General features: G+C 35.0%; 14 protein-coding genes across 17 annotated transcripts; 6 read left to right on the top strand and 8 right to left on the bottom strand.

Annotated features, from left to right (window-relative positions):
* The first annotated feature begins 4,622 nt into the window (after positions 1–4,622).
* On the top strand, positions 4,623–9,137 carry LOC120627200 (WASH complex subunit 4). The gene is made up of 5 exons (XM_039895065.1): positions 4,623–5,029; positions 5,115–5,281; positions 5,692–6,182; positions 6,256–8,385; positions 8,906–9,137. Exons 1-5 carry the CDS (start codon positions 4,752–4,754, stop codon positions 9,110–9,112), a joined length of 3,273 nt encoding a protein of 1,090 aa, XP_039750999.1. The 5' UTR covers positions 4,623–4,751; the 3' UTR covers positions 9,113–9,137.
* A 1,583-nt stretch (positions 9,138–10,720) lies between these two features.
* Positions 10,721–35,612, bottom strand: LOC120627201 (pre-mRNA-processing factor 40 homolog B). 2 transcript variants are annotated; one of them, XM_039895066.1, is made up of 18 exons: positions 35,402–35,612; positions 35,092–35,313; positions 34,391–34,546; positions 34,043–34,191; positions 33,153–33,310; positions 32,234–32,355; positions 31,837–31,985; positions 31,377–31,488; positions 25,705–25,830; positions 24,861–24,990; positions 24,528–24,634; positions 24,157–24,262; positions 23,559–23,788; positions 16,613–16,810; positions 15,160–15,267; positions 14,671–14,832; positions 13,473–13,642; positions 10,721–11,500 (listed from the first exon to the last, which is right to left on the bottom strand). In XM_039895066.1, exons 1-18 carry the CDS (start codon positions 35,402–35,404, stop codon positions 11,377–11,379), a joined length of 2,532 nt encoding a protein of 843 aa, XP_039751000.1. In that variant the 5' UTR covers positions 35,405–35,612; the 3' UTR covers positions 10,721–11,376. The 2 variants fall into 2 exon arrangements, with proteins under 2 accessions (XP_039751000.1, XP_039751001.1); XM_039895067.1 differs by lacking the exon at positions 10,721–11,500 and adding an exon at positions 12,407–12,614.
* A 1,189-nt stretch (positions 35,613–36,801) lies between these two features.
* On the top strand, positions 36,802–38,575 carry LOC120627480 (barrier-to-autointegration factor). The gene is made up of 2 exons (XM_039895484.1): positions 36,802–37,048; positions 37,946–38,575. Exons 1-2 carry the CDS (start codon positions 36,923–36,925, stop codon positions 38,090–38,092), a joined length of 273 nt encoding a protein of 90 aa, XP_039751418.1. The 5' UTR covers positions 36,802–36,922; the 3' UTR covers positions 38,093–38,575.
* A 3,167-nt stretch (positions 38,576–41,742) lies between these two features.
* Positions 41,743–45,080, bottom strand: LOC120627410 (syntaxin-5). The gene is made up of 3 exons (XM_039895412.1): positions 44,533–45,080; positions 43,314–43,522; positions 41,743–42,977 (listed from the first exon to the last, which is right to left on the bottom strand). The coding sequence occupies exons 1-3, from the start codon at positions 44,930–44,932 to the stop codon at positions 42,519–42,521; spliced, it is 1,068 nt and encodes a 355-aa protein (XP_039751346.1). The 5' UTR covers positions 44,933–45,080; the 3' UTR covers positions 41,743–42,518.
* Positions 45,081–45,209: 129 nt separating this feature from the next.
* On the top strand, positions 45,210–47,380 carry LOC120627279 (TATA-box-binding protein-like). Its single transcript, XM_039895219.1, has 5 exons — positions 45,210–45,652; positions 45,990–46,136; positions 46,207–46,303; positions 46,823–47,021; positions 47,121–47,380. Exons 1-5 carry the CDS (start codon positions 45,372–45,374, stop codon positions 47,195–47,197), a joined length of 801 nt encoding a protein of 266 aa, XP_039751153.1. The 5' UTR covers positions 45,210–45,371; the 3' UTR covers positions 47,198–47,380.
* A 6-nt stretch (positions 47,381–47,386) lies between these two features.
* On the bottom strand, positions 47,387–51,075 carry LOC120627278 (ribonucleoside-diphosphate reductase large subunit). Its single transcript, XM_039895218.1, has 5 exons — positions 50,844–51,075; positions 50,552–50,640; positions 49,927–50,104; positions 49,488–49,687; positions 47,387–49,400 (listed from the first exon to the last, which is right to left on the bottom strand). Exons 1-5 carry the CDS (start codon positions 50,884–50,886, stop codon positions 47,520–47,522), a joined length of 2,391 nt encoding a protein of 796 aa, XP_039751152.1. The 5' UTR covers positions 50,887–51,075; the 3' UTR covers positions 47,387–47,519.
* Positions 51,076–51,437: 362 nt separating this feature from the next.
* On the top strand, positions 51,438–53,317 carry LOC120627508 (magnesium transporter NIPA2). Of its 3 annotated transcripts, none has more exons than XM_039895514.1 (3): positions 51,438–51,602; positions 51,874–52,016; positions 52,245–53,317. In XM_039895514.1, exons 1-3 carry the CDS (start codon positions 51,572–51,574, stop codon positions 52,872–52,874), a joined length of 804 nt encoding a protein of 267 aa, XP_039751448.1. In that variant the 5' UTR covers positions 51,438–51,571; the 3' UTR covers positions 52,875–53,317. The 3 variants fall into 3 exon arrangements, with proteins under 3 accessions (XP_039751448.1, XP_039751447.1, XP_039751446.1); XM_039895513.1 differs by having other exon boundaries at positions 51,438–51,722; XM_039895512.1 differs by having other exon boundaries at positions 51,438–51,794.
* Positions 53,318–56,161: 2,844 nt separating this feature from the next.
* Positions 56,162–66,339, top strand: LOC120627268 (T-complex protein 1 subunit delta). Its single transcript, XM_039895189.1, has 11 exons — positions 56,162–56,392; positions 58,775–58,827; positions 59,366–59,455; positions 60,485–60,652; positions 60,814–60,955; positions 61,360–61,568; positions 61,745–61,884; positions 62,219–62,423; positions 62,939–63,230; positions 63,498–63,697; positions 66,028–66,339. The coding sequence occupies exons 1-11, from the start codon at positions 56,287–56,289 to the stop codon at positions 66,043–66,045; spliced, it is 1,623 nt and encodes a 540-aa protein (XP_039751123.1). The 5' UTR covers positions 56,162–56,286; the 3' UTR covers positions 66,046–66,339.
* A 1,881-nt stretch (positions 66,340–68,220) lies between these two features.
* Positions 68,221–69,937, bottom strand: LOC120627269 (mediator of RNA polymerase II transcription subunit 8). Its single transcript, XM_039895190.1, has 4 exons — positions 69,590–69,937; positions 69,198–69,443; positions 68,625–68,721; positions 68,221–68,526 (listed from the first exon to the last, which is right to left on the bottom strand). The coding sequence occupies exons 1-4, from the start codon at positions 69,752–69,754 to the stop codon at positions 68,285–68,287; spliced, it is 750 nt and encodes a 249-aa protein (XP_039751124.1). The 5' UTR covers positions 69,755–69,937; the 3' UTR covers positions 68,221–68,284.
* Positions 69,938–70,066: 129 nt separating this feature from the next.
* On the top strand, positions 70,067–71,224 carry LOC120627513 (rRNA-processing protein FCF1 homolog). The gene is made up of 2 exons (XM_039895518.1): positions 70,067–70,198; positions 70,273–71,224. Exons 1-2 carry the CDS (start codon positions 70,196–70,198, stop codon positions 70,885–70,887), a joined length of 618 nt encoding a protein of 205 aa, XP_039751452.1. The 5' UTR covers positions 70,067–70,195; the 3' UTR covers positions 70,888–71,224.
* LOC120627512 (DNA methyltransferase 1-associated protein 1) lies at positions 71,202–75,461 on the bottom strand. Its single transcript, XM_039895517.1, has 8 exons — positions 75,057–75,461; positions 74,254–74,417; positions 73,810–74,028; positions 73,288–73,419; positions 72,470–72,736; positions 72,028–72,169; positions 71,640–71,794; positions 71,202–71,403 (listed from the first exon to the last, which is right to left on the bottom strand). The coding sequence occupies exons 1-8, from the start codon at positions 75,259–75,261 to the stop codon at positions 71,290–71,292; spliced, it is 1,398 nt and encodes a 465-aa protein (XP_039751451.1). The 5' UTR covers positions 75,262–75,461; the 3' UTR covers positions 71,202–71,289.
* A 1,447-nt stretch (positions 75,462–76,908) lies between these two features.
* LOC120627580 (retinoid-inducible serine carboxypeptidase-like) lies at positions 76,909–82,730 on the bottom strand. Its single transcript, XM_039895587.1, has 9 exons — positions 82,681–82,730; positions 81,841–82,064; positions 81,038–81,137; positions 80,826–80,956; positions 80,120–80,435; positions 79,611–79,799; positions 78,775–78,852; positions 77,648–77,802; positions 76,909–76,971 (listed from the first exon to the last, which is right to left on the bottom strand). The coding sequence occupies exons 2-9, from the start codon at positions 82,003–82,005 to the stop codon at positions 76,909–76,911; spliced, it is 1,197 nt and encodes a 398-aa protein (XP_039751521.1). The 5' UTR covers positions 82,006–82,064; positions 82,681–82,730.
* A 2,443-nt stretch (positions 82,731–85,173) lies between these two features.
* LOC120627392 (retinoid-inducible serine carboxypeptidase-like) lies at positions 85,174–91,517 on the bottom strand. Its single transcript, XM_039895387.1, has 9 exons — positions 91,406–91,517; positions 90,355–90,581; positions 89,627–89,738; positions 89,387–89,520; positions 88,818–89,115; positions 88,200–88,376; positions 87,401–87,478; positions 86,488–86,642; positions 85,174–85,233 (listed from the first exon to the last, which is right to left on the bottom strand). The coding sequence occupies exons 1-9, from the start codon at positions 91,515–91,517 to the stop codon at positions 85,174–85,176; spliced, it is 1,353 nt and encodes a 450-aa protein (XP_039751321.1).
* Positions 91,518–94,936: 3,419 nt separating this feature from the next.
* LOC120627636 (retinoid-inducible serine carboxypeptidase-like) lies at positions 94,937–99,900 on the bottom strand. The gene is made up of 8 exons (XM_039895648.1): positions 99,721–99,900; positions 99,397–99,496; positions 98,602–98,732; positions 98,039–98,354; positions 96,521–96,712; positions 95,601–95,678; positions 95,346–95,500; positions 94,937–94,999 (listed from the first exon to the last, which is right to left on the bottom strand). The coding sequence occupies exons 1-8, from the start codon at positions 99,883–99,885 to the stop codon at positions 94,937–94,939; spliced, it is 1,200 nt and encodes a 399-aa protein (XP_039751582.1). The 5' UTR covers positions 99,886–99,900.
* Between the last annotated feature and the right edge of the window lie 3,849 nt (positions 99,901–103,749).

The following is a 103,749-nucleotide window of genomic DNA, read 5'->3' as shown; positions in this document are numbered from 1 at the left end:
TCTTCCAGTAGAAACGTACTATTTCCCTTCCATACAATGTGTGAATTGTTGTAGATTTGGTCATACAAAAATCCAATGCCGCTCAAAACCTAGGTGCTACAAGTGTTCACAGCAACATACCGGAGATACTTGCAACATAACTATGGATGATGCATTATGCATACTTTGTTCAGGAGGGCATTTAGCTACTGACAAAAACTGTTCTGAACATACACGCCAACAGTCTATTAAGCAGGCTATGTCTCAAGATAATATATCCTATATTGAAGCTTCTTCCCGTTTCCCGCCTAGCCACCCTTCTTATGCCGAAATATCTAAGCAAATGTTTGCTTCATCTAATAATCATGACTCTGGTCATGAAAATACCCAGTTTAAATCAATTCCTACACGATCTTACCGAAAAACGGTTATTAGCAGTCCTCGTCCTAGACCTAGTCCAGGAAAGGGATACGACCAAAAAGCTCATAAAAATATCATTGGTAACTGTTCATCTTCCCTAGGCAATGGCTGTGCCATTAATCCCAACCATGATCACTCCTACTTTACTAATTCTAGTGACAATGATGTCCCTGTTTTAAAAACATCCCTAATTGATCTTTTAGAAAAGATTACTACCCAATCATTACCGTCCAACGTTGCAAATATATTGATAAAAATCATCTCTCTTCTTCATAATGGACTTAGTCACAATTCTACAATGGAACTGTAAAAGTCTACGTAGTAAAAAACATGAATTATCTTTACTAATAAACGAATATAAACCTGCCATTCTTGCCATCTCTGAGTCTTGGCTTAAGCCTGTTTCCCATTTTAGGGTCCCGGGCTTTGCTTGTCTGAGGGATGACAGGGATGATGGGTATGCGGGAAGCGCTATCCTAGTCAGACGCTCTCTCATCTATTCCTCCATTCCTCTTCCCTCCCACAGTAAAAAGTTCAATGCTGTAGCTGTTAAAGTACTTAATATATATTTCCTCTCTGTGTATATTCCACACCCACATTCATCACTTATCCCAGAGTTGAAATCTATACTTCTATCACTAAATTCCCCTATTGTAGTAATGGGAGATTTTAACTCTCACCACACAGCCTGGGGTTCCCACTCATGTGACGGGTTTGCGATTCTTTTGATGGAACTCTTTGATGAGCTTGACATATGTATTCTCAATAACGGATCTCCGACAAGAAGAGTATACCCAGATCAGAACCCTAAGTCTGCTTTAGACCTATCTCTTTGTTCTCCTTTTTTAGCCTCACTTATGTCTTGGCAAACCCTCCCAAGCTCGCACGGCAGCGATCATTTCCCTATTCTTCTCACTTTGGCCCAAAGGTCGATTCCGTTCAAAGTGCCTAACCCGCTACTTAAGTATAAGCTAACAAAAGCACAATGGCCTGCGTACGCAGATTCCGTTGATAGGTTTATTGATTCTCTCTCAGCTGCTGGAAGTGGTGGTGATTGTTTAATTTACTATGAGCAATTTGTTAAAATTCTGAAATCATCAGCTAACCTCCATATTCCTATAAAAAAAACTGAACGTGACTTTTACTCATCTCCACCCTGGTGGGATGACGAGTGTACAAACATGATTAAAAACCGCAAGGAAGCCGAGTCCTCTTATACAATGAATATGACTCGTAGCAATTTTCTTGATTACCAGCGTACTAATGGTATAACTAGGAGACTTATGTCTAAAAAGAAAAAAAACGGTTGGGTAGATTACTGTGAATCGTTAGATCCCCGTTCTCCCTCGTCCTCAGTTTGGAATAAAATTAAGCGTTTCCGGAACTCTGTTACATCTACAGATCCTTCATCGAACGATACAAATATCTGGCTTGAAGCCTTTGCAGATAAACTTGCTCCTCCGTATGTCCCTTGTGGAAGTAGCTTTACTCCTTCCTCATCTTTATTATCTGGCAATGAAATGGATGCCCCATTTTCGTTTGATGAACTTCAAGGAGTTCTTTCAAGTCTTAAAGATTCAGCCCCTGGGGCCGATGGCATACCGTATTCCTTTTTGGTAAAACTTAACGAAAAAGCAAAGCATTTTTACCTTGATTTGATCAACAGTTTTTTTTTAACAGGAATAGTCCCGGAATCTTGGAGAACTCAAGTCATAATCCCAATACGAAAACATGGTAAAGACCCCATGGATCCAAACTCTTACCGTCCCATAGCTCTTTCCTCCACGTTAGCCAAAATTATGGAGCACTTGATAAAAATCAGATTGGAATGGATAGTAGAAAGTAGAGGTTTATTGGCCAAGTCCCAATTTGGCTTCCGAAAGGGACTCGGAACAATGGATAGTCTTGGAGTCATTACGACAGATATTCGAACAGCCCTGGCTAAAGGAGAGTATCTTGTGGGTGTATTTCTTGACATAGAATCAGCATATGATAGTGTTCTCCTTCCGCTTCTGAGACATAAACTGCATCTGCTGAATATTCCGCCGAGGTTAACTCAAATCATATTAAATCTTCTATCAACCCGAAATATTCTGGTGAAAACCCCTTCTTCTTTTCTTCCCCCCAGAACCATCTGGAGAGGTCTCCCTCAGGGGTCTGTCTTAAGTCCATTGCTTTATAGTATTTACTCCTATGATCTCGAACTGTCTGTCGTAAGCTTTTGCAATGTTCTACAATATGCTGACGATATCGCTCTGTACGTTAGCTCCAATTGCATGGAAAATATCACAAGTAACTTAAACTCTGCATTGTACTATTTAGGCCAGTGGTTATTAGATCATGGTATGTCTCTTTCTATCGATAAGTGCAAGGCAGTAGTCTTTACTCGGAAAAGAATCATTCCAGATGCTAATATTATGTATAATGGTCAACGCATTACCCTCGAAAATAAGGCCAAATTTTTAGGTGTTGTACTTGACTCAAGACTCAATGGCGCGTCTCATGTTCTACACGTCAGTAAAAAATGTGAAAGTGGCATTAACATCCTCCGTGCATTGTCAGGGGTGTGGTGGGGTGCTCACCCCTACTCCCAAAAACTTCTTTATAATGCAATAATCCGCAGCCACATGGACTATGGCCTATTTGTTCTTGACCCCATTAACAAATTGTCAACTGAAAAGCTAAACAAAATACAATACAGATGTCTAAGAATAATACTTGGTGCCATGAAGTCATCTTCCACCAATGCACTGCAAGTGGAATGCGTTGATCCCCCAGTTCAGATAAGAAGCCAGTATTTATGTGACCGCTTTATCTGTAAAGTTTTACAACTTTCTTCGCATCCGTTATTTGATAGCCTTCGACGGCTATCTTCTGTTGTCAAAACAAACCAAGACCTCCCTTTTCTTTTAAATAGTTTTCGTAAATTCACATCTCTTCCTCATCCAATTCAGTCATCTCCAATGATATCCCTTTTTTCTACACCATTCAAAAGTTTGACTTATAAACCATCCATTGTTAATTTAAATATACATAACGATACAATTGAGGCCAACCAAAGGTTCAATGAAATTATTCATAGTAACTGGCCCGAGTACCTTACCATCTATACGGATGCCTCCAAATTATCTCTGTCTGGTTGCGTTGGCGTAGCATGTTGGATACCAAAATACAAAATTGGTATTCAATTCAAGTGTCCCCCACAATCTTCAGTATTTACTGGAGAGTCTATAGGTATATTGGAAGCAATCCTCTTTGTGGAAGCCCATAACATAAAACGAACAATAGTACTAACTGACTCCTTAAGCTGCTTACAAGCACTAAAGGATAATCCGTTTCGCTCTAAGATGAGAATCTCCATCATATTAAGGATAAGAGAGGTATTGCAAACATGTCAGCAGAAAGGCCTTACCGTTGTGTTAGGATGGGTTCCAGGTCACTCAGGCATCATTGGTAATGAGACAGCTGACGCTTGGGCTAAACTTGCAACTGAATCGGGTTCTATGACCTATTTTAAAATCCACCCGCAAGACCTTCGTTGCTTAGCAAAATCTGACTTGGAGAAATCTTGGAACTCAGTGTGGGTCGAATCAAAATCGGTTAAAGGAAAACAATATGCTTCAATCCAGCCTAATATCCCCCGAAAACCTTGGTTCTTTATTCATAAAAAATCTGTTCGCTGGGTCACGTCAACTATCAGTCGTCTACGGATTGGACATGCTTGTACCCCAGTACATTTGACAAAAATAAGAGTTCGAGATCATTCTCTGTGTGAGTGTGGCCTGGACGAAGGATCAGTCTCACATATCCTTTTTTCCTGCCCGAAATTGCCCTTTAATCTGTATGATATACTTCCTTCTAAAATTCCTCGTCCCTTAAATGCCGAGTGTGTGTTAATGTCAGTGTATAGTCGGTATGTTAAACATCTATGCAAATTTATTAAAATTAACAAATTAAAACTATGATTTTTATATTTTGGATATAAAATTTGAATTCTATTTTATCTTCAAATGATTTTTAAATTCATGCGTACTTAGGTCATTTCACTAACAACTACTATTGCAGGTCGAAGTTATGAAATAGACATTTATTTTTCTTTACTGACCACTCTAGTTCGTGCCTTTTCCAAGCTACTTGACACTGGCAAAGTACATTGTGCTGTTTTGGCACTACGAAAAGCCATAAATCAAAAGAAGAAGAAGTATTTAATTGTAATATTTATTTGTTCAATTAATATAGGAAAGAATAAACAAAAAAAAATTGGATTTATATAATATTTATATTTTAATCGGGCGATTAAATTTCTATCCCCTTGATTTTGCTAGAATGAAAATAATTTTATTTATTTAATAATGAAGGGCGATAAGGATAAAGAAGCTGGTTCATACATTTTGAGAAGTTATGGAGAATTCTTTAAAAAACAGTATCAAGATTATGTATCGCTATTGGGAGATGAAATTAAGGAAGAAAATAAAACATTTTCGCCCATAAAAGTTGTTCTGGAGTCGCAAGAATATGTACCAGTTACAGATTTAGTTGCATCTGATAATACTGTAATAACAAAAGTTTTAAGTGTGCTTACATCCCTGTGTATAGAAGTTAATGATTTAAAAAGGGAAGCTTTTCAAAGGTATAACATTTAATATAACTTTGATTGAATAGTTTTGTTTTTACTGTTTTAAGTTGACTTCTAACCTTGTATTCTTGTTTTTCAGTCATTTCAAATTTCTGTCTGTTTATGATGAATATACTGGAAGTGATATTGCTACCCAGGTGGAATCAATATGTTTATTAAGCACATTTTTGAGCCGCTGCAATGACACACTGAACAATTTGTGCAGTCAATTTTTTGCAATTTTTAATGAAGAAATTATTAATTTAAGTAAGATAAACTACAAAAGTCAATTTTACTTCTAATAGAATTTCATCACAGAATAAGTTTCTGTCTTTTAACTTTTACTAACTTTCATCTTTTCACCAAAGCTCAAAAAAAAAAGTCAGATATGGTTTTTCTAATATGATTGCCTTTTCACACAATACTTCTTTTTTGGTAACATGTATTATTTCCTTTTGTGGCCATAGCCAGTAAGTCATTTGTATAGGGTCAAACTATAGACCAGAGATAATTTAATGAGAAAATGCATTTCTACAGTGCAATCCTATCATCTGTGTATTTGTGATAGTTAATACTGCTTTTTCACTTCTCTGACAATTCTTATTAAACAGAATACACCATTTAACAAGAATGCAATTTAATATTTAACCTTAATTCTTCTTTTATAATTTTTATAGATGGCATTCAATGGCACTTTGTAATTAATAAAATTGGAGAAATATTTACACTGATAGTGATTTTAGAAATGCTAATTTCAAGATGCAGTTTGACATCAAATTGGAACAACTTTTATAAAAATCTTAAAGTGTATGACACTAAACCTGATGATCTAGGATTAGGTGAAGAGAAATTTACTGCATTATCTGGAGCTGTGAATATTATAACGGTAAAATTAATGAATGATGATATAGTTCAAAGTACTTTACAAAATCTTCTTGCCTTAAGGAAAACCTACTTATCAGTAAAGTACTGCCCAGTTGTTTCATCAGAGATTACCCAATATGTAAAACTTGCTATAATGAATTTGGATAAACTAGCCCAGGATAAACCTAGTGGAGACAATTTGTACAAGTGCATCAAAATAAACGCATTATTTGTTTTGAACACACATCTTTTTGGAAATAATGACAAGAAGAACTTTAGAAGTTTAATGGAATTAAACACAAAGGTGAGAATAAGTTGTTAACATAATATTTTAATTTCTGAAATAATTGTTAATGCATTTTTATTGTTTTATGTAGGCACACAGTATTTTTGTTATTGGGACAGCTATATGGTTTCCTGAACAATTCCTCCAGAGATTTGTTCCAGCACTATGTGGCAACTATAACAAATTATCACAAGCTATGCTTAAAGCAAGGCAAGCTTATATGAGTTCTAAAAAAATGACTTTAACTAAAGATATTATAAGCCTTCAACATATATGCTCTCAATGGGCATTGACTGTGGAAGAAGTTTTTTCCTCTAACAATAAGTTGAGTGCTGCAGAAATGACTCTCCATGCGAAGACAATTTTGGATGGCTTAGATGTGGCTTCGAATATAAATTATTCAGTTTTGTCTTTAATCAATTTGCACCTGTCTCTTGGTATGCCACTAACAAAACAGATGTTGATGTCAATGTTTGAAATTATGGATATATTGAAAAGTTTGTGGAATGCTGTCAGTAGAAATTATGATCAGATTATAAGCTCTATGAATATGATCATACAACATTTAACATTTCAAGCAGTATCCTCAATTCTTGAAATAAAAAAGACATTAATGAGTGATAAGAAGTATGCCAATAAGAGATTGGATGAGCTTACTTGCATTGTTATTGCAGAGCAAACTATAAAAGGAGTGTCAACATTGGAACGTAATATAGCTACTAATATAGCGCTCAGTTTTGTGCCTGAAACAACATATATTGAAGATACGTATGTAAAATTAGGCTTGTTGCTTGAGAAAATACGAACCTTATCGGATTTTCCTGAAAGCATTAAAAAACACTGCAACTGTTCCTGGCTGCTATGGCATCAAAATATAATTCCGATTTATTTTGAACAAAATTTTAGCATGCAATTACATGCAGTGAAGTTAAAGTACTTTCTAATGGCGTTAGATGATTGTGTTATTTTATTAGAAGAAACAGACAAACATTTTGGAATGAATAGAGCTTCTGAGTTTAAAAATAAACTCAAAGTAATATTTGATGAACATGTTTTGAAAAATATAAGCCAGAATATAGAAACTAATCTCCGTTTGCATATTCATTCGCATTTACAATTAGATATTGTAGATCCTTTAACTTATGATATGATAAAAAAAATGTTACTGCTATTAGACAACCTGCGACTTCATAATGTATACATGTCAGTTAAGCCAAGTGTAGAACATTATCTCTCGAAGACTTGTTACAATTTGACCACTGTTGTATTGTCAGACTGGAAAACATACGGCGAAATGCGGCAAATGGCTAAGCTGAAGTTCAAAATTTCAACAATACAAGACAATCTGCCGACACAAACCTTAGAACAAGGTTTAGATGTGTTAGAAATTATGCGCAACATTCACATCTTTGTTTCCAGGTACCAATACAATCTCAACAATCAAATCTTTATTGAGAAAAGTAGCAATAATAAACATCTGAATTCTATAAATATTAGACACATCGCCAATTCAATAAGGACCCATGGAACTGGCATTATGAACACTACAGTTAATTTCACTTATCAGTTTTTAAAAAATAAGTTTTTTATATTCTCCCAGTTTATGTATGATGAACAGATAAAATCGCGCCTTGCTAAAGATCTCAGAAATTTTAAGGAAACAGCAGGTGAAAATGGTAATGTTTATTTATATAAGAATGCAGAGAAATTCAACAAAGGAATCAAAGTTTTGGGAGTTGTAGAAGACGGCCAAAGTTACTTGGACTTATTTAGAGATCTTATTAGCCAAATAGGCAATGCAATGGGATATGTGCGCATGATCCGATCTGGCGGGAGGCATTGTTGTTGTGATGCAACTGCATTTTTACCCAACCTTGAAATAAAGCATTTCAAAAGACTCTGTGAAGAAAATGGTGTTCATGAAAAAACAATTCAAACTGCTGATAACTTGGAAGAAAATATTAATGATCTCATTACAAATTTCATTCAAGGCACAGAGTATTTTAAATTACTTGTAGAAGTATTTGCTCCTGTTTTTAGGAATCCTAAAAATGTTCATTTGAAGAATTTTTTTATTATTGTACCCCCACTGACACTTAATTTTGTAGAACATATGATATTGTCAAAAGATAAAATGTCCAAGAAAAACAAAGCTGGAGCAGCTTTCACAGATGATGGCTTTGCAATGGGCATAGCTTATATTCTCAAGTTGTTGGACCAGGTAATTATTCTTTATTAATGTTAAAAAATATATTTTTAGAACACATTCAAATAAACCGTTTGCACCACAACAAGTAGTGCATACCATCTATTTATAGCTTGAGGGCTAAAACTATAAAGTGAAAAACTAACCCTATTGAAATTTACTTTTGGCATATCACTTCAAATGAGCTTCAAATGACCAATATCAAAATAACCAGCCTACTATGGCCACCTATGTCCTATTCTATATATCCCTTATCCCTATAAGGGTGCATTAGTGATTTTTTTTTTTTTTTTTTCATAGTTATAGTTCATCATTTTGCCTATTTCTTATTCAAGTTTTGGACATTAAAGGAATGTTTCAATCTATTATCCTTTATTTTTATTATGTGTCCTGTGACATCAGCTCGGCTGCTGCACGCCGTATGATTTCTATATAAATGCAATTTTACTGCCCCAATAGTAGCTGCTCACAATGCTTTAATATGTGTGTATTTTTTCCAAAATATTTATCATTTTTTATTTCATTTGTCTTATAGGATTCCAGTTTCGAGTCCTTACACTGGTTTGAGTCTGTATGGGCCCATATAAAAAAAGAAAGGGAAAGCATTGATGAGCAAAAAAGTAAAGGTTCTGTACAGTTGCAACAAGCATTAGCTCTCACAGAGAAGAAGATTAAAACTCTTGAAGAGGAGTATAAACTGCTGTACTACAGTTTAACAAGTGCAAGAATTTTCTTTAGATAAGTTTAATAAAAATTAAATCCAACCATTTCATATATTATTAATATATTCATTCCAATGTTATATTATTTAATATATTAAGATCTTTCCTGTTAAAAATCGCCAGTGCAGAATCACATCATCGAGATATTATATTTATGCCAGCATATTCATTCAAATTATAATATTTCTTATTAAAATAATATATTAAATAGATAAATAAAATAATAACTATTATATTATACACTTGAGCCTTTTGATTAGTTTTATTACTATGGAGAATACCAATATTTACTTATAAACACATAAATACAAATTTTTAAACTTACTATAATTTAATAGGTAATTCGTGAAAACCAAAAATGTTTGGTGTATTTCTTTTTTGTATATATGTAATAAAAAAAATATATAACACACCCTGACCGCTTTTACTATCACTGAACCTGCTGTCCCCATACAAATGACAGCTTATTTGTCCCCATTTGTAGCGTCAAATTTGGCTATGAGTGTATCTGGAACTAATATTATAGTTAGAGATAAAAAGTATAGTACGTACAAACTGCTTTTTAAACAATCTCTAAGAAGAAGAATGTTATAGTATTTTTAATCATTATATCATATTTTTATTATAATTCCTTGGACACTCGTATTACAGCGTCAATCAATTGGAGACAATCACAAAGTGGCACAACAATAACCTCCTCTTTGGTAATAATTAATAAGAGGTCCTAGGCCGAACCACACAGATCCTCCAAAATACGCTCTCTATGTATTTTCCACTCCAATATTTTGTTATACATAGTTTCGTAGCTTAGCTTAGGGCTACCGTTCCACAAGAGATGTGAACCTGAGGTTAAAGCTAAGGTACAGAACTATGTGGCTATCAATTTTCACCAAAACAAAATGAGGTGAGATATACTATGAGAATGTGGCTTAATTGAGTTAGCATTCACCGCAGAACAAAAATAAACTATTTTTTATAGTAAGCAGAGAGGCGGAAGATGTTATAAAATGAGAAAATCCTCATATTACAAAACTTTTAGAGTAGACAGGGCTGTTGAGGTAGGCACGTATAAAGTGTACGCCACTGGGTAACAAAGACTTATAAAATTGCTTGTTTCATATGCAAAGTTTCACCAAGATCGGTGCAGTTGTTGAACCGAACATAACAAGCAGACACAATTTCGATATTACCTGTGACTCTAGTGTGCAATTACCGGCGACTTAGTCTGCGTATTTTAATTGATTTCCGAGTTACCATCTAGCCTAGGACACTCCTTGCACTACTCTTTCTACCCAATTAAAGTTCCGTAGAAATAAGTTCATATAGTTTGCTAGGACGACAGACCTTATTTAAAACAAAGTATAAGTGCATTGAAATATTTATTTTCATATGAACAAGTACTTCTTCTTCTTCTTCTTCTTACAAGTACGTTAAATGTATAAAACAATCGACTTGCTATCTATCATTATTTTCGACGAAAAAATAATGATACATAAAGGTCAGATTTACTTTGACTGTAGTTGTTACCCGGACCACACAATAAATTTATTTGCCCAGACATTACGTATAATATAAGACACACTTATTATTCGATTTAAGTTACAAAGTGAGACATGAAAACACATATATGTTATAAATTGAAACAGTCATAATATGTTTATTATTTACATACATATTTATCTTCCCTATAATTTGCAGATACATTACACATACCACTTGATAATTGATGTTAAACAAAGAGCTCTAAGACACTTCTAAAAGACACACTGAAAGTCAGAGTCCAAATTTGATAAAAAGTAGTACATAATCTTATATGTAACAATAACAATAAAAAAAATAATTAAATATCTATTATTTATATATATTATCCGTAACGGGTCCACTGTTTATACAAAGTATTTTTTTGTCACCATTTTTGTATACTCTATTTATCAGTCATAACTTATAACAATCAGTTGAATATATAACGTTTCGTTTACTAGTTTGAGTTATCGGTATCAGTATCCGGCATTGGCGATATAAGCGGCTGCTTGATGCAATCCTCGGACGTAACCGGGGGACTTCCCGGCGGGCCCGGAGTGATACGGCTGAGGAAGTTATCCGGCGGCGACGGACAAGAGGCACTGGTTATAGTGGACGTGCGTTTAAAACGTTCAACGTGGTGGTCTTGGGTGGGTGTCGGGTGGGTGTTGGTCACCTGCGAGCGGGGGCTGAGCGGGCTTAGCGGGCAGTGCGCGCGGCGCGGCGGGTAGCGGTTGAAGATATGCACATGCGTGACGCGGCGTCAGTCTGCCTCGTGCTCGTGCAGCTGAGCCAGTAAAGCCGCGCGCCGCGACTCCAGCTCCGCATCGCTCCACACCGCGCCCGTCGAACCTGTCGCACCCGTCGAAATCGGTGTTCCCATCGACCTGCACACCGACACAACTACTTACACACACACATTTTAAAGGCTGCAAACTGGAGGATTTTTCTTATTTCTGCTTGTATCATCATTATATCCAACCATTACCAGCCGACTACAGGGCACGGGTTTCCTTTTAAAATGAGAAAGGGTTAAAGCCGACGCTAGCCTAGTGCGGATTGGTGGACTCCACACAACTTAACATTATGGCGAACTCTCAGGCATGCAAGTTTCTCACGATTTCCTTAAACGTTGAACATTTTAATTGCTTAAAACGCACATAACTTAGAAAGTCAGAGGTGCTGAGATTCAAACTCGGCCTCACAAAAGTGAAGTCGAAGTCCGGCCAACTGGGTTATCACAGCTGGCTATAAAAGTTCATTGTAATTATACGTTTGGGAGTCTAGACGTTTTCAATCATTGCAGTGGACTAGCTGCCTTTATACGATAAACAGCCAAAATTTTTGTCCCAATTTGAAAAAACTTCCAAAATATAGTGAATTTTGGACTATGAAAATGTTTACGATAAAAATAAAGTGTTCCAAGAATATTTTTTGTTTTTGGTACAGCTTTTAAGTGAACAAAAATTATGCAGCTTGAAAACTCCAGTTTGCAACGATCAAGAGTTTTCTTTAAGAACTAATACACAGGCACTTACCTAGTCCTAACTCCAGATTTATTCTGTTTTAACTTTTAGTTAGATGGTTATTTGAATCTATTCAATCAGTAAATTTCGTATTATCGTATTTATTTACAGTTCAAAATGTTTTAGACACTAATGAATAAAATAAATAATTTTAAAGAATCGGTTTTGCGCCACATTAAAAAAAAAAAAAATTGATCATATGTCTGGGTAAGGTGTCAAGCCAGTGAAAAAGTGCTATGGCCGCTGAACAAAAAAAAATCATCTTTGTATATAAAAAAATCTTTATTATCAAAATGCTCTTCTCAAATTGTGTACGGAATTTTATAAATCTTTCCTTCGTATAGGCTAAATATTTAGGACTACAGTACCAACGGCATTCGAAAACTAGCTTCTCAGTAGGATCTCAGCATTCCGAATAGTTGCGGTGGTAGAGTTTGGTCGCTACGAACAGACGGACTTGACTTTTCACAAGAGCCTGTAAAATGGGCTCGTGAAAATCTCGCGGAAGACAGTAGATTAATAATTCTCATGGACAGATTTAGTCGATATCGTAGTAACGTACGAAATAGCCTTCAATGGTTTTGTAATAATCAAATATCACTTATAGGTCGCCGCCAACATCCGAGGATCGGTGACCGATTTTATGTTAGTCAGAAATGGAATGGAACGATTATACCTACTGACGGAAATATAATTAATGGCAAACAATGAAGCAAACATATCCTACAAAAAAGTCAGTCAATATTAATAATATAATCACAAAAAGTGGACGGAGCGTTATTAAATTTTCATTTAATACTCAGTGTTTACTTCATTCAATAATACTAGATGTCAGTCATCAGAGTGTCCGAAAGAAATAAAATGTCAACCCACGATTCGTGACCCTATTTTCATTTGTTAATCTACTCCCATGCTTTAAATCCTCTAAAGTTTTCTGAAACAGTTAGCTTATAGCCAACATTAATTGAAACTCCGTATGTCATAATAACCATTATATCATACAAACGGGTCACCCGTTATGTTGTACTGTTTTTCATTATAATTCTTTGTTTTATTTTCAAGCAAAATACCGACGTGTTATTTTGCATAGTGTTAGTTCAGGCGTCAGAGATTAACATATGAATACACATCAAAATTTTAACGCGAACGAAGTCGCGGACAACAACTAGCATTCAATACTTTAGGGCCCTTTTTCTTCTAGTTTCGGTATGTTACTGTACATTTAATACAATAATTTTAGATGGCTGTTTGTTTAAATCACCTCCGTCACTAGGAGGGCCATCCCAACGGGATATGCTGAGGAAGTGGTAATTAACGAAGTTTATAGCCGCACCTGTCCTTCTTGTCTTTTTTCTCCTTCTTCTTCTTGGGCTTGTGAGACAGCTCGGGCGGCTGGTCGGGCGAGCTAGGGGCACTACGCTTGGTCTTCTTACTCGACTTGTACTTGACGGGTTCGACACGCTCGTCGTCAGTTATGCCGCCTTCTTCCAGACTTGGAGATTTCTAGAAGAACAAAACAAACCCGATAAAGAATTACGATGATACGTTATTTTTTTTTTTTTCAAAAGGTATTCTAATTGATACCGCCGCCGCACCGCACCGCTTACACTCGATATAGGATCCTTCTTAAACACCAGAGTGTTCATTTAATTATCTTGGTATAATTTTTTACCAACTAATAGACTATTATACTTATTCATTAGGAAGCGGTTATAGCATGGTGGTTAGAGTTCGATCCCCGTTACTCACCGCTAACTTTCAGAGTTTTTAAATTAAGTCAGTTAAAATATCACTTGGAAGAAAAACATTGTGAGGAAACCTGCATGTCTGAGAATTCTCCAAAACGTTTCCAAAGGTGTGTATAGTCTACAAAACCTCACTTGGCCAGCGTGGTCGACTACAGCCTAAGCCCTCCTCTGATAGAAAGCAGGCGTTACTTTGCGGAAATCCATAATATATTATGAAAATTAAGCTTAATTTGCTATACTCCGCGGACAGCAGGAGGATCTGTATGGTGTAATTAATAATTTCTTCAATCCTTATACTCCACACCAAACAGATCTTCGGCAATGTACGCTCAACGCACGTTTCGCTCCGAAACCGGAGCATCTTCAGGAGATGTTGACTTTAAAATGAATAATTGTTAAGTTAACAGCAAATTAAGCTTATTTATTTATTTAATGGACAATCAACAGGTTACAGCAACTCATAAAACTAAACAAAAAATGTAAAAACATAAAAAAATGTAATATTGTAGACCCACTTAAAAACTGCCACAACTTTCGAATAAAAAACTAGATTGTCAGTTAGAAGTAGAAAAAAGGATTAAGAGAGACATGAGAGTATAAGATGTAAGATCCATTAGGAAGCTTAATTTTCATAATAAGCCCTCCTCATTCTGAGAGAAGATCCGTGCGCTGTTGTGGGTCGGTAACGGGTTTTTTACGATGATGAAGATTCATTAGTTAAAATAATCGGTCACTGTTGTAAGACGTAAGATCACGACGGAGTCACCGTGTTATTGTACTAACCGGTGGCGGCGAGTATTTGCGGTGCTTCTTCTTTGGCTTCTTATGTTTGCGAGACTCCTCGTCGGAACCCGACACGCTGCCCGATGAGCGCGACACGGACACGCGCGATGCAGAAATGCGTGACGGCGACATTCGCGGCAGCGACGCCGACCGCGACCGTGACTAAAAAGTAATTTCCCGATTGTAATGGTGTCTTTTCTTAGTAGTCTACTTTTATACCAGCACCACTTTACCCGACTGCCATGGAAGGGTTATGTTTTTCGCATAAGAACAGAACCCAAAAATAAATTTATCTCGCGTTTCAAAGATCGCATCTCGCTGTCTATAAAGGCTGATAAAGGCCAGCACCTTAAGGGGTAAAGCGAGATATGCCGCCCGCACCGTTGACCTGTGCATTCGTAAGCAATAAAAAAACTAACATTCGCATTTCGAATTTAGAACTAATTATACCAAATATAACGACGTTTCAAGGTCAAATCAATATATTACTTGTGATATTGAGCGTGAGCGTTGCTTCTTTTTCTTCGATCTTTTTGATTTCTTCGGTTTTGGATGATGGTAGTGCATGCAACTCTCTTCTTGTTCATGTTGGAAGTCCTGGAAAAATAAAATATAATCACTGTAATTTAATATAGTCACTATGATCTATGATCGATGAACTAGACCATCAAGGTCTAGAAAACTTTAAAATTTGACAAGTAGCTAACAAAACAGACATAAGAAAAATTCAATTATAATTTGGGAACAAGAGATGAAAAATAAGCACTATGAAGAGTGCATATTTACAATATATCGATTGAACATAAATATTCAAAGTTAATAAGCACTTTTGAAACGTTAAGTCAGTCTGTTAGTAGTGAGTCTAGCACCGGTTCGGAAGACAGATTCCACCTCGAAGAGCCCGCAAGAAACTCAGCAGATTGCTTTTTTTCAAAACCATTTTACAGTTAACAATTATTCAAATTTTCAATCTTGAGATTAGAGAGAAATTAAATCGTATAGTAAACACAATTTATTAAAACAAAAAACGCTTTAACACTTTGTTTAAACTTATGCATTTGTATGTCCAAAAAGTAGACTATTAGATTTTGGACTTGGATTATTGTAATACACTATAATGTCCAAATGCAAAATGTATGCACTGACATGCACTTCGTACATGTATTAAAGCGTAGCCAATTTTACTGTTAAATTTTTCAACACAATGATAGGACATTTTTTTCATTAGAACTTTTTCCATTGATTAACCACTGAGACACAATCGTTATAGGTTGGGACGCAGACCAAACCTAACTTCCCAAAATTACTTGTTTTGCGCAGACAAAAGTTTTTTTTTTATAGCCATAATGAAAGACCAAGCAAATGACCAACAGAAGGAAACCATCGCCTATAAACTGAGCAATACTTTGAAGAACATACAAAGAATACACCATACAAAGTGCCCATCTGTGTCGATCAACCATCATGTGCCCGTAATTACACCGGCAACCACGCCGTTCAGATCGGACCACAGATATGCAGTTTGGGATGAAAGAACACTATCGTTGTCATAGTATCACTTATTGATTATTTATATCTTTTACTGTGTAATATGTCATCATCATCATCATATCAACCCATTACCGACCCACTCGGTCTCCTAACACAATGAGAATGGGTTAAGGCCGTAATCCATCACGCTGCCCCAGTGCGGATTGGTGGACGCCAATTCGGTCGGACGGTCGAGTACGTTATGATAAACTCTCAGGCATGCAGGTTTCTTCACAATGTTTTCCTTCACAGTTAAAGCAAGTTATATTTTAATTTCTTAAAACGCACATTATTTAGAAAAGTTAGAGGTGCGTGCTGGAATTCGAAACACCCCCGATTTGTTAACCTCATTTGATTTCTATGTTTGCAATCACAATTTCAGGCACATAATAAATAAAAATAAAATAAAAACCTTGTAGAGGCGGACGCGGTCCTCCTCGTTGGGTACAGCTGCGAATTCCGGCGCAGACAGGTCAAGCTTGACGCGCACTTCGCTCCACGGCAGATGGTGCTCGACATTGGCGTCGCTGAGAGCCCACTTGAACGCGCTGTCGATCTTCTTTTGGGCTTTCGATTCCTCCTTCAATTTCTCCCTATTCTTCGTTTCGGCCTTTAAAAATAATCGCAGCCATTCATATTTCGATACCACAAGGGCAAGCACGCAAATTCGGTTCTTAATTAATCAAAAAATTTGTATGAACATCCACTGATACGTTTCCAAATAGAGTTTCATAATTGCATGGAGTGTTCATAGAATTTGTAGTAGGAAAGCGTAAATGAAACTGTTGCAAGGTGAATTTGCGCGTTGCTAGCTGATGCTTGATTCTGGGATAAATGCATTTTACAATCGGTACACAATATTTCGTCAACTTCAATTCAGCGAAAATATATAAACAGATCATTTGCGTAAATAAAAATAGTTCATTATCATCCTCAGTCTTTAGTTATCATTCCATTATCGGCGCGGTACAAGGCACGGGTCTCTGCTCAAATTTAGGAGTGCATGGAGTCCATGCCAAAGTGCAGATAGGTAGACTTCAGACGCTCTCGAAAGCATTTTGGAAAACTCTCAGGCATGCACATTTTCTCAGGATCTTCACCGTAAAAGCAATTGATATTTATTATTATTTTTTTTAAACACACTTAACTCCGAAAAGTTGCACACGCATGCCGAGGCTTTAACTCGGGCTCTCCCAGAGGCAGGCTAAAGTCGTAACCTATCACAGCTATTGACAATCTACATTCTAATAATATACCAGACCAGGCCAGAGAAATATTTGAAATTTTAGAGTCCCAAATTGCTCCTACCAGCACGGCTATCATGGCCAGAAGGCAATTATATCCCCGGGGAAAGGATACAAATGTGTCTTCTCCCACAGCTTTATAAACTCTCAAGAGCTCTGGCGCACAAGTGGAAATAATCTATATATATAAAAGAAAGTCGTGTTAGTTACTTCACTTATAACTCAAGAACGGCTGAACCGATTTAGCTGAAAATTGGCAGGGAGGTAGTTTAGAGCCAGGAGAAGGACATAGGATACTTTTTATCCCGTTCGACATCATTCCCGTGTGACTTGACATGTAACGTCAGTCACTATAAAACGTGGTATAACAAAAAAGAATCAGACTTGGAATAACAAAATTGACGTATAATGACAGCTATGTAATGACGTATGGATGACTATTTGATATTTGTAAGAAATCAATAATATAACTATTTCTATTAAATAAATAATTAACATTATTGCCCAATTGCCCATTCGTATAAACAGTGAAGTGAACTATAAAACTCGGTATGGTTAAAAATTTAAGTTTTTAGGTGAAGTGAAGTTTAATTAATAATGCCGCGACCAAGACGATCGAATCTTTCCCGACAAAGCCGTGATGCAAGAAGAATACGAAATACTGCAAATGAAAGGACTGAAGAAGAACAAGAAATTGCACGTGAACAGCGCCGCGATAGTATGGCTCGACTTCGTGCTTCTCAATCACGAGAGCAAAGTGAAGCAGCCCGTGAAACAGCTCGGTTGGCAATGCAGAATCGTCGAGCGAACAACAGAGGTCAACAAATAGATAATTTGCGACGCAGAACAAGATATTTATCAAGTGCTGATTTGAATCGAGCAGCGTTTCAATACGATTGCAGCAATGATTACAGCTTGCATCCTAGCGTTTGCATTGGGCAAATGGACGTAGTTTGCGAGTATTGTGGTGCATTAAAGTTTTCCGGAGAAACGCCTGGATTATGCTGCCTTAATGGTAAAGTGAAATTGCCATTGTTGACTCCGCCACCTGAGCCATTGTATTCATTGCTTTGTGGCGAAACACAAGAATCACGCCACTTTCTTGCAAATACTCAAAAATACAATGGTTGTTTCCAGATGACGTCATTTGGGGCAGATATTATCGAAGAACGGGGATTTAATCCGACATTTAAGGTATTTATTTTTGTACTTATATAGAATGTAGTTAAAGAATAACTTACTTTATCTATTGGTACCTATGTAGTATATTTGCTAATTCTGAACTCTACTCTCCCACCGAAAAAAGTGTTTATAACCCAGTTAATACTGTCTGGTTTTTATTTTGTAGATACAAGGACAGATTCATCATCGAATTGGATCATTACTACCTTTCGAAGATACACAGAATAAATTTTTACAAATATATTTCATGGGCAACATGGAAGAACAACTTGATCGACGCCTAGAGATCAATGCAGGAATGAAGCGAGCAATTCTTCAAGACTTGCAGTGTCTGCTTCATGAACATCATGCGTTGGTCAGGTTGTTTAAGAGTGCTTTAGAGCGCATGCCAAGTGATGACTATAAAGTTGTTATCAAAGCAGATAAACGACCATCTGGAACACACGAAAGGACATTTAATGCTCCAACAGTAGACGAAGTTGCCATCCTGATTGTTGGTGAACAATTGGAAAAACGCGATATTGTGCTTACACGTCGCGATACTGGGCAACTGCAACAAATATCTGAAACTCATCGATCATATGACACATTGCAATACCCGCTGATGTTTTGGCAAGGAGAAGATGGATATTATTTTAATATTAAAATGAAAAATCCATTGAATGGTGAGTATCAGTATCATAATTTATTTCATTTATTTGTGAAAGACACTGATTTAAAATAATGCTTATTAAAAAAATGGTTAATGTCTGTATTGTTTGCCTTTAAAATTTGCCTTTGAAATGGTTAATTATCAAATTTTTAATTTCAGGTGAAGAAACTACAAAGAAAGTTAGCTCAATGAATTATTACGCATATCGTTTGATGATTCGTCAAAATGCTGACAACTATTTGCTGCGGTTTCGTCGATTGTTTCAGCAGTATTGCGTTGACATGTATGTAAAAATAGAAACGGAACGTTTAACATTCATTAGGTTGAACCAAGCCAAACTGCGTTCTGAGGAGTACATCCATTTACGTGATGCAGTTAATACTGAAGGAAATGCAGCTAATATTGGTCGATTAACTATTCTGCCGGCGACATACATTGGTAGTCCACGTCATATGCATGAATATGCACAAGATGCAATGACATATGTTCGTCATTACGGTCGGCCCGATCTCTTTATTACTTTTACCTGTAATCCAAAATGGATAGAAATTACTCAATTGCTGCTTCCCGGACAAACATCAAGTGATAGACACGACATCACAGCACGTATATTCAGGCAAAAAATTCGGTCCCTGATGAACTTTATTGTTAAACAACGCGTCTTTGGAGATACTCGATGCTGGATGTATTCAATCGAATGGCAAAAGCGAGGCCTGCCGCACGCACACATTCTTATTTGGTTAGTGGAAAGAATTCAGCCTGACCAAATAGATGATATCATATGTGCTGAGATTCCTGATTATGAAGTCGATCCAGACCTACATGATGTTGTTACTACTAATATGATTCATGGACCGTGTGGTGCCATCAATCCCCAATCACCTTGCATGGTCGATGGAAAGTGCTCTAAACGATATCCACGGAAATTAACGGCGGAGACTGTCACTGGCAATGATGGTTATCCGCTGTATCGGCGTCGATCACCAGATGACAACGGTCGAACTGTCACAACGAAAGTGAAAAGAATGGATTTCGTTGTCGACAACAGTTGGATTGTTCCATATTCGCCACTTATTTCTAAATCGTTCAAGACACATTGCAACGTTGAATACTGCAATTCAGTTAAGTCCATAAAATATATTTGCAAATATGTCACGAAAGGCAGTGATATGGCGGTTTTTGGATTGCAATCCTCGAATACCAACGATGAAATTTCACGCTATCAAGTTGGTCGTTATGTGAACTGTAATGAAGCGATTTGGCGTATATTCGCATTTCCCATTCACGAACGTCATCCTACTGTTACGCATTTGGCGGTGCATCTGGAGAATGGTCAACGAGTATATTTCACGGCTTCGAATGCTACGCAACGTGCTGAAACACCTCCAGCAACTACATTGACCAGTTTTTTTGCAATCTGCCAAAGCGATCAGTTTGCACGAACTTTGCTTTACTCGGAGATGCCACGTTATTATACTTGGAATGCTTCATCGAAGAATTTTCAAAGACGGAAGCAAGGCGATGCGGTTCCTGGGTATCCAGATGTGCGTTCTACTGATGCTCTTGGTCGTATGTATACAGTTCATCCAAAGAATAATGAATGTTTCTATTTGCGGTTGTTGCTGGTAAATGTGCGTGGGCCAACGTCATTTGAGTCACTACGAACTGTTAATGGTGTAATATTCCCAACATATCGTGCTGCATGTGAAGAATTGAAGTTATTAGAAAACGATAGTCATTGGGATACGACAATCGCTGAAGCCATTATCTGTGCATCTCCAAGTCAGATACGCACATTATTCGCTATCATAACTTCGACATGTTTTCCATCAAACCCATGTAACCTGTGGCACAAATACAAGGATAATATGTCAGAAGATATTTTACATCAAATTCGTGTCAGTTCCAGAAATCACGATATTGAGATGAATGAGGAGATACATAATCGTGCTTTACTCTTGATCGAAGATATGTGTTACCTCATGTGCGGTAATTTATTAATCAGGTTAGGAATGCCAGCACCATATCGTGAAATGAATGACGCATTTAATCGAGAATTGGAACGGGAACGTGAATATGATCACCAGGAATTAGATTTAGTAGTTCAAACGAATGTACCCCTGTTGAATTACCAACAAAAGAAAGTTTATGATACTTTAATGAAGGCAATCGATGATGAAAATGGTGGTTTATATTTCCTAGATGCCCCTGGTGGAACTGGCAAGACATTCCTCATGTCATTAGTTTTAGCAACTGTTCGGGCGAGATCTAACATAGCGGTTGCAGTTGCTTCTTCTGGAATAGCAGCCACATTGTTAGAAGGATGCCGTACGGCTCATTCAGCATTCAAATTACCGTTAAATCTTCAAACTATTGAAGAACCAACGTGTAATATTGCAAAACACTCAGCAATGGCCAAAGTTTTAGCGGTATCGAAAATCATCATCTGGGACGAATGCACAATGGCGCATAAACGTGCATTAGAAGCACTTAACCGAACATTAAAAGATTTACGCAATGACTCGAGATGTTTTGGAGGAGCAATGATTTTACTTTCTGGTGATTTCCGCCAAATACTGCCAGTAATTCCAAGATCTACGGCTGCCGACGAAATAAACGCTTGCCTCAAATCGTCAAATCTATGGCGCCATGTGAAGAAACTGCAACTGACAACAAACATGAGAGTTGCATTGCTTAATGATACATCTGCTGAAGATTTCTCGGAGCAATTGCTGACTATCGGTAATGGTCAAGTACCTGTCGATGAATCGAGCGGATTAATATCATTTCCAAATAATTTCTGTAATTTTGTCTCATCAAAAGACGAACTTATCAACAATGTATTTCCAGAAATTATTTCTAACTACAAAAATTATGAATGGATGAGTGAGCGAGCAATTTTAGCGGCTAAGAATAAAGATGTAGATGACCTAAACAACATAATTCAAAATAAGATCATTGGAACAATGCATTCATTCAAATCTATTGACTGCGTCACAAATGAAGATGAAGCCACCAACTATCCAATTGAATTTTTAAACTCTTTGGACGTGCCTGGCTTACCACCGCACAATTTACGCCTAAAGGTTGGCTCCGTAGTAATCATGCTTCGAAACATAAACCAACCAAAACTGTGCAACGGTACGCGTTTGGTGGTTAGAAAATTGATGAACAATGTAATTTACGCTACGATAATGATAGGAAAATTCAAAGGTGAGCAAGTTCTCATTCCGAGGATACCGATGATCCCAACCGATATGCCGTTTGAATTTAAAAGACTTCAATTTCCGATACGTCTTGCATTTGCCATGACCATCAACAAATCACAAGGCCAATCCTTAAAAGTTTGTGGTTTAAATCTAGAACATTCATGTTTTTCCCATGGTCAATTATACGTGGCATGTTCACGGGTCGGAAGACCATCTGCGTTGTTTGTTTTTGCGCCTGATAATAAAACAAAAAATGTCGTGTATCACAAGGTACTTAAATGAAGAGCAACCTATGTACTAAAATACAGAAATAATTATGAATGATTGATGTAGAAATTTAATTTTTTTTGTATTTTTTCCAATAAAAAAAAAATCTGCTTATTTATTGACATTAAGGCGGAACAAAGTTCGCCGGGTCAGCTAGTATCCTAATATATGTGTATTAATAAACGGGGATAAACTCCTCCTATTCCATGTTCCCGTGCTTTAGCAGGTGGATACGTTAATAATATCCCTTGTCAGGGGATACAATTGGGGGATACCTCCCACTATAAGCCGACAGCACTACGCCCGCGCCAGTGGGGTCAATAAAAGTGCTCACGTTTTTATAGTAATAAATGACTGACCAAGCAGACAGCCCACCTGAAAACCATCGCCTATAAACATAGCTTGGTTGACATGATGATGATGGTGATAAACAGAGTAACATTTCGCAGAGCATATAACGTGTTACAACGTGCAACCACGCCCTTCAGACCTGAACACAGCAATGCTATTTGGCGGCGGAAATATGGCGGTAGTACTTCCATGGATGAGTTTTTTAGAAACTGCAAACTTTTTGCGAGGCGTCGGACGTGGCTAGTTGCCACACTACCGACACAGACGTGCCGCTAAGCGATTTAACGTTCCGGTATGATGTCACCTAGAAGCCGATTAGGGGTATGGAATTCAAATAAATGCTGTAGCCCTAACAGGTGAGCCTGTTACCTCTTAGATTGCATCATCTCATACCAGCAGGTGAGATTGTAGTGAAGGGCTGATTTGTAGAGGAATAAAGAAAATCCCACTTACCTTCTCCAGCAAGGAGTTATATGTGAGCTTGACGTTGCCAGCGTCCAGCGACGCAGACTTGCTGTCCTCGCACACAACAGTCGCGAACTCTTCGAAAGTGGTGTCCGGTTTCACATCGAATTCCTTCTCCCTCAGTATTTCTTTTATCACTTTCTTCTCATCGTGGAACCTTGCTTTTAGATTCTCCACATAGAATTTGAATAAATCTAAAGGCGTTGAACCGTTTTGACCTGCAAATTGTTCATTATCAATGCAACTTTGTACTACAACTGCCAGTGCGAAAGTTTAAAGGATTTTGTAAGTTAAAGTACTACACGTTCTGCCTGCGGTGTATGCGGCCGTCTTAACAATTTTATGAGAGAATCGAAACGTTATCAATTTCATACATTTGAAATATATCTCATAATTTATCGCATACACTCTAAAATAACCTAGTAAATTACATTAATGCGTTGATGCTTCCAACAAAAAAACAACAAAAATTAATTCTATGCAACGGGCACTCGATTTAAGCCACAGTGTACCAATAGCCTGCAGGCAGTCTGACCCTTCATCCAATGTATAAGATGTTTTAAACATATTTTTATTTGTCACTCACCCAACATTGCGGAAAAACGCATGTCTGCAGAAATAACAGGATAAAGTTCTACCCACAATGACATTGACGTAAGCTTGCCCTCTTCGTGTAGGCCGTCCAGTAACGCCTGTTCCAAAACAATGCATAATTGAGTAACATAGCCGTCGCGAGAATTTGAAACGTACAAAAATATTGAAACGATCATAATAATACATATATTTAGGAATGAATTTTATTGCAGGTGAAACCGTAAGTCATTTGAGGTTTCATCTTCGTTAATAAAATCATTAAACGGGTAATCTCATACGAAGCAAAGCATCTTTCTCTGACTTTCTTGCATTTGAAAACCCAATAATTTACCGTCATCAGAAAAATTGACAAATTTAACATACCAAGAAGTTGTCTCTATTTTTTCGCTGCTGACGTTTATTTCTCTTTTTGACCTGTTCTCGTTCCTGCAGATACTCGGCCTCCAAATTTCGGATATGCTGTTCAAACACTAAAACGTATAATGAATAATATAAAAATTTAAAAAACCCCTGTACAAACTAGTAGGAGCTAAAATAACCTATTTTATGAATCATGCAAACACTTTAACATTGACAATCGCAAATAACTGTCCCTTGAGCCAATTTTTTCCATGGTACTAAAATTTGAATGCAAATAATAGAATAGGACTCCAAAATATGTTGGTCCTCCGAGCTGAGTTCCCGAGAAAAGCTTACCTATAAGAGCATCCTCCTTGTCCATACCCAATAAACTGACATCGTTTTTGAACGCTGCATTCTCTAACAGCAACACTTGGGCCTCACTCCAGGTGCTACTGTATGTTATTTCAGTCATATTTTCCAGAACCTAAAATTTAATATTATGTAACAGAATAAGCTAAACCTAGTCTTAGCTATTCAAAATTCGTATACATTTATGCCCATACAATTAAACAGAAATTAAATATGGAACGTGTTGTTGTTGTTATAGGTTGTTAAAAAACCATTTTCAGGATTTTATAAATAACATTTAAGATTTTAACGCCTAATTTAAAAACAGTACTTTAATACAATCATCCAGTACCGGTCACCACTAAGAGGACATACTTTTTTGAAACTCTTTCAAAGCAGATACCAACACCCCTAAAAGGAACCTACCTTTTAAATATAATGTCCATATGAAATACGTAGGACTGTCAAATAGTTTTTCAATTCTCATTTCAGCGTTGTAGGGGGTGGTTATACGAAATAAATATATAATGTAAATCCACTAACTCCTTTACTTTCGAAGTCTTCTTTTTCCTGTTTGTTTTGGGTAATCCCCCAAACAGCTGGACCGATTTTATTGTGACTTTTACAGGCAAGTAGAGGAACTATTTACCTGCCTGTAAAAGTCTCAAAAAAATCGTTCCCGCTGGATTAGGGGATTAACCAAAACAAACAGGAAGAAATAGACTTCGAAAGTAGATTAGTCTTGTTATGCCAAAAGGCATATATAAAGGTATATTCACTTTGGCATAACAAGACGAACGGAGAATTTAATTTTGTTATTTGTATAGATATAAATGTGTAATAAATTTACTTGTGCTAAAATCTTCATGTTGCGTTTCTTTAACACCTTCGCTTCTTCCTTTTCGCGTTTAGTGATTGTGAATATGCAGTCCTCATATATGTCTCTTCTGTCGCTATCAGGTACACACCGCCAAATCTACGCGAAATGCACTGATTAAGAAAGTATTTTATTCAAAAACAGTACAAATTATGTATGCTTTCAGATTGAATACGTTCAACGCCTATTATAGATATAATGTTTGTGACAACTATAAAAATCAATTACAATTTTTTAATCGAAAGGACATATATACATTATACATTATATCTATATATATAAAAGAAAGTCGTGTTAGTTACTTCACTTATAACTCAAGAACGGCTGAACCGATTTAGCTGAAAATTGGCAGGGAGGTAGTTTAGAGCCAGGAGAAGGACATAGGATACTTTTTATCCCGTTCGACATCATTCCCGTGTGACTTGACATGTAACGTCAGTCACTATAAAACGTGGTATAACAAAAAAGAATCAGACTTGGAATAACAAAATTGACGTATAATGACAGCTATGTAATGACGTATGGATGACTATTTGATATTTGTAAGAAATCAATAATATAACTATTTCTATTAAATAAATAATTAACATTATTGCCCAATTGCCCATTCGTATAAACAGTGAAGTGAACTATAAAACTCGGTATGGTTAAAAATTTAAGTTTTTAGGTGAAGTGAAGTTTAATTAATAATGCCGCGACCAAGACGATCGAATCTTTCCCGACAAAGCCGTGATGCAAGAAGAATACGAAATACTGCAAATGAAAGGACTGAAGAAGAACAAGAAATTGCACGTGAACAGCGCCGCGATAGTATGGCTCGACTTCGTGCTTCTCAATCACGAGAGCAAAGTGAAGCAGCCCGTGAAACAGCTCGGTTGGCAATGCAGAATCGTCGAGCGAACAACAGAGGTCAACAAATAGATAATTTGCGACTCAGAACAAGATATTTATCAAGTGCTGATTTGAATCGAGCAGCGTTTCAATACGATTGCAGCAATGATTACAGCTTGCATCCTAGCGTTTGCATTGGGCAAATGGACGTAGTTTGCGAGTATTGTGGTGCATTAAAGTTTTCCGGAGAAACGCCTGGATTATGCTGCCTTAATGGTAAAGTGAAATTGCCATTGTTGACTCCGCCACCTGAGCCATTGTATTCATTGCTTTGTGGCGAAACACAAGAATCACGCCACTTTCTTGCAAATACTCAAAAATACAATGGTTGTTTCCAGATGACGTCATTTGGGGCAGATATTATCGAAGAACGGGGATTTAATCCGACATTTAAGGTATTTATTTTTGTACTTATATAGAATGTAGTTAAAGAATAACTTACTTTATCTATTGGTACCTATGTAGTATATTTGCTAATTCTGAACTCTACTCTCCCACCGAAAAAAGTGTTTATAACCCAGTTAATACTGTCTGGTTTTTATTTTGTAGATACAAGGACAGATTCATCATCGAATTGCATCATTACTACCTTTCGAAGATACACAGAATAAATTTTTACAAATATATTTCATGGGCAACATGGAAGAACAACTTGATCGACGCCTAGAGATCAATGCAGGAATGAAGCGAGCAATTCTTCAAGACTTGCAGTGTCTGCTTCATGAACATCATGCGTTGGTCAGGTTGTTTAAGAGTGCTTTAGAGCGCATGCCAAGTGATGACTATAAAGTTGTTATCAAAGCAGATAAACGACCATCTGGAACACACGAAAGGACATTTAATGCTCCAACAGTAGACGAAGTTGCCATCCTGATTGTTGGTGAACAATTGGAAAAACGCGATATTGTGCTTACACGTCGCGATACTGGGCAACTGCAACAAATATCTGAAACTCATCGATCATATGACACATTGCAATACCCGCTGATGTTTTGGCAAGGAGAAGATGGATATTATTTTAATATTAAAATGAAAAATCCATTGAATGGTGAGTATCAGTATCATAATTTATTTCATTTATTTGTGAAAGACACTGATTTAAAATAATGCTTATTAAAAAAATGGTTAATGTCTGTATTGTTTGCCTTTAAAATTTGCCTTTGAAATGGTTAATTATCAAATTTTTAATTTCAGGTGAAGAAACTACAAAGAAAGTTAGCTCAATGAATTATTACGCATATCGTTTGATGATTCGTCAAAATGCTGACAACTATTTGCTGCGGTTTCGTCGATTGTTTCAGCAGTATTGCGTTGACATGTATGTAAAAATAGAAACGGAACGTTTAACATTCATTAGGTTGAACCAAGCCAAACTGCGTTCTGAGGAGTACATCCATTTACGTGATGCAGTTAATACTGAAGGAAATGCAGCTAATATTGGTCGATTAACTATTCTGCCGGCGACATACATTGGTAGTCCACGTCATATGCATGAATATGCACAAGATGCAATGACATATGTTCGTCATTACGGTCGGCCCGATCTCTTTATTACTTTTACCTGTAATCCAAAATGGATAGAAATTACTCAATTGCTGCTTCCCGGACAAACATCAAGTGATAGACACGACATCACAGCACGTATATTCAGGCAAAAAATTCGGTCCCTGATGAACTTTATTGTTAAACAACGCGTCTTTGGAGATACTCGATGCTGGATGTATTCAATCGAATGGCAAAAGCGAGGCCTGCCGCACGCACACATTCTTATTTGGTTAGTGGAAAGAATTCAGCCTGACCAAATAGATGATATCATATGTGCTGAGATTCCTGATTATGAAGTCGATCCAGACCTACATGATGTTGTTACTACTAATATGATTCATGGACCGTGTGGTGCCATCAATCCCCAATCACCTTGCATGGTCGATGGAAAGTGCTCTAAACGATATCCACGGAAATTAACGGCGGAGACTGTCACTGGCAATGATGGTTATCCGCTGTATCGGCGTCGATCACCAGATGACAACGGTCGAACTGTCACAACGAAAGTGAAAAGAATGGATTTCGTTGTCGACAACAGTTGGATTGTTCCATATTCGCCACTTATTTCTAAATCGTTCAAGACACATTGCAACGTTGAATACTGCAATTCAGTTAAGTCCATAAAATATATTTGCAAATATGTCACGAAAGGCAGTGATATGGCGGTTTTTGGATTGCAATCCTCGAATACCAACGATGAAATTTCACGCTATCAAGTTGGTCGTTATGTGAACTGTAATGAAGCGATTTGGCGTATATTCGCATTTCCCATTCACGAACGTCATCCTACTGTTACGCATTTGGCGGTGCATCTGGAGAATGGTCAACGAGTATATTTCACGGCTTCGAATGCTACGCAACGTGCTGAAACACCTCCAGCAACTACATTGACCAGTTTTTTTGCAATCTGCCAAAGCGATCAGTTTGCACGAACTTTGCTTTACTCGGAGATGCCACGTTATTATACTTGGAATGCTTCATCGAAGAATTTTCAAAGACGGAAGCAAGGCGATGCGGTTCCTGGGTATCCAGATGTGCGTTCTACTGATGCTCTTGGTCGTATGTATACAGTTCATCCAAAGAATAATGAATGTTTCTATTTGCGGTTGTTGCTGGTAAATGTGCGTGGGCCAACGTCATTTGAGTCACTACGAACTGTTAATGGTGTAATATTCCCAACATATCGTGCTGCATGTGAAGAATTGAAGTTATTAGAAAACGATAGTCATTGGGATACGACAATCGCTGAAGCCATTATCTGTGCATCTCCAAGTCAGATACGCACATTATTCGCTATCATAATTTCGACATGTTTTCCATCAAACCCATGTAACCTGTGGCACAAATACAAGGATAATATGTCAGAAGATATTTTACATCAAATTCGTGTCAGTTCCAGAAATCACGATATTGAGATGAATGAGGAGATACATAATCGTGCTTTACTCTTGATCGAAGATATGTGTTACCTCATGTGCGGTAATTTATTAATCAGGTTAGGAATGCCAGCACCATATCGTGAAATGAATGACGCATTTAATCGAGAATTGGAACGGGAACGTGAATATGATCACCAGGAATTAGATTTAGTAGTTCAAACGAATGTACCCCTGTTGAATTACCAACAAAAGAAAGTTTATGATACTTTAATGAAGGCAATCGATGATGAAAATGGTGGTTTATATTTCCTAGATGCCCCTGGTGGAACTGGCAAGACATTCCTCATGTCATTAGTTTTAGCAACTGTTCGGGCGAGATCTAACATAGCGGTTGCAGTTGCTTCTTCTGGAATAGCAGCCACATTGTTAGAAGGATGCCGTACGGCTCATTCAGCATTCAAATTACCGTTAAATCTTCAAACTATTGAAGAACCAACGTGTAATATTGCAAAACACTCAGCAATGGCCAAAGTTTTAGCGGTATCGAAAATCATCATCTGGGACGAATGCACAATGGCGCATAAACGTGCATTAGAAGCACTTAACCGAACATTAAAAGATTTACGCAATGACTCGAGATGTTTTGGAGGAGCAATGATTTTACTTTCTGGTGATTTCCGCCAAATACTGCCAGTAATTCCAAGATCTACGGCTGCCGACGAAATAAACGCTTGCCTCAAATCGTCAAATCTATGGCGCCATGTGAAGAAACTGCAACTGACAACAAACATGAGAGTTGCATTGCTTAATGATACATCTGCTGAAGATTTCTCGGAGCAATTGCTGACTATCGGTAATGGTCAAGTACCTGTCGATGAATCGAGCGGATTAATATCATTTCCAAATAATTTCTGTAATATTGTCTCATCAAAAGACGAACTTATCAACAATGTATTTCCAGAAATTATTTCTAACTACAAAAATTATGAATGGATGAGTGAGCGAGCAATTTTAGCGGCTAAGAATAAAGATGTAGATGACCTAAACAACATAATTCAAAATAAGATCATTGGAACAATGCATTCATTCAAATCTATTGACTGCGTCACAAATGAAGATGAAGCCACCAACTATCCAATTGAATTTTTAAACTCTTTGGACGTGCCTGGCTTACCACCGCACAATTTACGCCTAAAGGTTGGCTCCGTAGTAATCATGCTTCGAAACATAAACCAACCAAAACTGTGCAACGGTACGCGTTTGGTGGTTAGAAAATTGATGAACAATGTAATTTACGCTACGATAATGATAGGAAAATTCAAAGGTGAGCAAGTTCTCATTCCGAGGATACCGATGATCCCAACCGATATGCCGTTTGAATTTAAAAGACTTCAATTTCCGATACGTCTTGCATTTGCCATGACCATCAACAAATCACAAGGCCAATCCTTAAAAGTTTGTGGTTTAAATCTAGAACATTCATGTTTTTCCCATGGTCAATTATACGTGGCATGTTCACGGGTCGGAAGACCATCTGCGTTGTTTGTTTTTGCGCCTGATAATAAAACAAAAAATGTCGTGTATCACAAGGTACTTAAATGAAGAGCAACCTATGTACTAAAATACAGAAATAATTATGAATGATTGATGTAGAAATTTAATTTTTTTTGTATTTTTTCCAATAAAAAAAAAATCTGCTTATTTATTGACATTAAGGCGGAACAAAGTTCGCCGGGTCAGCTAGTTATATCATATATGTACATTGCATATAATTGTTCCCAAAAATGCTAGGTGACTAGAACGCTTAATGGTAACTCAAAATCAACTCACCTCAAGATTATTAAACATCTCCTCACACTTATAATATTTAGTAAGCGACGTCACACGGTCACAGCTCAGTAGGAATTCCTCCAAACTTTCCCTGTTCTTTTTAGTTTTCAGCCTAAAAGAATATTTAAAAAAACAAACTGAAATCATAATAGTATTGGACGTGCATAAATGTTATCTAAGAGACCATAGCGTCGCATCGTTTCGTAAAACCTTGCAAACCGATAACCTCTGATTCTCAGTTAAAAAAATCTACTTTTGTTACTTAGTGCCTAGGAATTGTTTCTGACAGTATAGTCGGTAGACTAGTAGTAGTGTTGGATACATTAAACTAAAATTTTGTAACCTTATTTATTTACGTTTTGTGACAATGGCCAAGATTTGTGAAGAGGCTATCCGTGACTTATCAGAAGGTGGTGAAACAAGCCCTAAGTTTTTATTTTCATAATAGTTACTTACTCACCTTTGCTCTTCTCTCTCATCTTTCAACTTCTGTGTTTTGTAAGCATTGAAGGCCTGTTTCTTCTCATTGAGTTTCTTCAATGTGATATAGCGGGGATCCTTTGATATTATCTTCACACACTGTTCCCAGGTTGCATTTGAAGGCACATTCTACAAGATATAGGGCAATTATTTAATTAACTGTGCTGAGAAGAACATATCGATGCAGTTTTTTTTTTGGCCATACTTTATAAATCTGTTTTCTGTTATTAACAAACAATGTAGGCAATTTAAAATCATTTCATTAAGTTTAATCCTAATATTTAATAGTTAAACAATACAATATTTAGAAGCTGTAAAATATGTAATTTGCAAACCAGAAAAGTTTCTTAGTTGTTTCTTTAAAATTGAAAACCCACCCTATCTTTAAGGAGTTCTTTAAATGCTTCAATGGCTTCTTTCTTATCTTTGTACTGCAATTCTGGCTCATTGGAATCGGATCCGTTGGGCTGTGGAGGCGCCTCTATCTCCTCTGGTTTGACTATAAATTAAAATACTTATAATACTTGCCTGCCCTTTTACTGCAACATAGATATATACATATATATTTCATTCATAAGCTTGGTAACATAGATTTGGGGTGGAGGTAGAACTCACAAAAAGAGAAACAAGCTAGTGAGCATGACCTAAGATGATATTTATATCAATGAATCTAATCATTCATTAGAATTTTAAATTAATGATTTTCTTATGGTAATCAGCCTATACAAAGCTTTACTGCTATCAGTTGTCCTATTCAAATTTCGATTCATTTATTCAAACAAACTCATTAAACAAAAAATTGGAATACTTAACTGTATTCCAATTTTATGTTTAAAAAGTTTGATAAAATTGGAATACAGTTATATCTGTGACTTCTACTAGGATTCCCTGTGTTGTGGATATCCAATGAAATGATTATAATTAAACTCAGTTCAGCATAATACTTAGTACTAAAATTGTAACATAAGATATTTATTTCTTTTAGAACATTGTCTGAATAGAAATAAATATCATCTGTTTTGTTACAATGTTTGCTAGTGAGCTTGATTAAATAAATAATTTCTTTCTAATATTATGAATTTCAATGTGAATTTGTTTATTTATAATGCTTTCATATCTTAACTACATGAAATTTTGCCAGGTATATTAAAAAAGTGCAATGTCAAACTAAGGGATGGGGAAAGAATTTTTATAAAATGACAACATAATTAATGAATCCTATCTATGCTAAGGTGTGCAAGGCCGCAGTCGAAAGCTTTTAATTAAGTAAATATTTAAAAAGTTTTGTTGGCTTACTTTCTTCTGGAATTGGTATAGCATTAGCAAGAGATGTATCGATAGCAGCTAGAGTTTTGGCCATGGCTTCATCTAGAGCAGAACTGCCTGATGATCCTACAGCAGGAGATAATGGTAGGGGCACATCCCCTGGAGGCACATCAGCATTAAGTATAGCCCTACAAAATTGTAATACATTTTAAACACTTGTAATATGGGACATAGTTGTTAGTATATTTTTTTGGCATATATATTTAGACCATCAATGTCTGATGTTTACACTGTAATGGTTAGCAACCATTTATAACAAACTAAATATACGTGGATATTCTGCATATCTTTTATTGCATATTGTATTCACGAAACCATATCCGTTTTTTTTATGTAAGTGTTTATAAGTAGTATTGTACTTGATGAGGGATTCTAAGATGGTAGAAGGCAAATTTGTTAAAGTAATATGACAGTTATAATATTAGACCTGATCACTTATAAAACCACAGCACTCAACACTGCACCAGGGAGATCACACATACACATATCTAAATTAATGGCTGATCTAAAATAAAAAGTCCTATTCCTATACCATTTTGGTGTTGTTAGAGACTAATCTATGCTACAACTGTCATCTTCTGTGTTCACCACCCGTCTGCCAAGTGTGGAGAAAATGTACAAAACCTCCCCTTAGGTAAGGCCTCTAGTCCAGCAGTAGACTGTTATAGGCTGTAATTTGTTACACAACAACACAACATTTTTAAAACAAAAATGTCCTTTTCTCAATTGATGTGTCAAATGTAACATCACACTTATATTGTTAGACCCTCATTCCTGTTTATAGTGCTGATTGACTTAGCCTTTCCTATAAAGGCAATATAATTATGTTTCAATGTACTATTAAAAGAAAATTAAATTACTGAGTGGCTTCTTCTGCTGCTATCTTCTCCTTTATCTCTTGTAGTTCCTGGGGAATTACCCAACTAGATTCCTTTGTCTCAATGTTGTGATAGTACACTCGTCCTGCATCAGTAGTGTATTCTTTCCAAACACAAGATGACAGCATTTTCTAGAATTTAATTTGGTTATATGTAATTCTACTAAACTTAGCCTAAATAACTGATGGGCCTAAAAGTAGTGCAGTTTTAAATTTATATTAAAGCCAGAAACATGAAACAGTAATTATTTTCAAGATATTGACCACTTTCCAATAAAAATTGATACTAATAGTAATTTATGTTATTCTTATAATATTCCCCGTTACTTACCTCTGCTGAAGTTTTTAGATCATCTGGTTTTTCCCATAGACTTTGTTTTGATAAAGAGTTATAATAGTATATGCGACCATCTGGGGCTTTATGCTCTGACCAAGGGCAACTTTGGTTAGCCATTGGTGATATTTCTGGTGCAGGTGCATTTAGTTCCTTTAGAAAGAAATATATCTTTATAGTATATTTACATAAATTACTTGATCTATTTTGTGTATCTCTTTTGGCTTTAGGGCTCAAGCTAATAACTGGGTTAACAACAAGTATGATAATTTATAATTAATTAATGTTTTGCTTTCCAAGTTTGTCTAAATAACTGTATAAAACCAAAAAATCAGTTTATTTGCCCAACCTATCTTATTAAACTTTTTCATGGTTCGAAGTTTTTTATTCCATTTTAAGGGTAAGGAATTAAAGTGTTTTTGGTTTGGTCACAATAAACTACATAACTTTCCCATTGATTGTGTCTCTCATTATCAGCTAAAGTTCAGTAATCCTTATTTTATTACTCTAATGCAAATAGTGAAATTTTGGGACTACTGATTATATTACTTATATTATATACTTGGTTTTGTTTTAGTTTGCAACATTCTGAAATCAAAAAGTCACACTCTTAACTAGAAACTTGTCTCAGATTTGCCTTGGTCAAAAAACCAGCAACTTCCACCAGCCAATTAGTGCAAATAGTTTTACTTTAATACCGGTTTAAAAGGCGGAAATCCAGGTGGTGGCATGGAAAATGGAGTCATCATTGGTGGAAATGCCATTGGAGGTGGCAAAGGCCCCATGTTTGGCGGCATTCCTGGCACTGGAGGCATGGCCACGGCCGGCGGCATAGGCGGTGGTATCCCGCCGAGCATTGTTGGTGGCAGAAGAGGTGGAGCTATCAAACCCGGCGAACTAGTCCCAGTTTTAGGAGTGTCCTGGTATTAATTCATCTAATGGTATTATTATAATTACACAAATTTAAAAACATGAATAAAAGTGCTTTTAATAAAAAAGTAGACGTACCATTTTATACTCTTACTTATTATTATATGTCATCTGACGAACGGGTTGTCAGAGTACGGAGTTAACGATGTTTTATTCAGAATTATTTTATTTGCTATTTACACTTAAATATAAATCACACTTCACAAACAAAAAGTATCGAATTTGCGTTGATTTCAATCGCAGGACCTCAGGGCAGTACTGTGGTCATAGATAAAAGTAATATTTCATATTTGTCGCCAGCCTCCGCCTTGGTTTTTTTTTTTTTTTTATTTATTTTACGGCCATGGATTGAAGCCCTTAAGGCCTTTTAAAATCCCCCTTTTGGTCTCCATTCTACACCAAAGATAGTATAAGCACTATAAGTATGCTCCCCTCAGACAATGATAAGGCTTTCAATCACTTAAATCCAGTGGTAACATAGTAAATCAATGCGTAAACTGAAAACTCGCTGAAATATCAAGTTCGTGAATTATACTGTATCTGAGAATAATAGTAATAGTAAATGTGTCTAAAACAACTTATAGTTTTCATAACCCTGTACGACCATAATATTAAAAAAAAAGTGTGTATCAGCTCCGACGCACGACTGGAGTTTAATCCTTAAGTACGATTGTCGAAACATACACAAAAAGAGTTTATTTAACTGAATAAAGATAAATACCATATGAAAGGGTAAATTAAAAATCCTGTGCAATTCATTCACACATGGCGGAAGTGTAACTTCTTAAAAGTAGCCTACGAGAAATTGAGGTGGATGTAGAGTATCTGAACTATTAGGATAAATATAATGTTTATTATTCAGTTTCCATGGTAACTAGAAAAGGTAAACAAATGTATTATGTTTTCTATCTCACTCTGTCCTATACATTAATGTGTTTGTTTCTTTATCTAGATATTACTCGGTTTCCTTGGTTAATTAAATGAAAGCGACGTTGCATGTTTGCGCATCACGGTTGCCGGGCATGCAACGTTGCAAAGCGAAAACGTAACGAGGTCATTCATTAGTAGATTTTACTCCTTACATTTTTCTCATATCGATTCTTAAGGAGTAAACTCCAATAAATCAAAAATTGGCGCCTGGCAGACGGGAAATATTTAAGTTAATATTATGATTATTTTTATTAGCGATGCTTAGCACTATGTACCCATTGTGTTTAAAACGGTTCATTGTGTATTCAGTCGCAAAAGTGTTTGTTTTCTCTTAACATGTGTGCTCTTGATGAGCGGTGAGATAGCCAAATAAGTTGGCAATAATGTAGCATTGGTTTGAGTCTGCAAAGGACACAGATTAACTCACGTAGTGCATAGACGTAGTGATTAACATGTGAGTGGTTAACGGTTAAAGCAAAATAAACTAGAACCCAGAGCTGTAGTAGCCCGCTGAGGTAGCCCGGGAAAGCCATTAAAAAAAACAAAAATCATTGTTTACAGCTAGTTTGCTTGTTTGATGTTTCTGATTTCCGTACTGAGTGTTGCTGAGGCTTGTTTACCGTGCAACAGTTGTATTGTATTAATTTCCTATTTTTTAACTAAAACAAAATGTCGAGTACATCACAGAAACATCGTAACTTTGTCGCTGAACCGATGGGAGAAAAGCCTGTAACAGATTTAGCCGGAGTTGGAGAGGTCCTTGGAAAGCGATTGGAAACTGCAGGTTTCGACAAGGTATTTTATCATAAATACTTTATAACTATAATTCAAATTGATATCCGACTCAGTTTGGCTAACTACTACTGCTATTTTCTGCCGATCTATCCATTTTGAAATACCATTGGTTTCAATACGATTGTTCGAAACTGCTTTAGTAAAGTTAGGTTAACCCAACTATGATCGAGGATAAAATAAAATAACTGTCACCAAACAGCCACAGGACAGTTGATATAGTCACAGTTATAAATAACATTATCACCAAACTGATTGCTAAATGCTAATTTCATGTCGACCCAGCATTATTTAAAACTGTTCAAGATCTTTATCAGTACGTAATAATGAGCGTCAGTCATTATGGGACTATCAGGGATGATTCATGACTGTTCCTTTTAAACATTTTACATTTTTTATTTTAATATAATATGTATGTATACAATGAGAGGAGATTGTAGACCAGCTCTTGGCTGCAGTCATGCCTGATTTAAATGATGATGCAGCCTATTGTGGACCATACTTACCTGGGCGATGCCTAGTCACTCTTGATTTAAAGATGTTCTCTGTATAGTCTCTACTTTTGTTTCCACTACAACAATTTTCTAAAAAATCCCTCCATTTATCACTTAGTGCTTGGAAAAACATTTGATGAGAAGGAGGAGGAAGCAAATTTGTTATGACATTAGTTTTTCAAGGTGGTTTTATAATTTCATAAAAGCTACAAAACCCACGGTGCATGAATGTGATTAACATTTGGCCTGTTTTGTTATTCACCATTATCTAATTGGTTTTATGACTGAGAATTTATAAACTGTATGCCAAGTTGACACAAGGTTTACTCACATCCAGTAAAGTGTCCATAAGATATATAGTTTCCAGTAATATGTTATTGAATAATTATTTATTTCATTGTTTCAGGCTTCTGTTGTTCTAGGACAGTTCTTAGTCTTAAAAAAAGATAAAGAGCTATTTCAAGAGTGGATGAAAGAGACATGTAGCGCAAATTCTAAACAATCTGCAGACTGTTACCAGTGTTTAAAAGACTGGTGTGATGAGTTTTTGTAATTAGTTACAGATTTTCAAAAAATGTTTTTTCACAATTTTATACAAATAATTATTTTGTTCTTAAGGATAATACATGTAAATAATATATTGTGCATTTTCTATAGTAATGTGTGTAATGTGTTTAATATTCACAGAAATATTGTTCTCATACTTTTAACTGACTTGTGAAATATAAAATAATTCCAAAAATATATTAGTTATTAATAATTTTCATAAAAATCAACTGAAGCTAGACAGTTTTAAATATTTGGCACTTTTATTAACGTTCATACAATACACTCAAGAATTATTAATAACTGGCCGATTCCAACTTGTCGACTTTGGTGGCATTGGATTTCTGATTTCTTGTGAATAAGAAGTGGTTTTATCGCACCATAAACTATATTAACCTGCATAAATTAGCAAATTCAAATTCATTTATTTGCTTAAAACATGACAAAACATTATACATGTTTAGTCGCAGTCTACAACATGCATATCTTAATTTACTATACATCACCACTCAATTGCAAATATATTAAAAATAATAGCAAAAGATATTCAATGATAAAAAAAAATCATCAATAATATAAATAAGAAAATCGTACGCTTTTTAGGTCTGAAGTCCCTATTTTGTTAAGGAAATAGAAATGCTAGAAAAGGTTAAAAGACGAGCCACTAAATTGCCAAGAGAATTGAGAAACCTTTCATATGAGCAAGGCTTGCAAACCTGGGACTCGGCACCCTCAAAAGTAGGCGAGAAAGAGGCGATCTCATTGAAACTTATAAAATGTGTGGAGAAAAACATCGTTAGGAAAACCGCATGCCTGCGAGTTCTCTGTGATGTACTGAAAGGTGTGTGGAGTCCACCTATCCGCATTGGTCTAGCGCGTTGGAGTACTTTTACGTTGGAGTTGGGCTTTCATATAAAAGATAGATAAATTATTTTAGAATTTTCTCATGAGTGATTAATGCAGCCATTCGCCATTCTTTCTAGTGTATTTAACTAACACATTGGTCGGTCCAAAATGCCTGTAGTTAATGATGTGTTTAATAGGTACGCTTCGCACAATCAGCCTAATAATAAAATAAATTATTAAGTATGGTATCATGGGACACTAAGGTCAATTATTATTAAAGCTATGTGATAAGAGACCCGATTTAGCATTTCGTCTGTTTAAATAATGTATTTTTGTGACATTCTAAGCGCCAGAGCAAAACAGGCATTGATACGGTCAAAAGTTTTTTTGAAATAAATTTTTGTGATTAAATTGACAATGATGATATTGATTGTCTACCAATCCGCACTGGCCCAGCTTCGTGGACTACGGCCTAAACCCTTCTTGTTGTGTAAGGAGACCCGTTGATAAGGCCAGCCTCGTGTATAATAAGAAAAATATCTCATAACAACCCATTACTGGCCCACTACAGCGCACGGATCTCCTCCCACAATGAAAAGGGGTTAAGGCCGTAGTCCACCACGCTGGCCCATTGCGGATTGGTGGACTCTACACACCTTTTAGAACGTTCTGGAGAACTCTCAGGCATGCAGATTTTCTCACGATGTTATCCTTCACTGTTGAAGCAATATTTTAGTTGCTTTAAACGCACATGCACTGAAAAGTCAGAGGTGCGTGCTTGGATTCGAACTCGGCCCCGCAAAATTAACCTAACCACCAGGGTATCGGTGCTTCAGTTCTACCCACTGCTATCCTCGCTTTAGTTCTACCGACGGGGCATAGTAATACGTACACCGAAGACTTCTTTCTCATCGCTAACTTTTGAAATTTTTGTTAATGGGAACCATAAAAATAATGTCTGTTTATTCAGAATCCTTCTGCTCCATCCATCAAATTGATCTGATAATTGATACAGAGATCATTCCCGTATACTTACATCCTGAAATTCCCACAGGAACGGGCCAAATACTCGCGGGCGTTTAAGTGAAACAAAAACTATTAGGTATATATAAACGATAGGTTATGTTTATAGATATATTTTTAAAATATTCATATTTTTAGTTCTTTACATTTCCAGATTCTATAATACATTTTTGAAATTATACAAGGTGTAAATGAAAACCGAAATATTACATTACAGGCTTTAAGAGGTACATTATTTACTGTATCTGAGACTTATCTCATACATGCTGAAGGAATCAGATACTGCCCTATTGTATGACTAGTGACTCCGGTCACTATTTGGTAAGCGTCGCGTTACATAGGTACGACGCGAATGTCGGTCTTTTATCTTCAATAGGCTTGTCATAAGTAAACACTTAGATTGCTTCGAATTCGTTTGTATGGAAAAATAAATATGCTTCTTTTGATACAATAATTTTACAGGGCGATTCCTTATGAAATGTACTTGTGCAGTATTTCGTAATTCGGTTACACATTGTAAAATTATTAAAAACTCCATTATATGTAACAATATTTACAGAAATAACTCAATTTATATAACAAGACACATGAGACAGTCCACCAATCCGCACTGGGCCAGCGTGGTGGACTACGGCCTTAACCCCTTCTCATTGCGGGGGAGATCCGTGCTTTGTAGTGGGCCGGTAATGGGTTGATATGATGATGATAAAATAAAATACACGTATCCTATGCAAATTTTGAAGGATATAAAAAAAAATCTCTTATTGTAAATGCAAAAGTTAGAGTTAAGATAACTAAATGATTTCTTTGTTTTATTAGGAAGCAAATAAATTTTTATATTCTTTTGATATAAATTAAATAGATAATATCGTAATATAGTAAGCGTAGTGCAGATTTGGCCAAGTTGACTATACGTGATTTTAATTTGTTACCTTTTTTGCTAATGCATTGTAGTGTTACAGTATTCATAATAATTACAATACCAAAAACTAACGAGTAATTATACAAATTCTTTAATACTTTAAGGAAAATATCTGGAAGCTGTTATTAATATGTCCAGTGGCAATCACATGGACTGTTCTTACTTTTAAGGTGAAATTACTATGGCAAGGATACCAGAATAATATATGAAAAAAATTAAACAACACTTATACACACACACACGCACGTGTAAATGCAATTTAAAGTCTTTACAATATGGATTTAAGATATGGATATTTTTTAAAGTTACTTTGATAGGAAAACTGAAATATACCCTCAATTAGTCTTGTAAAATGTCAACTTGGCTAAACCTGCTATTATATAATCATTATTCACTAGCGCGGTCAAGTCGCAGGCTCCTATTGAAGTAGATACTCGTAGTTTCGGTCGAGTCGCAGTGCCGCCCTGTAGTGCGCGAAGGTGGTTACTTATTTTCCATCGTTTCGGTTTTACACAAATAAATATAGTAGGTCTGTACACCAAAACTAAATCCTCCACCTTTGAAGTACTGGCTAATGACCAATAGCAGCATAAGTGTAAATATCAAGATTTCCCGCCATAACCTATTTATTTTTTATTAGCTATACTTTATGGCATCAAAGACAAATTTTCCAATTCCATTGGTGCTAGGAGAAAAAAAAACAGCCTACAATTGCATTTTAATAAGGCTTGTCAGTGTAATTTCTGTTCGGCCGCCATTTTAATAAACAACGCGTTTCGTCGTGTAAATGGAAATATAATGGATAAACTTATTTGCAATGAATGCTTTTTGACATGATTTAATTTTTATGGGATTTAAAAATAGTCTCAAGATTTACCACTATATTTCACGAATTTTTTTAACAGGTCAACTTATTTTATCTCTATCTTATGGTTGATCAATTGGTGAAAATTATGTGAATTTTGTACATATTTATTTCTACATATTATAAAACTCTTTGAGCAAAAACACTTGCACCTTTCGGGCGCAGCAGGGAGTGCTGTTTGTTCTAAAGTATTGTTAATAGAGTTGTATGTTGGATGTTGGATTATTAATACGGACCTTAGACCTATAAAACTGCGACCATAAGACCTTGGCCGCAGAAATACCGACGAGCGACGACAAAGTAACGCTAAATCGCTTAGCGTCACGTCTTCGTCAGTAGGATGGTAACAACACAAGCTGAAGCCTCCCATCAGACCAGACCAGAGAAAATTTGGAAATAATAAATACCCAAATTCCCCCTGCCGGGAATCAAACCCCGGACCCTTAACCCTTAAATTGTTCAGGTATTTTTTGCTCAAAGAGTTTGGTAATATTACACCAATCAGCATACATCAGTAAACTTTTAAGTTCCACAACATTTCCGCACAGTTTGCATAATAGAGCCAATTCATACAGTAAATTGAATTCTGACTGACAACCAACAGCAAAACTTTGATATTGTTACGGCAAAAATCAGACAAATTGATGATGTCTCATAAATAAAACAATTTATACTACTTTTGTTGTGTGCCACTATTTTAGAGAAAAATGAAAATGGTGGACAGTAATCCAGGCTATATTCTTATATATCCACACCCCTTCTGCAACTGTATTGTCACTAAGCCATAAATATCACAAAGAAAATAAAAAAGAAAATTAATACTCCAAAAATTTTAAACATCAGTGCTCGATTGCCTGTTATATTTTGAAAGTATTTCATTATTTCTCTGTGGCCAGCTTCTACATTCATTTCAGCTTCTTGTATATTAGCATCAATTCTGCCAATAGCTTCATCTTGCTCTTTTACCATATGTGCCAATTGTTGAAATATGCCTCCCAATTCAACAATAGTGCTTTCAATATTGTGCATAGTTTCAGCTCTTTGTTGTACATATGTATCACTATCATCTCTCAATGCCATTTGTTGTGTTTGTAAGCTAGAAACTTCGCCAAGGTCTATACTTACTTCTTCAGGTTGTAATATAGAAGGAACTTCTTTAACAATTGGTGCAGTACTTGAGAATTGTTCTCTTCTATTATTCTGATGTTTAAGGTTTTCTGACCTTACTTCCAGAACCTTAAAATGACATAATATAAAAATTTAAAACCCCTGACTTTCAGTATAGTGTACATTATTCTACTACCTTTCATTTGATACCCATATTGAGAGAAAGTACCTATATACATATTTTGTGCATGCTGGCAGCCATCTTGGACCGATTTTCATGAAACATAGCTTAAAACACTCCTGACGTATTCAACTTTTAAACAAAAAATTGATTCATCAATTTTATCATACCCCATCATATTAACAACACATGTTTTTTACATCAAGGACAAAAAATTAATCATAATCATAAAAATTTGTCTTACTTTGAAAAACAACATTATTCAAACAATCATAACTGTTTACCTGTTTAAATTGATTACTCATAGAAGCAAGCCTTGATTGCAGTGCAAGTACAACACTTGAAGAGTGGCTGTGCATACTTTTGCGACCTCGTGGCATTTCCCCTAACCTGGCAATCTGCTGGTTCAAGGAATTTAAATCACCCTTGATAATGTATGTTAACTCATGTATTTCCATAGGTCTATCATCAAATAAAGATTTCTTCTTTGCCACTGGAAAATTTAAAAAATTCTGATAAATATTCTGCTATAACATGATATTGATATTTTTAAAGTATTTAAAAGTTGTTTTTTTTTAATTTATAGACAAGCGCTTGACTGCAATCACACCTGATGGTAAGTAAAGATGCAGCCTAAGGTGGAGCGCGCTTGCCTAGAAGATGCCTATTCACTCTTGATTTGAAGGTACTAATGTTAAAGGAACTGGGGAAAATGGAAGCTGGAAGAGCATTCCAGATCGTAGCATTTTATTCAAATAATATTAAGTGAAATTTATTATCCCAGATGTGTCATTTTGATACATGTAACCAATGCCCTTTTAAGTACACCTGAAACCTGAATGCCTACCAGTTCTCCACAGTGTTCTAAAAGTTGTGTACACTAATCGGCCCTAGGCCAGCATGGTAGACTACAGCTTACGCCCTTTTCATTCAGGAAAGAGACCCATGTCCTGTACTGGGCCAGTAATAGGCTGATATGAAGACCAAACTACTTAAACATTTTACATGCTCCTAGAACTCAGTTATTAATAAGTTAGAGACTAATGTCCACTTCACTAAACTGAAGCATTGCCTGAATCAAATGCCATATGATTTAGGCAATGTCTATATAAAAAAAAAACATTTCACCAACTATTAGGTACTAATGATTGGTGAACAGTTGATGTATGTGTAGGAATCTCCTAAGATTGGGCATTAATTGTGGAGGCATTCCCTTGTTTTCACTAACAATGATAGTGAAAATGGGCATAAATGTAATGGGAATCGGAGCATGTCTTACAAAATTTTTAAAAATAAAAATAAAATTTTATAAGATTATTTAAAAAAAGCCATTCATAATTAATTGCTAGTAGTACCTACTTTAATTTCACTCAATCTCAAAAACAAAAAACCCATCTGCACATAGTTTATTTTCCTACACTACATAGCAATAATATGTATATAGATTTTAGAAGACATTCTCTTATAATATATCAATGTACTACAGCTAAAAGTGAGACTTACATAAAGCCAGTTTTTCTAGCTTAGTATAGGTACTGGTAATGTTTTTACTTATAACTTTTGCCATACTCATAAATTGCGAATATGTAGCTAGAACTGCAGCTTTTCTATCATCTTTGACAGATGGTCTTACTAAAGTACGCCCTTGAAGACTTCTCACAGTGGATACAAACTCTTGAGTTCTGTCCCTAGCAGCCATCACTGATTCAAATACAATCTCTTCTAAAAAATCAAATGTGACCTCAGATCCAAAAAACCCGGATTGGCACTGTTCATCCGAGTTACGAGAGACTGTCTCTTGGAAATTGGTTCCGTTTTTGTTTAATTTATTGTAGGGAATTAATTCTTCCTGTGGTCTAGGCGTCCTTTCTGATACACCAACGTTGCGGCGACGAGGTAGCATTGCATTCTAGACAATGGAAACTGGAAATGATATTTGAAGAACTTGCACTAATTATCTCTAGAATGTTTAATTTTATTAGGTAGTGAAAAGCAAATTAGCAAAAAATATTATAAAAATGTGACAGATCATAGATGACGTTAACATCAGGGTATGAAGTTGACGTGTAAACATTACAGATAAAAACTATGTTGTCTATACCTCTGTGCATTTTTTTATAAGTTTAGCGTGCCCGACACGACACGACAGAGTCACAGAGTAATATGGTGGCAATCAGTTTATAGACCTCATAGATAGTCTTATCTATGATCATCCTAACAAAACAAGAATTGGTAAAATCAATACAATGGTGTGATGAAATGTTTTAAAATTCTTAATATCGTATACAGCCGATAGGTATATAGCAATTGTGGTCAAGAGAAAGTATTTCAATAATAATAAAATGTCTTTACCGGCGGAAAATAATATGCCTAACCAGACATCAATAGACGATGAAACTAACGCTCACGATATCAGTGTTAGCACCGCACATCAAGAAGTCAACTCTGAAAGTATATTCTCCACACCACAAGCTGTATCTCATGTCTCAGGAGAAGTTATGCTTACACCTACACATCGGACATTTACCCCACAAGCGCATTCTGCAAACCCACATAGTTCTATGACTGCCATTACACCTATAGCTAGTGCAGCTAGCCAGGCAAAAAGTAGCATAAAATTACAGTGAGTTATCAATATCTGATTATCATCTATTGGTGAGATAAAGGCTTTCTTCCAGAGATGTGCTAAGCTGTGCAGCCAAGGATAATTATGTCATCTATCAATAAAGATCTTTTATTTTCCTAGCTCTGCACTGGTGGATATGCGTTCAAACAAAAGGGCTGGGAAGTGCTACACCAAATAGCACTAATATTGTTTCATAGCCTAGATTTGACCTTGCTGGGCACACCAAGCAGACTAAAGTAGGCTTGAAATAAAAATTTGCTTCTTTTTCATATTCTTGTTAATTATTTGGGGTTTAAATTATAGTATTACTTAGTATACTATTTCATCATTTCAGGAACTGTATTTCAACAGTCAGTTTGGGCTGTGAACTTAAATTATTAGACATTTACTGTCGGACTAGATATTCAGAATACAACCCAGCTAGATTTAATGGTGTTGTTATGAAAATTCTGGAACCACGTACAACTGCTTTAGTTTTTAAGTAAGTCTATATTTTTTATTGATGTATGATTTGAGTCTTACTGAATAAATTGAAGTCTCTAATTTTACAGATCTGGTAAAATTGTATGCACAGGAGCAAAAAATGAGCATGATGCTTATATTGGTGCCAGAAAATTTGCAAGAATTATTCAGAAACTTGGTTATCCGGTAACTTTATTTATCTTAGTAATGCATCAGGGAGAGAATCAATACAGTTCATTAGGTTTTAGCAAAAGTGTGCCAATTCAGAGTACTCTTACTCTGGATTCTTGTCTTTGTTCATGAAATTTAGATGAATCTTACATGTCTGGCAGTCCCATCAATTAAAGCGGGCACTGAGATTCATGTCTAAATATTAACTTATCATCCAAGAACTTCGGACCCTTTAATTGAAAACTATTTTTTCAAGCTCATGGTCACCAAAATATAAAGTAAAACTCAAAATAATATGAATGAAAATCATTTGTTTATTTGAAACTTATAAACTTTGAAATTAATTTTAATAATTAAAAAGCTATTTTATCCAGAAATAGCAGTGCTTTTATATATCTGTGAAGATAGATGTAAGTACAATATACAATACTATCCAAATAAATATAATAATTTTTTGTTGGGTGTCCTTATTATGTCTTATTCTGCCACTAACTAATACTACCAATCTTTAACCTTTTTTTTCTTAATTTTTAGGTAAAGTTTCTCAATTTTAAAGTACAAAATTTCATTGGCACAGCAGATTTAAGATTTCCATTGAGGTTGGAGGCTCTTCAGCAAGCACATGGCCAGTTTACATCCTATGAACCAGAATTATTTGCAGGCTTAGTTTATAGAATGATACGGCCAAGGGTTGTCTTGTTGATTTTTGTAAATGGCAAATTAGTAATAACAGGTAAATATCTTGTTGGTATTGGGATGATTATTACCCAAATTTATAAACTTGGAATGTTTATATTAATTTATACAGCTAATTGATTCTTTTTTTTCTCAGGTGGAAAGACTAGAAATGAAATTTATGAAGCAGTAGATATAATACATCCAATACTTAGGAGTTTCAAGAAAAACTAGTTACATTGGAACATATTTTTATAATGATAAGTTTGAACCATAAATTAATGAAATACAATAAAAGTACCTTTACATAATTATTGCTTAGTATTAAAATAACTGAATTAATTTTAATTTGTCTACAAAGGAATAACAATGAATGAAATGAAGCAGAATAAGAAAACAATATTTATTTTATAAAATACTTGTTAATTACAATTTATCGAAAAATATAAGTACTTAAATTATTTAACTTAAATTTTATTGTGCCTGTAAGCCTTAATACAATCTTGGACAAGTGGACTCAGCATGCTTACATTAAATCAGATTATTATACATTATATCATGAGCCACAACTCAAGCAATCATCTTTATTTAACAACGAACAAGCAATCATGGACATACTGGCCTCATCTTTTTCAGTGCTTCCATTCGAAATTTTAACTTTCGACTTATCTACTGTAAATTGAATTGCATTAGCTGCTGGTTTTGTTCGTAAATAATACATTCCTGTTTTGAGCCCCATTTTCCATGCATAGAAATGTATGGAAGTCAGTTTGCCATAATTAGGTTCAGCAACATGTATATTAAAGGACTGGCTTTGATCTATAAAAGCTCCTCTATCTGCAGCCATTTGAATAGTAGTTTTGACTGATATCTCCCACACTGTTTTATATAATTCTCGTATTTCTTTTGGAATTCTTTCAATGTTTTGTACTGAACCATTGTTGTGAATTATAAGGTTTTTCATATCTTCATCCCAAAGGTCTGCTTGAGTCAAGTCTGTGAGAAGGTGATGATTAACAACTTGGAATTCTCCAGATAAAACTCTACGTTGATATATATTTGATGTGAATGGTTCAAAGGATTCATTATTTCCAAGGATTTGTGCAGTAGATGCTGTAGGCATTGGTGCTAATAAAAGGGAATTACGAAGTCCATGCTTTGCAATCTTTTCCTTAAGTGCTGTCCAATTCCAAAGTTCTGAGGGAGTCTTGTTCCACATGTCATATTGTAAAATACCTTGACTGGCTGGGCTTCCATCATATGAACTATACACTCCTTCCTTTTCAGCCAACTCGCAGCTGGCTTCTAATGCTCCATAGTAAATGGTTTCAAAGATCTGTTGATTTAGAAGTATAGCCTCTTTGCTTTCATATGGAATCCTCATCAACACAAAGGCATCAGCCATTCCCTGAACTCCAATGCCAATAGGTCTGTGTCTCATATTAGAGTTCTTCGCTTCAGGGACAGGGTAGAAATTAACGTCGATAATTTTATTCAAATTTTGTGTTGCAATTTTAGTGACTTCTTTTAATTTTTCAAAGTTAAATGCTTTATTTTCAACAAACATATTAATTGCAATAGAAGCCAAATTGCACACTGCAACTTCATCAGATGAAGTATACTCAACTATCTCAGTGCATAAGTTACTGCATTTAATAGTACCAAGATTTTTTTGATTACTTTTCCTATTACAGGAATCTTTGTAAAGCATGAAAGGTGTTCCAGTTTCTACTTGTGCTTCTATTATTGCTTTCCATAATATTTGTGCACTGACTTGTCTAACAAACCTTTTTTCCTTTTCATATTTCTCATATAGGGTCTCAAACTCTTCACCCCAGCAGTCTGCTAATCCAGGGCAGTTATCTGGACACATCAAGCTCCAGTTTTCATTTTTTTCAACCCTTTTCATAAATAAATCGGGTATCCATAGTGCATAAAACAGTTCTCTGGCTCGTACCTCCTCTTTGCCTGTATTCTTTTTTAAATCCAAGAATTCAAATATATCTGCATGCCAAGGTTCCAGATATATTGCAAAAGCTCCTGGCCGTTTATTGCCTCCTTGATCCACATATCTTGCAGTGTTATTATACACTCTTAACATAGGGACAAGACCATTTGAAACTCCATTTGTCCCAGCAATATATGTACCTTTGGCCCTTATGCAATGGACATGGAGCCCTATGCCCCCTGCTGATTTTGATATCAGTGCACATTGTTTTAGTGTATCATAAATCCCTTCAATACTATCATCTTTCATTGCAATCAGAAAACATGAAGACAGTTGAGGCCTAGGGGTAGCTGCTGAGAAAAGTGTTGGGCTTGCATGGGTGAAATATTTCTCTGACATCAAGTTATATGTGCGAATAGCAGAATCAACATCTTCACCATGAATGCCAATTGAAACTCGCATTAGCATGTGTTGTGGTCTTTCTGCAACCTAAAAAATAATAAGTATAGTGTAAAATGTCAAAACATTTTAAAAGTACCATTACAAAATTTAGTAATAAGCAGGTAGGTAACTTACTTTGTTGTTGATTTTCAATAGATAGGATCTTTCCAGTGTTTTAAATCCAAAATAATTATATTTAAAATCTCTGTCATAAACTATTGCAGAATCCAATCTGTCTTTGTATTTCATCATAATGTTATAATGCATTTCTGATATCATTGGAGCTCTTTTTTTTGTGAAAGGATTGACAATATTGTATAAATCAGTCATGACATCTAAAACAAAAAATATTACAAATCCTTTTATATAAAACTACATTTGTCTTTATTTTTAGTTGGCAAAATTGTTGGATGAATTAACTTGAAAATTCTATTATAAATGGCTATAAAAGGGAAGATATACTTTACATCCTGATGTTCCCATAGGAACAGTAATAAATATACTGAGCCATAGCTCACAAGTAGCCAGGTTTAGCAAGCAAAAGAAAATAAATGATTATTCTAGTATCACATGCCTGAGAAATGCTTCCTAGTTTCCTTGTGTAAATTGGAAATTGCCAATCTTGCAGCAAGAATTGCATAGTCTGGATGATCAGTAGTCATAGTGGCTGCAGTTTCAGCTGCTAGGTTATCTAGCTCCACAGTTGTGACTCCTGAATAAATACCATTAATAACTTTCAGAGTTATGCTTACCTGTAGGAATTGTAAATTAAATATTAATAATCTCATTCTATAATATTTTAGTCTCAATTGGTTAAAACATAACATATCTGTAAATTGATGTGTGGATTGAATCCAGCAATGAATAATAGCTATTGTATTCCAGAAATCAGATATACCCTAGGATTAAGATTAGGATTATTGATTCTAGAGTTAACTCAATTATCTCATTATATATGTGCCTTCATGCAGCTCAAATAAATTGCCTTTTGAGGATAAGTAAATATGAAATACCCTTTTTAGGATAAGGACTTAGCATGCACAGAAAAACTTAAAATTTAACTTTGGTCTCACCTAGGACCTGACCTGACTATGACAATACATAATTCTATATTCTAACTACTAGACCAACAAGCCAATTGAAATCCCATACAATTTCAATATTTGTGTAAAAAATTGTCTTAACCTACAAATACTTACAGGATCCACAAAATCCATATTCAATCCATAACAAAGTTTCTTGATTCTTGAAGTAATTTTATCAATATGAACTTCTTCCATTCTACCATCTGTAGAAGTTATAAGTATAATTTAATAGTAATTCTCAACTGATTTAAGAATAAAATAGATATGGAGTATAGTTCCAGTAGGCAAAAACAGTACTAATGTAGTCTTTGTTATAATATATATGTACCTAATAGTAATCATTCCTGAAGAGAGAAGGCTTTACTTAAATTTAATAACATGAACGCTTAAAGGAAAGTAATTTTACCTCTCTTGAGAACGTACAGCTTGTTGCTTTTGCCGACGACCATCTTGACTCGTACAATTATATTTTATAAATATTGCTTTAGAGGCAGTAGTAACGTAAAACTTTGAGCTTCACAACTAATAACAATTCGAGTCTAAAAGCTCTTTCTTTCTCTTGAAAAAACGGAGCGACTGGAACGTTACATTACAAAAGTAAACTTGCAAAACGCAAATGCCAAATGCAAAGTTTTAGCGGGAATTGGGAAACCACAACCTAAAAGCATTCTATAATCTCGCTATTCCGTTTAACTTAACTTGAAGCGTAGTGATTGTTTTCTACCTCTTTCTCTAGTCGCCATCAACAAACAAGTTAAAGCTAATATTCCCCCCACACTGCCAAAATTATTAACAATTAACAAAATATTGACTTGTGTGAGGGGAACCATTAGTGAAGAACGGACAATACATAACCCAGTTTGAATAATTTTTAAATTAATTAAAGTCGTATAATTAAAATCGATAGTATTGTACTAATGGAGCTATCGATACTATTGACTTATCTATCGATCTCAACCCTAACTGACGGCTGCGGTCTGACAGTTCTGTTAGCGTAGGTATTTAAAATTTTCTGATCTGTGTGTATTGGTGTTACCTAGCTTTGTTGAAGTCGATATAAGTTATCAATGTGTAATAATTTGTGTTTTTAAGTGGTTACTGTTTGTTATATTTTTGGACATGTTTAGTTAAAAAATGAAAACCTCAATAGATAAAGCTACGGAAGGTGAAGACTATGATCGTGTATCGTTTTTAATTGGACTAGGCCTAGCAATATCATCCAGTGTATTTATTGGGTCAAGTTTTATAATAAAAAAATTGGCTCTTAAGAAAATTAACTCCTTAGGTAACACTAGACCATCAGCAGGTGGTTATTCATATTTAAAACAATGGATGTGGTGGCTAGGTTTCCTAACAAGTAATTATTGTATTTGATCCATTCCGGTTGTTATTTTACCTGCCAACCCTTTATTTACTTTCTGGAAATTATTTAACAGTGGGCATAGGCGAGGCAGCAAATCTAGTAGCCTATGCATTCGCCCCAGCCGCTTTGGTGACTCCATTGGGTGCTCTGAGTGTGCTTGTCGCTGCTGTACTCTCAGCTAAATTCCTTAAGGAAAACCTTAATACATATGGAAAGGTTAGTAACCAAGTTAAAGACTAAAAATAATACTTACATCTAGCTGTATAAAAAAAGCTTTGGTCAGCTTGAGATGTGGTAAAAGTGTGTACAGTGGGAAATGTAATAATATTGTAGGGAAAGTGTAAGAATAAATAAAGGCCATACTTCTAACATAAAATACTAATGCACTGACCAATAATGAAAATCATGATGTTTGATCCCTATAATGAAGTTCTATCATTTCAGATTGGCTGCCTTTTGTGTATAATGGGATCAATTATATTTGTTGTACATTCACCTAAACATGAAGAAATCAAACTATTTTCAGAACTCACATCAAAATTAAGTGATTATATTTTCCTAACTTATGTTTTTACAGTTTTAATCATGACGTTAATTGTAAAGATAGTGTTTGTACCAAGATTTGGCAATACCAGTATAATTGTATATTTATTGATATGTTCTGCCATTGGCAGTTTGACAGTAGTATTCTGTAAAGGAGTAGCTTTAGGCATTAAAGAAAGTATTAATAGTGACAAAAACAATATTTTTAGTTATGTATTTTGGTTGCTGCTTACCATGTCTATTATTTGTATTGCCATACAAATGAACTACTTAAATAAGTCACTTGACATATTCAATACAAATATTGTAACACCAGTTTACTATGTTATGTTTACAGTGTTAGTAATAATAGCATCTGGTATTTTGTTCAGGGAATGGGAGCATATGAAAACATATGACATTTTAGGCTGTTTATGTGGTTTCTTAATTTTAATGGTGGCAGTATTTACACTAAATACTTTTAAAGATCTAAGTTTTCCTTACAGAGACTTAAACCTTAATTCTAGACACAGAAGTTCAGTAGATACATGACAAAGGATATCCCTATGATTTTAAATATAACAATCTAATCTTTGATTAAATTAAGGTTACAGTGATTATATCCAAAGTATAATGTATAAGATTATAAAAAAATACAACTGACAATCTGGCACTATTTTGCATAATACATTATTATAATTTACAATAATTATAGCTTTGTCATTTTCTAGATCCAAGTTCCTCCAATTTAGAGTTGCACATTATTAAACTGTACAGATACATAGTTTGTTTGAGGACCCTATGGTAATATCAACTAGAGTTTCTAATTGAATGATTGGGCGATTTTTAATTCTCTGTGTGTGCTGTTTTCATCTTATGCTACATTATCATCAGCTGAGATTGCCCTAGAAATGCTTACTTGAAAAACTACAACCTCTACTTAAAAATTAATGTTCTGTGCCATTAAATATCTGTTGTATAGTACATATATATTGTTTGCTCTTGATAATTAATTATTTAATAATATTTTGTATGTTATAGTACAACAATATTATACTTAATTTTGAATGAATTCCACTAAAATAAAGAAGTAATAAAAGCACATTTGGTTTGGTGATATTTTTTATAATACTTACACTTAATTTTACAGTATTATTTTTTTCTCTTGAAAAGTGTCCAGTGTACCCAAATATTTTCCAAACTATAGGCTTGGATCCAAACTGAGTCAAGTTCTTTTATGTTAGGTAGCAAGGCTTTCCAAGGTGTAATATAAATAATTATTTTTACTCAAGGACCCCAACTTTACACATAATATCAACTGAACTATATACTCTCACAATATTGTTCATCTATTTGCACCCAATATTGCTAATTTTAAGTCTAGATTTATCATCACAAATTGTTCACTGTTGAATAAATGTAATGTTTTTGCAGTTGATGTATAGGAAATTCCCTTCACTGCATAAATAATTGAATGGTTAAAAAAAACCACTGGTGTCACTTTCATAATCATCTATTTAAAATATCCCACATCCATTATAAATGTAAGTAATCCCTGAGATTGACCTTAAATTAATTTGCTATCTATTTAAATTTAAATTGGTTGAAGAGATCTCATTTTAAGCAGCTTTAGAATGTTTAAAAAAGTTGCAAAATTTACAGCATATTGGCAGAATGCTTTTTATTACAGCTTTTTTTTATATAAATAGTTAGAAACATTCCTAGTATTTGTAACTAGGAATGTTTTTAAATGTTTATCACAAATATATAGTAACTGAATGGTAAATAAAGGTTCTACAAATTGGACAGGTACGTTGGTATCCATATAACCGCATACAGCATTCAGTGCATAGGCACACATGACGACATGGCAGAGTCAGTACACACTTCTGGCGCTCCTGACAGATAACACATAGAGCATCCACAGAATCATCATTATCATTTGCAGTGTGACTTTCCACATTTCTAAAATTCACCTGTTGCTCACCTACCATTTGAGTTATTAATCTTACTTCAGAGTTGGTGAAATAATTATATATTGCATAATAGAAGTATAAAAACTTTCTTACTAGAATCCAATAAAAGTCTTTCATCTGTGATGTTATTACTTCTCTAAAGTGTATACATGAGCGCACTATTAAAATGGCACTTATAATTCCTATAAAAGATTCCAAAGGCACATCTGTCAAAAAGTTGGTAACTTTCAATAGTGACATATAAACATCTACTGTGTATGTTATCATGATGTCTTTTACATGTTTCAAATAAGCTTTTACCAAGTAAGGTAGATGCACAGGCACAAATGTGAGCACTAGCCATAATGTATCACCTAAAAATATGATAGATGTCTTAAACATGTAAAGCACTTCACCAATTATGATAAACACTGTACCGAATGTCCATTTTATTTTGCTTATTATAATGTTAAACCTAACAAATGTTTCATTACACACAGTCATCAAAGTATCATGAAAACATAGCCACGGGTAATGTATCGCTTCAATTAATTCACTTGAAATATGTGGCAGATCCTCAGTAAATATGGACACATTGTCTTCGTAAACTATTTGGAAGAACTTTATCACGGTTAATAGGCTTCCAATTATGAATGAAGTGGTTGCTACAATTACTACGACAATCACTTCTCCTATTGATGATGTGATACCAACAAAGGTTTGTAGTAATGAAGCAAGGAAGTTCACAGCTTTGGCTACATAAGTAATCATTTTTTAAACACATCATATAAAAAAAGTACAGTTGAAACTAGTACTATGTCCAATTTAAATTTTTTACTACTTTTTATCCTTTATTTTTGAGATATGTCAATAACAAGTAACAACATGTCAAATTTTTCTTTATCCCCCATAGAGAATAGGCAAATGTATATCATTGTACAGCCATGTTTTCTATTCGTATCTTTGAAAATATTTGTTTAATCATATTCAATTTCATGCTAAGGCGTAAAGCCTAGAACAAGAAACTCCTCGGCAGAGTCAGCCAGCAGTAGGCGTTAAGTAGCTCTTTCATCTATCATGTTATTTAATTATTTACTCGATATCATGACTATACCTCAGATGAAGGAGCTACTGTATGACTTTATCTTATTGCTGTTTTGGCACTACGAAAAGCCATAATTCAAAAAAAGAAGAAGCGTTACAAGCTAAATCAAATATAAAGCTGAACATTTGTAGAGTGGGCTTGAAAAATAAACAAGTCCATAATTGACACTAAATGTTGACATTTCTTGTCAATGGATTGTATCAAAAACTATATAGTAAATTCACTATATAGTTTTTCACCTATATTTATGAAGGTCCTTTATCTGAGAGTAAATAAGTTCTAGTTATTCATTGTTCTTAGACCTAGACGGTCAAGCTATGGAGGGTAGAGGTAAGGAGAGTCATCTTATATGGGAGAAAAGTTGAAAAAGTGTCCAGTTGTATGCGCTAAATAACAGTTCAAAAATCCTCCACAATGGCGCTGGTGGATGCACAGGGTATGGTATGAATGTAGCAATCGTAGATGAATTGAAGTATGCCGAGTTAAAAAATTTAATGTCATTATCGACTAAAGTAGTTAATTATTGAGAATTTCAACAACTTACGTTGTACAAAATATTGTGGTAAATATAACCTTACTTCCTTGTATCTCCATACTTCCTTGTTTATTTTTCAAGCCTACTCTAACAATATTTATATTTGGCGCTTCTTTTAAGAGTTACCCTGATGCAAATGTGGCGCCATCCTAGTTTAATACATTTTGACGACACTTTTTCATATACACAGATGACTCTCCTTACCTCTACCCTCCATAGTGTCAATTTAAAATCGTCTGACGTCTGTCACTCTCTGTCAAAATAAAATTGGAATTTGTAAAGAAAACTTCTTTGTACCGATGATTAAAACTTTAAATCGAAATAAATCTTAATATTCAATTTACCGTTTCTTCTGGAATTAATCATACAATGGCGCCAAAGGCTGGTGGAGATTCCGCTAAGGTTAATTCAACCGTTTATAAAGATAAAAGCAAACCTACGGATATTCGCCTCAGCAATATAAATGCCGCAAAAGGTAACTTAAAGAATTAAATAATTTCATAAGTATTATCATCAATATGGTACAATTCAACTATTTGATCGATTTTTTTTCGATTTACTATTTTTTATACACTCGTTCCCTTTTACTTTTTATGCACCATACAACCTGAATAATTTCGATCACCTGTTATTTATTTTTTATTTTGTATCGAAACTACTCATAAAATTATGAAAATATTGTTATGAAAGTCTTCGATTTATCTAAAATAACTTAAACCATTGAGAAAATAGCATATTCTGGTACTATTTTCAGATAACCAAAATTTATATACTGAGAGCCGTGTGACTATTCTCATAAAGATTATTATTTTTCAATATTATTTCATGTAGTATAAAGTGTTTTTTTTCCGAGCTATGGTATTGACTGATTTTCAAATAGACTAAGGGTCAGTGCTCAATAACTTCCAAACTAGAAGGGTATGAAAACAACTGACAGATTACATGTACAAAAAAGCATACTGCATGGTAAAAAGATGCAAAATGTACTTAACTTAAGTATGGAAAGATTATGGCGTATTATTTTTTCCAGAAAGTTAACGATTTTTTTATCATTTTAACAGTTTTGCTTGTAAACATGCATTTTAATTAAATTTGCATTAAATCTGAAACCAATCGCAAAACTAGTCAGAATAAATAATAATATATCTGTCCTCTTCGTACGTTCTATGAGATATATTTATAAAAAGGACTATATTTGGCTAGATTTCTATGAGATAATTACAAGCATCTGGGTACAAAATTATCTGTTATAGCAGATAATTTTTATGGTGATTTTTATTTAAAATTATATAAAACTATATACATACAGGTTAACTATAGTCATTAAAATGTAATAGGCCCGTTTTGACACTTGTCATCGCGACGTAACTAGTTATGGAACCATAAGACTCTGTACTAGATACTCACGATAAATCAATTCAAGTCTGTATCAGTACTTGATTGATATTATTATGTATTGTAAAGTGTTCGTTCGTTGACTGGCTGTTGATTATACGTCCACTTTTCAATATGTTGAAACCGAGTTAGTACTATATAACAACAAACACCAAAATCGAGTCAAATCACTATGTTTAAATTAATGTCCAAAATAGAAGAGCCATAGTTAACGTAATAGTAAACAATATATATCAAACTTAAACGAGCGCACAGTCAACTTTACAAGATGAGGAACGAAAAACTGCGCAGTGCGCGCGGGGACGCTTCAGTCATGTGCCGCTTGGTCAGATACATCATCTCAGACTCATTATTTAGAACCCATTTTGAGAACCAAGCTCATTCTTTGCAGTAAAGATAACTACACAATATTTAATTTCGATATTCAGTAAAAAAATGGTTACAGCTCTAGTATAAAAAAAAAAAGACTGAGAACGTAACTGTTTTTGGAACGTTTCGCAACAATTATAAATTGCATGATACTATGAAGTAAGCGCAAAAAGAATACTCGCGATATATTCTTTCATATTAGTTAACGTCCCAAAAAAATTTACCTATTTTTTAAAACACTATGTAATTGATTTGAATTTTTTTGTTTCTTTCAGTTTTGTTCCAAGTTACATTCTATGGTCTTGCACAAATGTCAAAACGGGCCTATTACATTTTTCCGACTATAGGGACACTTTATGTAAATGTGTGTTAATTTTGTATGAGACCTGCTGTCCCATTCCTATTTTGTCAGTGGGTTAACTCTGATTATAGAGTCATAAGACTAAACAACTTGGTATTGCTATTGTAAGAGAGTATTTTACAGCCAGTGAATTAAAGATCATAATCAAGCAGGACAATGTAGTATCCCCCTGATTTTCAAAATATTCTTCAAAGAATTCCAGAAACTTCCCCCCTTCAAAAATAGTTTATAAACCATACCATGTTTCTCATAAACAAACTTCAAAAATATATTTTAGTAAGCAACACTGCAGTTTACTATCAGTTTTTACATTTGTAGACTTGTGATGCCATTGCAGTCAAAAGACCCCAAACAGACTTATAGCACAATTTATTTTAAATTATTGAATTTCAATTTTAATTAAAAATACTGAATGTGTGCCAAAATAAACTTATTTTTAGTTTTAGATGATAAAAAATCAGTCAAATACCCAAATATGTTGATGCTTGTAAACACTTAGTTTACAAGCATCAACATTTTTCATGCTTCTTTGCACTTAAAGCTAATCAGGAAAGCTATACCCTTAAATCTATGCTGTAATGCGAATTGATTTTCATACAAAATAGCTATTTTCTATAGATAAAATCTGAGTTTATAAATGATGTTGGGCCACATTTACTTCACAGATTTAGATTTCTTTCGCAAAGCACTATTAGATGTGCTTAAGTAAAACAATTATTATTATTTTTTCAGCCGTATCTGATGCCATCCGGACCAGTCTGGGCCCCAGGGGAATGGATAAGATGGTAAATAAATAAACCCTTATAACCCAGCAGTGGATCGATAAGCAGAGGATGATGATGTCTGTTATATGATTAGATAAACTGCCAATAACTTTTGACACAACATCATCATCATCATCATCACATCAACCCATTGCGGGCCAATTGCTCTAGATTCCATTCATTTCTATATAGGTACTATTTAGTACAATTATGGTACAGTTATTATTTGAAAGATTTCATCATTTTTCCAATACTACATGTGGCACCCTCCAAACATTTACCAAAATTGTCTTTATAATTTTATGTAAAATTCAAAATCTGTTCATAGGTTTGTAGGCTTACTAGTTTCATCATCATCTTAACTGATGGATTTCAACTGCTCGATTAAGATCTTTTAATGGCCCTTGCATACCATACCAAGTCAAAACCTCAGATTAATACAATTTAATGTTTATATTTTATTTAGTAGTTAGCCAATGACATATTTTTCTTTTTTTGGGACTGGTCACAGGAATGATTTTGAGTATCTTATTGTAATAGTTAATGCTTTTTATTATAGATCCAAGCAGCTAATGGTGAAGTGACTATAACAAATGATGGTGCCACTATCCTCAAACAGATGAGTGTGATTCACCCTGCAGCAAAAATGGTATTAATAATACATGTATTTGAATTTATTTTGTACATTTATTAGTAAGATTTGTTACTATTAGTAACTGTAACTATTAGTAAATGTACAGAATAGCTATATTATCAAAAAATAAGTTACTAGATACTACAACTAAAACTGTGAAAAAGTTTTGTTAATTCCTACAGCAAATATACAATTATTATGGGAAATTATTGGTAACCATTTCGTATTTTTATGCAGTAAATCGTGATCTACGTACGCATCTATACTGAATCAGCATACCTAAATAGCTGCATGTGGTGTCGCCGGGCTAGTCTCGAGAAAAAAAAGGGGGGGTTGGGGGGGGTGGGGGCAACAATAATACACATATAATAATGTAACATACGCGCGCCACATTGTCGCGCTGATTTGTAGTATACTTTGCACACGCATGTTTTATTTTAATATTACCGTGTTTTGTGGGGATTTATTTATGATGACCTGTTTACTTTGCACCTCACTGCAAGTTATATGTATGAAGAAAGACCAATTTTAGTTTAGCTAGGGTCTACAGATTTGAAAAATAGTTTTTGTTTGAGACAGTATACTTCTTATGTGGTCCCATTTTCGTGAGGTCAAGATGCGTACAAAACTAGTAATACTAGTTACTAGTTAGTGGTACTTTCCTATATAAAAAGAAATAAGATGTATATGATCTGTACATAGTAAATTTCCACATATTACCTGGCACCAACTTAAAAAAGTTGTGTGGTTTAGTTGTGAAAATGAAACAGACAATTTATATTCTCATAATCGGTTTCCACGCGAAATCGTACCGAAACGCTAAATCTCTTTACGGCACATCTTTGTCGGTTGGGTGGTATCCAGATACGGCCTAAGCTTCCCACCGGTCCAGACCATAGCAAATTCTTAAATTATAAATTCCCAAATTGCCTGTCGGGCATCGAACCAAGAACACCGAATCAAAAAACACAAAGGAAGTTAAGAATTTGAAACAGTAAGTACTTGATATTTAAATTTTTCTATAAATAGGTTGTTCAATTCTAGCTGGTGGAGTTATCCAGGGCTCAAGATATAGAAGCAGGAGATGGCACAACTTCAGTGGTAGTGATTGCAGGAGCCTTGCTTGATGCTGCTGAGAAGTTGCTTCAGAAGGGTATCCACCCCACAGTTATATCTGATGGTTTCCAGAAGGCTCTACAAATGGCTCTACAGGTTGTTTATTTTTATATCCAAGACAGTACATTTTTTGCCTTTTGATATTAACATCATTTCATATTATGAATTTTTCAAATGCTTAGTTGTTTTTTTGCTTGTACATTATTTAAATTTATGGCACCGTTTAAAAATTTCATTTCTAACAATTATTTAAACAGGTAGTAGAAGGTATGTCAACACCAGTTGATCTGACAAATGAAGATGCATTACTAAAAGCGGCTGCTACATCTTTGAATTCCAAAGTGGTGTCCCAGCATTCAACTATATTAGCTCCAATTGCAGTACAAGCTATCTGCACAGGTTAGTATAAAGTATTTATTATTTAATTGACAAGGGTCATAGAAAACATCAATTACAGGTAACTTATGCTTTAAGGCTGATCCTATCAAATGTGATCTATTAAGATGGCATTACTTGGTAAGTCAATAATATGAACAACAGCCTTAATTTCCTCTTTTCTGTGATGAATTGAATCAGGTCCTATCTATCTTGTCTAAAAAATTTTGGTCTCAGTTGCAAATGTTAGTTCCTTTTAGTTGTCTCCTGAGGATATTTCTTTTATATTCCCTTTTATTAAATAAAAATGAAATTGTAATCCCAAGTTATTCAGCCAACCAGGCAAGGTTTTTGACTTGAAAAAGTTGATATATAGCCTAGAGGATTGGTTGAATTTTATTTTATCAATATTTTGTTGTAATCAACAGTGATGGAGCCGATACCCGGCGGCGTTGGAGCGCGTGTAGATCTCCGCGACGTGAAGGTGATCGAGCGCATCGGGGGCACCGTGGAGGACACAGAACTGGTGCAAGGTCTGGTCATCCCGCGCAGACCTGCCAACGTCAACGGCCCAAGCCGCATTGAGAAGGCCAAAGTTGGCCTCATTCAATTCTGCATTTCCCCACCCAAGACAGATGTAAGCTATTGCCAATATTGGCGTAGAGGTTTTCGATAATTGAAAGAACATTGTAACTTCTGTAAAATAAAATAGCTTATTTCACAAGTATTACAGTACAGTATAACATTAATACATTAGAATTATAAATATAGGTTGCAAAAAAATTCTTAAGTCAATAATTTTTTTGTTATTAGATGGACCACAATGTTATTGTATCTGACTATGCTGCAATGGACCGTGTGTTAAAAGAAGAACGTCAGTACATTTTAAACATTGTGAAGCAAATTAAAAAAGCTGGTTGCAATGTCCTTTTGGTTCAGAAGTCCATTTTAAGGTTTGTACAAGATGTTTTTATACACTATTTTTCTCCACAGCTTGAGTTGAGTTTTTAGTGCAATAGTATATACTAGCTGTTGCCCGCGTTTATTACGAATTCCGTGGGAAACGTTAGTTTTCCTGGCCCAAAATATAGCCTATTCTACTCTACTCTACTAACTATTCTAAAAACCAAGTTTATGGGTTGCTGAGTTTAACAATTTAACACGCAAAACGCAAAAATTAACATGTCAAAACGCTTGTAAAAATAAACAGTGACTTAAGAGATTGACTTATGAATATAAAAAAATCTTGTTAAGATACTTAACTTATTTAAGTTTTATTTCTTGCAGAGATGCTCTCTCAGACCTTGCTGTTCACTTCTTAGACAAAATCAAGACAATGGTCATTAAAGATATTGAAAGGGAAGACATTGAGTTTGTTTGCAAGACACTGGGATGTCGGCCAATTGCTTCCTTGGACCATTTTACTGCAGAAAATATGGTTACTGTGGACCTTGTAGAAGTAGTGAACGAACCAGCAGGAAAATACATCAAGGTAATAAAACACTAAATTGAAAATTAAGCTTACTTTTTAAAAGTGTTGACTTGTGGATATTAAAATTTACTAGCATGAATGCTTAAAAACTGGTGGACATTTACGAGCACCGAAAATGCATTGAAGCAACGGTGGGTCTATACCCTAAAATATTCTCACCTATGTAAAACGAGCACCATGCAGTAGGACGTAAATACACTGCAGATGATGAAAATATAAAATATTTTTTAGCTTGGTTGGTTAAAAATCATAAACCTCACATTTAACTTTATATTAGGGTAACCATTAGGTTACCCTAATATAAAGCCCTATACCCTAATATACCCTCACATTTAACCTATTAAGGTTAAATGTGAGGTTCATAATTTTATCTCTTATACTCTTTATCCATCTCAATCTCTGTAGATTTCAATTCTGCAGTGTATGAAATGCAGAACTGAGACTTCTGATATCTACAAGGATAGGATTTTTTTTAAAACCAGCTTAAAAGCATTGAATCAATGCCGTGTTTTCAGATGACTGGGCTGGCGGGAGCGTCGGCCGGCGGACGCACGGTGTCGGTGCTGGTGCGCGGATCGAGCGGCGCCGTGGTGGCGGAGGCGGCGCGATCGCTGCACGACGCGCTGTGCGTGGTGCGCTGCGTGGCCCGCCGCCCCGCGTTATTGGCCGGTGGCGGTGCTCCCGAGGCTGCAGCGGCCGCGGCGCTCGCTCGGGCCGCCATTGCCGCGCCCGGCGCCGACCACTACTGCCTGCGAGCCTACGCCGACGCGCTCGAAGTTATCCCGTCCACGCTCGCAGAGAACGCTGGCAAGTACACTTTCTACACCCTCACGAGCCGTAACACAATGAGAACTAGCAGTAACTAATATCTACCAGGCCATAATTCTGTCCTTGCTGTTTCATGGCAGGTCAAATTAACCGAATTAACTAGTTGAAGACAAGTTTTGTGATAGATTAAAAGTAACTAGTTCTGCAGATTTGATCTTTTTCTCTATTAATGGAAATCACTATAAATGACTTATACGAAATAGTGTCGCGTATTTGGCGGAGTTACAATACCAATTTGGCCCATAGGTTTGAATCCAATCGAGACGGTGACAGAGCTGCGTGCGGCGCACGCCAACGCTGCGGCGAGCGGCGCGGGCGTCAATGTGCGGCGCGGTCGCGTCACCGACATGCGTCACGAGCACGTGCTGCAGCCGCTGCACGTGACCGCGTCAGCGCTCGCGCTAGCCACCGAGACTGTGCGGGCCATTCTTAAAATTGATGACATAGTAAGTGCATTTTGTTGACCTGCCGGGCGCAGTGGTGAACTAAATGGGAGGTCCCGGGTTCATTCCCCAACAGGGACAATTTGGGAATTCATAATTTCAGATTTTTCTCTGCTCTGGTTTTATGGGAAGTTTCGGCCTCTATCGACAAAGACGTGCCGCCAAACGATTTAGCTTTCCGGTATGTCGCGTAACAATTAAGCCCAATACAATCTTATACTGCATCATAACTTACTATCAGGAGAGACTTCCGTCACTGGGTAACTTGTAGCTGAATAAGAATAATATATATGTACACAAAAATCTAAAGTCTAAATTTTGTCAGGACTAAAATTAGTACTGTTCTCACAATATATTATATTTCATGTACTTTTATTCTGTAACAGATATTTCGCTATTTAATGCTGCTGTTGTTATTCTCTTTATCTTTTTCTCAATAACCGAATGCAGCCTTTTCTTTTTGCAATACATTTTGTAACTTTTTATCCTGAAATCAGGCTTTACAGCAAATGATAATTTGCCATATGATGTCAATTCTGTTGTACACATAAATTTCTAATCTTAACTAAATTGATTAAAAATAATGATATCGTTTTTTACGTAAACGATAAAAAAACTTGGGTGTAAATTATTGCTCTAACCAGGTTGCTCTTCTAAGTGTTTAAACACACTATGCCGAAAATACGCGTCCGAAGTTCCGTGGCTGATTTTACGTTCCGACGCATTCGGCTGATATGACACACGATAAGAGCCGAATTTACGCGGCAGAAATTCAGTTGTGTAACTAGGTGTGGGCAATCAGGGTCTAGAGCGTGTTATCTACATAGCATGTAAAACAAAGTGATCTTGTTAAGGTTCCGTTTTTCCTTTTGAGGTACGAAACCCGAAAAATTGACTATTTTACAGTAATAGCAATTGCTGAGGCCTTACAAGAGGATAAATACAGAAAAGAAATGAAGAATGGTGCACCCATTGAATTCTACCAGCCTCCCTACCCCCAGATCTTTGTCGACAATCGTACCGAACTTTGGTCGCGTATAATGTGTTGTTATACAAAACATTGCCGCCGAATCGGTGCCAAACTTACGCCCGACCGAAGTTCGACTGTACGCTATAACGCGACTTAATTTCGGTTTAGTGTGTCATCAGTAATAAAATATCTTGCAGGTGTAGTCACGATGAACTTCGGTCGCGTATTTTCGGTATGGTGTGTTTAAACAGTAATAATTTAAAATGACATTGTGATATGGTGATAAAAAAAAAAAAAAAACACCCGGCTAAGTTTGTTGAGGGCTTCTTCTTAGACCGGGACGCGTTTGGAACCCTCGTAGCTTTAGTTTTAAGTTTACGAATATGGTTATCGCCATCATCTCACTACCGTGTAATTCTTATGTACGCATCAAAAGTGCCACCTATGGGCCCTACTTGAATAAAGATATTTTTGACTTTGACTTTGACTTTGACATTGAACATTGTGGAAAGCACAGCACTGCTTCTAGACCTGTGTTTATACAAGCCAATTGATGGAAAAAAATAGCAGGTTATATAAAAAAAAAGTCAATCGTTTTCATCAATAAGGCATTTTCAAGCACAACACAAATACAGTAAACACTTATACAGATATGTTACACATTGCAGTTTCTCCCTACTTATTTGCTTTTATTATATTTTTTTTACTATTTATGATATGAGTATGCTAAATTAAACTTAATCGAGGCGGTACTAAGCGCGCGAGACGTAAGCGAATGCGATAAGTAAGCCGAGAAAGTAAAGATCATTACACTTCGCGGAAAATTCAGACCATTTTTGCTGTTACATTTTAATAGCAACCAGCTATTCATACCTGATTCGATTATTTTTTTCGGTTGACGCAAATCTATTGTTCTACAGTTCAAAAATGGCACAATGGTATTTTTCGCGCCCCCAAGTTTTAACATGTGTTTAGGGCTGTATGAGAAATGAATGTTTCATTTTATCAAATTTGATGAATATGATAAAATTAAATGTTCATTTCTCGTAGGTACACAATATTTGTTCATTGTGGAAATGCATAACAGCTCTTTGTTGGTTAAAAAAACGATTCTGACTGTGGGTAAATTAAAAATGCTCAATCTTCAGACATATAACTTAAGGTGACATATCAACTTACTTTTATCGGGACATCATAAATAAAACATGTGTCTTAATATCTTGGATTATGAGCCTGATGTTATAATTAAGCCCTTGTTACAAGCAAGTGTGATGAAAAATCTTTTTAAGTATAGCAGTCCATGAACAGATCCCTGCCTATTTGGAACAGTTCAGGTACTACTAAACCTTGTTTTTTTTTTCAGATCAATACAGTTAATTAAGCACCATCACCATTGAAGATAATAATCGCTTAAAACTAACAAAATAGTTTCTCAAAATGAAAGTATTATTTTTTCTGTATAACCATCTTGAGTGACACTTCAAAAGATATGATTGTTATTTTAATATGAAGTACCATAAAGCAGTTTAATATTTTAATTCACATTTCAAAGTATGTTAGAGAATTAATGTTTATTTTAACAAATGAGATGTCATTTGAGCTTGTATTGTTAGAGGAAGGAATAAAGAAAAGAAGCCTTGGAAGACTAATTTATTAATAAATTACTGAGACAATATTTATGTATTTTTATTAGTTAAATCTATTATTCTTAACATGGTTTTTTTTTTACCTTCAGTCTGTTGAAATGGTGTGAACACATACTGTAATAATCCATTAATGTTGGTTTGATTATCACATTCGAATGTGCTTAAATTTGTTAGAAATTAAAGGTCACCAGGAGCCGATTTATTGAGCATTAAAAATTTTCAGTTTTCACCTTTTCAGTGGCTGCTAATAAGTCACGGTTTTTTCGGTTGACGCAAATCTATTGTTCTACAGTTCAAAAATGGCACAATGGTATTTTTCGCGCCCCCAAGTTTTAACATGTGTTTAGGGCTGTATGAGAAATGAATGTTTCATTTTATCAAATTTGATGAATATGATAAAATTAAATGTTCATTTCTCGTAGGTACACAATATTTGTTCATTGTGGAAATGCATAACAGCTCTTTGTTGGTTAAAAAAACGATTCTGACTGTGGGTAAATTAAAAATGCTCAATCTTCAGACATATAACTTAAGGTGACATATCAACTTACTTTTATCGGGACATCATAAATAAAACATGTGTCTTAATATCTTGGATTATGAGCCTGATGTTATAATTAAGCCCTTGTTACAAGCAAGTGTGATGAAAAATCTTTTTAAGTATAGCAGTCCATGAACAGATCCCTGCCTATTTGGAACAGTTCAGGTACTACTAAACCTTGTTTTTTTTTTCAGATCAATACAGTTAATTAAGCACCATCACCATTGAAGATAATAATCGCTTAAAACTAACAAAATAGTTTCTCAAAATGAAAGTATTATTTTTTCTGTATAACCATCTTGAGTGACACTTCAAAAGATATGATTGTTATTTTAATATGAAGTACCATAAAGCAGTTTAATATTTTAATTCACATTTCAAAGTATGTTAGAGAATTAATGTTTATTTTAACAAATGAGATGTCATTTGAGCTTGTATTGTTAGAGGAAGGAATAAAGAAAAGAAGCCTTGGAAGACTAATTTATTAATAAATTACTGAGACAATATTTATGTATTTTTATTAGTTAAATCTATTATTCTTAACATGGTTTTTTTTTACCTTCAGTCTGTTGAAATGGTGTGAACACATACTGTAATAATCCATTAATGTTGGTTTGATTATCACATTCGAATGTGCTTAAATTTGTTAGAAATTAAAGGTCACCAGGAGCCGATTTATTGAGCATTAAAAATTTTCAGTTTTCACCTTTCCAGTGGCTGCTAATAAGTCACACATGATAGCTGACCAAGTCAGTAGAAGTAGGATAAACATAAACCATTTGATTTCTATTTCAAATTCGGAATATTTATCTTAAGACCTTCCCTAACTTTTGAAAGAAATAAAGTAAGGAATAAATAAAATTATATTTTGAAAAAATAACTAAATAAAAGAAATAATAGCAGGCAAACAAGCAAGTGGGTCACCTGATGTTAAGTGATCACCGCCGCCCATAAACATCTGCAGCACCAGAGAAGCCACCGATGTGTTGCCTTGGAATTTCTTTATCCACCCCTTGAATAACCCTAGATTGTAGTTTTGAGGGAACACGTAAGATGGGAGGTTGTTCCACAATTGTCAGAGAACAGTGTATGAGGTGTCATTGCAAACAACTCTGTGCCCTAGAGACACAAAACTGCAAGTCAATTTGTGATTGTCAACAAGTTGAACAGCCCACTTTAATAAGGAATAAATGTAATTATTTATGAAAAAAAAACATAAAATATGTACAACATTTTGTGAATACACATATCAATTATTATTGATCTTGATTAGTTGCAAAAGGCAAACTGGGTCTATGTGAACGAGGCAGGCAAATTTTGTAAGGTGATCACAAAAAATTAAACTTATTTTTTGGAAATTAAAAAGACCTACTAGCAAACTATTATTTTAATAACTCATTACTTATCACTGAACATGTATAGTATGTAATGTATTATTGTCTATAGGGATGAATCTGATTAGCTGCTTTGATATTTGTCTTTATAGCCGAAGGTGCTTTGGGCATTGTTGGTGCAGCAGGGCCCATATGTGGTGTTTGTCCACGAGTGGGACCCATGCCAGGAGCCCCAACTCCTGGTGGTAAGCTAGGAGGCATTCCAGGTCTTAGGCCTTTTCCAGTTCCAACAGCTGTTACTAATGCATGGGTATCTGCAATACTATGTGTTGGCTGCATACCTAAAAATAGTAAAAAGCAATAGGTAGACAAAAAACAAATGTAAAATTTAAATATTTTGATTGTGTATTAGTTAAACCAATACAAGCTTTTTGCTTACCAGCCGATCTCATAGATTCTCCTTCCCAATCCTCACGACCTTTTGATATAATTTCCCACACATGGCTCACAACCTTAGTAAATTGTGCCACTTGTTTCTATGAAAGAATTATATATAAGTTAATATTGAGTTTAATGTGTAGAAAAGAATATTATGCTGTCAAACAAATCAAATTTCCTGAGGCTTTATTATATGGCTACAAAATTAAAGCTATTTGGTGTTTTATAATACATACATACATACATAAGAAGATAGCTTTCTGTTTCTGTACTACTTTTTATAAATAAAATAATGAAAAAAACACATTTGATAAAGTAAAATGTCAAATATTTTTTTGGTTAAAAAAAAGCCCCATCTTAGCATGGAATGATTGCAGCCACAGCCAAATTTGTACTGGAATAAAAAAAATATAAATATCTGAGTCTCATTTAGAAAGGCATACTCATCATACTGCCTGGCGAGCCTTAATAAGTAAAGCTAGCATAGATAGTCAAAACCTTCAGCCATGAGGTAATGAAGAAGAAGAAAAAAAGCTGCTGTGTGTTCAAGAAGTGGCCTTATGCTCATGTTTACCTGTGCAGTATCAAAGTTCAGGGTGCTAGCTTTATGGTTAAGCTGCTGTAGTCTCTGTTCTGCCTGTGGTTCAGGCTTAGTGCGCAACAGATCTGGCACTAAGTCATGTGTGCAGGCAGGAACTCTACATTCTGTCAGACGTGCTAGTTCTTCATCTCGCTCACATCCTAGCTGTAGTGGCAGCACTACCACTGACCTTAGCGATGGAGCTAACTCAGCTTGTAATATTTTACTTAAACCTGTCAACTAATGACAATAAATGTTGTATCAGGATTATTTTTAACGCAATTTTAAGTTATATGAATAGGACATATAAGAAAATGTAATTAAAAACATCTGCCCTGTAGAAATTTAAATTATTATCTTTGAAATTTAGATAAAAGTGAACTTACATGACCCGATAAGATGGCATAATTATCTAAAAACGTAGGCCAGTTTATAGTTTCGTATTCTGTTTCTAACTTTGAGATTAACGCCTGGATAGCACTTTTGAGATCATTTACTCTATTTAGAATTGCATGTAAAGTGGCTTCTAGTTGCTTCTCTTCACGTTGCATACTTAGAAAATTAACGAGATTAAACTAGTAACTGGAGTGAAATTTTTTAAATTAAAAAGGTGTATTCTACAACCGAATAAAATTTACGGTACTTCGTTAATATTACTATTTCTCACTGTAAAGCTACAAAAGTTAAAATAATGGTTAAATTATAGGACAAAATTAAAATATGTACCTATAATAATATTATTGACATTTGCTTTGGGTGACATTCACAGAGTATTTTTTAAAATTAATCTGTACTTTAATCTGAGTTTTTATCACAGACAACTTATTATTTTATTATCTATGACAATAATAAGCTCAGTTATGGTTTTCTACAGATAACGTCAAAACTAACCTAAAATTTCGCATGTTGTTATTGATATTTTTAGAGAATTGGTTAATTTGAAATATTTATCTAAACAAAACTACCAAATATTCTATTATAAGTGAATAAAAATGGTGAGGGTTATTACTTTTTTTTACTATGCAATAGGAAGATCAGAAATACATTATTTAACGTAAATTTCTTACAGGGAAAGCAACGCAAAACTAGAAAAATAGTTGAGAAAAGATTTGCACAAATGAAAAAAGTTATTAATCCAAGAGACAGCAGGATAAAAGCCCAAGAAAGAGCAGAGCCGAAGAAAAAGAAAAAAAGCGATCCACATGAAGTTAAGCTACGGGAAGTGACACAAACTAGTTCAGCTTTATTCTTTCAATATAATACTCAGCTGGGTCCACCGTATCACATCCTTATTGATACAAATTTCATTAACTTCTCTATAAAAAATAAATTGGACATAGTGCAGAACATGATGGATTGTTTGTATGCAAAATGTATTCCTTATGTCACTGACTGTGTTATGGGTGAGTTGGAAAAGCTAGGAAGGAAGTATCGTGTAGCATTAAGGATAATAAAGGATCCACGATTTGAAAGAGTTGCATGTATGCATAAGGGAACATATGCTGATGATTGTATAGTACAAAGAGTAACACAGCACAAATGTTACATTGTAGCAACAAATGACAAAGACTTAAAAAGAAGGCTCAGAAAGATACCAGGTGTTCCGATAATGTATGTTGCACAGCACAAATATACAATTGAAAGAATGCCAGATGCTTATGGAGCACCTAAGGGAGCTGTATAGTGCCCGTTTTCATCAAATACAAACAAGGCAATAATTAACTCCTAATCTAAGGATATTCATAGGCATACATCAAATTTTGACCGATAGTTATCACCTAAGAGTTGGTGAATCATTTTTTATCAGAAAACACCTAAAATATTAGGCATTAAATTTAGGTGTTTCCTGTGTTTTGTGAAAATGGGCATCAGTGAGTCCATGAAATAAGACACCTAATAGAATATAAATGTGATTATTTTGTTTCATTGTACCAGAAGTACCTAACATTTTTGAAATCAAAAATATTCTTAGCTGGACTCATGAGGCTGGCTAATTAATAATAAAAATACTTTTACACTTACAATAGCTATTTTATTTTAATACAGATAAGTCAGGACCACTGTTAGAAGCATCAATGTATAATAATTAAATAGTTGTATTAAGAGCACTTGGGGATCCAACAACATCAATTATCTCCCCAACAGGTTTTGCTTCTCCATCTGCATTTGAGTTACATATTGATGCTGGAATGTTCAATGTCTGTAACAATAGGTATATAAATTATGTTAGGATTAAATAATTAAAAACAGCCTCTGTACCTTTAGCAGACCCACATGCTGGTTCATCATAAAGTTTGGGAATTCAAATTTAACAACAAACAAAAGAATGAGATTGATTTTGTTCAAGAGGAATATTTTAAAAACTGTAGATCAGAACCAGCAAACTGAACTACTGACCATTAATTTAATTTAAAAGTAGATAATATAACAATATACCTTTCCGGGGTTCAGGGCTTCATACTGATGTCGTAAGGCTTGCAATTCAAATTCGTAAGAAGCCAGTGCATTCTTCAAATCCAATGCAAGTGCTAGATCTGAACGCAGTTCATTGAAATGTTTGCAAATTGCTTCTGTAGGAGTTGGTGCAATGTCTATAATTGTAACACAATAGAAATTAGTTTTTCAATTTTGTCATTCTACTCTTAAGAGGTTTGGAGGAGAGATTATTTTTATTATTACCTACACTTGTATGTAGGAAATATTAATTTTATAGCTTATAACTTTTTTTATTTGAATAGTTGTATAAAAAAAAAGAAAATACTTTCTTTAAATAAACATAATTTCCACTTATTATATAGATCTATATATAAACAGACTTTCATACCAATGTTCATAAGTCTCAGTTCTTGCTCAATAGCTTTAGTTTTACGCTGCCCAACTCCAGGTGGGAGCTTCATACGCTGTGACCGCAACCATACTCCTGTTCCACGTGCCTCAGGAAACTTTATACCGGACCACTCAACTGTCTGTAAGATATTAATATAATGAAATATTTAATAATTTGTTTTGCATTTTATTTGCAGCCTAAAGCTAAGTTTATTCAGTCCCACAAGCATTTTTTTTTGTATGCTTGTCTCTCATAACAAACTGAGATTTGTTAACATAATCAGAAGTATTAGTAATACTTAAATATTGTTCTAACTTTCTGAATTTCTGCTATAGGTTTAGGATAAATAAACTTATTAAATATGATGTTATTAATAGTAGCTATAAATGTAGAGAGACTGTAAGGATACATAATACAACTACAATTAATAGTAACTGACCACAGTTTCTACAGTGCGAATGGGTCTCTGTTGTGTAGTTAGTTTCTTCTTGTGTAGTTTTCTATCATGTCTTCTTGCAATGTTGGAGACAGCACTAGTTGGGGTATTGGGTCCATCATTGACAATGCTGGCTTGGCTGTTTGTGATTCCATTGCCACTATCAGCTCTGGATATTAACTTTTGTAAATCCTGGGTCTTTCTTTCTCTTTCCCGTTTCCGTGCTTCTATTTTTTTTAGCTCAGCTAACAACATTTGTTCCTCATCAATCTAGAAATAAGAAAAATGACATCATAAAATCGTAATTTTGTTAATGATCAAAAGTTTTGAATTGCTTTTATTTTTACCAATTGTCCTGCTATAGAGATGGTTTTCATATACTACATACTAGCTGTGCGATGCAGTTTCAACTGCATAAACTACAGGATGCAGCATGTACTTCAACAACTTTGCTCAGTAAATCAGCTACCTAACAAAGATTTTTTACAAATGTACTGTTGGATACAAATAACTGATAATAATTTCGGGCCTAAGAGACTTGATTGATCCAAGTCAGTAAATGAATGGGTGCTCGATTTTGGATAATTGAAGAGAATAGGGTACACATAAGTTTCAGCTCCTATAGTTACAAAAAACAAAACGTTAAAGGAAGAATCAAAATGGCATTGTTAGTTGACTCGTATGCAAGTTACCAAATTGCATTCCCTATCCTTATCAATTGTTTTTGCGTGAAGCCCGAACTATATCATATTTGTATAGACATTGGATAAAATAGAAAAAAAATACAATGACCTGTTTTTTTTGCAACATAAATATTGTACCTGTTCTTGTGTTCTCTCAAAGAGTCTTTTTAATTGTTCTTTCCTTTTTCTCTCATGTTCTGCATCATAATGATATACTCGCTTTTCTCCATTTACCATTGTTACTGTGTTAGACCAAGGATTTGTTTTTACCTAAAATGTAAAAAAAAAAATGAGGAGTGTGGAAAAATGTAACTGTCAGTTTCTTTTTAATTAATTATTAGGTGTTTTTTTTACAAAGTGGCACAGTGTTACTCCAAAATGAGAACCAAACTTAAGAATAAACTTTTCAGAAATGATACAAGTCAAATTTCTAACAGTCAAAGCATACCTAGCCCAAATTTTTGTGCTTGGCAAAAATACATAAAATACATAGGGCAGGTACCTTGCATGAGTGTACCAGACTATCTGCAAACAGGGAGTGGCGAATGATTGTGAGGCGAGTAACAACTGCCATAAACAATATCCCACCGTGATGACCACAATCACTCTGGCAAGAGTGTTACGACAAAGAAGAAGAAAAATACATAATAAACTAATTACCTTGCTTAGAATAGCACATATGTTATAATATCTTTCTTTCAGGTCCTCAACACTTCTGTCCCTAAAAGCAGCACGGTCCCAACGATCATGTATCACAATAAAACGAAGGTCAAACCTTTGACAAAGATCCATCAAATGGTCACTTTCTGCTTGACTCCAGTCTTCAGACTTTAGATATTGATTATATTCTGATTCAGAGTATGATGGTATTGATACTTGCTGCAATAAAAAATTAATAATTATCATTGGTACACCTGTCCTATAATCAGTAAATATCCAAAAGAGCAATTTCATTAGGCATTCTTTTTTATTATTTTGAAAAGTATGCATCAGGAGGCTGGTGGGCTGACGCCCAAGTATTGGCAGAACAACAATACCCAGATTTTGAATTTCAACTGTTCATTAAGTTCTTATTCAGCATAAAGAGTTGAGAGAGATAAAGACCTTATTGAATTGTGCAAATGGATATTCCTTGGCCTCATCAGCAGCTCTCTTCCAGTGGTGAAATACAGCATTATCTTTTCGTGCTGGATTAGTAAATGGTGCCCATACCCACTTTCTGACTTTTCTCATACCAAGCTTGGCTTTTGTTTGTTTATATGCTTTGCCTGAAATATTTAAACAATAATTACAGTAAAAATCTTCTGAAAAGAGCATGATTCTATTAAAAACCAACTTTTATAGAAAAAAAGATAAGAGAGGATTATGGAAAAGGCTGAATAGGAAAGCTTCTAGATAATATTATAAAAGTTAGTAATTATATTCTTTTAAAGTGTCGACAAACAATACTATTAAAAAAAAATCATAAAGAAACACATTTTTTCATATACATTCTTACTGCAAACAAACATTGAATCAAAAAAGAACAAAATATTCACCAAAAGAATAAATCAGACCAAGAAAACCCTGTTTGTATTAGATATAACATTTTTGAGTATGGCTATAACATTTTACACAGCTAAATAAAGTAATTGAGGCCAAATTGTAGGAAAAAGATGATAAAAGCGGAAAAGTTTTCTTGATTGCACTGATCTCAGAAATAACAGTCCATAGGAATTTGACTTTTGATAGCCTACATTGAGGACGATAATATTTAAGTTCTACTATATCATTCCACAATCTATTGAAACCCCAGACATTCCTTACAAAATGGAAACCAATAAGTAGAAGGCTGATTTGTTTTTTCGAAATACTTTAATAGCAGGTTAAGTTTTATATAACAGGACAAGGTTTTATAAAATACTAACCAGTGTCTGTAGGAAGTAGTGGCGGTAGATCCTTGTTATCATTATATAGGAGAGCAAATACTTCGCGGTGCATGCCTTCAGGACGCCGAACAGCTTTGGTAGTAACATACTTCTTTTTTGCTTTGTCGCCGTGAATAATACTTTCTCTTGTTATTTCAGATGCTCCGGGTTGCTCTATATCTAATATATCTAAAATATCTGCCATTGTTATAAATTATTGTTTACCGTTGAAGATACCGGGATTTTACTGGCAATTGTAATCAAAATGTCACAGAACTTTAATTGGGTAGATTACGAATGGAATTCGAAAATGTGATAATCAAGATATTATATTATGTTATGTTGCAAAGAAAGTAATTTTGTATTAAATAAAAAACTACAATCGATATGTAGGTACTAATTCTTTTGGTAATTTTGACAACTGTCACTACAGGACACAGAATCATAACCACAGCCTAGACCCTAGATACCTGTCACAAATTGTTGTACTTTTAAACTTATGAAATTATGGCGTGGGGGCTTAGCTCTTTAGAATATTTGACAACTGATATAAAACCGCAGCGTACCAGACAAGAATTTCCAGACCAGATTCATATTCGATATTAACAATTGACGAAGTTTAATTAATTATTGATATAGTAGGTGTATAAACATACAGTACATATTATTAATTCAGCAAAGAAGACATACAAATAGAACTATAATTAAAAAGTGTCGGATTTTTATTTGTTCAAACAAAACTAACTTGTTTATTATAAAAATATCTCGAATTTTCCTTAGATGTATTTTGCAACTTTGCGTCATATTAATCTAGTATTCAAAAAAATTTCAATTGCTAGTTTTAAAATATTTCTTATTGTATATGCTGACGAATCAAACATATGAAAATCAAGCAACAAAATTAAATAAAACCAAGTTTATCATGGATTTCATTAAGTTTAATCATTTTATAAAACATTTCCAAATAAAAATGATGAATATCCTAAAATATTTGTTTCCCTATTCTTATAGTATGTTTAACTTCTAATCACGGAGTCCAAGGTCGAACATAGAGTTCGAGTTTTGTTAGGCTGATTATTGTATTGGGTTTATCTTTCATGAAAATTCTTCGCTTCTACCAGCCTAGAGTTAGAAAGTTTGAGTTGTTTCATACGCTGAGGATCATGTCAAGCTGTCAGTCCCAGTCTAACATATGCGACAATGATTAAAACAATTAGTACTTTACAAAGAAATAATCATTCAAATCGGTTAAGAAATCTTATAGAAGCCATTGGCACATAAAATATATGTGCCAAATAGAATCTCCTTTTTTCGATATAAATTTTCAAGGTTACTAAACTAGACCTCATACGTAATTGAATGTAAAGAATAAGAACTTCTGTTCTCCTCAGATTGATACGTAGTCAATCGAATCCATCCAACATTTATAATATTTTCGATGGTTACAATCCCTAGAAAAGTTAAGGTATTAGCAACCACGTAAAAAGAATTGCTTTGTGCTTTTACATACGACTAGTTAAGACTAGTAATCAATATTGCTGAGAGTTTAATTTTAAGTGTGATAAATAAACACAAAAAAATTGCGTGATATTTGCCGAGGATCCCACTAGGATCGCCCCACTTTGTAGCTTAGGTTGTTTTTACTAGAACACAGATCTTCAGTTTTCAGCAGTAGATAGAGTGATTTATTTAGGTAAACTTACTTATATTTCATTTGCTTATTATAGTAGAGAAAAGCCAAGAAATTCAAATATTTGTAACATTGCAAAAGCTGGCTAAAGTATCTCCAGTGCACCCGGCAAGCCGCGGAAATAAATATGGTGGATTTTCTTAAGATTCTTTTAATTAATGTTTATCCAAATGAAGTCATATCACGTAGGAACGCGTTGGCTCCCGCGGGATTGTCTCTCGGGACCTGTATAATTAAAACATGGTGAGAAGTTTCAATGACTCATTGAAATAGGTAATCATTACCAAAGCTGATTTCATCGTTAATGTTGTTTAAAAAAAAATCTCTCGTTAATCAAGCCCTATTGTCACTATTTCCATAGGATAGATATCTATTAATATTTGATATTCGAAGTTCGAACTCTCTAGATTTGTAGATACTTATGGTAGGAAACACTTGGTGATATTATGGCAAAAGGTTAATAAGACCAGAAGGCGAATAAGACATAAATTATTTAAAAAAAACAAGAAATCCTCTTCAATTTTTTTAACCTAATTACGACATTTATTGTTCTTATATTAGGTATTATATATATATAAATTCACAGAAAATGAAAATATTTCAAATCTTTTAGTCTTTAATTTGTTCAGATTTTTACATTATTTACAGACCTTTTGCTGATTTACTAAAATACTTTTTTTAATTAGTAAATATTAGAATGTAACGTGATGTGTGAAACGGGAAAGTGAGAATAAGGTTCCAATAAAAAAAAAAATAGTGAATAAGTTGATAAATTAATGTAGTTTTTTCAGTGTTTCATCAGATTATGTAGTATGAAAACCAGTATAACAAAATATTAGTAGGCCATCAATTATTAATAGGTAATAAGCAATTTGTCAAAACTCAAAAGTCATATTCTTACACTATGTCCAGCTACGTTGATCCAGAAGAACCTAAAGTTTCCAAAAGACTTGTAGTATCCTTCCAATTTGTCGTTTTCCCAGATGGGTCGACGTTCCGTGTTTCGGAATTCTTCCGCGCCAGACCACTTAAGACGATCGACCCATAGAAGTTGTCCTATAGGATTTTAATTCAATAAGTACCAAATCTTTAAAATTAATTTTGCTGATTTGATTGACCAGTGTGACCGTAATAGGCTGATAATGATGAAGATAATGGCACATAGGGAATAATGAATAAGTATACGAGTAACTGGGATTAAATCACAAATCGTAGGACACTTAGCTTCTTAAAAAGCTCTCCTAGAGTGTGAGTTGTGACCTTAATATAGGGTTATGACCAGTGGCGTGCACTTCATACATGCACAAAACCACTGCATACCCAATTTTTTTTATATAACTCGTATTGGAGGGGAATTTTTCCATTTTATGCCAAGCACCTGCTTTATGTATACCCTGGTCAAAAACCCTGTGCACGCCACTGCTTATGACTATGATGATCTAGGGTATATAGAGGTTACTTAATATAAGCAGGATTAAAACAAAGATTTAGTTAAATTAGCGCATTGGGCAGGAGATCAACTTCCCTTTTCTTGGGGGCCGAGTTCGAATCCCAGCACGCACGTCTAACTTTTCTTAGATATGAGCGTTTTAAGTATTTAAAATATCATTTGATGGCCGACTGGCGTAGTGTAGTTTCTGAGTCCAAGGCGGGGGGTTCAATTCCCACAACTGGAAAATGTTTGTGTGATGAACATAAGTGTTCTTCAGTGTCTGGGTGTTTATCTATATATTATAAGTATTTATGTACATTATTAATAAAAATATTCAGTCATCTTAGTACCCATAACACAAGCTACGCTTACTTTTGGACTAGACGGCGATGTGTGTATTGTCGTAATATATTTCTTTATATTTATTTATTTGCTTCAAAGGTGGAGTCCACCAATCCGCACTAGGCCAGCGTGGTTGACTACGGCCTTAACGCCTTCTCATTGTGGGGGGAGACCCGTGCTCTGTATTGGGCCGGTAACGGGATGATGTGATGATGATGGTGATGAAATCATGATCACGGGGACAGTTAGCTTACCGGGAGTATCACATATAAGGTCTAGATTGCCGTTGTACTTCATTAAGATTATATTAGTCTCGTTTAAAAGTTTTTCAACTGAAAAAAAATAAATACATTACTAATTGAAATTTAATAAAAATACCCCTAATTTCCTTACCGTGCAAATAGATGCAGTGGTGATAGTAAGAAGTTTATTTTATATGGGGTACATTTGAAACTTCGCCTGTAAAAATCAACTCAAACTTAACAAATGCGAAAATTTGCCTTTCTACCTGTTTTAAACCTAATTACACATTAAACACTGCAATGTAATAAAATCATAAATCCGACTTTCAATATAGTGTACTGTGGCGGTCTCCATATTGCCAAACTAGATGGCGCCCCAAGATCCTGCTTCGCGTTAGGGAAGTTTTAACAAATAATGACCATACAACTTCCAAAGATGAATTATTGTTGGACTTCGGTCCCTGAGTACAGAACAGCCACTCGGAGAAAAATCTTTATATTGTTACGGTCGAGCACATCATCATAGCTCCCGTACGTTGGAGACCCCGACGCGATCATGGCACGCCTGACAAGCTCCTATTTGAAATCTATTAATATTGAGAAAGTTTGTAAATTCGTAATCCGCCATTTTGTTGCGGCAGTCATCTTGGAATGATTTCCAAGAGCAACCACTAGGTACACTCATTCGACTAATTAACCTTTCAGACAAAAGAATAAGAAAAAAACATCCGTTCGGGAGCTACGATGCTACAAACAGATACACGCGCACAAAGACATATAGCATCTCGTCATTTTTGCGTCGGGGGTTATAAATTTAGTTTAAATAAAAATATAATGATAACACTAACTTCCTTCAGTAACAGGCTTCATAAAATCTGTCTGGAGTGTGTCAAATACATCGCTACTCTGAGATCCCCACTCAACCTCTTCCGGAATACGAAGAGCTGCTTTAACTTCGGTGTTCATAAGAGTAGTAAGGTTTAGCTGTTGTCTTGTTGATGTGGGCATGTCTCGGATCATCGCTTTCCTTGCAATTTCTATACAATGACATAAGTAAGAACTTAAAATAAACAATCGCAAAATAAACCGATGAAGTTAGCGCGTCAGAAAAAAATTGAACTTCATTATTAGTTTATATACTTAAATATTGCGTTGATTCGACCTTTGTCCGAAGATTTTTATACAATACATTTTTTTCAATGGAGATTCACTGAATTTCGTTACTGTTTATTAATAATTAATCTAAATATATAACTATGTTTTGAAGAAAGGAAGGTAGCCTTGTAAAGTAGACCTGACTTGAAATTAATTAATTTGGAATGTAATGCGAATATTATAAAACAAAATTGATACCTACCATAAGCACTTAAACTATCAGGTAAGAAGACTTCCATTTTAGTTAAGATATTGTAAAAATCAACCCTGGTTGTTCTTCTAAACACAACCTGTTGAGTTCGAGCCCACTGCAGTGTAGAGTTCCAGTAAAATCCTTCATTAAACAGCCTTTCAGCTTCTCTTGCTGATGCCTGTATATCTTCGTATCCTTCTTGGTCTACAAGGCCAGCTGCTAAAAGCAACGGCCCCCAGGTAAGGGTGGCGTCTACTGGATGTATCCAAGCATTTCCCATAGCGATTCCAAGCAGATTTGACTTGATTGTACCTGCTTTTTCAGCCTATGATAACAAATTAGATGTTACTATGATCACAACTTAGATATTACTTAGACGATAAACAACTTAGATGATAACAAATTAGATGTTACTATGATCAAAAAAGTATCCTTTATTAATATGGTACAACAACTTTTTCTCCGTATATGTTAATGGTGCCACACTTTCTGCGGTGTTCCAACTTAGGGGTATTTATAAGAGTTTTTTAAGTTTAGTAAATTTTTATTGAAGTAGGCAAGGTAGGTACACTAAACAGAGAAAACTTTCATCGACTAAATAACAACCTTTAGATGTGTTACTTATTTTATGTATCTGTGTCGTTTGAATGCAGATTAAACTAACCGTATAATAAGTATCATAACATTAAATAGCGGTAAATGAGTGATGGCGTACCTCTCTCATCCGAATTCCCATGTCGATGGCCATTTTCCCCCCATAAGACTGTCCGAAAATGTAAAGCGGGACACCCTCAAATTCTGGGTTACTCCGGTAAAAGCCTTTCATTAGCTCTACGAAGTCTAAAGCTGCAAATGTAATAGTGAATAGATTTATTTGTAAAAAAAAAAAAACTGGTTGTTTTAGATTACAGAAGGCCTATGTTTTACCTATTTCGTCATTAGTTTTTGTTAAATGTTTAAGATCTTCAACATAACTGAAGCCAGTGCCTACTGGGTTGTCCACGAATAGTACATTGAAATTATTTACCTGTAAGAAAACAAATAAGTGTTTATCATCATCATATCAACCCATTACAGGGCACGGGTCTCCTTGTATAATGAGTAGGGGTTAAGGCCGTAGTACCACGCTGGCCCAGTACGGATCCACGGACTCGGACTCCACACACTTTTGAGAACATTATGGAGAACTCCTAGGCATGCAGATTCCCTCGCGATGTTTGCCTTCACCGTTGAAGCAAATGATATTTACATTGCTTAAAACACACATAACTTAGAAAAGTTAGAGCTGGGATTCGAACTTGGCCCTCCCTAAAGTCGAAGTCCTACCCACTGGGCTATCACCGCTTTTTTAATTGTGCTAGTTCTATGTGCTTTAAATTCACTTACCTACCCGTTAACGTAAATCTATAATGATATGGACGACCTAACATCAGCATTTGACAGCTCCATAAGTTTGATAGATCTATTTTACTTCAAAGTTAAGTTAATAGTAACTCGAATTCTTCCAGTTTTTCGTTTCTTTACTGTAACTTTATCCTATTACTATAAGTTAGCCCTTGTCTGCAGTCTCGCCTGTAAGCAAGTGATGATGCAGTCTAATATGGTAACGGGCTAACTGTAATGGGGTATGACAGTTATTAAAACTTATGTCACAATAGCGTTAAAACTTATGTCACTTCACTTTTGCGACGAAGGTTCTAAAATATAATTAATTGGATAGGTATTCTTACCCAGGTGTAGTTTCTCTCTTGCAGTGATAGGTCAAGTGGTCCGAGAATTTCAAAATTACCAACTCCAGTAGATGATCCTCCAGGGCCGCCTTGTAACCATACTATAAGAGGCCTCTCCGTGTAGTTTGTCACACTGGCCGTGGTGTAAAACAGCCAGTAAAACATATGAGCCCCTTCACGAACATTAACATAACCGAAATTTTGCTTGAAGTTTCCGAACTGGGCTGTTGATTAAAAATGGAGGATGGATATTAGTAAGTATTATTATCAGCACCATCATCAAAATTAACCTAATGTTTATCCTACTCTTGTGCAAAGGCTTCCTTTTTTGTAATTTAGTTATCACCAACACCCTACAGTGTTAAGAAAATGCATGGAAAGCTTCATGCCTATAAAGGATTTTGATTTTATCCATTTTGGATTTGATTTAAGTAAGTAGTGTAGCTCAGCGAGTCGCGAAGCTGAAGTGGCAATGGACAGGACACATAGCCCGGAGAATCGATGGATGTTGGGATCTGACGGTGCTGGAATGGCGACTCCACACCGGTAAACGCAGCGTAGGTCGGCCCCCAACGAGGTGGACCGATGACAGGCGAGTCGCTGGGAGCCACTGGAGGCAAGCGGCCCTGGACTGTGTATTGTGGAACTCCCTACAAAAGACCTATGTCCAGCATTGCACTTCAATTGGTTAAAATGATGATGATGATGATGATGTAGTGTAGTATAAAACATTAATGAATCAAACCGTAAAGTTTTGTCACGAATTATTTGTATACAGGTATAGCATTGTCTTTCGCACAGCAACACCTGCTTTTCACTAAAAAAAATACATAGACTTACCATTAACACAAGTACTTAATAATATTGCTAGGGATAGTATATAAAATGACATATTGTAGTGTTCTGCGGTCTTAACACGAATAAAAGACGACGAGCCTGACAGATATTTAAGATTATTATCAATCAATATAAAATAATTCAGTACACCTAATATAGATAAAATAGATTAAAGAAATGACTGAATCAATATAAGATAATGATTAACCGAGTTCAAAAAAAAATGGTAAGTATTAAGTTAATTCAACTTAATATTTTATGTCAAGTACTTCTATTTTTTTGAACTCTAAAAAAATGTTCTGGGGAAACTTATGGTTAAGGAATACCAGCCATCCAGCAGGGCAGGAGACATAAAGTATATCCCCCGACTATATCCCCTGTCAGGAGAAAGGAAGGAACGAAGAAGGAAAACGTGAGGAAACCTGCATGCCTGAGAGTTCTCCATTATGCTCTCAACGGCGTGTGAGCCCTTCCCATTCTGGGAATAGACCCGCGCCCTGTAGAAGGCGAGTAATGGGTTAACGATGATGATGTATAGGAATTCTAATTTTAGTTCCATAGACATTCATATTTCAGCGTCACATTTCCTTCACCTAAGTTCGTTTCTCAATTGGATACAAAAACCAAGTGGCAGCAGCTATTTAGTGGAAATAGGTGAGGTTATTGGGCAATACGCATGAATTATCGGATAACAGTATTTCGTTATCAGTATAATTAAATACGAGTAGCTCTACGGTCATACTAATAGATTATCTATTCTGTGACTGTATTTGATTTACTACATTCTGTCCCTTACTATTTTGTTCAAAGCGGGTTCCATGAAATACATGGTATCCACAGGTGTTTACATGAACCTTACGTAAATGGATAATTCATCTAATGCCACTCGATTCATCATTGTCATTATTTACCTATTACTGGTTAGGGTACCGGTCTGCTCTTTGAATAAAGGGTTTAGGCAGTAGTCCACAATGCTGGCACTGGGCCCAGTGTGGATTGGTAGGCTGCACTCACTCACGATAACATTTCAGAGAACTTTCAGGTATGAAGGTTGCCTAAAGATGTTTTCTTTAACCGCTATGCAAGTTATATTTTACGAAAAGTAAGACATGCGTGCTGGCACTAGGCTCTCTCTTCTTTTTTACCATACTACCACACATACACATAGGTCTAACTCTGTAAACCTATGTAAAGCGGCGCGATGAGGAATCTCGAAAAACACCGATGACGTGACCTTATGCCCCAACGCGCCAATTTTCAAAACCGAGCCACCAACTTCAGTTACAAACTCAAACCGTCGTCATTTTCATCGGTCTCAGTGCTGCGGGCTGCTACATCTCGAGATTTCTAAATAATATATAGTTGTCGCTGTCAGACGTGCACCGCTAAAAAATTATGTATGTTATAGTTATATCACTAGACTTTTGCTGGCATGATTTCCTAGGGATTGAAAAGACTTCGCTACTTTGTAGAGCCAATATTTCCAGCTCCGAGGATACTTCATTATCGGAGTAAAATCTGTATTGTGTAGCGTAAGAACAACAAACAATAATAATTATTGTTTGTTGTTCTTACTTCTTACGTCGTTTAATGGTTATTTTTTTTTGTTTGAACGCACTAATCTCTGGAGCTTTCACTCAGATTGAAATACAAAATTTAACATGTCTTATGTGTTATAAGACTGATGTTACTGTGTGTATTAATAGGCTTTCAACACGTATTAGACTTTACTTTGGAGCCGCTCATTTTGGGGAGCGTTCCCGCCTATTTTTAAAGAATCGATACGACTGTGTTAGACAGACGGCCGATTGGCGCAGTAGGCAGCGCCCCTGGTTTCTGAGTCCAAGGCCGTGGGTTCGTTTCCCACAACTGGAAAATGTTGGTGTGATGAACATGAATGTTTTTCAGTGTCATCATCATAAAAATATTCATCAGTCATCTTAGTACCCATAACACAAGCTACGCTTACTTTAAAAAAAATATTTATCTTGCTCCACTTTTAACTAACATTTTCTCCTCAACGTGGCCACCAAAGCGAGGTGCATCTTTGACATCGGAATTCCCTATTGAAATCCTATTTACCCTGCCTTTTATACTCATAAAATAAAATCATAGACAGCTAGTCTAGTCAACTTTGTGCCTAGGATTGGATTGTAACTAGGATTGGAACTGGGAGACTTTAGAAATAAGTAATAAAACGCCAAAATGCAATTTTAGAATTTATTCTGTTTGTCTGTTGGTTTGTGCGATTCGCGCAAAGAATACTAAAAGTATTTGAGTTCAATTTTGTAAAATAGCTGATACTCTAGATTAAAATAAAACATACTTTTCATCCTAAACCACAAGTTGTTCGAGATAGAAGATAAAAGTTTTCTGCCAGATTCCCCTGCCCCCCACTTGTGATGAGCTGCATCTAAATAATTCTTCAAATTGCTCTTACTTATTATTTTATAAAGGATTCAAAAGAAAAACAAACTGCCAATAAATATATATTTACTATCTATTAGTTATCCTACTGAGAACTCTTCTTATTCCAACGGGGTTGTCGAGTGGAACCTGTTAAATAAAATAATAATTAAAAAAAAATATATGTATATCTAGCCGTGGGAAGTATTGCTCTATTAATAGGCAATAGTTTTCTGCTTATGGTACTCTGCTTGGTCCGTCAATTATTACTATAAACAAACAAAAACAATTGGAAACGGGATATACTGATGGGGCATTAAAGTATAGGTACCAATGGCGTGCATAGAGGGTTTGCACAGGGCATGCAGATTCATATAAAATGAAGAAAATCTCCAGTACTAGTTATAAATACTTTTTATAACTTTACAATGCCGATCTTTAAGTTTTTTTTAACTCGAACTCGAGATTTTCTTAATTTTATATCATCTGCATACCCTGTGCATATCCTCTAAGCACGCCACTGATAGGTACAAATTAAAAAATATGGGTCTTGCTCAAAAGCTTTAGTTTAAATTTAAGTAATCTGCGTCATCAAGATGTATTGCCCCACACCATTTGTAGGTCCGCTTTTTTTGAAATACACACTTAGCTATTGGTATTAGAAATGGATTTTTACCAGCTGCACAATACACTAACTTTTCCAACATTTTGTGTTTTTTGTATAAAATAATACACAATAAAATAAAGTGCAGCAATTTACTTGAACGGATCTATCTTCCTATGTAGATATCCCCGTTATTGTACAATTCCAACACAAAAAAACCTTTCATACGTATACATTTCGCTAGGACGCATCTCGGTAAGCAAGCGCTCATAGCCGCATATGTGCTGAATACAACGTAATATTTCGGTTATTACCTGGCATCGACACATTTCCCAATACTAACCCAGTATTTAAAAAAAAGCTTATCGCTTATCTATCGGTGAGCCCTCCCTTAAGATAGATTACGTAAACAACAGCTATTCCTTTGATTATTTTTGGTGTGTTTAAATGTCATTTTTTTTGTGAATGCCATGGTCACATGAAATCGATGTACGTATAAGTGAATGTGTAGAATATTGTACAAGTTTATTACTGTATATGGTATATATGTATATTGTTAGTGTCCTTAATAAATAAATAAATAAAAATAAACAGTCAATCCGATAGTTGACAACATGTCGCTATCAAATAATGCGTTTCGGTGATAACGACGAGTAAGCAACGTGTAGGTTACCCATCAGTGTTGTATCGCAATCGACTGATTTGCATCATCGCAATTTGATCACACCGCACCGTTTTCAACTGATTTATACTTCTACTTAGGGAAATAATTTAATTGAAAGAACCAGTTTAGGCTTTACCAATTGTCCGGCGACGTTTATCCAGTAAAATCGGAGCCTTCTCGACTCTCGGGAGTAGCCTTCAATTAGTCGATTAACAGCTATGGTTGTTCTTGAGGTATTTAAAAACTCTGCCTGTCCTGACCATGATAGTTGGTTAACCCATTCTAATTGACCTATAAAATAATGTTGCTGTCAGTGATTGCGTTTACACTGTAGAATAACTTATGAATGTTTTTACTGAGAACAATTAACATATAAGTTATTTCTGCCATATTGGTTTTTCATGACGTCATAATTGCTTTATCATCATCATCTCAACCACGCATCGTCCACTGCTGGACATAAATATTTTATGTCGCTTGTATCCAGTAACACACTGCGATTTCGTCTGTCCACCTCGTTGTGTGTGGTGGGTTTCATATATGCTTTCCAGAGTGGGGACGCCTGCATTGTGTCTGTTTGTTTGTTTGTTGGTTATCTATATGTTTGGTTTAAACTGTGCACCTCAAATTGAATGAAATTTGGTAAATATAGATCGCATCATTCGTATGTGATAGCATTATTAATAGTTTTTATTCCAGAAGAGAGACTAGGTAACCCTGGGGGTTTAAAAATATAGATTTTGTCATCAATGCAACACTTTATAGCTGGAAAAAAATTTAATGGATATAACTTGCATCCTGTGGTTAAGATGGGTGGCGCGCGCGCGTATAACCATTTTCTCGTCTCATACAAATAGGACGATAAAATGGTAGACATAATTATTTCGTAATGCGATTGTTACTCTTACAAGAGACGGAGTTAGGTTTCTTTTTATACCGGGAAAACTAATTGTCCGCACAGGATTTATTTTCATTTATAATGCTTGAATTATATCACATACCCTATAACTATTTTTAAAAAAAATATATAAATACAAAGAAAAATTTACCGGGAGTGTTAGACACAGCATCTAGGTTGCCATTGTAAATATTGACTTCCAAGTTTGTGTTTTTAAGAATGTGTTCCACTGAAATAAAATTATATGTTATTTACATGTATCGAAATAGATAAAAAAGTGTTATAACATTTTTAAGGACAACATTGTCCAAGTGCAAAAATAATTATTGTGTCGTGTAATTGGTTAAGGATACGAAATCCAGTTACCAGGTAGCTTTTTTTATTTTATTTTTATTCCACTACAAGTTAGATCTGCGCCCTTGACTGTTGGCACCTGTTGGCAGTCTAAGATGGTAACAGGCTAACTTGTTAAGGGTATAGCGGTCATGTTAAGTTCCCCTAATCAATTTCAACGTCTTCCTCGGTATGGTGGTAACTAGCCACGGCCGAAACCTTCTACCAGACTAGACCAGATAATCTCTCAAACTAAGGTCTGAGCTATCAAATACAAGAAATCTGTTATATAACTTTTTCAGTTTTCAACTCTCAACATTGAATTGGATTGGTTATGGCATGAATGTTTGTAATAAGGTCCGTTGGTCCGAAAATTTGGAACTTAGATTGACAATTGAAATACTCAGGATTAATAATTTCTGGTCCTGAATGGGTTGTATTTGGGGTTATAGTTCATTTTTTAGAACGCGTTAAACGTAGCAAAGTTCTGCGTACTTCTATTCTTGGACGAGTAAGAAGTAGGATTTCACAACGTTGCGATATTCACACCGAAATAAACATGAACAAGACAAATATGCGATTTGTAGATTTTCGGGAATGCGAATCTTCAATGTTACCTTTATCTACAATAGGTTTCATATATGAGCTTCCAAAAGCTCGCACCACTGCCTCTCGCTGGCTATCATACTTAACGGTTTCCGAGATGCCTAGAGCAGGCGCCACTACAGTGTCCATAAAATAGTTTATGTGAGAGTGAAATACACTTCCAAGGTAAGCTTTTTCTCCGAAATAATCTGAAACAAAAATATAAGTTTAAATTAATCTATTAATTACTTTGAATATAGTGTTCAAAAAAAGTAACTAAAAGTGTCAAAATAGTGCGCCTGTAAATCCTGTAGTTCTATCTTAAAGTGGTGACATAAAAAAAAGTTGCGATGAAGAAATTTTATTCAGATTTTTCTTCCTTTTCCGTGTCTTTCCTCATCATTGATATGAACAGTAGTAAGTTAAAATCAGGAAAACTACCCGTTCATATCCTCGAATATTTGGGGGATATGAACGGGTGGGTCTCGGGTGTAAACGGGACTACTTTCCATCTCGTTCAACAGTCTACTATTTACTGCACATTATTTCATGACCTTTAGGCAAAGATGTTCTAGCTATTTATTGCGTTCATAGTGCTGTCGTATATTCCACTGTCTTACTTATTATATCTTGAATAAAACGTTACTTACCTCGATTAGAAGAATCACGAGTTAATTTTTCAACAATGTGAGCTAAATTAACAGCTACGGCCCCAGTTTTTTCATTAACAAAATTTCCGAGCGAGGTAAACTGATCGAAAGCTTCTTGAAACGCCTCTGATTGAACCAATGAGTTTGTTTGCTCAGAGAAACTCTCGATAGTTGCTTTCCCCTTACTGTCGACGTAGCCAAGCTGGTTTAAATAAAACCCTAACTTTGTAAGAGCTAAAGCTGGCGAAATAACAGGACTACCTAAAATGATACCTCTAACACTTGTCCAGATTACTTCCTGAAAACAAATGGCTTTTAATGTAATAAGATTTGCAGTACTAGTATAGTAAAGTCTTATGAACTGTAGTTGCATACTCAAATAAAAGTTTATTTCATTAATTTTTCATTTTATTATATTTAGGTCCTACAACTATAGCGCAAATATAAACAAATGGTAAAAGTGCAACTGAAATTTATTTAAAACCCGTACTTATATATTTCATATATTTCATTGATATCTCTTACAAGTGCTAAAATAATTAACGTAGAAAGAATTCAGTTTAACATACCTCGGAAACTATTTTAAGAGTCAAAGCAAGAGCAAGTTGTGATCCGTCTCCCTGGCTACAAATATAAAGCGGTGCAAATCTATATTCTTCGTGTACATCGTAAAATGACTGTAGTGTTCTGAACAAATACTCAGCTGAAAATAGTTAATATAAATGTATTGATTTAAGTATAATAATTATTGAGACAAAGATATACCTAATTAATGTACTTTTAAAGCTTGTAATATTATTATGGAATACCATTTTGGTCCACGCCCGGGAACTCTGCTGTTGAACTGTTCTGTGGTATGTTACTTGTACTAAAACCCGTCCCTAAAGGTGCATCGACGAATAATAAGTTGTACTCATTAACCTGAAAGAGAAAGGAAATTGAAAAGACATGACCAAGAAAATAAGGGTATACCTTAATTTACGGATTTTGCAGTCATTGTTTGAATATTTATTTTATATTGACGTTATTTGAGTATTACTATTTATAGTTTATGTTGCGTTATCTGTTCATTCGTATTTCCCAGAGAAAAATTAAAATCCAATTGTAGAAACAGTATCTAGTTGAGTAAGAAAAGAAAGGTTTCTGAGGTAGATTTATAGTTTTTAAATGTATAAATTTAATTTCGCTTTATGATACAAGCCACTAAGTCCTCTCTTCTATTTAAGTTTTATTAAAATCAGGAGAATCTGTATGGTGTAATTTATAATTACTTCAATCTTTATACTCCACACCAAAACGATCTTCGACAATGTATTCTCTACGCACGTTTCGCTACAGCACCGGAGCATCCTCAGGAAATGTTGACTTTACAATGAATAATCTTTAGTTTAAACAATGCTAATTATTATCGCGGAGTATAGCCAATTAAGCATAATTTTCATAATATATCATGGAATCCCGCGAAGTAACGCCTGCTTCTATCCAATATTAAAAGACTATTTGTTTTTTTCTTCTTATATATAAATATTATACAAACCCACGAATCGCTCCTTCTGTTTAAGTTTTTGTCATAGGGGCCAAACATGCCAAAGTTGGCAAGAAAGCTCGATGGTGTCTCAGTTATTCCATGTAGCCATAAAATAACAGGGCGGCGTGTTGGTGAATCCGCGAGGGTCGGGTAGAACCACCAAAACATATCACCATGTCCATGAATTCTTGTGAAGGCTGCGGTTGATTTAACATCACCTATACCGCCTTCTAAAACTGGAAGTAGAGTTAATAATAGTTAAATTATGTCTAAGTAAAATAAGGTAAGGTACTGACTAGACTTTACATATCCCATCTTCTTAAACTATAGAGTTTCAGTAGAGTTAATAATATTTAAATGATGTCTGCGTAATTTTACAGACCAGACTCTTAGTCTGGTCGGAGGCTTTGCCTAGGTTATGCCTAGTTTCCACCCCACGGACAAAGACTTTCCGTTGGGCGATTTAGCGGAAATGAGGCCAGCAGCCAAGGTCTAACTTGTAGTAAGTAGATTAAAAAATAATAAATAATAAATTTTCGTCCACGAAAAATTATGTTTATAATATAAAATTAGTAGTTTTTTAAAGTTTTAAAAAGAAAGGATCTATCTTCAAATAGAAATGAAAAAAGTTGTCTTTTTTAATACTTCATAGTGCCTGAGATTTCTTGTAATGTATTTTACGTCGATATTTCGATCACGCGGGACTATCAAATAAGAATTTCTTATATGAATAACTGAAAATTTCAAATACAATGAAAATCAAGCTTAATTTACTATGTTCACAGTAGCATTCTCAACTTAAAAATTTGACATTGTAAAGACATCATCTCCTGAGGATGCTCCGGTGTCAGAGCGAAACGTGCGTAGAGAGTACATTGCCGAAGATGTGTTTAGTACCTATAGGGTATAAGGATTGAAGAAGTTGTAAATTACACCGTACAAATTCTCCCGCTTTTCGTAGTGCTTAGCAAATTACTTGATTTTCATTGTATATCATGGAGTTCTGCAAAGTAACGCCTGCTTCTATCCAAAATTCTATAAAAAACTGAATCATACTTACGAATAGTTTCATAAACGTTTTCATTGGGAATTAGCCACCAGATGAGGACGCCTAAGCCAGCACCCACTAATAGTCCCAGTATAACGAATAAACCTATGGTAATCTTTTTCATGTTTCACTATTACTGCTGAGCACAAAATAACATCGATCGTTTAAGTTATACACCTAATATTTACTTGTAGATATCATTACTATCAGCCTAATAAAAAGATTTGTTATCAGAAGATTACTCGCTTTTTCGCAGGAATCGATATTTTATCCAAATACCTAATTTAACTATGAAAATATATATGATATAGACAGTTAAATTTAAAAAGATTGTTTTGTGGTGGCGACCATCCTCGATTTGAAATTTGTCATAGAATTCTACTAGCCAAGAACTTTTATTTTATACCCATATTGAGGTAGTTGTGAAAGCAGTTAATCCGTCATTTTGTGGCGGCGGCCATCTTTGATCGATTTCATCAAACAGCTAAAAACATTCCCGACTAATTCATCTTTCAAACCAAAAAAACAAAATAAAAATCGGGTTATCTATGCGCGATGTATGATGCACACACACACACACACACACACACACACAAACACACGCACATACACACCCACACTTTTAGTGGAAATAGATGAGTATATTGGGCAAGGCGCATGAATTATCAGATAGTAGTATTTTTTTTTATCAGTGAAATTACAAAGCTATCGTGTCATTTTATTATCTATTCTGTGGCTGTCCTTACTGCAACATCGATGGTGTTGAGTCGTATATGATACATGCATATGCTTAACTCTACGTCTCAGGTTGATGGACACAAGGCGGCACTTTGGAGGACATGTTCCTTGCATGCCCTGCGAAAGCTCTTTATAGGCCATGGTTTTCCACTTACCATCAGGTGGGTCATCCGCTTTGTTCGTCAAATATTAGTTAAAAGAAAAGGAATCGAATTTAGTTGCGTTTGGTTATTATTTTTAACTTTTTTATTCCACTACAAATAAGCCCGTGACTGCATCTCACCTGGTGGTAAATGATAATGCAGTCTAAGATGGTAGCGGGCTGACCTGTTAGGGAGTATGGCAATTATATTGAACCCCTAAACGGTTACTACGCAACATCATTCCAGAAAGCTTAAAGACTTAGCGGCACCTCTTTTCGCTAGGGTGGTAACTAGCCATGGCGGATGCCTCCCACCAAACCATCCCAGTGAAAATAATAAAATTAGAAATATCTTTTTATTTGTTATTTATAACTATAACAATAAGTAACTTTAAATTGGTTTTAAAAAAATGGTGAGCAGAATATTGATCATGTTTCTTCAAAACTAAACTTTGTAATCGCAGGGGTTTCTGTAATATTTTACTGAGAAATTTCGTGATCCTTTTCCGAGATAAGAAAAACAGCTAAATTATTTATATGTAGAAAGGTGACAATGCGTATCATATTGCATAATACTTTTAAAACATCACTTACTTCACATCATCAACAAATATAAATTTCCGTCAGGCGGTTAAGTTAAGGCGGTTTGTGATAAAAATACAAATGCATGTAGTCATCATAATCATCATCATCTCAACCAATTGACGTCCACTGCTGGACATAGGTCTTTTGTAGGGAGTTCCACAATGCACGGTCCTGGGCCGCTTGCCTCCAACGGCTCCCAGCTACTCTCCTGATGTCATCTGTCCACCTCGTTTGGGGCCGACCTACGCTGCGTTTACCGGTACGGGGTCGCCATTCCAGCACCTTAAGACCCCAACGTCCATCGGTTCTCCGAGCTATGTGCCCCGCCCATTGTCACTTCAGCTTCGCAACTCGCTGAGCTATGTCGGTAACTCTAGTTCTTCTACGGATCTCCTCATTTCTGATTTGATCACGTAGAGACACTCCTAACATAGCTCTCTCCATCGCCCGCTGAGTGACTCTGAGCCTTCTTATGAGGCCCATAGTTAGCGACCATGTCTCTGATCCGTAAGTCATCACTGGCAACACGCACTGTTCGAAGACTTTAGTCTTCAGGCACTGAGGGATTTTGGACGAGTATAAACATAATAATGCATGTAGTATAAACATATAATTATGGGTATTATATATACATGATTAAAAAATTACTAGCGTACCCAGCCCGCTTCGCCGGGCTAGATTTTGCTTTATTTTATTTAAACAATAAACTTACATCATTAAATTTTTAATTTAAGTGTCATAATATATTATGTATTTGACAGTTCAAAAATAGGAGTGTTCTGATCGTCACGAAACTTTACAGGATTACTCGCCAGATCAATCCGGAGATTCCCTGAAAGTTTCATTGAAATCGGTCCAGCCGTTTCGGAGCCTATACGACAAATACCCACACACTTTCTCTTTTTAGATATATTTATAGAGTTCATATCGACGGGCAGTTTCACACCAAAATATTTTACTTGGGCACGCTTTCAGAGACTCTAAACAGAATTACGATGCCAACTTAAAATTAAACAATATAAAGTAAACCAAAATATAAACCTACAATAATTTAAACCTTAAATTTTATATATTCGTCTACTGAATAAAACTGACAAAGCATTCAGTAATTTTTATCTTAAATTTAGGCAGAGGTATGTCAAATAAAGTTTTTGGTAATTTGTAATAAATTTTTATTACCATACAATAAACATTTCTTTTATATAAAGCGAGGTTTCTTCATTTATTTATTTCATTATTTTTATTTATCTTATTAGTTTGCCGTATCGTCACTCGGGTCTCAGCTGAAAATCAGCGGCATGCATGTACTTAGGTACAATGCATGTCAAATGCATACTCCAGGATAACTCTTGTCACGTGTGGCACCGCCTAGAAAAATGTTCCAGCACAGCAAAGTAGTACGAGTAAGTTAGTATGCAGCGCTGATTTTCAGCTGGAACCCCAACCGAGGTACAGCCACGTATATACGAGTAATACGCCAAATTGTTTACTTGTCGTTAAATTTTTAATTACAATTTTATGTGGTGTACAATAAAAGTGTATTCATTCATAGTTATTCTATCTAAATAATATAATAATAATCAACAAATAAAATAAAAAGAATGAGGTCTTTAAATATCGATCAAACATTATATAATAATTACTATAATATTTAAGCCCACGCTAGTGTTATATTAATACAATATGATATAAATTTATGTTGCAAAGACAAGGTTTATAGTGACGAAAACTCCATCTTGCTTAATTCTTTTGAAAATCAAAGAGTTAACCCAAAAGGAATTATTTTGTCTGTAAAATCTAAAACGTAACTTTTCTCTTAAGAAATAAAAGAAAACATACTAAAGTTTTTTTTTAGAGCGGGAAAGTTATTACAATATATCGTGGCGGAGTAAGTTAATGAATATCTACTCGTACAAGAAGCGTTTCAATGACATAAATAAAATTGGTTGCCATTGTTACTTGGTTTTATACATTTTTGTTGTCGAGTAAAAGTAAAAAAACGAAAGGGTCATTAGTTTTTCTGATGCTATCTAAGATTCGAAATAAATAAACTGGATATTCTGAAGATTCTTTAATGTTTATCCAAATGAAGTCATATCACGTAGGAAGGCGTTGGCTCCCGCGGGATTGTCACTCGCTACCTGTATAATAAAATAAAGGTTAAATTAAGTGTTACAGCGACACATAGATTATAATTACCAGATCTGATTTCATTGGCATGCTGTTTTGACAAAAAGAAAATTTGTGGTAATCAATTCCAACTGTCATATTCTTTTCATTAGTAAATATTTGCCACTGGATGTATAAAACGGCAAAGTGATAATAAAAGTTTTAATTTTTATCAGAAAATGGTCAATATTTAAAAAAAGTAAATTTTTCATCAAATAATGTACCTATTCTGTGGCACTGAAAACTAGTGTCGCAGAATATCAATACCGACCATTATAAATAGGTATTTCAATTTGTTACAACTTATAAAATTCTTACAACATGTCCAGCTGCATTGATCCAGAAGAACCTAAAGTTTCTAAAAGACTTGTAGTATCCTTCGAGTCGGTTGTTTTCCCAGATGGGTCGACGTTCCGTGTTTCTGTATTCTTCCGCGCCAGACCACTTAAGACGATCTACCCAGGCAAGTTGTCCTAAGGATTTCATTAAAGAAACAAAATAAAGTACTAGTATTTAAAATAAATTGGGCTGATTTTTTTTCCGCAAATTTTAGGACATGGACATTAAGCTTACCAGGAGTATTGCATATGATGTCAAGATTGCCGTTGCACTTCATTACGATTATATTAGTTTCGTTCAAAAGTTTCTCAACTGAAAAAATCAAAGAAATTATGAATTGAAGATTAATAAAAACTAGAGGTGGTCCAGTGGTGAAATTTCGACCATAATTAATTTTAAATATTTATTTCGACCATAATTAATTTTAATAATTATTTTAATTGACTATGGTCTCAATTTTACATTATTTGTTTATATTCTCAACAGCATTAACATATTAAATCAATGATTGTCAAAGACTATACTTCTGTTATATGTATTAGTATAATGACTATTTAAAAAAATATATAATAAAAAAAAGGGAAAAAAGAGTATAAAGTGTCAAATACGTGTTAGTGTGTGTAATCTTCTTTTTAAATCCATTTGTTTGAAGGACTTTTATAGGTCACCTAGGTACCGGTCAGCCCCATCGTTGCACACAATATGAATCATAAATACACATAAATCTTAAACTACAAAAATTTGAGAGAATTACCAGAGTTAAAAATGTCAATATTAGTGTGTTAGTGTTTCTCGCAAGCTGTAATTCCGAACACACGCCATTAGTAGGTGCAAAACATCATTTACCTCCCTAGATACATCAAGATTAGGAGAATAAACTTTCCTCATTAGATGTTTGAACTTGCATAAAGGCATGTGCCCAGATTTATGTCTAAATGCTAGACCTAACTTATTCCTACTAATGTTACTATTTATTAACTAGGCTATATGAGGAGGCTTAGATTAAATGATTTATGATCATGAGCACATTTATGCATCTGCCTTTAGCTTAATTTTGAGACGAACATAATATTTAGATGCTGTATGTGGTAGCTAATTTACCTACAATGCAATAAAAAGTTAGTTAAAAATGAAAAATACAAGATAATACTAACTTCTTTCGGTAACAGGCTTCATAAAGTCAGCCCGAAGTTTGTCATATACATCGCTTCTTTGAGATTCCCAAACCACCTTTTCCGGAATTCGTAGAGCTTCTTTAACTTTGGTGTTCATAAGAGTAGTAAGGTTTAACTGTTGTCTTGTTGATGTGTAGGGCATGTCTCGGATCATCGTGTCCCTTGCAATTTCTATATATCGGGGAGCAGAGAAGAGAATCAGAATAGAAGAATGGATTTAGGATATACCAGAGCTTACATTCTGTGGCTACTACTTCTTAGTATGTGGGCGTTTATAATTGCCAGATGTGATAACCTTGATTCGAGTAACTATTAAACTTTTAAGACTTTTGGACCGGAGTTCTAACATAAAAATCAAATGTGCTCAGTTACCGCGAAGCCACTCATTTTTTGCGATTTTTGTGGAGGTACTTATGACAACTGTTGCACCACGTGGCTCTTTGTGTATGAACAACCTTTTTATTTGATGATCTGGCTATCCTCAACATATACAATGACAAGAGTAAACACTGAAAATTTATATTAATTTGTTAATTAGAAGTGAACACGCAAAATAAACTGATTATGGACTAAACGGAATGCGTGCTCACATGGTGGAAGGATGAAGGTTGCGAAACCGAGTGAGAGGGGAATAAATCGTCCGCCAGCTAACTTTTTACGATGCGCGCGTAGACCGTCACACAAAATGACCGTCACACCCTGAAGTTAGCTATAGTCGACATTTAAGTTTAAGAAAAAATAGGTTTGACAGTGTACACTTTCAATTGCCAAAGTCTGCGGGCTCATTCCGGTGATTTAATTGATTCAAATGTACAAAAATCGCCAATTTCAATGCTCAGTGAAATTAGGTGGTCCGATATTGAGATAACTAAATAATGCGTTATTATTAAGAAATGTATTAAATACCTTTTTTTCTATTATTAGTGTCGTTTTCTCTACAAACGTAGAATAAGGCGTAAGATAAAATTTTAAAACAATTTTTTATCTTTTTACACCAAAGAAGTATTACTTCAAACGCGTGTACATAATTATACACACGTTTTTTTTTAATTATTAAAAAATCCGTTAGGGGAAGATTTTCAGCTTTAAGCGGCCAGACAGACAGACAAACGCGGCGGGTTATTTTGTTTTATAATGTGTAAAGATAAAGATTTACCAAAATATTGGACTGCTCTGATACTCGTATTTTTTCTAAGATTTAATCGGATCCTCGTCAATTGAACTATCTAAACATCCATTTCGATTTAAATAGCTTTAAAAAAAATACGTATAATACAAGTTCAAATCCACTCAATTTTCATTATTTTTTATAATTAATCTGTACCATTTGTTTAACTTCAATTAAAAAGGAAAATGTTAAGGTAAGAGGGCAACTGCGAGTGTATGCTTATAAAGTAGGCCGACTTGAAATTAATTATATTAGAACTTTTACAACTACTACTTACGACTTATATACTACAAGAAATGAAAATATTTTTAGAATAAAATATTACCTACCATAAGCACTTAAACTATAAGGTGAGAAGACTTCAATTTTATTGAAGATATTGTAAAAATCAACCCTGGTTGTTCTTCTAAACACAGCCTGTTGAGTTTGTGACCACTGCATCGTAGAGTTCACGTAAAATCCTGCATTAAACAACCTTTCAGCTTCTCTAGCTGATTCCTGTATGTGTTCGTATCCTTCTTGGTCTACAAGGCCGGCTGCTAGAAGCATCGGGCCCCAGCTAAGGATGGCGTCTACTGGATGTATCAAAGCATTTCCCATAGCGACTCCAAGCAGATTTGATTTGATTGTACCCGCTCTTTCAGCCTATGAAAACAAATTAGATGTTACTACTATCACATAACAAGAGTATAGTAGATACCTAAGACCAGAAAAGTACCTACTTTTGAGCCACAATATTAATATATAATAAAATATATATAAAAATGTGGCACGAAAGTAGGTACTTTTCTGTCAGTCTTCATACCAGTCTATGCATCATTTTATACCAGTCTAAGTATAATAAGTTTCATATCATTACATTGATGAAATAGCTAAATCAATTATGACGTACCTCACTCATCCTAATACCTATGTCGATGGCCATTTTCCCCCCATACGACTGTCCGAATATGTAAAGCGGGACTCTTTCAAATTCTGGGTTACTCCGATAAAATCCTTTCATCAGCTCCACGAAGTCTAAAGCTGCAATTGTAAATGTGAGCTGTTTCATTGGATTAAAATAGTAAATTGTGCTACAAGGATATAAAACTATCTTCGACTGAAATATCCACTCTCGCCTTCGGCTGGGGTTATAACCATGTCAGATAAAATGGGTTTCATGACCCAGTTACACACTTTGCTATTCTTGGCTGTCTTAAGTTCGATTTCTGTTTTTCCAAATAAATCAATACTGACTCGAATTAGAGTTATATAAAAAGAAAACAAATTACTAATAAATACATAAAAACTCCTTTTATTCTATTTCTTACAAAATAATTAAAAATTACAAACACATGCCTATAGCAATGCTAACAAAATAAAAGAATAGTATAAAGATAAACAACTTAAAAACTTACACCTTAATTTCATGATTTTCCGACAAGTGTTCAGAAGACCATGCGTCAATTAATGATGAACGGAATATACCTACGTTTGTATTGTTTTATCGTTGCTGTGATTTCAGGTATGTTTGTATTTGAAACATGAATAATAAATTAATATTTATAAGAAATGGAAATTTTAATGAACCAGAAAAAAAAAGAAAGTTATTAGCAACATTGTGTTTTAGTCCGCTTACACATAGCTTAAAGTACGACAATTGAAAAATATTTTTTATGGCTGTTAAGAATACATAAGGACCATTTACCTATTTCGTCGTTAGTTTCTGTTAAATATTTTAAATCTTCAACATAACTGAAGCCAGTGCCTACTGGACTGTCCACAAATAATACATTGAAATTATTTACCTGTAAGAAAAAAAATAACTTTAGCCTCTAAGCATGTTTTCATGTGAACTGTAGCACTTTCTCGTTTGGCAAATTGTTTGACAATTTAACTTCAAAGTTAAGTTTGATAAGTTCACACTAAGGACGTAGGTAGTAGGTAAACACGTAGGAGACCGAAAAAGTTGTAAAGCTGACGCCTGTCGAGAGAAAATTTAACGAATATTTAGTAAGATACATATTCTTACCCAGGTGTAGTCTCTCTTTTGCAGTGATAGGTCAAGTGGTCCGATTACATCGAAATTCCCTTCTCCAGTAGATGATCGTCCAGGGCCGCCTTGTAACCATACTAAAAGAGGCCTCTCCGTGTAATTTGTCACACTGGCCGTGGTGTAAAACAGCCAGTAAAACATATGAGACCCTTCACGAACATTCACATAACCGAAATTTTGTTTGAAATCTCCAAACTGGGCTGTTGGTTAAAAATTGAAGTCAGTAATGTTTTCCTTCATCGTTGAAGCGCGAAATATCACTATATTTCAAGCAAATAAATATCACTCGCTTTAAATATGTTACATGGTGTTTTGTCACATAACTGACTGTACCTTTCAAATGTAAAAAAACACTGCATGTTCTGTTCCGACGTTATACTCCGACGTATTGGAGCAGCATGTTGGGTCTATGCTTTGAAACCGTCTCAGAAGAAGCCTGTGCCCCTCAGAGGGATGTTAATAAGCTGCTGATGATGCCGATGACGTTTATAGCTTTTGCATTTGATAACCCAATTGTTGAGAAAGGCGATGCGGTGCTGTCGGTTTGAGAATGAAAGGCTTTGACGTGGCTAGGTACCACCCTATTGGCAAAGACCAACCGAGTAAGAAAATCCGGGTAGAAACCAATGATTGGTATGGGTTTAATATAACTGTCATACCCCTAACATTTTAGGTGTATTGCAGTCAAGGGTAAACTTGTAAGAAAGACAAGGTTGTATGGGGTAAGTTTACTTATCAGAACTTGTACGCGGACGAAGTTAATAATTAAGATAGCACACCACTAGTAAATAATTAAGATTTTATAAATTAAACCGTACAGTTTTTGCACGAAATATTTATATTATTATATCAAGTTCTTCCGCAGAGTAACGCCTGTTTTCCCAAAAATAAACATTAAATTGGTATAAAATGCTAGCACCAGTTTGTAACAGAGCTGGTCCGAGGATGTACCACCGCTTTCTTATTACTGCCGTTAAGCAGCATTGTTGCAATGCTGTGTACCGGTCTGAAGGGCACGATTACCGGTGTATTTACACGCACATGAGGCTTAGCACCTTTATTAAAAAAAAAATAGTAAACACTCTTACCGCTAACACAAGCCCCTAATAATATTGCTATAGACAATGTATAAAATGACATATCGAAGCGTTCTGCGGTCTTAACACGAATAAAGGCGACGAGTCTGAAACATATGAAATATATCAACAAAAATTTATCGGATTACCTAGCGAACAACTTAATCAAATACGCGATAAGGTTTCACTAAATTTAAAAAAAAAATGGGACATTGTCAATTCAACTTTTATGTTATTGACGATATTTTATCCCATTCTTTTTATTTAAACGGAAACAGCGTCTTTAATAAATTTTTCTTGCTTTTTTTCGTTTCTATACCCGTCGCAACTTATAAGCGATAGGTTCAATTTGAATAATTTAAAAAGGATTTTGCAGGTATATAATCAAAATTAATATATATAAATTATTTATTTGCATAAGGATTAATATCATAATAGGAATGTCAACATTTTACTATTATAACCGTGTTTTGAATGAACAATTATGGAAAAAACAGTTATTGTGACTTAACCATAACAGTTAGACATGTAGCCTCGCAGATTCTTTTGTAGATAATCATGATTACTTCAAACATGTAGTACATTATTTTTATGTATCATCAATCATTTTCGCGGCGTACGCCAGTGAAACTTTTAAGTCGGTATGACATATTTATACAACATCGTTATATTTTAGCCAATTTACAGAAAAACTTAGTAAAATATACGCTAAAACCATCCATTCGTACATACATCTATTCATATATACATCCATTCCAACAAACTTTCGCATTTATAATATTAGTAGGATGGTACGCATGCATTCAATCTTTGTACCATATGCCTTGCGACTTGCTGGTATCTGTGAAGAGTTATGTCCCTTATCTCGGACAATAATCATCAGAATTATTTCAGGTGGTTGCCGGTGCAATTACAGGCGAATAAGGAATAATTAACATTTACACTACACGACGTGTTCCTAGCATGCCCAGCGAAATTTTCCACTGTTTATATTCGTTGGTTTCCATTTCCAATCAGTCTGCTTTTTATAGTAGTAAATCCGTCACTAAAAAAGGGAATGGCTCTGGAATTCATACTATAATGTGTTAAGTAAATCTACTCTTAGTTCCAGTTAGAAATATTCGTGTTCGTCACACTTCCAGCACTAAAATTTGGTTTATCAGTTGGATACAAAAACAAAGTGGCAGCCACTTTTCAGTGGAAATAGGTGAGGTCATTGGTTAAGGCCCATGCATTATCAGATACTGATAACAAAATACTGATAGTATTTTGTAAAATTAGACAGCTGTAGCCTGTTATCAATTATATTGTTAAATTTGTCTGTTTGTTGGTTTGTTACCTATATTCGGCTCAACCACAGCAAAGAACTGGATGAAATTTGGCACATTTTAAGTTAATAAAAAGTACTTGTTCTATCTTTATCTCCAAGCACCTTGGAGATAAAGATAGAACAAGTACTTTTTATTGCGTTAAAAAGACAAGTTAGCCATGATTGCAATCCCGCTAACCTAAGGAGTATGGCAGTCATAATTAACCCATAATATTATATTATAAGATAAATAAATAATAAACATACTACGACAATACGCACATCGCCATCAAGCCCCAAAGTAAGCGTAGCTTGTGTTATGGGTACTAAGGTAGCTGTTGAATATTTTTATGAATATAATACGCATAAATACTTATAATATACAGATAAACACCCAGACACCGAAAAACAATCATGTTAATAACACAAACATTTTCCAGTTGTGGGGATCGAACCCACGGCCTAGGACTCAGAGAGCAGGGTAGCTGCCCACTGCGCCAGTCACCCATACACCTAATCAGTTTGTATGCGGCATCGTAACGCAATGGTTAATCTTTATCGATAGAGTGGTAACTACCCATCGCCGAAAAATAAAAATTAATAAATGCTTGCTTTGTGATTCGAACCCGGGTCCTCCCACTTATAAGACTACAACGCTCACCACCGCTCAACACTCACAACTTGTCATCAAGCCGGAGTATGGCATGGGCATGTATGTGATGGAGTCGAGAGATAGGAGTGGAGTGGCAACAATGCATTGGACACCGAAGCATCAGCTCGATAGCGCGGAGGTGGGCGCCAGAAATATTATAGCTCGCATGTTGTCTCGTAAAGGAGAGTGGCGACAAAAGCTCAAAAGCAATAATAAATAGGAGGGAGGAAAGAGACAGAAAAGAAGAAGAGAGAGAGCATCACTAAGATAGGCAGCATGAAGTAATACGGAGTGGTTCCGTAAACCAGGTATAATGCGTCGAGGTTATTATAGTCTACGTGAGTCAGACCTACACCGACAGTAGGTTATTTAAAAAAAAACACTATCAACAGATAGAAATTATCGGGAGATTTAAGAATTATTATCGGGTGGTCTTAGATGCAGCAGTGGACTGCAATGGGCTGACCGCTGATTATTATATTGATGAATTCTTTTTACTTCTAAGTCTTTATTGTGTGTTGTGAAGTAAAAAGATGTACCGTACAGATTTGGCGTATGCGCAGCATAAAGCAAACTAGGTATTTGTTATTGTTACAGTTTTTTTTTAAATTCGTAGAAACCATTGTTGTTTTCCCGGAATAAAAAATAACAAATTGCGTTTTGACAAATATTTGCAGGATACCAGATATCTCTGTGCTAAATTTTGCCATCATCGGTTCAAATGTCGAACGGTACTCAGCTAACAAACGTCTTTATTTATGCACCGGGAACTTTATCAGATTGCGTTTAGGGGATAAAAAAGCTATTTATGCCCATCGCCAGGATGCAAGTTATATTTGTGGAAAATTTCATCATGATTGGTGCAATGGCTGAGCCTAAAAAAAAGAAAACAAACCAAAATACAGTACCGTATTTATATTTTATAGGTATTGATTAGGCTCGATGTTCATTACTTTAGCAATAAGAGT

Source organism: Pararge aegeria, chromosome 11, assembly GCF_905163445.1.
Source record: "Pararge aegeria chromosome 11, ilParAegt1.1, whole genome shotgun sequence".
NCBI classification, from domain to species: domain Eukaryota; kingdom Metazoa; phylum Arthropoda; class Insecta; order Lepidoptera; family Nymphalidae; genus Pararge; species Pararge aegeria.
This window is presented reverse-complemented; position numbering and strand designations above follow the sequence as displayed.

What these genes read in the sequence shown, in the direction of transcription:
- LOC120627269 (XM_039895190.1), bottom strand. Translation starts at nt 69,754, where the DNA reads ATGCAACGTGAAGAGAAGCAACTAGAAGCCACTTTACATGCAATTCTA. An exon ending in ATGCCATCTTATCGGGTCAT is followed by an intron (nt 69,444 to 69,589) that starts GTAAGTTCACTT and finishes TATTGTCATTAG; the next exon opens with TTGACAGGTTTAAGTAAAAT. An exon ending in TGAACTTTGATACTGCACAG is followed by an intron (nt 68,722 to 69,197) that starts GTAAACATGAGC and finishes ATTCTTTCATAG; the next exon opens with AAACAAGTGGCACAATTTAC.
- LOC120627512 (XM_039895517.1), bottom strand. Translation starts at nt 75,261, where the DNA reads ATGGCAGATATTTTAGATATATTAGATATAGAGCAACCCGGAGCATCT. An exon ending in CATTTGCACAATTCAATAAG is followed by an intron (nt 74,029 to 74,253) that starts GTCTTTATCTCT and finishes TTTTTATTGCAG; the next exon opens with CAAGTATCAATACCATCATA. An exon ending in ACTGAGACTTATGAACATTG is followed by an intron (nt 71,795 to 72,027) that starts GTATGAAAGTCT and finishes TTACAATTATAG; the next exon opens with ACATTGCACCAACTCCTACA.
- LOC120627200 (XM_039895065.1), top strand. Translation starts at nt 4,752, where the DNA reads ATGAAGGGCGATAAGGATAAAGAAGCTGGTTCATACATTTTGAGAAGT. An exon ending in AAAAGGGAAGCTTTTCAAAG is followed by an intron (nt 5,030 to 5,114) that starts GTATAACATTTA and finishes CTTGTTTTTCAG; the next exon opens with TCATTTCAAATTTCTGTCTG. An exon ending in TGAAGAAATTATTAATTTAA is followed by an intron (nt 5,282 to 5,691) that starts GTAAGATAAACT and finishes TAATTTTTATAG; the next exon opens with ATGGCATTCAATGGCACTTT.
- LOC120627278 (XM_039895218.1), bottom strand. Translation starts at nt 50,886, where the DNA reads ATGGTCGTCGGCAAAAGCAACAAGCTGTACGTTCTCAAGAGAG. An exon ending in GCTGTACGTTCTCAAGAGAG is followed by an intron (nt 50,641 to 50,843) that starts GTAAAATTACTT and finishes TAACTTCTACAG; the next exon opens with ATGGTAGAATGGAAGAAGTT. An exon ending in ATATGGATTTTGTGGATCCT is followed by an intron (nt 50,105 to 50,551) that starts GTAAGTATTTGT and finishes CAATTCCTACAG; the next exon opens with GTAAGCATAACTCTGAAAGT.
- LOC120627201 (XM_039895066.1), bottom strand. An exon ending in AAGAACTCCTTAAAGATAGG is followed by an intron (nt 31,986 to 32,233) that starts GTGGGTTTTCAA and finishes TATATCTTGTAG; the next exon opens with AATGTGCCTTCAAATGCAAC. An exon ending in ATAACTCCTTGCTGGAGAAG is followed by an intron (nt 16,811 to 23,558) that starts GTAAGTGGGATT and finishes TTATTTTTAAAG; the next exon opens with GCCGAAACGAAGAATAGGGA.
- LOC120627480 (XM_039895484.1), top strand. Translation starts at nt 36,923, where the DNA reads ATGTCGAGTACATCACAGAAACATCGTAACTTTGTCGCTGAACCGATG. An exon ending in AAACTGCAGGTTTCGACAAG is followed by an intron (nt 37,049 to 37,945) that starts GTATTTTATCAT and finishes TCATTGTTTCAG; the next exon opens with GCTTCTGTTGTTCTAGGACA.
- LOC120627580 (XM_039895587.1), bottom strand. Translation starts at nt 82,005, where the DNA reads ATGTTTTACTGGCTGTTTTACACCACGGCCAGTGTGACAAACTACACG. An exon ending in TGGGAATTCGGATGAGAGAG is followed by an intron (nt 80,436 to 80,825) that starts GTACGCCATCAC and finishes TTGTTATCATAG; the next exon opens with GCTGAAAAAGCAGGTACAAT. An exon ending in GAAGCCTGTTACTGAAGGAA is followed by an intron (nt 78,853 to 79,610) that starts GTTAGTGTTATC and finishes ATTTTTTTTCAG; the next exon opens with TTGAAAAACTTTTAAACGAG.
- LOC120627268 (XM_039895189.1), top strand. Translation starts at nt 56,287, where the DNA reads ATGGCGCCAAAGGCTGGTGGAGATTCCGCTAAGGTTAATTCAACCGTT. An exon ending in CTCTACAAATGGCTCTACAG is followed by an intron (nt 60,653 to 60,813) that starts GTTGTTTATTTT and finishes TTATTTAAACAG; the next exon opens with GTAGTAGAAGGTATGTCAAC. An exon ending in CACGCTCGCAGAGAACGCTG is followed by an intron (nt 63,231 to 63,497) that starts GCAAGTACACTT and finishes TTTGGCCCATAG; the next exon opens with GTTTGAATCCAATCGAGACG.
- LOC120627392 (XM_039895387.1), bottom strand. Translation starts at nt 91,517, where the DNA reads ATGAAAAAGATTACCATAGGTTTATTCGTTATACTGGGACTATTAGTG. An exon ending in AAACGTTTATGAAACTATTC is followed by an intron (nt 90,582 to 91,405) that starts GTAAGTATGATT and finishes CTCTACTTCCAG; the next exon opens with TTTTAGAAGGCGGTATAGGT. An exon ending in CCCGGGCGTGGACCAAAATG is followed by an intron (nt 89,521 to 89,626) that starts GTATTCCATAAT and finishes AACTATTTTCAG; the next exon opens with CTGAGTATTTGTTCAGAACA.
- LOC120627279 (XM_039895219.1), top strand. Translation starts at nt 45,372, where the DNA reads ATGTCTTTACCGGCGGAAAATAATATGCCTAACCAGACATCAATAGAC. An exon ending in AAAAGTAGCATAAAATTACA is followed by an intron (nt 45,653 to 45,989) that starts GTGAGTTATCAA and finishes TCATCATTTCAG; the next exon opens with GAACTGTATTTCAACAGTCA. An exon ending in ACAACTGCTTTAGTTTTTAA is followed by an intron (nt 46,137 to 46,206) that starts GTAAGTCTATAT and finishes CTAATTTTACAG; the next exon opens with ATCTGGTAAAATTGTATGCA.
- LOC120627508 (XM_039895512.1), top strand. Translation starts at nt 51,572, where the DNA reads ATGAAAACCTCAATAGATAAAGCTACGGAAGGTGAAGACTATGATCGT. An exon ending in GTGGCTAGGTTTCCTAACAA is followed by an intron (nt 51,795 to 51,873) that starts GTAATTATTGTA and finishes ATTATTTAACAG; the next exon opens with TGGGCATAGGCGAGGCAGCA. An exon ending in ACCTTAATACATATGGAAAG is followed by an intron (nt 52,017 to 52,244) that starts GTTAGTAACCAA and finishes CTATCATTTCAG; the next exon opens with ATTGGCTGCCTTTTGTGTAT.
- LOC120627636 (XM_039895648.1), bottom strand. Translation starts at nt 99,885, where the DNA reads ATGTTTTACTGGCTGTTTTACACCACGGCCAGTGTGACAAATTACACG. An exon ending in AGAAACTAACGACGAAATAG is followed by an intron (nt 98,733 to 99,396) that starts GTAAATGGTCCT and finishes TTACAATTGCAG; the next exon opens with CTTTAGACTTCGTGGAGCTG. An exon ending in TTATAGTTTAAGTGCTTATG is followed by an intron (nt 96,713 to 98,038) that starts GTAGGTAATATT and finishes CCCGATATATAG; the next exon opens with AAATTGCAAGGGACACGATG.
- LOC120627410 (XM_039895412.1), bottom strand. Translation starts at nt 44,932, where the DNA reads ATGCTACCTCGTCGCCGCAACGTTGGTGTATCAGAAAGGACGCCTAGA. An exon ending in GCTAGAAAAACTGGCTTTAT is followed by an intron (nt 43,523 to 44,532) that starts GTAAGTCTCACT and finishes TAAATTTTCCAG; the next exon opens with TGGCAAAGAAGAAATCTTTA. An exon ending in TGAGTAATCAATTTAAACAG is followed by an intron (nt 42,978 to 43,313) that starts GTAAACAGTTAT and finishes TGTCATTTTAAG; the next exon opens with GTTCTGGAAGTAAGGTCAGA.